The following is a 144,179-nucleotide window of genomic DNA, read 5'->3' as shown; positions in this document are numbered from 1 at the left end:
ACCATGTCACCACAGCCCCCTGCATCTCATAACCTACACCATGTCACCACAGTCCCCTGCCTCTCACCACAGCCCCCTACATCTCATAACCTACGCCATGTCACCACAGTCCCCATGCCTCTCACCACAGCCCACTGCATCTCACAACAGCCTACGCCATGTCACCACAGCCCCCTGCATCTCATAACCTACACCATGTCACCACAGTCCCATGCATCTCATAACCTACACCATGTCACCACAGTCCCCTGCATCTCATAACCTACACCATGTCACCACAGCCCCCTGCCTCTCACAACAGCCCCCTGCATCTCATAACCTACACCATGTCACCACAGCCCCCTGCCTCTCACCACAGTCCCCTGCATCTCATAACCTACACCATGTCACCACAGTCCCCTGCCTCTCATAACCTACACCATGTCACCACAGTCCCCTGCCTCTCACCACAGTCCCCTGCATCTCATAACCTACACCATGTCACCACAGTCCCCTGCATCTCATAACCTACACCATGTCACCACAGTCCCCTGCATCTCATAACCTTCACCAGGTCACCACAGTCCCCTGCCTCTCACCACAGCCCCCCGCATTTCATAACCTACACCATGTCACCACAGTCCCCTTCCTCTCACCACAGCCCCCCACATCTCATAACCTACACCATGTCACCACAGTCCCCTGCCTCTCACCACAGTCCCCTGCATCTCATAACCTACACCATGTTACCACAGCCCCCTGCATCTCATAACCTACACCATGTCACCACAGCCCCTTGCATCTCATAACCTACACCATGTCACCACAGCCCCATGCATTTCATAACCTACACCATGTCACCACAGCCCCATGCATCTCATAACCTACACCATGTCACCACAGTCCCCTGCATCTCATAACCTACATCATGTCACCACAGTCCCCTGCATCTCATAACTTACACCATGTCAACACAGTCCCCTGCCTCTCACCACAGCCCCCCGCATCTCATAACCTACACCATGTCACCACAGTCCCCTGCCTCTCACCACAGCTCCCCGCATCTCATAACCTACACCATGTCACCACAGTCCCCTGCCTCTCACCAAAGCCCCCGCATCTCATAATCTACACCATGTCACCACAGTCCCCTGCCTCTCACCACAGCCCCCTACATTTCATAACAACCTACACCATGTCACCACAGCCCCCTGCATCTCATAACCTACACCATGTCACCACAGTCCCCTGCCTCTCACCACAGCCCCCTACATCTTATAACAACCTACGCCATGTCACCACAGTCCCCATGCCTCTCACCACAGCCCACTGCATCTCACAACAGCCTACGCCATGTAACCACAGTCCCCTGCCTCTCACCACAGCCCCCTACATCTCACAACAGCCTACGCCATGTCACCACAGCCCCCTGCATCTCACATTCGCTCCTGCTTCTTACTCCTGTCCCCTGCATTTCACAACAGCCTACTGCTTCTCACTACTGCCCTCTGCATTTCACCAGAGCATCCTCTATTTCACCACAGCCCCTTGTGGCATCTCACCACAGGCCCCTGCTTCTCACTCCTGCTTCTTAGCACAGCCTCCTGCATCTCACCATATGCCTTTGCATCTCACCACAACCCCCTGCCTCTCACCAGTGTCACTAAATATATATGAGTAAAGTTCTGAAACTGCGCAATAGACGCACAACCCCCACTGTTGCTGCTCTGCAGCTGGCTGAGGCTCGGCCACTGGGATGTGCTGGGAAGGGAAGGAAGATCATGGATGAGAGATTTGTATTGCAGCTACCGTAAGGAAGCAGCATATCCCCGGGGCTGGGGCCCCTGTGCATATTTCCGCAGACTCCATGCGCACCCCTCCACAGCTACCAAACATGACGATGAGTAATGTTCTTTTTGCACAATGTGTCCTGTATTTCCTAGGCTTCCTGTACCGCTTCCTTGCCGTGGCACCCCTGTCCAAGAACAGTGCTTACTTCCATGGGAGGTGCCTCCTGTTCACCAAGGGCATGTGGCTGAGTGGGAACCTCACACTGGAAAGGGAGTACTTCACAGTGGAGGAGTGGTGGCCGGAGTCTGCCTGTAGGTATAGCGTAGGGATGGACATCGGAATCTGATGGTTACTAACCATCAATGGTTTTTTTTCGATAGTAGTGTTTTTACCATTTAATGGTGGCGGTCCAATGTTTTCCACCATCGAGTGCTGCCTTTATGGCAGACCTATGGAGTGCCATCCTCTCTTTGAATTTACGGGTAGTCATACCCACGTATGACTACCCGGAAATTCAAAGAGAAGATGGCACTCCACAGGTCTGCCATAAAGGCAGCACTAGCAGGCACACCCATGGAGCAGCCAGTAGCAGTGCATTTCAAATAACACGGCCATCAACTAAGATACAAAATTATAGACCACATCCCGGAATCCATCAGGGGAGGTGATCGTTCAAAAGCACTTCTGAAGAGAGAGGTGTCTTGGATTTATAAACGGGACACAGTTGCCCCTAGAGGGCTTAATGAACGTATCTCCTGGAACACTACTATAATCAGTGATCGTTTTCAGTTACATTACAGTTTGATTTTTCCTTTTGTGTCTTTTTATACATATGCCATTTTTTCTGGTATTCCCTGTTTAGCCTAATTAGAATTTATAGTGACTATAGACTTTAGAGACGTATAGTGTAATTACTTGCAATAATTGATGTTATGTTACTTTGGGCTTAACTATTAGGAATACATTGGTTTTAAACTTGTTTTTAATATTTATCTCACAGCCACTGGGTTCCGGCATCGAGCACCTCTGTTGCTTGGCAACATCCTTTCCTTGATTGAGTGACGTCATAACTAGACGCCGCCTGTCGGGAGCATGCTGGAGTCCGGAACCTGGTCGGTGAGTTGGAGCAATCTACACATGGCGGAAAGGGATATAAGGTAGGAATTATTTGTATTTCACTGTTTGTATATCTCACCTGAGGACGAGGTTACGCACCTCGAAACGTTGTGACATTAAATCTGTCTTCACAAGACCTGTAGTGCCATGCAGTGCTCTTACCCCCGGAGGGAGAACACATCCACCAGTATATTCAATTTTCTTGCAAAGGCACACAGGCAACAGGACACGTTTATTGGAGTGCCGGTCCGACAGTGCCCTGTACATTAGGTCTAGACATTGCAAAATTTAAAGTTTGTTAATATTTATTATCACATCATCTTTGTGTTGCATCGAATATTCCTTATCTCCATTACATTACGAAATATCAAATGTATACCAGATAAATACTGTATGTGTTTTGCTGACTGTGCTAAACGCACATAACACCGCAATCCTTTTAAAGTTTGACGTTAAACCCAACCATGTGACCAGCGAATAAAGTGGGCTGGAACAGGGTGGAACTTAGTTCTGTCACCTCTAATGGTAGGTGGACCTAGTTCCACCTCTACCGAGACCCTGCACAGAAGTCCCACAGACAGAGAGCCACTCACTGTCTGCCTAGGGAGGCTCAATTTCTTCAGAGGTCCCTCATTTCAGAGAAACCAGCATATATGTAAGGAAAGAATGAAGCAAAGGCAATACATAGGGGTTGTAAAAAAACATTAGGCATCCTAGTGACATAGAGCTGCAACCACGGGGTGTAAAGCTGTGTACGTTCTTATTGGAGGGACTTGGCAGATCAGATTATTCATATGCTAAAATAACATTTTGTGTTGTGCTGTGATATATTTAAATAAACTTCAGGGGGGCAAAGATTGTACATTAAAATTATTTATTCAACTAGTACAACATTTTCTTTTTATTAGACATTACAGAAAAAAAATTAAAGAAAATACAATGGTACAATCATATATTTTTTATAATTGATTTAGATTTTGTTTATATGCACAATATTTAGGCATCCTTATACAATGATCCTTACTGTAAATGACGTGTCAGAAGGACTTTCCTCATCAATGGACACAGCGGTCTCAGAAACAAATAAAAGAGGAAGTATAGTGAAGCACAGTTTAATACCAAACATCCAAATAAAACAACAAACACAAATGATCATAGGGGTATCCCCAGGTAGCTGAAAAGCAAACAATTACCAGCTGTGGCAAAGAACTGGCAACGGACAGTTCTTAGAAAGCAGTTTGGTGTAATATCACCGTGTAGTTCCGGACGCTGCACGAGTGCCCCTGCTTCCAGTTATTGGTATGTCCTTCAGTAACTCCTGGTGTCCCCGTACCAGCAACGCGTTTCGACCCCCAAATCAGGTCTTTTTCAAGGTGTAATCCAAGATATGTGGTCCCCCTCCCAAAATCTTCCTTAAATACCCCCAGTGTCCAATCATCAAGGCTCCGGTGTGACCGGATCCCTAGACAAAATAAACTACAAGTCCCATGATCCTCCGTCACACCGGGCCTTGTAGTTAATTTATTGCACACAGGTCACTTTTTGCAGGTCACCCAGCAGGTGCACAGGTGTATTCATTACTCACTGACACATTTTAAAAGATCTACAGGTGCAACAACTGTAACTAGTAATTATGTGAGGAGACCTGCAAAACATGCACTGTTTGGGGTCCTGAGGACCGAGTTTGAGAACCTGTGTTCTAGAGAATTTTAATAAACCCCCAAAAGATTTTGAATTTCCAAAGAAGCTGATCTATGGAAAGCAACGCAAGTTCCAACATGACTATCTGTCACAATTCAAATGGCTGGCATATTCCAAATCCCTTGATGCTGGACTTTGCTTCTTCTGTACTCTTTTCTCTCTGCCAAGTAGTGCAGCAGAAAACTTTGTGTCTGTGCCATTTTCTAACTGGACAAAAATGGTTAGCGCATTAAATAAGCACCAAGTGAGTTTAACCCATATGAATACTGTATCACTAGGCACAGAGGGCCTGATTCAGACCCGGTCGCAAACGCTGAGCGCTTGCAATTGTGTCGATGTTTGCCCACTGGGCATGCGCACGATGGAGCCGGTTTAGTTAGAGAGGAGTTCCTAAGATTTATAGAATGCAACGAGGGGGTCACTGGGCAATATATTGTACAACAAATCCTCACAGGCATTAATATGGCCGACTTTCTTTGAACAAACTTCGTGGTCAGGGATATGACGGTGCAGGGTCAATGGCAGGGAAGGTGAAAGGTGCTACTGCAATTATATCTCGGCAGTACCCAAAGGCGGTCTATACCCATTGCTGCTCCCATGTTTTAAACCTAGCCATCATGGCAGCTTCTAATATTCCCATGGTGAGGAATATGTTTGGTGCTGTGGATCGAGTACACACTTTTTTTGACTCTCACCCAAAACGCCAAACTGCTCTTGAGGCTGCTATTTCTAGTGAGTGCCCAGAAGCTACAAGAAAAAGGTTGAAGTCTCTTGGCAGGACCCGTTGGATAGAACGGCATCATGCACTGGAGACCTTCCTTGACTTGTATCCTGCAATAGTGAAATGTTTTGTGGACATTTATAATCCAGCATCAGAAAATCCAGCATCCTGGAGCAAAGTTAGTGTGGTAGATGCCAAATCTCTGCACCTTACTTTCACTACTTTTGACCACATCATTACTTTAGTAGTAGTACAGCACTGTATGTCATTTGTTAAAGGTAGTACTGTCTTACTACAAGCTAAAGCAAATGACATTGTGAAGGCCTGTTCTGCAGTTGAGGCTCTAAAAGTTACAATGGCAGGAATCAGACAGGATATTGAAAATGAGCATGCCATGCTCTTTAAGAAAGCCAGTGATCTAGGACTAATGTTAGGAGTTACACCTAGTCTCCCACGTACCTGTGGTCATCAAACCCATAGAAGCAATATGCCAGCAGAAAATCCTGAAATCTATTACAGGCGTGTCATTACTGTCCCGTATCTTGATCACCTTATTACAGAGCTTGATGTTCGCTTCTCTGATCATCAGATAAAAGCCATGACAGCACTGACCATCAATCCATCTGTAATTGTTACAGACCGTGCAGATCAGAGCCAAATGATAACTAATTTCACTAATATGTATGAGGATGATCTTCCTTCTCCAAGAACATTCCATGCTGAGCTGATGCTATGGAAAAATCATTGGAAATCTCAGGATAGAGCCATTCTCCCTTCCACACCTTTTGAATCTCTATGCCATGCTAGTAGGCTGGCATACCCCAATATAAACACCCTACTTCAGATATTATGTGTGCTTCCAGTCACTACCTGTGAAGCAGAGCGCAGCTTTAGTTCTCTAAAGCTTCTAAAAAGCCATCTGCGCAGCACTATGGGGCAAAGCCGTCTGAATGGTTTGGTTTTGCTCCATATACATAATAAAACCCCTCCTGCCGTAGATCATGTCCTGGTAGAGTTTATTGTCCTCCATAACCATAGAATGGAACTGTGACATATTGACATTTATAGTACTGTTAAATTACTTTACATTTAGTTCAAATGTTGAAATTGCACTGGTAGTTTAAATTTTGTTTGTACATACTGTTACACATTGTGCATAAGCAAGCTTTATGCCCAGATGCCTTGTTATTTATATTATTTATTGTTATTTATATTAAAACACTTCAAGTACACAATAAAGTGTATGTTGCAGGCTTAATCTGGTTAGATGTTTTTGTCTTTGGATCTGTAACCAATTATTTGGAAACCCTCCTTTCAAAATCCTGCGTTTGCCACTGCAATGATGCTACCGGCATCCTACTCCAATGTATTTACAGTCTGTTCCAGATTTACCGATACACTATTGCTACTTCGGGTTATCCTGATAGCCTGCATCTGCCCTTACTGCATAACAGTCTCTGCCTATATCAGTGGTCAGCAGGAGAAGGAGAAGCATAGTCAGACAATTTACAGTAGCTTCGTTTACTCGAGCCCCATTGGTCCTGACCGAATCTACAAAACCCCAGTGATGTGGCATCCCAGTGATGTGGCATGATGTGACAAGAAACTGAGATTGTAGAACAGATAATAAAATCTCCATTTATCACATCTACCTGTACAGATGGATATCTCTTATGTAGATCCTTGTAGTAAATGTTCTAATTTTGTAGCTTAGCTTCAACTAGAATGTAGATAATCAGAGTCACAGCAGTTGTAGGTGTCTACATAGCTGTCCATGTCCTCATTTGACATATACTGTAGCACAGATATCTGTATAAATAAATAATTAGATATAGGTGCTCACAGGGCGATTACTATGTTGCAAATGTTGATGCACAATGGGATCTTTGGGAGGTGAAACTAGAAAAGATCACAAAAATTGAGCGTGCAGCATCCACCCACCGAGCCGCCATTTGGACACCCTGATCTAGATTCTGGGACCATAAATAGCATAATTTATTGCACAAAGCAGAGAAGTGATCATAATGTCACCACAGTATAGGGATAAATGCTGGGACTGTACTACTGTCTATACTGTACATTGGCATGTATGTAGTAAACATGGGACTGTCATTTCCTGGACAATGTCAGCTGGACCTGCTGCTGATTGTTATTATGTGCTGAGGTTTGGTTGGTTGTATATTTGTGTGTGGGGGGGGGGCGGTATGAGTAGGCAGTAGTTACCTCGCGGGTTTTACATTACAGTCCTTCAGCTACCACAATAGATTGTCACTGAGTGACCACTTTGTTTAGGGTAATAAGGAGAGTCTCTGTTGTTTGTTTGTTTTTTTAACTCTTTGGGGTCAAACCAGTTAGGTGCGAATTGCGAGTAGCAAATTTGTTTCTTGAAACTTAACAACATCACATGAATGTGCGCACCTGAGAATTCTCCAGTATAATTCAAAATGCCTATACGCGGTACTTGCAGCGGATACCGTGTTTCCCTGATAATAAGACCTACCCCGTAAATAAGCACTACCCTTACTTTTGAAAAACGGTCCAAAATAAGCCCTACCTAGAAAATAAGCCCTAACAAAAAAAGAGGAAAAAAGATAATGATAAGTAAAGAATTGTAAAGCAGTACTGAGGGCATGATGGGGATAAAAGCAGTACTGAGGCCATGATGGGGATAAAAGCAGTACTGAGGCCATGATGGGGATAAAAGCAGGGGGAATAAAAGCAGTACTGAGGCCATGATGGGGATAAAAGCAGGACCGAGGGCATGATGGGGATAAAAGCAGGGGGAATAAAAGCAGGACTGAGGGCATGATGGGGATATAAGCAGGACTGAGGGCATGATGCTGTCAATGTTAATTAAAATAAGCCCTACCCCAAAAATAAGCCCTATGGAGTTTTTTTGACAAAAAAATAAAAAATAAGACAGTGTCTTATTATCGGGGGTAACAAGGTAGGAACAAAAGGGGTACTTTGATGGCACTTTTTAAAAATTGTAAAAAAATTATAAAAAAAACCCCACAATTATTATTCAATTTTAAAATACTGTAATTCAATTTGGGGTGCCTACACTAACTAAAAAGTTGATCATTTCACTCAAGAGAAAGGGGAGCAGCCAGGGAGCCCAAACTTGGGTAAAAACATGTCGATCATGAAGTTTATATGTTATCTCATCCATGGCTGCAATATGCCAAATCTTGGTCAGTGCCCAGAGAAGCGGGGGAGAGGTCTTTTCCAATTTAAAACAATCAAGGATTTAGCCGCCGCCAAAATGTGTGCAGCTAATTTTCCTGGGAAATTTTGCTGTGGTCTTGGGGTAGCACAACAAAAATATCCAGGGATGCTTTGGTACTGGAACCTCCAGGAGGGAGGGAATTCAGAAGGCCATGAACAGTCCCAGAAGGGGGCAATATTCGGACAGGTCCACCATATATAGTTCATAGTATCCCTGCAGCCACAACACCACCAACAATTGGGTGAGAAGGACGGGAACATTTTAAGAAGCCTCTTGGGAGTATAATACCAGCGATAATAAATTTCATATGCAGTCTCTTTTATTTTGGTTGCGATAGAGCTTTTGGCTATCCCCAGTCTCATGTCATCCCAGGCCTCATCATCTGGAGGAGGTCCAAGGTCTCGCTCCCAAGCAATTTCATGGGGCCTCAAAGGGGAGAGGGTGATGTCTAGAAAGAGCATAAAACTGGGAGAACAAGCCCTTGGACAAAGGGTAATGTTTACACAGACTCACAAAAGGTATAAGGGCTCAGAACAGAGAGTGAGGGTAGAGAGTACAAAAAATGGTGAATTGAAGGAATTAAAAAGGGCTAAGTATCTGGGGTGGGGTTTTCTGTTGTAGTTCAGACAGGGATAACCATTGACCCTTGTCGGAAAAATCAGCAGGGAATTTAAATCCTACTTGCGAAAAAAATTACAAAACCTCATGGTAGAAAATCCAGAAGGGAACAGAGGATTATGCCAAATAGGGGTCAAGGGAGATGGTGAGGTAAGATTCATCTTAAGAGAGTAGGAATCCCAAAGTTTGGCAGTAAATTTAATAGTGGGGAGCAGTTCGGAGGCATTGGGTCGATGTGCAAAGGATAGACCCCATAGGGGGGTCAAATCTGTGAGGTTAACATAGGCTGATTCAAAATCAAGCCAGGAAGCAGAAGCGGGGGGAGAGTAGGAGGCAATAATATGCTAGGTTAGATAGAGTTTAACATCAGGAAGATCTCTACCACCTCCTGGTACTGACCTTCACAGGGTTTTGGCTGCAATTTGTTGTGGTCTGTGGTTCAAAATAAAGCAGACAAGGGGCAAAATTTACTAAGCGGCGGGTTCTAAACCCTGGCGGTTTGGTGGCGGTTTGACGGCGGGTTCTATTCTGTTCTAAACCCCAGGGGTTTGGTGGCAGTTTGCAGTGGTTTCTAAATGACAGCCCTGTTCTATTCTATGCTAAAATGTGTTTTGACAGCAGTTTTGCAGCGGTTTTGGCCTTAGTAAATCTGCAGATAGCCAAACCGCAGTCAAAACACATCAGTCAGGATAGGAGAATATCATCTGCAAAAAGAGAAATTTTAGGATTGGTATGTCCCTCTTGCACACCATGTATATCGGAATTGGATCTAATTTGAGAAGCAAGTGGTTCAATTATATGGGCAAATATCAAGGGGAATAGGGGACAACCCATGCTGATCAGGTGATCCTGTAGGACTGCCTTATGTTCCAACCAAAGAGTGGATCTAGAAGTATCTGGGGAGTCATTCAGAGCAAAATAGAAAGTTGTGTTCAAAGATGGGATATTATTTCAGGGTTGTGCAATAGAGAATCATTAAGACGTCATGTCATAGGCCAACGGATGGTGAGCAGACTGGAAATATCAGAAGACATAGGGGCGTGGTTGGACCAAATGAGCAGGTGAATAAGAGCCGATTGGAGATTCAGAGCAAGTTCGTAGCTGTTTAGGATCATATTGATACGGGAGTACGAGTTGTGGGGTGAAGAATACACTATGTAGGGCCTTCATCCTCCAAGAGTCATAAAGGAGATGGGACTTCATGAGATTGAAGAGAGATTAAGAATGTTGAGAATCCGACAAGGAGGAGGTTGAGGCCACAGGAGCAAAATGATCTAAAGTGGGATTCAGGACAGATTGAAGTCTCTGGCAACAATGAGTTCTCCTTGTCGGAAACGGATGAGGAGAGAGCCTAATTTGTTAAAAAAAAAACAGATGTTGTCGCTGGTTAGGGGCATATACATTAACCAACGTACACAATTTATTATTAAGCTTCCCAACTAATATAAGGGAACAACCCTCTTTGTCAGCATGGGAATCAATAGGTTCGAAGGTAAGGTGACGAGCAAACAGGATGGCTACACCCTGTTTTATAGCAGTATGGTCACAAGCATCGGGGTATAGTTTACTACGCAATTCAGGGTGGGAGATGTGGGGTAAAAAGTGGGTCTCTTGGAGTAAGACCAAGTCACCTTTATGGCATTTGAGAGCGGCAAAGAGCTTCCCACGTTTTTGGGGGCTATGAAGCCCCTTTACATTAAAGGATGGAGAGTCTCTGTACATTTTGCTATGTAGGATTTTTCGGTACACAGTGGCCCTTATCTATAGGATGATTCAGCTACAAGGTGTACATGTTCACCTGGATATGTTGTAATATAAGGGGGGCAAGTGCAATCTTTTTTGTTTTGTTTTATGAAAATACTGATTGCATTTACATGTAGCCTACTCATTCTAGGTAGCTTTATTTGCCTGCTGCACCCTGCCAACTCTCAATTGGTTTGCACATTTTAAAACAACCCCTCCCCCTTCCTAGAGCATCATGGTTTTCTCAGCTGCTTTTATTCCTAACTCTAAAGACCTAGGGCCTGATTCAGAGATTTACGCTAATGCAATCGCAGCAGCGATCTCTCACGGATCCACAATATGAAAATATGCTAATGTCTCCAAAGCTTACCCGTTCATAGGGACGCCAACTGCTGCCTTCTCATATCCGTCCATTGACGTGCAACAGCGTAAACTTTGGGAACATCGACGCAGATCGGGCAGCTTCTGAGTGAAGTCACGCTCATGGAGATGGATTTATGGACGCTCATGAAACGGTAAGACACACCTGCGTTATTTTAACCACCCCCCGTTACCTCTCCCAAACACTGACTACTCGTCTTTCACTTTGTGAGTGGATCCTTTGTGAGTGGATCCTCTGTGCGAGTGTAATCGCAGTACAATCGCTGTGCATGCAGTGCTGCTTTTGCGCGAGCGCAATGGCTAACTAACGATCGCCCAATCTCCGTAAATATCGGTATTGCAAATATCTCTGAATCAGGTCCCTAGTGTGTAGGGACTGGCAACTTTTAGCCTGGGGGGACAAATACAAGCAGCCCCCCTCCTAATAAATGAGACCTTTGATCTATGGGGTGACCGTACTTACCCTGCTGCCATAAGTCCCTCTACTTCCCTTCCTGCAGGCTTCTGAACTCTGGCGGACAGATGGCTGGAGCTATCTACCAATCAGTGTGGGGATTTCTAGTTGATGCATGAGGACTTGAAGTAAGAGAATACAGGTTTGTATTTCTTACATAACAAAGCAAGTTGCATGTACGTACATTGGTGTATGTGTACCAATGCAACATATTTTGTTTGAATAGAGGCAGCACAATTAGTGTAGTGGAACACAGCAACACAGCGCTGAATTCATGAGTTCAATTCCTGAACATGCCCCAATTTGTGTGGAGTTTGTATGTTCTCAGTGTTTGCATGGGTAGTTCTAGTGTGTATGTGGATGTTCATGTGATTGGGAATATGGATCTAAAGTTGTACCAGTGGGGTTATCCTGGCCCTTCCTATTCAAACCTCTATAAAGGTATATTTACCCCCCGCCCCATGACCAAATTTGCCTCATGCCCCCCTGCATGGAATCAGTATGATTTACCGCCGGCCGCACGGTTCAAATCCCGACAGCGGAAGCCCGGCAGGGGTGAAGATCCTGACTGATAATTTAGGTAAGTACTGCTATCCTAACCCCCTTTCCCTAACATTAACTCTCCCTTAGGGGTGCCTAACCCTAACCTCCCCCCCCAAGTGTCTAACCCTAACCCCCCTCTAAGTGCCTAAACCTAACCCCCCCTTCCCTGCTGCCTAAACTTAAGTCTCCCGGGGGGTGCCTAACCCTAACCTCTCCACGGGGGTGCCTAACCCCCCCTTTCCCTAACCTAACTCTCCCGGGGAGCTACCTAACCCTAAGTCCCCCCCGCGGCTGTCCGTGCTTGACGCCCGGCGATGGGCTCCGGGCGTAGGTAAAATGACAGGCGTTGGGATTTCGATGCCTGTCATTAGACCCTTGCTGGGACTAGACAGTCGGGATGCCGACATCCCGACTGCATACCCCCTGCAGTGCTGATCTGGCTGCCTCTTCCCGGAGGAGGCAGACAGATTGTCAACAAGTCTGCAATGTACTTTTGCTAATGACAGCCGAACTCTGGGCCTGATTCAGACCCGCTCGCGAGCGCAGGACGCTCGCAAGCGGGTCGATGGTGCCCTACTGTGCATGCGCATGACGGAGGGAGCTCTGTCGTGCGCATGCGCGAGACCCGGCTAGCGACGGGGTAGCCGTCGCTCCGGGTCTCGCACCGAAGGGGGCGTGCTGTCGATGTTGATTGACAGCACACCCCCTTTGGTGGGCGTGCCGGGGTCGTGGCTGCCAGACGGAGGCGTTCCCATGGGAACGCCTACCGTCTGAAGCCGGCCCCACTGACATCACTAGTGATGTCAGTGGGAGTGATTTTGGCTCTGATAGAGCCAAAATCACTCCAGGGCTTGCGGCAGCGAGACCCTACCACAGGGTCTCCGTCGCAAGCCCGATGGTCGCGATGGTCTTGACCATCGCGACCATCATCATGGACGCTCGCTATAGCTGTGGGTGGTCACGCACAGCTATGCGAGCGTCCAAGAGGCCGCTTCATTTTCATGTAGGAGGGCCCTGATTCAGAGCGAGCGCTCTGGTCAGAGCGTCCGACTCTGAATCAGGCCCTCTGCTTCCATATCATACTTGCCAAGTTGAGTAGCTTAACTGCTGCAATTTTACTGGCTATTAATGATAAACAGTTGCAGATGGATAAAAAAAAAAAACAGTATGAAATTAGAATATATTATTGTCCATTTATGGTTTATACTGTATACTGAAATCACATGCACTACATGGACCGGAAGACTAGCACAGCTATAAGTTACCACCTTCCCTTCAGCAATGACTCAGCTATATTCCCCACAAGGCTCAGAACTGCGTTAGCAGTGTGTCCTGCTTTTATAAGAACATACCCAGGGTCAGACTGGTCCACATAAAAGAGCAAGTTGCAGGGGTACAGGGGAAATCCCCACTGCCTGAGGGCCCCACCTCCTCTTCTAATCATAGGCAAAACTAGACATTTGATAATGGATGGTCCCAGTTCCAACCCCTCACCAGAACTTAGGTAGCTTTGTGTGTTACGTGACCCTTATTTAGGAAGCAAAGATTTCTAGCCTTATCCCTATTATTAGGTCATTAGTGATCATTCTAGGTCCGGTGTGGGGCAGGGCGCCGGACCGTAAGAAAGGGCACTAGCGCACACCCATGCAATTTCGAACAGCGGTATCCTCAGCGGTATCATTTTCTTTTTTCTCTTTCTTCTGACCTCCCATCTCCTCTGCTTCTCTCCTCCCCTTTCCCCTTCTTATTCCATCTCTCACTTCCCGCTCTCTCATCCCCATATCTCTCTCCTCCCTCCACTAGTTCTCTTCCTCTCTCTTCTATTCTGGCCCCTCTTTCTCTGATCCTGCTTCTCCCTTCCCCCTCTCACTCTCCTGCCCTTCTGTGTCTACATTTCTGTTTCCATTCTGCTCCCCTTTCATGTTAATGTTGTGTGATGGAGAACACTCAGGGTGATTGTGTTACTTGTGCTGGTCATACACTATACAATTATCCACCCGATATCGGCAGATCAGCCAGATAATTGTACAGTATATGCACGTGACCGACCCGAACATATTGATCAGTCAGACATGCCGGATCATCTATTTTGAACTTACAAGTCGGCCTGATCTGGCAGTGTATGCACTGCCATGGCAGACGGATGGACATTGAAGGGACGGGCAAATGTCTCCTCACCAGGGGAAGAACGCAGATATCTTGGGTCATACTCTTTGAAATATCTTACAATGGGCCAAATTCAATTCAGTGTGAAGCTGAATATCCGCTTGAGGGAGCTCCCGCAGCTATTCAATACACCGCACTGTTTGGGCAGCTAAAGGATTTCTTCTCGCACCCCCCTGGGGTCCCTCAAATAAGTGCTATAGCTATAACAAAATGACAATATAACTGGCTGCAGCACTTTGTAGATTATATATATATATATATATATATATATATATATATATATATAGTTAGAAATCCACTGCACTCGCCACTCCTAGATTTGGGGTGCAGACCTGCACTCGCCATTCCCAGGACTGGGGTGCAAGTGGCCTGTGACCACTTTGCTTAAATAAATAAAAACAGAAAACCCAGCACTCACCATGTTTAAACACTCACAATGATGTATAAATAAGTAAATAAATAATGGGGATTTAGTTCATGGATTGATCAATGCATTTAAGCCCGCAGCCCACATCACGGGACCCCACTTTCTGCAGGTCCTACACTATCCGTCACACTGATGGAAACCTGTTAGCTACTATCACATAGTTTAGACTGAAAAAATGTTACCTGGTTTAAAGCTCACCTGCCAGCTAATGGCTTTTAAAGGTAAGGCAGTCACCTGACATAGCTTCTATCACACTACCAAAAAGACAGCTGACACAGGTTAATATAAACGAGTTTGCACATGGGGTGCATGAGAAAGCTATGATCACAAAAGGTTAATAAAAATTAACCGCATAAACAAAGCTAGAAATCCACTGCACTCGCCACTCCTAGATTTGGGGTGCAGACCTGCACTCGCCATTCCCAGGACTGGGGTGCAAGTGGCCTGTGACCACATTGCTTAAATAAATAAAAACAGAAAACCCAGCACTCACCATGTTTAAACACTCACAATGATGTATAAATAAGTAAATAAATAATGGGGATTTAGTTCATGGATTGATCAATGCATTTAAGCCCGCAGCCCACATCACGGGACCCCACTTTCTGCAGGTCCTACACTATCCGTCACACTGATGGAAACCTGTTAGCTGCTATCACATAGTTTAGACTGAAAAAATGTTACCTGGTTTAAAGCTCACCTGCCAGCTAATGGCTTTTAAAGGTAAGGCAGTCACCTGACATAGCTTCTATCACACTACCAAAAAGACAGCTGACTCAGGTTAATATAAACGAGTTTGCACATGGGGTGCATGAGAAAGCTATGATCACAAAAGGTTAATAAAAATTAACCGCATAAACAAAGTTAGAAATCCACTGCACTCGCCACTCCTAGATTTGGGGTGCAGACCTGCACTCGCCATTCCCAGGACTGGGGTGCAAGTGGCCTGTGACCACATTGCTTAAATAAATAAAATCAGAAAACCCAGCACTCACCATGTTTAAACACTCACAATGATGTATAAATAAGTAAATAAATAATGGGGATTTAGTTCATGGATTGATCAATGCATTTAAGCCCGCAGCCCACATCACGGGACCCCACTTTCTGCAGGTCCTACACTATCCGTCACACTGATGGAAACCTGTTAGCTGCTATCACATAGTTTAGACTGAAAAAATGTTACCTGGTTTAAAGTGGGGTCCCGTGATGTGGGCTGCGGGCTTAAATGCATTGATCAATCCATGAACTAAATCCCCATTATTTATTTACTTATTTATACATCATTGTGAGTGTCTAAACATGGTGAGTGCTGGGTTTTCTGTTTTTTTTTTTATATAGATATATATATATATATATATATATATATATATGTATATATATATATATATATATATATATATACAGTATATATATATATATATATATATATATACACACACTAGTATATATACAATACACACATATACCTGATAGCTGTTGGTAGTGCTTCCTCTCTTCGTCAGGCTTTATGACATGCAGCTGGCCTATCATGCTCTCCAAGTAATTGAGGCTTTCATTCCGTCTGCTGGCTTGCTGCTGCTCCTCCGGCTCCATGGCATTTCTTCACAGGCAGCCACACACAGAGACAGCGAGCACGACGTCACGTCATTGCGCGATTACCCAGTGAAAAGCCTGTTGTTTACAGCCTGGGGGAGGCGGAGCTACTTCTAGGCAGAACCAGAAGTTCTGTTTATCTTTGCTGCAGCGCGGCTATCCTTACCAGGCAGGCTGTGCCGTGGTGGCAGCGGACTTGCGGAGGTAAATAAGATTTTTAAAAAATCTGGCAGGAGGCTAATGGATGGTCCGGTGCACCCCCGGACTACCCCTTAGTTTCGCCTATGCTTCTAATGTCAGGTTTCAGACAGTGCATTTGAATTATATATTGTTACTCTATTACAGGGTCAATTACCTAGTAGAGCAGGAACATGGATGAACAGACCATGCACTATAGTATCCATGTTATCTGCAGGCTATGTCCTCTATAAAGGATAGCCAAGCCTCTGTGGTGGCTGGCGACATCCTTCTGGAGGCCGACCAAACCATTTAAACATGGGCCCTACCACTACCTTCCCCGGTGTGCCCTTCATGCCCCAGTGTGCCCTTCATGCCCCAATCCAATATTGAACATACTGATCATTTATTATTGTCTAATGTATGGAATTGGCATCATTTGACATATATACTACAATCTGTTCTAGTTTCTATTAAATCTAAGGAACCCAGGGCCCGATTCAGCAAGGAACGCATGGATGCAGACGCACGCAATTGGCCGATGTTCGCAGTCTGCGCATGTGTCTGGGTCGCAATGCGCGTGCACGGACCGCTCACTGCGTCCGCAAAAGCGAGTGCAGTAAATACGCAGACCCAAGGAAAAGTGATTGACAGGAAGTGCCATTTGTGGGTGGATCGGCCGAACGCAGGCGCGCCAGTGCCCGTTACAGGGGCGTGCATAAATTATCCACTGAGATGCCAGTCTCAGCCTTGCGTCCCTCTGCGTGCAGGAAGTCTCTCAGCTCCTGCAGCAGGGTCAGGTCTACCTTTAGTCTGCATGCTGCTCCGATGTTACTTGATGTTCCCGATGTTTTCTCAGCCTTGCGCATCAGTACAGATGTTAGCGGGCGGTATAGGGGGTGGCATTATGTAGTGCTGGGCGTCTGCATCTTTGTGCTGTGATTGCCGTGCGTATGCATTCATTAGCATATTCTCGCAGCTGCCGGCTGCGTGCGTCTGAATCTGTGCGTCTCCTGCGAATCAGGCTTCCACAGGTGGTAGAAATCTACCAAACTCTTGGCACTCGTAAACTATAATTAAGAACAACCAATGACAATTAGCAGCAAGTGTTGGGAGTTTAGTGCAAACTCCAATATGAAAAACTCAAGGAAAATAAAGTGTACTCTGCGCTGTGGTCACGTATAACCAATATCAGTATGTATAACATGATATCAATATACTGCTAGTGTGATAAATAAATCATTTTACTTGTACATAAGAATAAACGTAGACAAATAAATCTGTACATAAAAAAAACAGTCAAACACTCACAATTGTGACAAATACTGAACAGTATGAATACAAATACAATATTACTATTTAAAATAAAACAGATGGATTAAGTTCTGGCATAAAATGTGAATACAATGTTGTTATTTAGAATCCATGTAGCTGAATGTATTCAGTTCTTGATATAAGGTGCCAAGTGTGCTTGTAGATAGTACACTCTATAAATCCGTATTAGGACAGAAGTTAAATGTAGCCGTATTTTTGTTAATACCTGTATAAAGGATAAATCCTATTGTCTGTGCTGGCGTCCCAGCACAGATAACATGATCCGTCGACCGTACTATGGGCCTAATTCAGACCCGGTCGCTAGATGCGTACGCTCGCTCCCAGCGTATGCAAATTTGGAACACACCCAGGAAGGCAGGCGATCGCACAGCAAGGCATAAGCACGCCCACTATGTCTTGGCGTGCGTTCACTTGCCTGCTCAGAGGTCCCGCTATTGTGCAGAGTGCGGTCGATGGAGCATGTTATCTATGCTGGGACACCAGCACAGACAATAGGATTTATCCTCAATACAGTTATTAACAAAAATACGGCTACATTTAACTTCTCTCCTAATACGGATTTATAGAGTGTACTATCTACAAGCACACTTGGCACCTTACAGTATATCAAGAACTGAATACATTCAGCTACATGGATTCTAAATAACAACATTGTATTCACATTTTATGCCAGAACTTAATCCATCTATCTATGTTTTATTTTAAATAGTAATATTGTATTTGTATTTATACTGTTAAGTATATGTCACAATTGTGAGTGTTTGACTGTTTTTTATGTACAAATTTATTTGTCTACGTTTATTCTTATGTACAAGTAAAATTATTTATCTATCACACTAGCAGTATATTGATATCATGTTATACATACTGATATTGGTTATATGTGACCACAGCGCAGAGTACACTTTATTTTCCTTGAATCAGGCCCCCAGACACCAATGACCGATGACATTTCACTAAAGCTTGTCAACTTCATTAGCAGCTAATTTTAACAATGGATTTCTCACCGTCTTTCTAAGTAATTCCAGCTCATTCTCTGCATAATCTAAAGCCATTTTACTCACTTCATTTTCTGCAAGGTTAACCTAGAGAAATGCAAAACAAGGAAGAAAGAAAAGAGTCTGTAATCGGTGCTCTGTAGAGAAATGTTATATAAAGCTTAGGCAAATTCTAAAGAAGTCACGTCTTTGGAACATGCAGACAGCGCAGGGTTCTTTCATTATAACAAGGAAACTAAGGGGTATATTTATTAAAGTGTGGGTTTATAGAAGTGGAGATGTTGCCCATAGCAACCAATCAGATTCTACTTCTCATTTAACTAGCACCTTCTAGAAGATAATAGCTAGAATCTGATTGGTTGCTATTAGAGATGTGCGTCAACCCCCATGTTTTGGTTTTGGATCTGTATCTTCTTCGTGTTTTGGATCTGGATTTGGTTTTGCCAAAACCACCCTTGCGTGTTTTGTTTTTCAATCTGTATTTTCTTTTTCAAAAATTGATAAAAACTGCTAAAATCACATAATTTGGGCTTTTTTTGTTCCTACAGTATTATTAACCTCAATAATATTTATTTCCAGTCAATTTTGACCACCTCGCAGCTCACAATAATTTTCATCCGGTTTAGACCCACAATTTCCACCAAGCTAGCTGGCTGATTAAACTGACTAAGCTAAGCGGCAGCAGTGGGTGGCACAAACAAGTGGTAGTTAAACTTCCAACATGGCACATAAGGAAACATAAATCAAGAGGCCTAAGGAAGATGGAGTATGTATGTAGTTGAAGGCAGGGACAGGAAGGGTTGATTGGTAGTATTTTAATTTTTTTATTCCAAAGCAAATTTATGAGGGAGAAGGGGAGAGCATGGGTGAACAATATGTCCCATGTTTTGCTCTCAAAATCAACTTGGTGGTTCAGAATATTTTTGTAAATTAAAATGGCATGCAGGACGTGCTGTCTGTGGCCATAAACATTTCTGGAAATTTTTGGCATTCAGCAACTGCATGTCAAAGATTGCAGCAGTTGTGGCAGTTGAACTGCCAACGTTGCACATCAGGAAACAAATGTTTTTATTATTCAAGAGACCTGAGGGAGTTGGAGTATGTATGTAGTTGAAGGCAGGGAAAAGAAGGTTTGATTAGTAGTAAACTTAATAAAAATTTTTGATTCCGAAGCAAATTTATGAGGATGGAGGGGAGGCATTTACAAAAAATATTTAAATCATTCACATCAGTCCTTGCCCCAGAAGAATCCTTGAGCACTATGCCTGCTGCTGGAAGTGGATTTTCATCCCAGAAGGGGACCAGGGAGACTACTAGCAGTACTTTAAAAAACAACTAACTGTTAAACAATCCTTTGCAAGGGGGAGCAAGTATGACAGCAGTCACCCAGTTGCACAGCGGATCGCTGACGCCATAACATCTATGCTGATATTAGATGTGCGTCCAATATCCGCCAATAATGCAATGTTTTTTTTTTTTAGACAGTTAATTGAGGTCCTGTGTCCCCACTACCAAATCCCATCTAGATTCCACTTCACTAGAAAAGCAATTCCCAACCTGTATAGGGACATTAAAAAAAACTTAATTAGTGTCCTCCAAAATGCAGTTGTATCCTCTGTCCACTTAACCGCAGATATGTGGACAAGTGGAACAGAGCAAATGCAAGATTACAAGACTGTAACATCCCACTGGGTGTGTGTATAGCCTTCAATGGCACCAACAGCAGCATCTAAGAAACAGTAGCTTATTCAGAGACAGGCTACTCTGTGAATCAACAGTTTCACTAAGAGGCATACTGCTCACAACCTTTTAGAAAAACTCAGGGAAGTCATTGCAAAATGGCTTACCCCGCTTGGACTCTCCTCAGGATTTGTGATTTCTGACACCACCAATATTGTGAGAATTACAGCTGGGTGAATTCCAACACGTCTCATGTTTTGCTCATGCAATCAACTTGGTGGTGCAATTTTAAAAAAAAATTAAAGAGCCGTCCAGGAAATGCTCTATTTTCGCCATTCAGCAGGAGCATATAGAAGATTGCAGCAACTGCAAAAAATTTTGAATTTGCCCTACCACCATCCAAGGTATGTGGATGGATGAACAGCAAAAAGCCATCCAAAGCTACTTAGCGAACTACGACATAGGGAGAGGAGGGGGAATGTACCTTACTCAAACTCAGGGGAAAATACTTTCCGTGTTATGCAAAGTGCTGAAACCCTTCGAAGTAGTCACCTGTGAAGTGAGTTCAGACAATGCCAGCTTGAGTCAGGTAATTCCCTTAATTAGACTGTTGGAAAAGCAGCTTGAGAAACTGAAGGAGAGCTGAAACTAAGCGATTCCACTAAGTTTGTTGGACGTGTAGATCAAGTCCTTTATTCGCTTCACCAAGATCCAAGGGTTGTCAGGATCTTACAATTGGATCAATACATTTTGGCCACCGTGCTGGATCCTAGGTTTATCATACGTCGTGTCTTGCCAACGAACACAGATATGAAGAGATGCAAAGCGCTGTTGGTAAGCAAATTGTCAGCTCAAGTTGTATGTGATGCAGCGATGGGTTCTCCTTCAGTTTATCTGCCGAGAAAAAACGAAACTTTCCCAAAACACCCACTGGTGATGCAGATGAGTCAACACAACCAAGTTTTGACATCTGGTCTAAAAGAATTGTCTACAATTAATGAGACCTCTACCGTGACTCCATCTGATACGGTCATCATTCAAAGAATGGTTGAGGACTATTTAGACAATTTTACTGATAGCATCCAATTAGGCATGTCATTGATCGGCATATGAGGCTACTTCCCTATAATGTGGAAAATGAACTACAAATTCTACGAGAAAGACCTTTACCGTTAATTCCGTTAAAAAATTACAGAGGCACCTGTAATGGTGGATTCCAGTGGGGATGAATTAATATTGTGTGCAGATTATGTACACACTGATAAGGGTGAGGAATCGGATGCTGATGGCGACAACATCTTGCCTCTGTAAAGCCAGTTTGTGCACTTAGAGATCATTGGCAGCAATGTCAGCTGCCCATTGGCAGCTTGTTTTGTGGGGCCCAAACAAACCAATGTCTTCATGATTGAGGATATTGTTGATGAAGGTGTTGGTGGTGAAGATGGCAGGTGCTTGGATCTAGCAGAGAGAAGGGAGCTAGCTGACGCTGGACTGCTTGATGTTACTTTTTTAGACAAAGTTTCTGAATTTTGCAAAAACTTTTTTGATGGATGCACTGCAGATGACGTAACAGGGTGGATGTTCCTAGATGGTTAAGGTCCCTACATCTACTAATTTTGGCTTTACAAATGGTACAGATGCCTTCACAACTGTTGTCAGGATTAGGGTTACAATAATTCCACACCAAAGACGTGGTTTTTCTGGTCTTATGCACAGACGTCACCCCAGCCTATAACCCCAGTTTATATCACCCCAGATTTTACCAGCACCCAAGCCTATATCGTCATCCCATCCTGTGTTGTGTATAAATTACAGCTGCGCTGCCTGTTAGTTTGGGGTCTCATTGTCCACTTTAGTGGATGTGAGCTCCATTTTAGTCCATATCATCACCACATTCCCTACACATCTTCTGACCTGGGCTACAGGAGGAGCAGCTGCAATCTGGAATACGGTTGCATGGAATTGCCCCTCTGACTCGCTTAAATTCAGGTAGAGGGGCCATGGATAGGGACACTAGATCAGAGAACGCCGTTTTAGCTGCTTTATTCTGTTTTTTAAACCATATCCTCTAATTTCACTTTTTGAAAATACAGTATGTTTATGTGAATCTCAGCTGAGGCATTTGTGATGTCATTATGTTTTATATATTATGCACGTTATTTAGCACTTTGTTGTGGTCTTGTAGTCGGCATGTAGACTAATCATTTATTAACGATTGAGGAAAGAAGTGAATAGTTGCATTTTTTAATTGCTAATTTTGTGTTATTAAATTGTAAAATTGTGAAGTTTACACATACAGTGTCACAAATTAATTTAATACGTGTTGAATATCACACTGCCGTTCAACTTACAGTGTCACAAGATTTTTTATGAATAAGAAAAGAATAACACACTTCGCTACCACTTACAGTGTCACAATACTTTTTATGAAAAAGAAAAGAATAAAAACAAGAATAACTATACTGGGAAAGAGCACCCCTGGACGAGGCAGCAGCCCCTTGTTGAACAACACAGCACCTTTTTATGGACAACAAAGCACCCCTGCCGAGTGCGGACAGACCACCTGCAGAGTCACAAATACGTGGACGATAAACTGCGGTCTGGCCGCCAGTGTCACCAAACAATATTAGCACAACTCAGTTGCTAACGCACACACGCACAAAACAAACAAAAAAACACTTATTTTTTTAACTGCATAAGAGCACCCCTGAATGAGGCAGAAGCCCCTTGATGAACAACACAGACAGCACCCTTTTTATGGACTAGAAAGTACCCCTGCCGAGTGCGGACAGACCACCTGCAGAGTCACCAATACGTGGAAAATAAACTGCGGTCTGGTCGGCAGTGTCACAAAACAATAATAGCGCAGCTAAATTGCTAACAAAAACCAAAAAGATTAAATCTGATGGCGCCTATTCACAGTATCTAATTATTGATATACAAAGAACCAAAAACTGAAAGCTGCAACTAAAAGAGGGATCTGCGCCCTCCAATGTAACTTTAAAAAAACAATATAATTGCGCTAGTGCAATTGGTAATGTTCCAGTCTAAAAGTCTGGTTTACACATAAATGTTTTTATTCAAATAACAATATACAAGGACACGAAAAAAAAATGCTATATTATTATAATTAATGAATAAAAAAATAAATATAAATATAAACATCAAAATAAAAACAATAAATCACAAGGAATAAATCCTAATAATTAATTATTAGCTTCAGTTACGCTAATTAAATGAAACATGTGGAAACATAAAATCGACTCCTTCTTGTCTGAATATGACAATTCTGGAAAATATAGCAACAATTACAATTGGCACCGGTTCCTCAAAAGCCCTTTTGCTCTCCATAATATAAGGAATATATCCAGTTTAAATCCACATAGAAAGTGTCCTAATAATCTCCAGGCTGTATTATTGTCAGCAATACATGCTCTGTATAAGTTATCAACAGGCAGAGTTTACCTCAGTGTAATGTAACAGTGAGATGCAGTCTTGTATATGAACACTGTGTAATGACGCTGCATTGATTTGCATCAATAGGGCACGATCCTTGGGACAATAGCCATAAGAAGAATAAAAAAGCTGTACAAGCTGTAATTGCCTCCGTTAAAGTTCTATACTGATTGACAGAGCACCCCCCACACCTGAACAACACAGCACCCCTTTATGGACTGCAGCCCTAGCCCCTTGATGGACAGGACAACAACACAGCAGCAGCCCTTATGTATAACACAGCAGCAGCCCCTTAATTAACAGGACAAGTGACACAGCACCTGCAGCACCCACTGAAGCCCCCCTCTATATACTGCAGCCCCAGCCTTTTTATGGACAACACAGTAGCAGCCTTCACCCCCAGACTCAGACTGGACAACACAGTAAGTTGACAAGTTGTAAGTAACTCACTACACTAGAGACACTGACTACACACATCTGCTAGCTTCACTCTCCACAGCTGGAGTGAAAATGGTGCTGATCACCGGGACCTTTATAAAATCCAAAACCCGCGAGAATCCGACAGCGGGGGTATGACGTTTTGCCTCATTTTGAGATCTGAGTCAGGCTGGAGAACCCAAACCGAACTCGGCTTTCAGATCTGGAAGTTCGGGTGGACCGGACCCGCTCAGCTCTAGTTGCTATAGGCAACATTCTCCATTCTATAAACCCATACTTTAGTACATATACCCCTAAACCTATTACCGTACATTTTGGACATACTGTATACAGCTCAAAAGCTATAGACCAAGGTTTTTAAAAAGTTCCACATGATAGTACATATTGCATGGATAATTTTTTCTAAAGAGAGGGCAAAGTAAATTGTTATACTAATTTAAAAAAAAAGGAATTAATAAAAATGTATGTAGTATACCAACACTGCAAAACAGTAAATATCAATGACGTGTACCTGAAATGTATGCCCTCCCTATCGCCGTTTGCTCTCACACTGTCATTTAATTCACCATCCCACAAGAACCTTGGCTATTTGTATTGCTTTTTAAAGGACAAAAAAAAAATATTCCTAATAACCAGGAATGAAGCCTAGAGCAGCTCTGTAATGGAGGCTTACATTCAGACCTTCAGAAGAACCACATCAAGGCTGCCATTTTGTAATGGCAACCAGTTTCTTACTTGCCTTCACTTGTTACACTGTCAGTAGTAGGGAACTCACCACCTCCGCCAAGCAATGGTAACCCAGAAAGACTGTCACGTGTAAATTTAGTGAGAGTTTTTAGAAGTTGATATGTTGCCCATTTACCTAGCACCTTCTAAAAGATAATAGCTAGAATCTGATTGGTTGCTATAGGCAACATATCCACTTCTAAAAACTCTCACTTTAGTAAATTTACCCCTTAAAGCAATGCAATTCTATTATTATACCACCCACCAGTCTGTAAACCCGGATCCCCGCCGAATGTTTCTATGGCAGAGCATTTGTCAGGCTTCTCCACTGAATTTAGCCTAAACAGTTCATTATATTAACTAAACTTAAATGCATCTCCCTACTGTCGGTCATGCACAGCAAACTCAGATCATTTAGAGGTCTATTCATCATCACTTAATTTCTACAAAAGCAAGAGAAAATTTTAATTTTCACCTGCTTTTGTAGTAATTAAGTGTCTGAGCCATTCATCAAAAATGTAAAGCAGGAGATATCAGAGATATCTCCTGTTACCTTTCTCTCTTGGAATGGCCTGCTGTTCCCATACACTAGTATCACAGATATCTCCTATTTACCTTCCTCTGGCGGAATGGCCCCTGGTCCCCATACACTAGTATCACAGATATCTCCTGTTACTTTCCTCTGGCGGAATTGCCTGCTGTCCCCATACACTAGTATCACAGATATCTCCTTTTATCTTCATCTGGCGGAATGGCCCGCTGTCCCCATACACTAGTATCACAGATATCTCCTGTTACCTTTCTCTCTCGGAATGGCCTGCTATCCCCTTACACTAGTATCACAGATATCTCCTGTTACTTTTCTCTCTTGGAATGGCCCCCTGTCCCCATACACTAATATCACAGATATCTCCTGTTACCTTCCTCTTGCGGAATGGCCCGCTGTCCTCATACACTAATATCACAGATATCTCCTACTTACATTCCTCTGGCGGAATGGCCCGCTTCCCCCATACACTAGTATCACAGATATCTCCTGTTACCTTCCTATTGCGGAATGGCCCGCTGTCCCCATACACTAGTATGGGGACAGAATTCGTCAAGCTCCGAAAAATTAGATATTTTTGGGGCTTGACTGTGGGAGCATCCGCCATCTTCAGATGGTTTTGCTCATGCACTCACCGCTCACTCTGCTCCTTGCCTCTAGGAAGGAGTCCCAGGTTGAGAAGAGGGATCCTTCACTAGAGAATAAAAGAAAAATACCCAAATAGGTATATACAGGCGCTGGAATGAGCTGTTGATCTGGCAGCTACTACAATAAAGGGATGTCACTCCCTACACAATAAAAAACAACAACACAGATAGCAGCGCTACAAATGAATGATAAATGCAATTCGGTGCCAGTAGATTAAATAACAATTTAATAATTAAAATAACATGGTAATCACCATGTTGTATTGGAGTATAAAACAAATATATATATAATAACAAACAATCTCACCCACACCTTTATATTAGAAAGTCCTGATGATAACGGACTATTTGGTAAATTCTTGTAACTTTGGCCAATTGAAAAATGGAGGTATTGGAACGATGAAGTCCTCCTGGTATCCGCTAGAGGGATGTCCCTTAGTATATTCACTGGGTCCTCAATGCTGCGGTATCCATAGGGAACAGATAGATATCCAACCAAATCTATCTCCTTTATGGCTAATGCCTTTACTTGAAAGATTGATGCAGGGCAATATGCTTTTGTAGTCATCCGCTAGAGAAAAGTATTGAGTCAGCTGCATGCTAATCCACTACTCGTGAGTTGTATGATGTGTCACTCAAGGGGAGAGCTTCATAAATCTGTAATCTGTTTGTTGGACCCACAAGGCACCTATAGGGGTCCAGAGCCAAGCTTGAGGCTTTGCAAAATGTTGTTAAGGGCCTTCAGCCCAGCCTCAGACAAGGAGGGGAGAACTGTCTTGGCATTCCTCCTGGGAAGCCCCGAAAGATACAGTAAGTGACCCCAGTTTGTCTCAGTGAATAGGTATCATGTCCATCCCCAGCCGCTTCCTTGTGACTGTGCAATGCTTTCCATCTCTGAATCAGACCCTAAGTCACTAGGAACTAGCAACATCACAGATACATGTGGCTGCATTCTTACCTGGTTCTGCTGTATGCAGATGACACTCTAAATGATGGATCTCTTTCCAAGAACAATCTTCAGTTTATATTTAAAAATTACTATTATTCTTGTATTTATATGCCGCCATCTAGTGTTCGTAGTGCAGTACATGGACAATTAAAGTAGTATAAACAAAACAATATAAAAGGGATCAAATAGACAGTACAGCGGCAAAAATGAAATAGTGTGATAACGATACAACAAAATGAGAGTTTATAATAACAGTAGCACTTAATGACCCGAAGCCTTGTGAAGGGCGGACAGAAAGGGCCAGAGTCATTGACTGTGAGTGAGATCACATTGGGGATAGTCCATGATGGTAATGTACTGTACTTGTGACCACTTACAGTCTAAGGGGAGAATTAAATGTGAAGCGAGAGGATGTAGCTCCCGGGATGAGTGCCTGGAGTTATTGCCCATGCTGTAAACCCACTTCAGTCCAGAGGTGCAGTTTACAGTGACTAATGCCCGGGGCTTATTCACAGTAAACTGCATCTCTCGACTTAAGCAGGCCTGCCATCAGAAATTGTGGGGCCCAGGACTGACAAAATGGGCTACTATAATATTAGGAAACTCCATTTATAGCACACTCGTGATTTATGTACGTTTGTTCTGTGGGCGGAAGTTGGAATACATATTGGCCTCAAATAGGCGGAAGCAGCAATATGCCTAAACCGTAATAATTAGAAAGCCAGGCTGGAGAATTGACTATCTGCAATCCTGACTGCACATTCTACCCAATCAGGTGTAATTACACCTTCACAGTACTGGCATCAATATCAGGTATGGACACAACGCAGTGTGTACTGTCAAATCTCTTCACTAGCTATACAGCTAATGAATGAATTAGTTCTTGGTCACCCACAGGCTTGTTTGTTATAACCTACATATGATCATGTGTGTAAAGAAGGAGACACGGGACACAACTGTATGTACCACAAGCATCTCCATTTCTACTTTATTTAACAGAGCAGCCCACATTTATAGGTTCCGTCTAACACATCTGGTATTCATTATCTGCAGTGAGAGTATAGCTCTGTTTAAACATTGGAATCGCATACCTTACTATATATGTACATATGCTTTTCTGTGCACATATGACAGGGTCTGTACAATGAATTAACTCCATCCTGTCCTGTGCACCCACCCTCCATGCATACATGGCATACAAAATGGATTCTTATTCCAAAATGGCTTCTACAGTACTTATAAGGTGGCTCATCAATGAGAGGCATAGACTTAGTTATTCACTACTGCATTTCCACACGCAGCATTTGTTTGAAGTAAAGCCACTTTGGACACCAATATTAGCAAGTGCATTCAAGCTGTAGGGGATTGAAACCCCACAAAGACTCAGCCATTAGTGTACAGTGGGAGTAAAACGCTTAGGCGTGTTCCCCTTTTATTACTATTATATGTTCAGATAGCACGATAATGAGGAGTTATAATACCCCAATTGGGGATCCTAAATCCAACCTACAGGTCTATCTATATGTTCTGTGTTTTACCATATGTCCTTTGTGTTGTATACCGGTATAAGGGCCTGATTCAGAGCCGAACGCTCTGACTAGAGCGCTCGGTCTGAATCAGGGCCCTCCTCCATGAAAATGGAGCTGGCCACTCGCATAGCTGTGGGTGACCACCCACAGCATATGCGAGCGTCCATGATGATGGTCTTGACCATCGCGACCATCGGGCTTGCGACGGAGACCCTGCGGTAGGGTCTCGCTGCCGCAAGCCCTGGAGTGATTTTGGCTCTATCAGAGCCCAAATTACTCCCACTGACATCACTAGTGATGTCAGTGGGACCGGCTTCAGACTTTAGGCGTTCCCATGGGAACGCCTCCGTCTGGCAAGCACGCCCTCGGCACGCCCACCAAAGGGGGCGTGCTGTCAATCAACATCGACAGCACGCCCCCTTTGGTGCGAGACCCGGAGCGATGGAGAGCCCGTCGCTCGCCGGGTCTCGCGCATGCGCACGACGGAGCTCCCTCCGTCGTGCGCATGCGCAGTGGGGGAACATCGACCCGCTTGCGAGCGTCCTGCGCTCGCAAGCGGGTCTGAATGACCCCCTAAGATCACTTTTTCAACTAGACTTAGCATATTTTATATCTCAGACATGTATATCATTTAGTGAATAATTAAAAACACTGCCTTTTCAGTCTGATTTGATGAAAAGATTAGGTATGCATCGAGAGCATTTTTTCTGCTAATTGTCATTTACCAAGTGGAATCTGGTGGGATCCAGTCAAGATGCCGGTGGACGGAATGCCGGACGTCAGAATACTGATGCCGGAATCCCGAAGGGATCAAGGTACCGATGTCTGCATACCGACCGCCGGCATCCCGAAGGTAAGAATGTAAGTTAGGCTTAGGGATAGTCCGTGGAAGGGGGGGTTAGATTTAGGGACCTTCCGGGGTGGCTTAGGGACCAACCGGGGAGGGTTAGGCTGTGGGGAGGAGGGGTTAGGGTTAGGCACCACCGGGGGGGAGGTTAGGGTTAGGCACCACCCGGGGAGGGTTAGGTTTAGGGTGCGGGAAGGGGGAGTTATGTTTAGGCACCACTGGGGGGAGGTTAGGGTTAGGCACAACCAGGGAGGGTTACAGGTTAGGGGGTAAGAGGGGTGGGTTGGGTTACTTACCGACCTCCGTTGGGATCTTCACCATCGGGATGCCACTGTCGGTCTTCTGATCGTCGGCATCCCTTTCACCGGTAAATCATACAGACTCCAATCTGGTAGTAGTTCCACACTTCCAGCAGCAATTTGAAATTACTGTTACTAAGGTTTAGCGCAATCCTTACCCCCTCCTTTTTTTTGGTTACACCTTTTCTGCTTGCGGCTTCTGGCTTCCAGGTAGGTGGAATTACCACATCAATCCTTGTGTACTGTTACTATGCCAGCATTTCTCCCGGCCAGTGGGGTTCATCAGGGCTGACCCCACAGATTGCACCAGGAGCCGCTGGAAGTGGTGGGGACGTTTACAAGCTGCTACCCCATAATTGGAAGCCGGAAAGCACAGCCAGGACACAGCAGCAAAGGATCACCATCCAGTTGCTGCTTGAAGAATCCCACACTATCCCCCTGCATCCAGAACTGCAGTAACAAAAGACAAGGCTACATAAGAAGGAAATGGACCACACTCCTAAGAAATAGCTTACCGGTAAGCCTACAATAGTCTCCCTTCTGTATATCGCCCTATAAAATTACTCTGAAGCATCAGGCACTGTAAGACTTTTGGTGGTTTAGAGTTTTTTTTTCATACAGGTTAATGAAAGCCCCATCTTTACCCTTAGGGGAAAGAATTTTAAGTGATCACAAGGGCTATTTTCATTATTAAGAAGACATAGAGGGGATTGTATTTATATTTATATGTGCACATATCTCCTGAGGACTTGCATGTATTATGTATTTTATTATAACATTTTAAAATTGACTGTGATACAGTGAAAAAAATGCATTATTTAATTATATATGATTTGAATATATATATATATATATATATGCATCCATTAATGTATTTATATGATCTATAAGCAGTATTTACACATATGACGGGGCAGTATCTGCAGCATATCTGAAACCCCTCTAATTTCTGTATAGATAAAGCAGGGAAGCTTTATAAGGGATACTTAGGGCCTGATTCAGAGCCGGACGCTCTGACCAGAGCGCTCGCTCTGAATCAGGGCCCTCCTCCATTAAAATGGAGCGTCCTCCTGGACGCTCGTATAGCTGTGGGTCACCACCCACAGCATATATACGAGCGTCCAAAAAGATGGTCGCGATGGTCTTGACCATCGCGACCATCGAACTTGGGACGGAGACCCTGCGGCAGGGTCTCCCTGCCACAAGCCCTGGAGTGATTTTGGCTCTATCAGAGCCAAAATCACTCCCACTGACATCACTAGTGATGTCAGTGGGGCCGGCTTCAGATGGTAGGCGTTCCCATGGGAACGCCTCCGTCTGGCAGGCATGCCCCCGGCACGCCCACCAAAGGGGGCGTGCTGTCAATCAACATCGACAGCACGCCCCCTTTGGTGCAAGACCCGGAGCGACAGCTTGGCTGTCGCAGTCCGGGTCTCGCACATGCGCGCGACGGAGCTCCCTCTGTCGTGCGCATGCGCAGTGGGGAACATCGACCCACTTGCGAGCGTACTGCCGCTTGCGAGTGGGTCTGAATGACCCCCTTAGGCAGCACCTACTCACAGCCTCCATAACCTATTGCACTTGTGCAGGTGTTAACACACGCACAATCTCATCTGTATCTTTCAGTTTGCATTCAGAGGCCTTGTGTCTCACTTTGTGACATATGAAACATCTATACTTGGGCCTTTTGGGCTTGATATCCCTTGTGTGTAATGCAGAACTCTCAGCTTTAGTTTCAACTGGTATGCGTTCCTGGTATTGCAACAGTTATCCCATACAATCTCTGTTCATAGCTTAGTCACACTTCATTCTAAAGCCACTACTAAGAAATCAAATTCAGGCTGTAAATTCTGTAGCATCGCCATTGTGACTTTCTCATCATCGACTTGGACTCCTACAAATGTCAATTGCTGAGATATGGACAGCATCTTATCAATATACAGTACTGTGCAAAAGTTTTGGGCAGGTGTGGAAAGAATGCTGCAAAGTAAAAATGCATTCAAAAATAGAAGTGTTAATAGTTTATTTTTTTGTCAATTAACAAAATGCAAAGTGAATGAATAGAAGAAAAATCTAAATCAGGTCAATATTTGGTGTGACCACCCTGTGGCTTCAAAACAGCATCAATTCTTCTAGGTACATTTGCACACAGTTTTTGAAGGAACTCGGCAGGGAGGTTGTTCCAAACATCTTGGAAAACTAATCACAGATCTTCTGTGGATGTAGTTTTGCTCAAATACTTCTGTCTCTTCATGTAATCCCAGACAGACTCGATGATGTTGAGATCAGGGCTCTGTGGGGGCCATATCATCACTTCCAGGACTTCTTGTTCTTCTTTACACTGAAGATAGTTCTTAATGACATTGGCTGTATGTTTGGGGTCATTGTCCTGCTGCAAAATAAATTTAGATCCAATCAGACGCCTCAGTGATGGTATTGCAAGATGGATAAGTACCTGCCTGTATTTCTCAGCATTGAGGACACCGTTAATCTTGACCCAATCCTCAACTGAAATGCAGCCCCAAACTTGCAAGGAACCTCCAACAGGCTTCACTGTTGCCTGTAGACACGCATTATTGTTCTGCTCTCCAGCCCTTACTCATCAGTTCAGAGGACCTGCTGCCATTTTTCTGCACCACAGTTCCTATGTTTTCATGCATAGTTGAGTTGCTTGGCCTTGTTTCCACGTTAAAGGTATGGCTTTTTGGCCGCAATTCTTCCATGAAGACCACTTCTGGACAGACTTCTCCGAACAGTAGATGGGTGTACCTGGGTCCTACCAGTTTCTGCCAGTTCTGAGCTAATGGCACTGCTGGACATCCTTGTCCAGGCCAACCACTGCGTCTACGGTCCTCAATGTTGCCCATTTCTTTGTGCTTCTTGAAAAGAGCTTGAACAGCACATCTTGAAACCCCAGCCTGCTTTGAAATCTTTGCATGGGAGTGACCTTGTTGATGCAGTATAACTACTGTACCTTGTGTCTTGCCATGGTGTATGACCTGTGACATGAAACTATCTTCCACAACCTCACCTTTGTAGCAGAGTTTGGCTGTTCCTCACACGTTTTAAGCCTCCTACACAGCTGTTTCTGTATCATGACTGTGGGCCTGATTCAGTAAGGATCGCTATTGCGACCGCAACAGCGATTACGCACGGTCTCAGTGCGAAGATATGCTGATTGCAATCGCAATGCCATCGCAGCCTAACATAAGGACGTCCCCTTTACCTAACACACTTCCGTAATACTTAGCAAGACTGTGAAACTATCTGTAACATTGAGGCTAATCGCAGCATCACAAGATCTGACCTTACTCAGGAATTGCTAACCTCATCGCACGCAGTAAAAGCCCAAGCTGCTTATGGCATTGCAGTGGCCAATTTATGCACGCCCTTGTAACGAGGCCTGTGTTTCACTGACCACCCGCCCAGTCACCACCCTCAAACGGTACTTCCTGTCAATCACTCTGCAACGGGTCTGTGTAGTCACTGCGATCACAGTCCCGATTACAGTGGAGTGTTCGAACATGCGCACTGCGACGCATACGCAGAACGCAACATTCGGCCAATTGCGTGCGTAATTGCAGTTGCGATCCTTACTGAATCAGGCCTACATATGAAAATAATGATCATTATCACCTGTTTGGTATGATTGGTTAACCATACACCTGACTATAATCCTACAAAATCCCTGTCTTTGTGCAAGTGTACCTAGAAGAATTGATGCTGTTTTGAAGGCAAAGGGTGGTCACACCAAATATTGATTTGATTTAGGTTTCTCTTCTGTTCATTCATTTTGCATTATGTTAATTTATAAAATAAACTATTAAAACTTCTATTTTTTAAAGCATTATCACTTTGCAGCATTTTTTCCACACCTGCCTAAAACTATTGTACAGTACTGTACGCAGGGGCGTATCTATAATGGGACACACCCTGCACCCATAGGTAATTTTACTTACCTCTACGCTGATTCCCGAAGTGCTGTTCCGTAACGCTGGACTGGCGCTGAAGAGCAGCAAACACTCACTGGGAAAATGGTGGCGGCCATTTTTCCAGTGATCTGCGCATGCGCAGAAAAATGTCCCCGGGAAAGAGGGCGCGAGCGCCATTTTCCCGGAGACACGCGCATGCGCTGTAGATTCTGGCATGAAGCCAGAATCTACAGTGCTCAGTGCTGCTGAGCCGCCATCAGAGAGACTTAAAACGCCCCTGACTGTACGTGCTTATGTCTCTGCATTTACTCAATTTAGTACTGTATTATATGTCAGGTTTATTCTCCTCATGAAACCTTTATCTTCATATGCTGTCTGCAGGGTCATCCTAGGGGGCTATTCAGCACAATGCTGAATAGTCTCGGGAAGGAGTTCCCAGAGCTATTCAATTACCCGCGGTGTGAAGTCCAACTAAAACCACTTAAGTAAAAGAATGTGGTTAGCGCAACTAAAACACCCAGCTTTAGTCGCACTAACTGGCATTCTCTGACCAAAATGCCAGCCGCGAGGCTGTTAGCGCAGCGCTAAGCTGAAAAACAGCATCGCAGCCGACACATTAGTCAGATTTCAGTTCGTACCATCAGGAGGGTGTGAAAAAAAATCTTTTAGTCAGGCTAACAGCACAGTGAACTGAATAGCCCTCCTCATGTCATGTGCTAACACTTTCCCATGAATTATGGAATACACATATTGCTCCACACTTAAGCCTCTGATTCCCATGGCTGTATCTACTTCATCAGGATTTGGATTATCACCTGGAGTACTTGTCATCTTCCACGCTTGAGCTGCATTTCCATAGTGAACTTCCATGTGGCATAGTTCTCTGAACCTCTCAGCTTTATGAAGGTCATGCTGGCTGCTTCTGCAGTGTGTATTTTGTGTGCTGATCCAGACGGAGGACTTCACTGTATTCTTCACACACAGGGTACTGTGGCGCCTGGGCCCATACCTGTTTATATGTCCTAATGGTATAGAACCTAGGTGGTTAACAATAGGCACCAGCAGAATTGTGAAATGGAGTTTAGCCCATATTGTGATCCTTAAGCAGGTTTCAGGTTTATAGAGGAAAAGTCGTAACAGCGTCTGAAGTGGGTGGCTCGCAGGGGCTGGATAACAAATTATAGCCTGGGGAGGAAGCACACAGCATTGGTCCATGACATACCTGACTACTTTTGAAAAAGCATTTGAGGGAGATTGTGAATTTAACACCTATGAGTGCGCGTTAAAGTGGGAATATACTGCTACATCTGAGAGGCGTGCCATAACATTGCTTACATCCAAACGTAAACGAGCCCCAAAACAGTTAGTAAGATCTATTTGTTGATGAAAACACACTGATACTTTTCAGAAAATGCATGTAGCCATAGAGATCACTGTGCCTTATAACCAATGCATGAAATTGAACTAATGCTCCCAATGGAATATATATGTCTCAGGAGGGTTTTTAATATAACGGCTTTATAATGGGTGTACAGCGCAATCAGGGAAATTGTTAGACTCTTCAGGGAGTCAGGGAGATTGCTACTGTTTCAGGGAGTCTCCCTGACAAACAGGGAGAGTTGGCAATTATGGTCCACGAGCAGTGGCCCATCCTTCCAAAGTGGTTTAACATATAGAAAACTTGGGCTTTCAATTTTTTATTGCCAGTGTTTAAAAAAAAATCCCTTTTCACCACAATGTACTAAGAAAATATTACTAGAGCAGCTATTCCAGTTACATTAAACATGTGCTCCAGTGGAATCAGTCCCACTCCCATGTCGCCCCATCTCCATATCTCGCACCACGTCTCTGTCATGAACAGCTACAATAGTGTTCGTTCTCGCGTCCCTACCAGCTGCAAAGCCTTGTAAAACCAATACTTACCTGTAGCAGCTGCATCATGTTCAGAAACAGTAAAGGACAATTTGCAAGGGTTACACATAGGTAGCAGCCTCAGATCTGGCCCACCTGCACCGCCAGGCCCAGGAAAGCAAGAGGCAGCCCAAAATTACACATGGTGGTCCAGCCTGGGGGGCACATGCCCCCCTACCACCCGCCCCAGTCCATCTCTGGTGTCGTAGAGTTTGGGTGATGTGATTCGCAACTTTGAACATCGTGTCCGGGGCTCTCGATGATGCATAGCCCTGCCCTGTAAAATGCTGCAAGTTACAGCTTTGAACAGTGGCCATAATGACAATATTGCGGCACCAGTGACATGTGGGCATGGTCTGTGCCATAGAGGGAACAGATATACCCCGCATACCCTTTAATATCATAATGTAGCTACCTGCAATTCATGTGTGGTTACTCTAGTCTTGGTAGAAAATCAGATAGTCATTATCGTTGGTGTAATCAATGTTTAACATTTATGGCCTGAAACCATCGAAGATGGACCATCAATGGTTTGCTTTCATCACTGGATTTCCACATGGAGTCCACCTTGCCTCTTGCTGGGTATTATTTGGTAACTTTTTAAAGTGGGCCTAGCTGATTGATGTGTTTTATATTATCTTATAAATGTGTTTTATATTATCCTCAGACTCCATCCAAAGCGATTTGTTTCCTAGTTTTTACCCATGAGCTAGTTATGCCCAGCTATATTGTTGCCGCTGGCGTGGCGAATTGCGCTACGCATAGTGCAAAATATGCGCCCGCGAGAGGATACTTTCACTGCATACGCGACCGTGCCTCCATAGGAATGTATGGTGCGCGCCATTGTGTAGTGTAGCATGCAGGCGAGGGGAATTGCATGGCGCGATGCGTGTGCACATTTGTGGCGCAAGTAGCCATAATGCATCTGTATGTAGTTACAATTACAGCAGGCTTTGAGCAGATGAAGTGCTAAGCCAGGCTGCGTACTGAACTCTCCATCATGATCTATTACCTAGTGATGTACATGACTCTATAGATAATGTGCAGCATAGATGTAGTGTACACACAGGTCCTGCTTCACCAAGTTGTGACTGCAGAAACATATATGGCAGATGTGAGCTTATGAGTCCCCAGTGACTATTCCCAAGTGTAATTATGGGTAACTTTCTCCCCCTTAGAGGGCATGGTGCAGGCCAGGAAAGCTATTATTACTACTACTGCCGCTGTGTGAACCAGACTGAATGAAAGCTCGGAACGAAATGTGCGAATGTAATGTTTCCGGAGGGTGAACAAATCGGGCGGAACTAGAAGTGTCGTATCACCATGGTTTCCGTGGCCAACCCGGAACTGTAGCCGTGGCCGGGTTGCCCGAGAGCCGGTGGATTGGGTGAGGGTCCCGGTGTAGTCCTGCACTGGCCGTATGTATCCTGATGGCGGCGCTGTTCCGGCAATGCTTATTTCTATCTAAGTCTATAGTGCCTGTAATCAGGGCGCGGACACTGCCAGGCTCAGGCATCCCGTGTATCTGCACTTTCTATAGAGCTACAAGTTCCAGCAGAGACTGATCGCATAGTTTGAGTTGTTTTTTTAGAAGTGTCTTGTTAGTCGAAACATCCATAAACACAATCGGAAGCTTCATAAATTAACCCTGTAATGTTGCATGCTGCTACAGTATATATTTGTGATAAGAAATATTAGATAATAGTAACAATAATTATTTCATGTTATCTACTCTTTCTTTGATAAGTATATTAAGGGATAAGGTAAGTATCCCGGAGGCCGCAATGCCGAGGCTGATATTACCGGCGCCGGAATCCTGACGCCTTTCACAATACCGACGTCGGTATTCCAACCGCCGGGCTACCGAAGGTAAGTAGCGGGGTGGGGGGGGGGATTAGGTTTAGGGGGAGGGCTAGGTTTACGGGGAGGGGGAGGTTAGGGTTAGGCACCATGGAGGGAGGGTTAGGGTAGGCAGAGGGTTAGCGTACTGAACAACAAGTGTTGGTATACCAGCCCTGTCAGGTTGCCGGTGTCGGGATTCTGACAGCCGAGATCCTGACTACCCGCACCCCGCATCCAACCCGTATATAACATTTAGTTTTATATATACAGTATGTGTGTTTGCTATAAACAGTAGTGATTTGGATCGGAATCGGTATGATTTACCGCCGGACCCACGCCCGGCGGTTGGAATCCCGTCAGCGGCATCCCGGCAGAGGAGGAAATCCTGATCGTCAAAGGTAAGTATATACTAACCTATTTCTACCAACTAACCCTCCCTTAGGGGTGCCTAACCCTAACCTTCCCCCCCAGTGCCTAACCCTAATCCCTCCTTCCCTGCCGCCTACACCTAAGTCCCCCGGGGGGTTGCCTAATGCTAAACCCCCCTTCCTCTAGCCTAAACCTAACCTCCCGGGGGGGTGCCTAACCCTAAGTCCCCCCCCAAGAACCCTAAATCTAACCCTCCCCCCCCCCCCCCCACAGCTGTTGGCGCCCGGCGTCCCTTTGATCGAGATGCCGGGCGTTCGGCTCCCGGCGTATGTCTAGTGACAGGCGTCGGCATGTCAACGCCTGTCTTTAGACCCTTGCCGGGATATGACGGTCGGAAAGCCGGCTGTCGGGATTAGGTCTGCCATCTTCCCGACTGCATACCTTTGGATCTAATCCTGGTTTATTGTAATAATGTTTCTACTTCAGGGTCCATAGGGGGTCCACAGGGTTGACCTTGGGGTATAGGTTGGGAACCAAATCCGGGCACCACGCAGTTAAAGCTTTTAGCTCCCAGGATGCACTTGGGTCCACTCTCCCTATAACCCCACCCCCAGCCAGAGGCACCGCAGTTTAAGTTGGTGCCCGGCCGGAGTTGGGTCACCGTTTAGTGCAGTGGGGAGCTGATTAACAGCCCCTAAGCTATATATTTTTTCAAAGAACAGAGTTTTTTATTTTTTACTTTGGACTTTTAGAGCGGCAGCGTCAGATTGTCCATGGGACGTCTAAGCTGCCGCTCCGTCACCCCACCGGCGCTGAGACGCCAGTACAGATCTGTACAGTCTGTACTAGCCGGACTCTGCGGGCGCCCAGGACTGCTGCCGGATCCACGGGGAGCAGGTAAGGCGCGGGTCACCGCTTGCGGTGATCCGCGCATTTAATATGCAGTCCTGTGCCTCCGGTCTCTGGGGACAGACCGGAGGCGCCGGCGGTGGCGGCGGGCCCTCCCATACCCGTGTGTCCACTAGACCACCAGGGACTTACTGATCGGTGCAGGGAGCCGGCGTCCCGGGGGTTAACAGCCGGCCAGGGGAGGCAGCCTTCCCTGTTACAGCGGCTCCTCCCCTCAGCTCAGTGCGCCTTTCAGTAAGTATAGTCTGGCGTCGCTGAGCTGCTTCCTCCGCGGGCCACACTTCTTCTGAGGTCTCCAGCGGCCATTTTCTTGTGGTGCAGCAGAAATCTCTGGAGATGGCAGTGAGTCCAGTCCCCCTGCGTACCTCACCATCAGGTCAGTGTACACAGCGCTGTAGCCTTCCCAGACACTGAATCTGGGTAAGTTGAATGCAGTGTAATAGTGCAGTATATTATATGACATGTTTATGTATATATCTGCATGGTATGTGACTTATGCTAGTGCTGACTGTCTGTACTTAATTCTCTCACCTGTCAGTGTATATCTATCCCTTTTCTTTATCTGCCCTAATACAGCTGTACTTAGGGTGGTTCTGAGACCTCACATTTATATACTCGTTAATATTTGTGAGGTTTGTCACATACTGTTGCGTGCTGCACGTTGCCACATTTTAGTTGGAACTCTGTGTTGCATACGCTGAAAATGGGTCCCTGCGGCTAATTTTGGCATCAGTCAGGACCAGTATAGCGCTGCTTGATATTTCCGCCAAGATTGGTCAGATATGTTTGACCAGGAGATAGAGCGTTATACTGCACCCATTTTTACTATCCTGCAAGTCATGTGCTGCAGGTGTTAGTGCGGAGGATTTGTTTCATAAAGGGTTCTGTGTGTGGCGTCATCTGGTGCCGGCCCCTTTCACGACCCCCTTGGGCGGTTTGTTTTCTCGGGATCCTCTCAATTGTGGATCGCCGGGCGGGCCCCATTGTTGTACCTCACTTGGGGTTACTTCACCATACTGCCCTTTTCATCTCAGGGTATCTCGCAGTTTCTTGCACTCTTCCCCTGTGACACAGACTACCGCTCCCTGCAGGGTTTTTTCGCAGAATATGAATTCCCCCTGGTGCCACAACAGTCTGTCATTCCCCTTGCAGGGATTACCACAGCCACCCTGGGTGGATGTCGTTTTCTACGAAACGCAAAGTGGCGTGGTTGACGCCCTGTGGTTACTTCCCAGTTGGCTCTGCCGTGAACTGGATACTGTTTTGGGCTCTTTCCCTCTTACACGGGGGGAAGCCTATTTCAGGTATTATTATCCCTGCTTTGGGGCTGGAAGCAGGTCCATTCTGGTTAGAGTGAATGTTGACCTGCACTTGTATCATACACCCTCAGTCTTACGTGCCTTCGGGTTCCCTGTTGCTGACTAGCGGGTGGATCGCATGGCGGGACTCTGGCTGTTGCCAGATACGAGGTATTGCAACAGTGTTTGGCCTCCTGTCCCAAATTCCCTGAGGGTCATCACGAGTTCCTCCTGGGGTGGATGGGCGTGTTACTCGTCTGATTTCAGACGTTGACGCCTCCCATTCCTGCGTGGTCGGATTCTTCGGATCCGTAGGGGGTAACTCTGCCTGAAGTCAGTATACTCGCTTTCAGGGCTTGTTACCCATCCTACCATGGTTATAGCATGGTTGGTTAATACTCTTGCATACTGAGCTGATGCATTTGTAATGTTTTTTCCCCTCCAACACGTCTGGGGTTCAAATGTATTTGGTCGCTCACGTAATATATGCAGTTGTCGTAGGTGGAAATGCCTATATTGGATATCAGTCTCCTAACTTTCAGAGTTCCGGCTGCAACTGTATCCTCCGTAATACCCTATGGCTGCGCTCTGGGAATGCAGAGGTGCAGATACCATCTATAGGGTAGATCTTGTTTGGTCCTGACCTTGACAGGATTGTAGTAACATTGGCAGTATTACTAACGACAAGTTTACCGCCTTCAGCTATGCCCACTACAAGGCCTCAGACTAAGTCTGTTAAGTCTTTTTGTCCTCTGGGTCAGCCTAAAGGTCTGTTTCTTCATAGACTGTCGGCCTCTACGAGGGCCGACATATCCAGTACCGAGCAGGCCTGGACTGCCAGCCGATCCTGCTTCTGAACCTACGGATATCTCTTCAGCCTGACGAGACAGGCCTACCACTGGGAAATGGCGATTTTCTCAGTTCGCCCGGTACTAGTGTCAAGTTGCCGCGGCTACGTGGGTAGGAGGGTACGCCCTCTCTTTGCTCAGGCGGACTCTTTCCAGGTGATGGTACGCAGGCCCTTATTGAGACCCGAACAGGGCCTTACAAATCCAGAAAGCTATACAGTTGTTGCGGTAAGCGGAGCTCATTAGGCCATCCCCATTTTCTCAGCGAGGGACTGGTTGTTCTGCTTTCTTTCTGGTGCGGTGGCTGAATGGTCCTCTTTGGCCTATTCTCTGTCTCACTTCCCTGAACCAGTTCCTAAAGCTACCTGGGCTCAGGAGGCAATCCCTAGGCTCCATCATACTATGTTTGGAACCTGGGGACTTTATGGTATCACTAGATATACAGGACGCGTGCCTACGGGTACTTACAGAGACCTTGCCTCAGCATGGACTGAGGTTTGCTGTATCACAGCACTTACAATTTTTCGGGCTCTGCCTGTTGGGACTGTCCTCAGCCCCACAGGGGTACACCAGCGTTTTGGATTTTCTGACAGTTCTCCTGTTCAGTATATCCCAATGCTCCTGTACCTGGACGGCCTCCTGCTCTTAGCAGGATCGCCGGGGTTCTCTACAGCCAGGTCAGGATGACTGTGGCTTCTTCAGGGTGCAGATGTATAATCAACGGGGAAAAAGTCCTCCCTGCATCCCTCTCTGGGTATTCTTCACCTAGGAGCCCTGCTGGATTCTCAGAATCTGAGAATTCTTCTGGCGTAAGACGGCATCTCCACTCTTCCATTAGGAGTACATGGATGTCTACGCAGTCGACATTTGTCTTTACACTCTGGGATGCATGGTCCACTATTCAGTGTCTGCCTTTGGAAGGGTGGAATGGGCTTAGTTCCATTCCAGGCCTTTCCATAATTGGCGTATCTCCAGATGGAACAAGTTTTTTCTGTCGGATCACTGTTCAAACGATGATGCTCTCTCCAGAGGCAAGTCGGTCCCTTTCCGGGTGGCTATGGTCATCTCGTTCTTGGCTACGGACAGTGTCTGGTTCGCATCCATTTCAGTGCAGTTGGACGTCTGTCGATTCCACCCTGTCAATTAACTTGTTGGAACTTTAACCTGTCTTGGGCCTTCACTCTGGCATAACTCTTGTTTCCCGGTGAACCTGAAAAAGTTCAGTCCAGCAGGGTCAGGGCAGTGGCTTCCTTTTTAGCAACACTGTTCGTTGGGTGGCAATGACAGGTATGTCACACATTCGGTCATAGTCCGAGTGTCTCCTCCCGACCATCTCGGCAGCGTTCATATTAAGTCCTCAGCCATCAGAAGTGCATCCCGGGGACTAGTCTCTTCCCCAAGAGAGGTTTCATCTCCTGGTGAGCAGGGGGGCCCCCCTGAGGTGACCCTCCTGGCCTTCTGACTTTATCCGGTCTCCCTTCTTCCTCGTGGGAAGTGTTTCAATCGAGACGGAGATGCTTTCTTGCTGGTGGCTCCTGATTGCCCCAGATGTCAGGGGTACTTGGATTATCAGAGTCTCTCCATCGATACTCCATTCCTGCTGCTTCACTGCCCGGACCTGTTATCTCAGGGTCCTTGGTTTTGCCTTGGACCTGGGTCGCTTGTCTTTCACTGCGTCCCCTACAGTGGTCTTACGGCTTCCCTGGCTTTGTATTCGTTGGAATGATTAGAGCACATGGATCAGCTTTTGCTGGGACCTACCACAAACTGTGGCAATCATAATTTTTATGGTATTGTACCTGTCGATACAATCCTCCGGTGTCCAGGATTTCCTGATATTCTGGCATTCCTTCCGGCTGGCTTGGGTTGCACCCTCGGCCTGGCCTTCCTGTCAGTGCGGATCTCTACACTGTCAGTATAATTAAGATATGAAATTGCTCCGCTCTGGTATCCTGTTCATCCTTTGGAGTGTTTTCTGGATTATTCCTCCATTTGTCCTCCCTAGGGACTCCTTGGGAGTTAGTAGTGGTTCTTCGTTCCCTCCGGGGACGGTCTATGGAACCGCTGGTTGTGATAACCATTACATGGTCTATTGCTTAGGCTCTCTCTTTCTCTCAGGGAGTTTATATCACCCAGGTGAGTGTCGGAATTGGGAGCGTTTTCATGTGGCTCCCTCTTCTGGAGGGCATCATGTCAGGGTGTGAGTTGCTCTCACCCTGTGTTTCTTTTTAGTGATTTTTAGGTTCCATATTATTCTGGAACTTATGGTACGACCATTCAGTCCCCAGTCCTCTCGGCTGGTGTGGCCTCATTGACTGTGGTCCGGCCTCTGTGGATTTATGTGATCCGTTGAGGTTCCTTACGGAAATCTGACTCCTTATTGGTGGTCTGAGATTTCTGGTTTTAACAGGAAAGGATGGCCGGCCTATAGCCAGATGTTGGCTGGATGGCCTCGTATGTCTTCTTCAGGGGCCTCCCTTGGGTAGGCCTTTCTGTTGTTGATGCTTGTTTTTTCTCGGGCCATGTAACCCTCGTGGGCGGCTCGCTGTGGCGCCTTAGCTATGTTGCCTTACTAGGTGGCCACGTGGTCTTCTGTCCACACCTTTTTTAAGGTTCTAGGCATTGGTTTCCTTTGCCTCTCAGGATGCTTCCTTTTTGGCGACGGATTCTCCTCTCAGCACAGGAGTGTCCCCACCCTTGGTTGAACTGCTTTGGGACATCCCCAAGGTCAACCCTGTGGACCCCCTATGAACCCTGAAGTAGAGATATGGTAAGAACTTACCTTTGTTATCTCTGTTTCTACGAAGTCCATAGGGTCCACAGGGCGCCCGCCCTGACGCACCTGGCTTCATATGGGCTGTGTGGCTGGTCACCGGTTTTCCGTCTCCCATTTCTGTGAGTATGGTTATTGAGTGTTCCAGTTTTCTCTCTCTTTTTCTCTCCTCCTCCGGCCTTTGGCTACTTACAAACTGAGGTGCCTCTGGCTGGGGGTGGGGTTATAGGGAGAGTGGACCCAAGTGCATCCTGGGAGCTAAAAGCTTTCACTGCGTGGTGCTCGGATTTGGTTCCCAACCTATACCCCAAGGTCAACCCTGTGGACCCTATGGACTTCGTAGAAACAGAGATAACAAAGGTAAGTTCTTACCATATCTCTTGTTATCTAAAGCAATGACTCTTAAAAGTATAGGTTTAAAAGTTTACACAGTGATGCAGCCATATCCCTATTGTTTTGGAAACCAGGGTCAATAGATATTGCTTGACATAGTGATTTGTATGTGCTTGCTTTGCATATGCATGTGATACACAGGAAGTAGTTCTCCCTGCTTACAGGTGCTTGCTGTCACCACAGGCCATCCCTCTACCATGGACTTCTCAAGGTTCCTAGCCGATGACTTTGAGGTGAAAGAGTGGGTGAATACTGCGTTTAAGTCTGTGCAGAAAGACACCCCGGGGAAAGTGGACGCACATGCTGCAACCTTGGTTATGAAACTGCAGTTATTCATCCAGGAGGTGAACAACTCTGTGGAAGGTATTAAAGATTAGAATTTACCCAAAAGAAACCTCTCTCTTATTTGTGTAGAAGTGCGTTAGTGACCGCCATGTTTCCCCACAGAAAGTAGTCACCAGGCCCTGCAGAACATGCCCCGTGTGCTGCGTGACGTGGAGGCTCTGAGGCAAGAAGCAACATTCTTGAAAGAGCAAATGATTCTGGTCAAGGAAGACATCAAGAAGTTTGAGCAGGACACAGCTCAGTCTATGCAGGTGAGCAGCCACATCCCAGACTCAGGCATGAAATCTCTGTGTTCCTCGTAACATGTCTGTTCTCTGTCCAGGTTCTGGTGGAGATGGATAAGGTGAAGTCCCGCATGCAGCTGGCTTCAGAGTCCCTTCAGGAAGCTGATAAGTGGAGTACACTCAGTGCAGACATTGAGGAAACCCTCAAATCACAGGTAGGTTCATTGTTGGGGTTTGCTCTAGGCTAGCTCTGGAGCTTGCCTCATTGCCCTCATCTAAGATATACACACACTGCCCACATGTGTCACATTGTTTAATTAGAATGTGTGCTATGGTGGAACACCTACACACCTTTCAGTCCCGTCCCCCATACTTACCGTGTTCCCAGCAGTGGTATGTATATATGTGTGTCTGGGCTCTAACTAGACAGGTAACTCCCTCTCTACATGTGGCAGGGCCTACTGCCTTACCACATATATAGTAAATACCAATGTCACAGTGTCTCGGAACAAAACCTCAATGTCTGTTCTCCCCAAGGTGTGTGAGACACTGCATCAAAACTCTACACAGCTCTTATGAGCCACTTCCAGGTGTAATCATTACTTAGGCTGCTCTCAGGCTGAAAAGCCCAACACCTGAAGCGGCCTTGTGGATGGAGCCCTCCCTTCTCTCTCACACCCACACCCCCAGGACCCATTATCCGGCTTTTACCTAAAGCCGACACTCAGATCTGTTTGTAAAACCGACTCTTCCTGGGGGTTAAGATACATATTACAGGAATCTGGGACACATATACATGCCATCCCTAACTTCTCCAGTGCTTCTATCACTATATATATATATATATATATATATATATATATATATACACACGGTATACAGTATACACAGACACCTCAGTGTCTGCCTTCTGCTCTGTCCCACCCCCTGGTTCAGTCCCGTCCCCATACTTACTGTGTTCTTACCGGCGGTCCTGGTCCTCCTCCTCCTCCTCTCCTGCTAGGCTCGGGTCTGTCCTGTCTCCCTAACAGTGTAGCATGAGGTTAAACCATCAGTGAAAAAACTTCTGTGAGGAACATAAAACAATTTGTCACTTTTACAAGGTATAATGAAGAATTTCAGATACACGAAATTTTGCATGCACACTACACTGAAATGCCAAAAGTCATGGGACAGATGCCTAGTATCGTGTAGGGCCTCCTCTAAACCGGCAAAATGGAGATAGTAGTAAGATACTTCAGATTTATACTCAATGTTAATATAGAGCAGTTTCGAATATCACATGGTCATCAAGCAATGCAACGTACTTATGGAACCACCACCAGCGTGCACAATGCCTTGTTGACAACTGGGATCCATGGCCTCATGGGGTCTGTGCCACACCCGAACCCTACCATCAGCCCGAAACAGCTGGACCCATGACTCATTGGACCATGCCACATGTTGCCAGTCCTCTGAGGTCCAGTTAGCGACGTCACAAGCCCTGGTGAGGCGATGTGTCCGGTGTAGTAGTGTTAACAGGGGCACTCTGGTGGGTCTCCTGATCCCATATCCCATGGAAGCTAAAGAACGCTGCACTGACCTGCTGGATATGCGTCTGGCCCCTCCTGCATTGAATGTGGATGTGATTTGAGACATTGTCGCTTATCTGTTACCCAGGACATTTCTGACAAAGCACTGCTGGTCATGGTCATTATGTACCCGTGTTCAGCTACTGCACTGTCCATGGCGGGCGGTAATGCCTTCCATGAGGTATTCCCTGTACACACGTGACACTGTAGATTGAGGAATGTTGAATGCCCACATAACATCGGAAATGGAATGTCTTATCTGTCAAGCACCCACTGCCCCATTTGAACTCGATAATTCACATCGCCCTGCCATGAGCAGCCTAGCCAAACTGACTCACAAAATGTCAGATTACAGCTGATGTAGGTACGGGCATTACCAAGATGTCACAGTACAGCGACACCACCTACCATCACCTTTACATACTGCTATCCCATGACTTTTGGCACTGCAGTGTATATGGAATACCAAAATCACATGCACTCTTTACTTATAACGTAACCTAATGTTGTGGATCTGTGAGTACACTAGAGTCTTCCTTTACTCCCGCATCTAATATATGTATTTTTTTGTTTAACTGTGAAACAATAGGCGATGTAGTCAGATGCTTAATATACACGCATAGGTTTGAGGAGAGTTTCTCATTTACAGAACATCAGTGTAATCTCTGAGAAGCTGACCAGTATGCAGGTGAGCCTTGCAATGCTGGTGGATACTCCGGATTACTCCGAGAAATGTGTGTACCTAGAGGCTCTGAAGAATCGATTGGAAGCTATGTGCAGTCCACAGATAGTTGCAGCTTTCAACAGCCAATCTACAGGTAAGAACATAACGTGTACAGTACATAGCTGGGCTGACATGTCATTCTACTAAAATAGCATATGTTACTGGCTAAATTGTATGGACCAGAAACACATTTTTTATTTCTTGTATGTTAATTTAGATAAATGTCTGTGATTCATTTGTTTGACGGGGTTTCCATTACAGCTCCTACAGCTTGATGCAACTTATACCCTATATAGATATCTGTATTATTATCATCATTTAATCATAGGGTGCCACAGAGTTACCCAATCCATAAAGAGCAATGATACAAAACGGTACACAAAGTGACACAATTACATGTGTAATATAATTACATTAGTGGGCATAGTTACATCCATATGGCTACAGTATTGGCTTACTTAGTGATATTAATAGGGGAGGGATGAAACTAGAGGAGGGGGCCTGCTCATGTGAGCTTACATTCTAAAAAGGAGGGGTAAGAGTAGGGAGAACAGGGGGGCTAATGAGGTAGGAAGGAAAGTAGGGATGAGGCAAAGGGACAGTAGGTTAGAGCGAATAGGTGTTACTCTGATTTCAACTCCTAGGGGCTATTCCATACGAGCGGTTCTAGGCAATTTTTTATATCCACCAGACAGAGATGAAGTTGCTCTATATGCCACCTACTGTAGTAGTGTTATACACTGCTCAGTGATTGCTGCATACAATGGAAGCTGCATCACTCTGATCAGTGGATCCCTATGTGGTGCTACAGATGTGTCCTCATACACCTCACGTCAATATGTCATACGGCGCAGGACACCCGGCGTTACAGAGCCACACCGAGTGGAGTAGCGTAGCGTCTTTTTCTTTTAATTGTGCATGTTATTCGCATCGCAGGCGCAGCGTAACACCCCTCACAGTGTACTATAGACGCTGGGCTGCAACTTTCACTGCACAGGAAATAGTCTGAAACACGTCGCAGATGAAGCGAAACGGACTTAGTGTGAGAATAGCCGCGGCTGCTGCATCGCAGCACTTTGTATACAGACTCCGTCGCACACAGATATACAGATGTCACACATTAAACTAATCAGTGTAATCTAGCAGATTAGTTTTGTTACTTACCAGTTGTTTTATTTGTGCAAAAAATGATTCATATTTTCAGTGAAAGAGACGCTCGGTGCGGGCAAGTCGCCATGGTCATGCTATGCCGAGAAGGGCTGTTTGGCGCGAATGTAGCCACCGTGTATGACGATGTATCTGTATTTCTCCATTTTGTTCTGTAAAGCAAATAATTATGTTTTGTGGGTGGTCTTACATGGCAATGGTATATGGTTTGTTATCTTTATATGACTACTGGATAATGTATATAAAGCCAGTGAGAGTAGAAGTAATACCCGACGAGCTTATTAGAAGAACGCAGACATGATGTATGGTAGCCTCACATTTGCTGCTTCTGGGGATTACAGCAGTTTAGAGGTTGGACAGGATTTTATTATGTGAACCTACTGCACAAAACGTACTATCCTGTGCGTTACTGCCCTGTGCCTCTATAGTCATACACTGACTGAATATGTTATCATATGATGAGGTATTTGAAAAAAAGGTAACTTGTAGCCATAAATGCCAACTTTTGTGGGTTCCGGCTTTAGGTTTGCCAAATTAGCCTGTTATAAAATGACACCATTTATGAGAGAAGAGTATATTAGGATTCTTGACACAGAATCCTGAGTGTAAATAAAGCTCACTGCTTGGTCTTGTAGCACAGGGCGCTCCCTGTATGAGAGCTGTAATATTGGCTGCTATGCTGGTAGAAGCCTTAGCTAATGTTGCTGTCCTTCATGCTGTGTCTGAGCTTCTTCTCAAAGCCAAACCGTAACATTTTGCAGTCATGAGCTCAAAAAAATGAAAGCAAGATACTTCCCAACTCAGGGTACGTATTCCAGAGCCAGAATTCACTGTCTGCTACTGAGAAATGAAAAAGTCACAAAAGAAAGATTTAGGGGCCTATTCATGATGTTAATTATCGACCCCGATAATTAACATTCTAACTTGCTGCCGGAGTGGTGACAGCTGATGCTAAATCATCTGTCCCCGCGAGCGGCTTCACTGCTCCTTTTCGGAGCAGTGACGGGACTGCACATGCGCACAATAGCCCCGACGTCCGGTGGAATGAGCCAGACAGGGGCGGAGGGATCCGAAAGGGCCTCCATCTTCGCAGCACGGGTTGCAAGCCCGGAGCAGGAGCATTTGCCATCTGAAGATGGCAAATGCTCCTGCAGTCAAGCTCCAAAAATATGATATTTTCGGAGCTTGTAGAATTCTGTCCCCATACTAGTGTATGGGGACAGCAGGCCATTCCGCCAAAGGAAGGTAAGTAGGAGATATCTGTGATACTAGTGTATGGGGACAGCAGGCCATTCCGCCAGAGGAAGGTAAGTAGGAGATATCTGTGATACTAGTGTATGGGGACAGCGGGCCATTCCGCCAGAGGAAGGTAAGTAGGAGATATCTGTGATACTAGAGTATGGGGACAGCAGGCCATTCCGCCAGAGGAAGGTAAGCAGGAGATATATGTGATACTGGTGTATGGGAACAGCGGGCCATTCCGCCAGAGGAAGGTAAGTAAGAGATATCTGTGATACTAGTGTATGGGGACAGCAGGCCATTCCGCCAGAGAAAGGTAAGCAGGAGATATATGTGATACTAGTGTATGGGAACAGCAGGCCATTCCGCCAGAGGAAGGTAAGTAGGAGATATCTGTGATACTAGTGTATGGGGACAGCAGTCCATTCCGCCAGAGGAAGGTAAGTAGGAGATATCTGTGATACTAGTGTATGGGCACTGGCATTCCAAATGCACCAGATACCTACAAAAGTGTTCAAGAATTGCAGAGCGTCAGTGGAGAAAGTCACGCTCTAAGGCTGACTTCCTCCATTTCAAATTTATTCTCTCTTCCTACAGTGCTGCCTTGTCTCTCTCCAAACAAACATATTTCAAGAACCTCATCTCCTCCCAGTCCTCAAACCCCCGGCGTCTCTTTGCCACTTTCAACTCCCTACTCTGCCCTTCCCCTCCTTGCCTTCCCTCCTCGCTCTCTGCCCTCGACTTTGCCACCTACTTTACATCTAAAATTTACTCCATACGTGAGGACATCATATCCCATCTGACCCTCAGCACTCCTCCCCCTCCTTGCCCTTACCACCCCTCCCCTTCTGTCTCACCAACTCTGACATCCTTCTCCCCTGCTTCTGGAGAGGAAGTCATGGCCCTCATCCGGTCCTCCCCCCCTTCCACCTCCACTCTTGACCCTATCCCTTCCCGTCTCCTCTCCCACCTGTCTCCTTCTGCCTGTTCCCATCTGGCTCACCTCCTTAATCTCTCCCTATCATCTGGCACTGTCCCTTCTGCATTCAAACATGCTCTTGTCTCCCCCATTCTTAAAAAACCTACCCTTGATCCTAACATACTTTCCAACTATCGACCCATCTCTCTTCTCCCTTTTGCTTCCAAACTCCTTGAGCGTATTGTCTACAACCGCCTTACCACCTTTCTTTCTTCCCACTCCCTCCTTGACTCATTTCAATCTGGCTTCCGATCTCTCCACTCCACTGAAACTGCCCTCACGAAAGTCAGCAACGACCTCCTTGCTGCCAAATCCAAGGGCCACTACTCTCTGCTCATTCTCCTTGACCTCTCTGCTGCATTTGACACTGTAGACCACCCTCTCCTCCTGCAAATCCTTTACTCTCTCGGTCTACGTGGCACTGCCCTCTCCTTGCTTTCCTCCTACCTCTCTGATCGTTCCTTCACTGTGTCCTCTCATGACTCCTCTTCCCCTCCACTTCCACTAAAGGTAGGAGTTCCCCAAGGTTCTGTTCTTGGACCTCTCCTTTTCTCCCTATATACATCCTCTTTGGGTGAACTCATTAACTCCTTTGACCTCCAATATCATCTCTATGCAGATGATACTCAAATTTACCTTTCCACCCCTGAGCTCACCCCTGAGCTCCTTAACCGTATCTCCAACTGTCTCTCTGCTGTCTCTTTGTGGATGTCCCAGCGCTTTCTTAAACTTAACATGTCTAAGACTGAGCTGATCATCTTCCCACCCTCTTCCACTACATCACTTTCCACAATTTCATTATCTATTGATGGCACAACTATCTCCTCTAGCCCCAAAGTGCGCTGTCTTGGAGTTATCCTAGACTCCTCCCTCTCGTTTAAACAGCACATTCAGCACCTCTCGCAGTCCTGCCGTTTTCACCTAAAAAATATCTCCAGGATTAGACCCTTCCTCACCCAGGATGCCACTAAAACCCTCATCCACTCCACTCATATCCAGATTGGACTACTGTAACCTTCTCCTAGCTGGCCTCCCAGTCTCTCACCTCTCTCCACTACAATCGGTTCTTAATGCTGCTGCTCGGCTCATCTTCCTCTCCAGACGTTCTACATCTGCTTCCCCTCTCCTTCAAGCCCTACACTGGCTCCCCTTCCCCTTCAGATGCTAATTCAAGGTTCTTACATTCGCCTACAAAGCCCTCACCTAATCCTCTCCCGCATACATTTCTGACCTTCTCTCCCTTCACACTCCCGCCCGCCCACTTCGCTCAACTAATGCATGCCGCCTCTCTTGCCAACTGATTACTTCCTCCCACTCCCGCATCCAAGATTTTGCCCGTGCTGCTCCCTACCTTTGGAATGCTCTCCCTCTCCCCATCAGACTCTCCACCTCTCTACAAATCTTCAAACGGGCTCTCAAGACCCACTACTTCATCAAGGCCTTCCAGCACTCATCCTAACCCACCTCATGCTCTTTCCTTCCCATCTTCCCCTTCTGTGTCACGCCTGTCTGTCTGCCCCTCCCCTTAGAATGTAAGCTCTCACGAGCAGGGACCTCTTCCTTCATGTGCTTCTCTTTACATTTTCTTCTACTCTCTACTCCCCATTAGGGCACCTAACACGGGACCGCCAATTCCCGGCAGCTTATTGTGAGTGCTTTAATCACTATTTCAGCAATGTATATAAGTTGTGTCCTTGTCCTGTACTGTAATGTACTGTATGTTACTTGTTTCTTGTTCACCCATTAGTTGTATGTACTATGTAAGGCGCTGCGGAACACTTGTGGCGCCATATAAATAAAGGATAATAATAATAATAATATGGGGACAGCAGGCCATTCCGCCAGAGAAAGGTAAGCAGGAGATATATGTGATACTAGTGTATGGGAACAGCGGGCCATTCCGCCAGAGGAAGGTAAGTAAGAGATATCTGTGATACTAGTGTATGGGGACAGCAGGCCATTCCGCCAGAGAAAGGTAAGCAGGAGATATATGTGATACTAGTGTATGGGAACAGTGGGCCATTCCGCCAGAGGAAGGTAAGTAGGAGATCTCTGTGATACTAGTGTATGGGGACAGCGGGCCATTCTGCAAAAGGAAGGTAAGTAGGAGATATCTGTGATACTAGTGTATGGGGACTGCGGGCCATTCTGCAAAAGGAAGGTAAGTAGGACATATCTGTGATACTAGTGTATGGGGACAGCGGGCCATTCTGACAGAGGAAGGTAAGTAGGAGATATCTGTGATACTAGTGTATGGGGACAGCGGGCCATTCTGCAAAAGGAAGGTAAGTAGGAGATATCTGTGATATCTTCTGCTTTACCTTCTTGATGAATGGCCCGATAACTTAATTTTTACAATTGCAGTTGAAAATGTGCGTTTTCACCTACTTTTGTAAAAATGAAGTGATGATGAATAGGCCCCTCTCTCTCTAACACTTGTTATCCCCTTTAGCACAGAACCTGTATCTGGTGACAGACCTGGCTAACCTCAGTTCACTCAGGCCCTTGAAATAGGGTCAGGAGCTATTATTATTATTAACTTTTATTTATAGACGCCACAAAGTGTACACAGCACTATACGCTGAAAACAAAATGATATAAATATTACAAAAATACAAAAGATATCCATACCCTAAATAAACCAAAGAGGGGGGTGTAGGAAACAGGCTCACTAAGGCTTGAAAAGTAAGCAAGATGGGTCTCACAGGATGGAGTAGGGTGCAAACAGCAATCGGTGAGTATGTACCCAATGGGTGGGCAGACAGGATCACCAGTGGGAAAAAAAGGAGACTGGAAGTGTAACTGTGAGAGAAGAAGGTAGGTGGGCAGTCAGAGGTGCTGAGTAGAATGTTATGATGGCTGATGGGCTTGTAGTAGAATTACAATGGCTGATAGGCATGTAGTCGAATTATGATGGCTGATAGGCTTGTAGTACAATTATGATGGCTGATAGGCATGTAGTAGACTGTTATGATGGCTGATAGGCTTGTAGTAGAATTATGATGGCTGATAGGCATGTAGTAGACTGTTATGATGGCTGATAGGCTTGTAGTAGAATTATGATGGCTGATAGGCTTGTAGTAAGAATTATGATGGCTGATAGGCTTGTAGTAGAATTATGATGGCTGATAGGTTTGAACAAAGTCGTTATGGCTTGTTTGAAAGAGTGGAGGCTGGCTGAAATTCTGATAGAGCGAGGGAGTGTATTCCAGAGTTGAGGGGCAGCACAGGAAAAATCTTGGATGCAGGGGCGGGAGGAGGAGATCAGGTTGGAAGTGAGGCAGTGGTCAGTGGAGGAGCGGAGAGGGCGGGAAGCATAGTGGATGGAGATGTAGGAGAGAGTGGTGGAATTTAGGGCTTATATGTGAGGGTGAGGAGATTAAACTGAACTCTGGTGGATGGGGAGCCAGTGACTCCAATTTTTTTCAGAGGGGGGGGGACTCACAGAGAGTGTAGAGACAGGTGAGGACACTGGGCTGGAGCATTCATGATAGATTGAAGTGGGGAGAGACGAGTGAGAGGAAGCCCAGAGAGGAGGGGATTACAGTAATCTAGGCCGGAAATAACAAGTTACATTAATGAGGCTTTTGGTGGCCAACATGGCGAGGAAGGGTCTTGTTCTAGAAATGTTGTAAAGATGGAAGCGGCAGGATTATGAGAGACTGAATGTGGGGAGTGAAAGAAAGGGAGGAATTAAGGATGATGCCCAGGCAGCGGATTTGTGGGACAGGTGAGTGTGGTGGGTTAGATGAGGTGGTCCTGGAGGAGGGGGAACACTATAAGTTTGGTTTTAGACAGAACCTTATAAGCTGGTTCATACATGTAGAAAGAAGAAGAAATAAGGTTGCCTTATACAGCAGGTGGGACACCGTACTCTCTGGGCTCAAGCCCACCTATATTCCCAGATCAGACAACTACATTCACACTCTCAACACTCAGGGACTCCTCACAGATACTATGTGCAAATATCAAACATTTATTTATAAAACACCATCTTACACCACAGTACATTATAAATGGAAACAAATTTAGTAATAAAACAATACTGGCTATTCACGCGAGATTAGATTTTCATAGGAAAATAGGAGGGTAATACAGTCTTAATTGCCACATACTGCATTTTGGCCCAGCCAGATAACAATGGAAGAAGTACTTAGGATAGCTATATGATGCACTCACACAGCAACATTGGTTTGGGGGTCACAAGGTTGTTTGAAGATAGAAGGGGAATAAAAGTAATGTTTGAGTGAACTGTGTGCCGGGGTAGTAATTAGGTAACGTCATCTAGGATGATCAAGGAAGGAGTTTGGGAATTTCATAAGCTTTATCAGGGTGGGTGTAGCCTGAAAATCTTTGTAATGAGTGTGGATGAAAGGCACAGAGCAGAAGGGTCAATTTGGGAAATATAAGGGAAGAAATGTACGTTGCTGCAGTTTTTATAATGATATTTGTGTCTGTAGCATTATTTTAACCGATGTAGGAACTGTCAGAGCAGGGCAGCTGTAGAGATGTGCTGATACTGGGTTGTGGGGGGTGAAAGTCTGGTTTGGGGAAGGCTAGTAAGAATGGAATTGCAATAGTCTATGCGGGAAATTAGTGCATGAGTTAAAGTATTTGCAGTATAATACATACATATGTATTCTGGTGATGTTTGTTAGATATAATTAATAAGCTTAGAACTGTCCCCAATGTTTATGCTGACACAGCGATATCAGCTCAGCTGCGAGCTTAGAGGGGTTTAATGTAGGGATGTGCAGGCTCGGATAGGTTCGAGTTTGCACGTGGAGTTCGGATTTTTCCCTCCAAAAAAACGGAACTCAGAACGAGGCAAAACGTCATCTTACATGGACGAACATCATCATTCCTGGTCTTTTGTCCAGGAATGATGATGTTCGTCCATGTAAGATGACGTTTTGCCTCGTTCTGAGTTCCGTTTTTTTGGAGGGAAAAATCCGAACTCCACGTGCAAACTCGAACCTATCCGAGCCTGCACATCCCTAGTTTAATGTCATGTCATCAGCAGAAATAGAGATGCAGGTAGGTGGTTTCTGTTGGCTCCTGAGATGATTGAGTTTATGGCAGCGCAGCCCTACACACTTCGTAAGAGGTCCAGATAGAAGAGATACATTTGTGTGTCATCCGTATGGCGATTATATTGGAGTCTGAAGCAACTTCTGGAGTAAACTCTTCATCACCAGTGTCACTTCCATGCGGTGTCCCACAGGGTTCTATACTATCTCCCACGCTTTTTGCAGTATACATGCTACCATTGGGTGAAATAATCAGACGTCATGGTCTGGTGTACCACTGCTATGCAGATGATACACAACTGTTACCTGTCCTTTGCTCGGGGTACAAAGGACCCAATAACAAACCTAAATGGCTGCCTAGCTGGGCTTCAGGAGTGGATGAGTGCCAGTTGGCTGAGACTGAACCCTGATAAAACAGAGGTTCTTATGATAGGTCACAAGTCAGGGCTACAGCATAGCCAACCAACAGGACTTACGCTTGGGGGTTCAGAATTACAATACACTAACCATGTGCGGAATCTTGGTGTTGTCCTGGATAGTGGCTTGACACTTAAACATCAGGTATCAGCCACAATCAAATCCTCATTCTTACATCTGAGGAACATAGCCAGAATCAAGCACTTAATTCCATCAGAAAATCTGCCTAAAGTCATACATGCATTTATATCATCACGCCTAGACTACTGCAACGCCCTCTACCTCGGTCTCCCAGAAAAAGAATTACACCGGTTGCAGATGGTACAAAACGCAGCTGCCAGGCTATTAACCAACCAGCCCCGTTCCAGCCACATAACACCCATTCTCTACTCCCTTCACTGGCTGCCTGTCAGATGGCGAATTGCTTTCAAGATTGGATTAATAACTTACAAAGCCCTTCGTGACCATGGCCCAGGGTACCTGAAGCAGCTTCTGATTCCTTACTGTCCCACTCGATTACTGCGATCCGTTGACGAAGGACTATTAACAGTACCTAGAATCTCCCGGAATTCGTCTGGGGGTCGAGCCTTCAGTTTTGTGGCTCCAACCTTGTGGAACTCACTTCCTTGCACAGTTCGAGAGGCCTCCACTCTAGAATCCTTCAAAAATAGACTCAAGACTCACCTATTCACCCAAGTGTTTCACTAATGTCCCTTGTTTAAGCTTATTTTGTATTTTGTACTGTAAATGTAAAGCACTTTGAGTCCTTTAGGAGAAAAGCGCTATATAAATAAAATTATTATTATTATTATTAACTCCCAAGAGAAATATAACTAGAAAAGAGCAGACAGGCTTGGGCAACTCCAGCTGTTACATAAAGCGGAGAGAAGATGGTTCCAGGGAAATGAACACCGAATCGCGATTATGAAAGCACGATAACAAACCGGACTGTACTTTCTATGAGAAGTGAGTGGTCAGTGGTGCCCAGTGCAGCCATGAGGTCCAAGAGAATTAGAGGCGAGAAGGGACCTTTGGATTTGGCATTGACCACCGCAGGCAGTGCGGTCTGAGAGGAGTGTTTACTGTTTATTGTTTTTTTGCATAACAACTGATGATCCGGGTCTGTTGTAGGGTGTGATTAGGATGTGGTACTGGCAGTTGTTGCAGAGAGATCTGTGGAACTGAGGTTTCTGTCTATATAAGAAGGCATAGTGGAGTGCAAAGGGGTGAAGTTGATGGAAGGGAGGTAAGGCTAAACATCAAAAGAGAGCATATATCAACCTACCCTAAACATCAACAGAGAGCATATATCAACCTACCCTAAACATCAACAGAGAGCATATATCAACCTAACCCTAAACATCAACAGAGATCATATATCAACCTAACCCTAAACATCAACAGAGAGCATATATCAACCTACCCTAAACATCAACAGAGAGCATATATCAACCTAACCCTAAACATCAACAGAGATCATATATCAACCTAACCCTAAACATCAACAGAGATCATATATCAACCTAACCCTAAACATCAACAGAGATCATATATCAACCTAACCCTAAACATCAACAGAGATCATATATCAACCTAACCCTAAACATCAAAAGAGAGCATATATCAACCTAACCCTAAACATCAACAGAGAGCATATATCAACCTAACCCTAAACATCAACAGAGAGCATATATCAACCTAACCCTAAACATCAACAGAGAGCATATATCAACCTAACCCTAAACATCAACAGAGAGCATATATCAACCTACCCTAAACATCAACAGAGAGCATATATCAACCTAACCCTAAATATCAACAGAGATCATATATCAACCTACCCTAAACATCAACAGAGAGCATATATCAACCTAACCCTAAACATCAACAGAGATCATATATCAACCTAACCCTAAACATCAACAGAGAGCATATATCAACCTAACCCTAAACATCAACAGAGAGCATATATCAACCTAACCCTAAACATCAACAGAGATCATATATCAACCTAACCCTAAACATCAACAGAGATCATATATCAACATTTTAACCATGTTGATCTAAATGCATGTCTACATATTGATTGTCAGCCAAATGACTGTCAATATTCAGAACCTGTCGACATTCTGAATGTCAACAAGTCGACCAGATACCTTAAAAAATGCTAAGAAAGCACATGTGGTTTATATGTGAGAAATATTTATGTACAATCCATTCTATTCTGTGTTTTTTTTTTAATGTTATTCATAGCACATTTATTGTTTTATATATAATATATATTATGGCACCCAAACATTTTATATGATGGCAAGTGTATAAGTTACAGATGGTTTGCTTTGCAATTGTCGCGGGTATAATTAACGCAGGAGTGCCTAGCTGGGAAATTAATGCAAAACACTGGTGTATTGCATACAGTTATTATACAAGCATGTATTCAATATACTCTCAATAAGCAGCTGGACAATGCTGGTTGATATCACATTTGTGCAGTAGAGGGCACTGTTGTTCTTAATAACATTGATGAACACCTTACACCTTTCATCGTGTATATAGAAGCAAGTTTGTCCAAACAGCTGTTGTTATCTACTCTAAAAATATATATATTTTTATTCATTGTTAAGCTTTTTGCCGGGTACACAGTATCTGTAAATAACTCAAATAGCAGGTTCCAAGATTTTACCCCAGACCTGTCAGTCTTATTTTGAAATATGTGCACTGTGTGCAGTCCTCTGGAATTTGAAGTCAATTTTGTTAAGTAAACTCACAGAGTAACGTTGGGTTCCGGACTATAGTAGACAGTAATTAGATAGACACCAGATGTTAGACAGGGACAAAAGTTAGACAAACTAAGTTCGACATGTAAGAAGGTCGACAGAGTCAAAAGTTCGACATGAAAATGGTCGACAACTTTTTATTTTTTTTCCGTTAGGGTTAGGCACTTACCCCCACAGTTAGGGTTAGGCACTTTCTCCCACAGTTAGGGTTAGGCATTTTCTCCCACAGTTAGGGTTAGGCACTTTCTCCCACAGTTAGGGTTAGGCACTTTCTCCCACAGTTAGGGTTAGGCATTTTCTCCCACAGTTAGGGTTAGGCACTTTCTCCCACAGTTAGGGTTAGGCACTTTCTCCCACAGTTAGGGTTAGGCACTTTCTCCCACAGTTAGGGTTAGGCACTTTCTCCCACAGTTAGGGTTAGGCACTTACCCCTACAGTTAGGGTTATGCACCTACCTCCACAGTTAGGGTTAGGCACTTAGTCCTACAGTTAGGGTTAGGCACTTACCTCCACAGTTAGGGTTAGGCACATTCTCCCACAGTTAGGGTTAGGCACTTTCTCCCACAGTTAGGGTTAGGCACTTTCTCCCACAGCTAGGGTTAGGCACTTTCTCCCACAGTTAGGGTTAGGCACTTATCTCCACAGTTAGGGTTAGGCACTTTCTCCCATAGTTAGGGTTAGGCACTTTCTCCCACAGTTAGGGTTAGGCACTTACCCCTACAGTTAGGGTTAGGCACTTACCCCCACGGTTAGGCACTTACCCCCACGGTTAGGGTTAGGCACTTGCCCCCACGGTTAGGCACTTGCCCCCACGGTTAGGGTTAGGCACTTGCCCCCACGGTTAGGGTTAGGCACTTGCCCCCACGGTTAGGGTTAGGCACTTGCCCCCACGGTTAGGGTTAGGCACTTACCCCCACGGTTAGGGTTAGGCACTTTCTCCCACAGTTAGGGTTAGGCACATTCTCCCACAGTTAGGGTTAGGCACATTCTCCCACAGTTAGGGTTAGGCACTTACCTCCACAGTTAGGGTTAGGCACTTGTCCCCACGGTTAGGGTTAGGCACTTGCCCCCACGGTTAGGGTTAGGCACTTGCCCCCACGGTTAGGGTTAGGCACTTGCCCCCACGGTTAGGCACTACCCCCACGGTTAGGGTTAGGCACTTGCCCCCACGGTTAGGGTTAGGCACTTGCCCCCACGGTTAGGGTTAGGCACTTACCCTCACGGTTAGGGTTAGGCACTTGCCCCCACGGTTAGGGTTAGGCACCAAGGGGAGGGTTAGTTTTAAGATTAGGGATAAAAAAAATAAAAAAATTGTCGACCATTTTCATGTCAAAATTTTAGCCCTATCGACCTTCTTACATGTCGAACTTTAGTGTGTCTGACTTTTGTTCCTGTCGACCTTTTGGGCCAAATGTAATAGGGTGAGAGTTTAGAAAATGTGAGTTTTCTCACTTTTTAAACTCGTTCAACGTAATAGAGTTCGAGAACAAAGCAACAGAGCAAACTCGCATGTTTTTCAGACTCCAAAAACTCTCACAATTTAAAATTTCTTTCCGATTTTTTCCCGTTTTGAACTTAAAACTTGACCAACGTGCTAAACTCTCACTTTTTCCAAACTCTCACCCTATTACATTTGTCACTTTGTCCCTGTCTAACTATTGACTGTCTAACATCTGGTGTCTATGTAGACATCTAACTGTCTATCTCTTATATCACACCCCACTCTTTCTGTCTGGATAATATAAATGTCCTGGGCTTGTGACTTAGGAATGCTGAGATCAGAGATGAAAGTACCCGCTGTTCTGCCTGTCAGTGAGCAACGAAGGGTTTGCTCTAGGCTATGCTGCAAAATTCAGGGGTAAATATAACAGCCTGCACAATGCAGGCATCAGCGAGTCTGTCTGATGTATTAAAGGGGCAATCATTTAAAAGGCAAAACCAGGCTGGTCGTCTATTTAAAACATCGGGGAAATTCGCCGAAGCCTGCATGGCGCAGGCTGTTACATTTACCCCTCATAGTTTGAATAGTTTTGAAGGACAATTTTCCTCTTTCTATGTCACAGAGCCATGTTGTCAAGTAACGTGAGACTGAGGAACATCCTCACAAGTGTTGGAATGTCACTAGACTGTTAAATGTATTTCTACTTCAGGGTCCATAGGGGTCCACAGGGTGACCTTGGGGGTATAGCTGGATCCTGGATCCTCGGGCACCACGGAGTTAAAGCTTTTAGCTGCTCCCAGGATGCACTTGGTTCCAACCTCCCCTATACCCCGCCCCCGAGCCACAGGCACCTCAGTTTTAGATGGTGCCCGGCCGGAGTCGGGTCACCCTGCGGGGGGGGCTGCAGGAGCAGCCCCCTAAAGCTTTTTATTTAACTAGGTTAAATTTATTTTTACACTAGTTTTGTTCTCCAGAGCGGCAGCGCTGGGCTGTCTGTACAGACGCCCACGCTGCCGCTCCTTCTCCCTGCTGGCGCCGCGACGCCAGCACTGAACTGGGGATCGCGGCGGGGGAAGCCAGAGTCTGTACTAGCCGGACTCTGGTTTCCCCCGGGACTGCTGCCGGAAGACGCCGGGGAGATCAGGTAAGCCGCGCACCGCTGATTAGCGGCGGTGCGCGGGTTCCTTTTAAATGCAGTCCCATGCCCCCGGTCTAGGGGACAGACCGGGGGCGCTAGCGGTGGCGGCGGGCTCCCCCTCCAGCGGAGGCATACCCTGCCAGACCACTAGACCACCAGGGTTAATATCGCGGCAAGCGGGATGCCGGCAACCCGGGGGTTAATATGCTAGCCAGGGGAGGAAGCCTTCCCTGTCAGCGGCTCCTCCCCTCAGCTCAGCGCGCCTTTCAGCTCGGAGTCTGGCGTCGCTGAGCTGCAGCTACTCGGCCACTCCTCCTCTGAGGTCTCCAGCGGCCATTTTCTCTGTGGCAGCGTGGATACTCTCAGGGAGCACGCGGACCGGTCCCCCTGTGTACCTCTCCCCCGACAAGGACAGTGTACACAGCGCTATAGCCCTCCCAGACACTGAATCTGGGAGGTTGATTGTAGTGGAAAGGTGCAGTGAGTATATCTTCCTGCATGGTATGTGACTTTTGCTAGTGCTGCCTGTCTGTGTCTTTTTTCTACTTACTGTCAGCCTGTACCTATCCCTTTCCTTCTCCTACAAGCCCTACAGGTGTGCGGGGGAAGGGTGTTTCTACTGACCTCACCTATATAGATCACGTATTTGTGAGGTCCGTCACATACAGTTGTGTGCTACACGGTGCCATATTGTGGGCTGTTGTTCAGCACACTGGTGAGTGCGCACGTTTTCTTCCTAAGTCATGTCTGAGGAGGAGATTGAGCACTCCGGGGCTCCGGTATTGTTCTCCTGCAGGCGCTGTTCTGCAGGAGTGGATAGGGAGGATTTGTCACAGGACGGCCTGTGCGGACGGTGCCAGGCGGTCCCTGGTACGTCTAAACCTCCCATTTCGCAGGAGCCACCATGGGCGATGTTTTCCCAGGTGCTGGTGTCCATCGCGGACCGTCTGTCGGTCCCGACTGCCGCCCCTACTAGGGCGTTGCCCCAGCCTGCCATCCCCCATTCCCCGGGTGTCCCACAATTATTGCAGACTCCCCCGGGGTCTCAGCCTGTTGGTCCCTATGCGGGGTTGCCAATGTATATTCAGTCCACCCCTGTGGCACAGTCGGCTGTGGTGCCGTTTCAGGCTCCTGTGACAGCTCCTCCACCCTGGGTGGATGCGCTTTCCCACACTGTCCAAGATTTGGCGGCAGCATCTTCGGCTTTTCAGTCGATGTTGCGCAGTGACGTGCCCTCCAGGGCGTCTAAACGCTCAGTCATGGCACAGGCTGCGCATCTTTCGGATTCTGAGGGGTTCTCGGATGATGGTGAGGTACAGGATGACTCAGCCTCAGATGCCTCAGTCCAGGAGGTAGACACTAAGTCTTCCATCAATGTGCGGGCTCTGGTTAAGGCGGTGCGGGCTAGTCTTCTGATTGAGGATGAGGCACCCGCTCCCAAGTCAAGGTATCCTAGTTTTAAAAAGGCTAAGGTTACTTCTACAGCGTTCCCCTTGTCTGATCAGTTGACTGATCACATGGCGGTGGCCTGGCAGACGCCCAGTAAGCGTTTCCTGCCACAGAAACGCTTGGCGTCCAATTATCCATTCCCGGAAGCGCATTGTAAGAAATGGGAAACTCCGCCTGCAGTCGATTCCCATGTAACACGCCTCATCAGGAGTGCTACTTTGCCATTGCCGTCTATATCCTCGCTGAAGGATCCTACGGACAGGAAGGTGGAGACTTGTCTAAAGTCTATTTATTCTCTCTCAGGGGCTGTAGCCCGGCCGTCCATGGCCATCTCCTGGGTGGCCAAGGCCATTGAGGGGTGGGCCAACGCCTTGGAGGACACGTTTACGGATGAATCTCCGGACGTCCAGAGGGCGTTGTTAGGACAGATGAGAGATGCCGCCTCCTACATTGGAGAAGCATCTTTGGATGCCAGCCTGTTGACCTCTAGGGTTTCGTCGGCAGCAGTGTCTGCTCGTAGATCCTTGTGGTTGCGGTCTTGGAGAGCAGACGCGGATTCAAAGAAAGGCTTGGAGGCCTTACCTTTTAATGGGGAATTACTATTTGGTCCGGACTTGGACAAAATAGTAGATACCCTGGCAAAATCCAAGTCAGCCTTCCTCCCTTCAGCTACTACACCTGCTAAGGTCCGGAGCTCGGCGTTTCGTTCCTTTCGGGTTCAGGGCAAGGCAAAGGGTCAGTCCTTCCCGAGGCAGTCCGCACCCAAGACCGCCTCAAAGCCAAAGAAGCAAGCCTGGAGTGCTAGGCGCCCTTCTTCCAAGCCAGAAGATAAGCCTTCTGCGTGATGGGACGGGCCTCCCTCTGGGGGACCCCAGAGTGGGAGGCCGACTTCTTCAATTCGCCCAGTGCTGGCACAATACCACCACGGATGCCTGGGTGCGAGAAGTGGTCTCCCAGGGGTACGCCCTGTCTTTTCGGCACAGGCCGCCTTGCCAGTTTTTTTGCACAAGTCCTTCTCAGGACAAAACCAAGGCCTTGCAGGTTCAGGAAGCCATAGAGGCCTTGCTGACGGCGGGGGTCATTATACCCGTACCACAGTCTCAACGTGGGATGGGGTATTACTCTACGCTGTTTCTGGTGCAGAAACCCAATGGCTCTCATCGCCCCATCCTCAATTTGAAGTCCCTGAACAGGTTTCTCAGGGTTCCCAAATTCAGGATGGAAACTTTGCGTTCCATCATACTGGCGATGGAACCGGGGGATTATATGGTCTCCCTGGATATCCAGGACGCCTACCTCCATGTGCCTATAGCAACATCGCACCAACGGTTTCTGCGGTTTGCTATTCTCCACAACCACTACCAATTCAGGGCTCTACCCTTTGGTCTCTCCACGGCACCAAGGGTATTTACCAAGGTGATGGCGGTCATGGCGGCTCACCTTCGGAGCCAGGGGATACGGTTGCTACCGTATCTAGACGACCTCCTCTTGCTGGCAAGCTCCCCGGAGGTACTGATCCAGCATCTCCACCTGACGGTCGCTTGTCTACAGGCGCACGGCTGGTTGATCAACTGGAAGAAATCCTCCCTCATTCCATCACAACGGATGGTTCATTTGGGGGCCCTGCTGGACTCTCGTCAGCAACGGATTTTTCTGACTCCAGAGAAGGTCTCCTCCTTACAGCTGCGGATTCACAGTTGTCTGAGCAGTGGCAGAGTGTCGGTGCACTCAGCGATGAGAGTTTTGGGGTCCATGGTGTCGGCATTCGACATGGTGGAGTTTGCCCAGTTCCATTCCAGGCCCCTGCAGGGGCTGATTCTTTCAGAATGGAACGGATTGCCACACAGGATCCGCTCTCAGATGCTGGTGTTGTCCTCGGAGGTGCGTCTGTCCCTAGCCTGGTGGCTGCAGACAGCGCATCACCTGGAGGGGCGCCCCTTTTGGATCCCGGAATGGGTTCTGCTCACGACAGATGCCAGTCTCCGGGGTTGGGGGGCGGTGACAGGCTCCTTGTCACTTCAGGGTCGTTGGTCGGCGGAGGAAGCGATTCTTCCCATCAATATCCTGGAACTGCGGGCAGTATACAGAGCCCTGCAGTCGTCCGGCACCGCTCTTCACGGAAGGGCCGTTCAGGTGCAGTCAGACAACGCCACCACGGTGGCGTACATCAATCACCAGGGAGGGACTCGCAGTCGAGCTGCGATGTCGGAGGTGTCCCGCGTCCTGGCTTGGGCGGAGCGCTATCTTCCAGCTCTCTCGGCAGTTTTCATCCCAGGAGTCCTCAATTGGGAGGCAGACTTCCTCAGCCGTTACGATGTGCATCCCGGGGAATAGTCGCTTCATCCAGAGGTATTCCAACTACTCGTGGACAAGTGGGGGCTGCCAGAACTGGACCTGATGGCGTCCCGTTACAATCACAAGCTGCCTGTGTACGGGTCAAGGACAAGGGACGCAGGCGCAAGTCTGATAGACGCGCTGTCGGTGAAATGGCTGTTTCAACTGGCTTACTTGTTCCCTCCGATATCTCTGCTGCCTCGGGTCCTGCGCAAGTTCAAACAGGACGGAGGCACACTGATCCTGGTGGCCCCAGCGTGGCCCAGAAGGCCGTGGTACTCCGATCTGCGGAGCCTGTCCATCGACGCTCCGTACCTCCTACCTCAACGGCGGGACCTGTTGTCTCAGGGGCCCTGTCTTCACCCGTATCTGGGTCGACTATCTTTGACGGCGTGGCTCTTGAGACAGCCGTCCTGAGGTCTCTGGGCTTTTCTAGCTCCGTTATTACCACCATGCTGAGGGCGCGCAAGCCTGCTTCCGCGAGGATCTATCACAGAGTGTGGCACACTTACTTTCAGTGGTGCGAGGCCAGAAACTATGATCCCCAGGTGTTCCGAGTTTCGCGTATTCTGGCTTTCCTTCAGTCCGGTTTGGACTTAGGATTACGTCTTTCTTCACTGAAGGTACACGTGTCTGGTCTGTCGGTGTGGTTCCAGCGCAGGATCGCTGCTATGCCGGACGTACACAGCTTTTTCCAGGGTGTTTTGAGAATCCAGCCTCCCTTTGTGCCACCTGTGGCCCCGTGGGATTTGGCGGTGGTTCTTAGGGCCTTACAGGGTCCTCCTTTTGAGCCCTTGGAGTCAGTGGAGCTCAAGTGGCTAACTTTTAAAACTGTTTTCCTCTTGGCAATTGCTTCTGCCAGGAGGGTTTCATATTTGGGGGCGCTTTCTTGTCGTCCCCCTTTTCTGATTTTTCATCAGGACAGAGCGGTGCTTCGCACTCGTCCTGATTTCCTGCCTAAGGTGGTTTCCAGGTTCCACATTAATCAGGAAATTGTTGTACCAGCCTTTCAGTCACCTGATCTTTCGGCTGGGGAGACTTCCTTAGACGTTGTCCGGGCACTCCAGGTTTATGTGGACCGGACTAGTTCTGTGAGGAAGTCGGATTCTTTGTTTATCCTCTTTGGTTTTCACAAGAGGGGTTGGCCTGCCAACAAACAGACTCTAGCCCGTTGGCTTCGTTCTGTTATTATTGAGGCTTATATGCAGGAGGGTTTACCTGTTCCAGCCTCTGTTAAGGCTCATTCCACTCGGTCCGTGGGCCCTTCTTGGGCTGCTAGCCGTGGCGCCTCTGCTGTTCAGCTCTGTAAGGCGGCCACCTGGTCTTCCATTCAGACCTTTTTGAGGTTCTATGCGTTTGACACCTTTGCCTCTCAGGATGCATCCTTTGGGCGCCGGGTTCTCCTATCAGCACAGGAGCGTCCCCGCCCTTAGTTGGACTGCTTTGGGACATCCCCAAGGTCACCCTGTGGACCCCTATGGACCCTGAAGTAGAAAACAAGAGATATGGTAAGAACTTACCTTTGTTATCTCTGTTTCTACGAAGTCCATAGGGTCCACAGGGCACCCGCCCTGACGCACCTGGCTTCATATGGGCTCTGTGACTGGTCACCGGTTTTCCGTCTCCCATTTCTGTGAGTATGGTTCTTGTGTGTTCCAGTCTTCCTTCTCTCTGTTTCGTCTCCTCCTCCGGCCTGGGCTGCTTACCAACTGAGGTGCCTGTGGCTCGGGGGCGGGGTATAGGGGAGGTTGGACCCAAGTGCGTCCTGGGAGCAGCTAAAAGCTTTAACTCCGTGGTGCCCGAGGATCCAGGATCCAGCTATACCCCCAAGGTCACCCTGTGGACCCTATGGACTTCGTAGAAACAGAGATAACAAAGGTAAGTTCTTACCATATCTCTTGTTTTTTAAGGCTCGATCCAATTGTCTGCAAAGATCTCGCGGGTGCGAGTCACCGCGACAACAGCCGCACTTGACAACCCCGTAGGGCTCCAAGCAAAATTGTGCAAATTCGGGTTTGGAGGGGGCAGCGCGAGATACGGTGCCGTTGCCGGCGTTTTAACAGCATCTCGCACCCTTCGCAGACAATTGGTTTGGCCCCTTAGTATATTTTAAAACAAAATTAAATGTTTTGTTTACACCATATTTTCAAATGTTGTTTTTTTTTTGTTAAAAATATATGTCTATATCGTAATGTTTATTTCATATAATTTCATAAAATGTGAAAATGGTTTGTAAGATCATTTGATATTACGGCAATAAATTATGTCACTTTTAAGGTTATTGAGTCTTACTGAGACTTCCCTTCATTTCAGAATGACCTGTTAAATTCTTCTTTAGCAACGTATTCAAGCACTGTAGCCTACTGTTATTTCTATCATGAATAGTGTTTGTTTAGTTGTTCAAACTTATAGAAGGTACAGGCAAAAGGGGTAGGACATAAGTCTATACAGTTAATTAACTACCCTCGCTTACAGTGCACTAGGTACTTAGGATTAGTATATTTGTAGCAAAGGAATTGGTATGAAGCCTCAGATAAAGCAGAACTAATCATAGCGCAGGTCACTCGGATCGGACTTGTCTTTTGCCTTTTTACCCTAGATTGTGCTATTTTTTCCTCCATTGTGATACATAGTTCTTAACTTTGCACCTTGGCTCTCTTATAGTGTACTAGGTACTTAGGATTAGTGTTTTGCTGCAGCTTAGTCACAAGTCCTGTAACAGGTGCTGAACAGGGCTAGATGGCGCGCCTGCTACAGGATACTGCATGTAGACACATTTGTAGCTCCAGAGAGAAACAAAGAAAGACCAATGGCCAGCCAACAACATGCCCACCTATTCACAGACCATGGCTGGGGAGGTCATTATGGTAGAAAGGAATTGGGTTAGGGGCAGCGTGTGAGGCAAGAACGGCTCCGTACATCCTGTTGTTTGTGCTGCTTCCAGTTTTACTACCTGTGTAACCTGTTTACTGTCTTTCTAGTCACAACCAATTGCTCTGCAAGCAGCAGCGTTCATATTCACATGGATATTAACTATGCCCTTGTCTCTCCTCTGTCTCTTTTATTCTCACAGACCAGGCTAAAATGTTTGTGAAGGTCTTCAGCGAGATTGACAGGATGCCCCAGTTACTGGCATATTATTACAAGTGTCACAAGGTAGAAACCTAATCCGATCATTTACTTCCTGCATCTGTCTCCAGCCAGCTTTCTCCTTCACCATACGTAGGAATCAAACCGCATCAATGAGTCTCCCACGGCAGTAATACCTCTATGGCATATGACCACCCTCACTATTGTTGGTGCCTGTCATGTAACATAAAGCAGCTTCTTACATTTCTTCATATCAATAATTTGTAGTAAAAATATAAAATGATTTCCTAGCTTTAATGGACCCCTTCGGTCACTGGACCTGCCACAATCACGTCATGTTAGATGTATTCTCTTTACCAATCTCCACCTTATACTGGTTGAGCTTTATGTTTGTGTAGGATTAGCTATACTTACCCTTTTAAGGCAGCAACACTACTCTATGCAAACCGCTGCTTTCAGGCTCAGCTCCCCGAGTTACACATAAGGCACCTATGTCTGGGCCTGGCAGCTTTGTAGTTACTTGTGTTTTACATAATAGCACAGTGTCTGTATTCTTTCATCTCTGTAGTATAGCGCAGTGGGCCTGATCCAGGAGCGGACACAAATGCAATCGCAACAGATCACAGTTGCTAATATACGATAATGCCTGCCAAAGCACAGCCGACGTAAAGACGCCCACTGATGCCTTCTCATATCCGTCGCTCTTCTGCATAAACATCGGTACCATCGATAAACATTGTGCAGTCACGCAGCATTTATAAGTCCAAGCAGTTGCAAACACTGCAAGTCTCCCCGCATGCAGACAGCTCTCATGCTGCGTATGTAATCGCAGTGGCTAATTTATGTACGCCCATGAAACGCCGATCAAACGGACAGACACCTGCGTTTTGCCGACCTACCCCCCCCCCATCACCACCCCCAAACGCTGACAGCCTGTCACTCACTATGCGATGGGTTCCTCCGTGTGTCCATAATTGCCGTGCGATTGCTGCGCACGTGCAGTGGACAATGGCAGGCAGTCGCTCGATCAGTGTCCGTAATCGCCGCTGCTGAATCAGGCCCGGTATTAGGAGGTGTGGAGGTCCTGGCAGCATATTTGGATGTGTGGCAGATCACACTGTGGAGTAAATGAAATATCCTGTGAATTGCAGGCAGCTGCGGGGTTTTGTCTGTTTAGCATTAGATTTAAAGCGCCAGTAATTTAAAAGGCAAGAACAGCCTGTGTTTCTCCTTGTAAATTATTGCCGCTTTAAATATAGCGTCTGAATCGAACACTTGCAGCCTATTACGTTTACCCCTATGGGGGCGATTCAATTGTGTTTCGCGTCCCATTGCACCTTATCCCCCATTTAAATAGACTGGGCAATATTTAATTTTTTTTTTTTTTATCGTGATTGTCGCGCCAAACTAGACTGGGTTTAGCCGTATAAATCGCCTAAATCCGTCTAAAATCCTGGTTAACGCACCCAAACCATGGACTTATCGCACATTTCTGCTCACAGCCTCAGGATGGCGCAAGCAAAAATGTGTGCTCCCGCGGCTATTCCTTCCCGAACGGAGCGACGATTGAATTGTCTGTCTGGCGTTTATTACACCAGAGCTGCACTAAAAACAATTGACTCGCCACATATATGTCTGACTGTGTTTTAGAGCAACAATACAGCAGTCTTAATTATTATTAGGCTTAATTATTGGCTATTAAATAAAATGTAAACTTACTGAGGTACGCTGCAGAATTTTGGGGGCTGGAATATATTCTAACGGAGGACAATGGTCTTCATTCTGCTACATAACAAATAAAAATCTAATATCGGCCATCTTCATACACGTCACCCATGGGGAGTGTGTACGCGGCAGGGACACTTTAAATAGAACCGAGGCCAAATTATTATGAAAAATGATATTTGCTTGGTGTTACTGGGAAAAGCCTTTTGTAATCATCTCTTAAACATGGATGTGCCCTATATTTGTGCTACAGACATTTGTTAGCACTGTGTCCCTTTTGAATCATGGCTGCATTGCTTAGTAGCAACAAAAGTGAGACAACATTGTGTTTGCTCCTACCTATTATTACCACGTTGCATCATCATTTACCATGTGGGGTAGCTGGCTTGTGCGAGTGACCCTTATCAGCGATGACTTGCAATGTTCTTTTGACTAGGCCCAGTTTTTATAAGGTGTGTTGTGTCCCTGTGCAGTACAGTACCTACAGTCCCATAGAGAAGTCAGCTCAGTGACGCATGGCTCCTCAGTGCCAGCTTTAGAGGTGTGTGCTGTAACTGTGACCTTTTCACTGCTAAGGTGAACATCAATAAGAGGTTCCATAACATCACCTATAACTCTGAAATCTCTTATCCGGCTGCACCAGCCAAGGTTTCCTATAAAACACTGGGCACATTTCCTTCCCTGTGTGGTAAGAACATGACCAATCCCTCTTGAATGTTGTCCAATACAGTACAGAATTCTGCTACAGCCAAGACCTCAAGGCGTTCCAATACAGTTCACTATAGCCGGTATAGTATGGCTCCCAGACACCTACTGAGAAACAGCAGACTAATAGTAAGGGGAGCTGGTCATGTGTCACATTATTTTTACGGTTTACAAATGAAGCTTCAATTTCCCCAGAGTTGTGTTCCCTTGTCTGTGAAGCTCTTGGTTTAGAGCCAACGCATGTAATTAACTGGAGGAATATGTTCCAGTACTTTATGGCACTCAAACTGAATACATTATAATTTGATTTATTGTTTTTAATAGAAATACTGGTTTTTTTTTTGGTTTTTTTTTATAAATAAAAACTGAATTCGAGGTCACTTCACTTCTGTTTTGGTTCTTTCTAATGTTGTTGTCATTTCTGCCCTTACCATTAGGTGCAGCTGGTGTCGGTGTGGCAGGAGCTTTGCCAGAGTGAGATGTCCCTAGACCGGCAGCTGACGGAGTTTTATGACACCTTGCTGGGCGGCTGGCACACACAGCTGCAGTGGGTCTCCCAGGTACAGTGTCAGACCTCATTGCAAATGTATACACCCCCATACTCTTTGGCATTTATATCATAGAAACAGGATGATAGCAACAACGTCATTGGTCCAACTAGAATGGAGCCAAACCAGGCACATTGTATTTGTAAGTAGGGCTCAGTTATAAGTAAAATACAAAGAACCTAGCTTCTCTGCACATCCACCTTCATTAATATAAGTGATAGCTGCCTTATTGCGTGATGGGCCGAGCTCCGTATGGCGTATAGACGCTAGATTTATCAGGACACATCTGTGCATGATGTTTTGCAGCCTATGGTACAGTGCTTGTAAGTGGACAAATTACCATGTGCATCTATTGAACAAGATCTCTCTCTCACACGTATAAAACTGATCTTGTTTCATGCAGAAAGGTTGTTCTAGAAACCGATATTGTTCTTAAAGAGACCTGCCATTATCGAGTTGATGCAAGAACACATATTGGCACCATATACTTATACCTGCCAATGCTTTATTGTCCCCTGCATTGTGCTGGCAGGGCGACAACTACGCAGGTCTCTGTCTCACCAGCTGCGCTCCACAAGCTTTATATAAGTAAGTAGTGTTCTGTATAACTCAGGGTCAGATTGAATAATGAATGGAAATGATGAATGGTTTGGTATATTTTGTCGACATGAGAATGTCGACATGATTGTTATGTTGACTTCCTTGGCTTGTCGACATTGGCCATGTACATTCTTCGTGTCAACACTGCTGAAATGTCGACATGATTCGCCTAAACATTCCTGGTGGTCCTTTGGTGACTTGCCTAGTTTGGTGGCTCCATCAGTGTCTTCCAGGTTCAGCGGCCAGCTGACGGTGACTTTTGGCTGATCCTGCAGCGGTTCTGGTGTTGAGTATACTAACCCCCGTAAAGAGCAACGTCAGGGGAACAGTTTCAGAAGGGAAAGTCAATTCTATCTAGGCCATCTACAGAGTATATATTGTATATAATATTATTTTATGATTATTCTTGTAATCCCCAAACTAAGGTCACACATACTGTAGCAGGTGTTTTTTACACAAGCAAACGAATGGCAGATTGAACGGTCCTTCGTCTTTATTAGGAATATTCGTGTTCAGTTACAAAGTTTGCATTTAGGTGCAAAATTTACCCTAATTTATAGCAATTAATCAGAGACGTGCTGTTGCTGGGCCTCATTTCAGAAATGTGCTGAAAAGCGAATTGCGAAACACCTTCCTTTCGTAAACAATAATATAATAAAGCAAGCAGTAGGCTGTTTTCTGTGTTTTATTGGCAGGTGAAGGTGCTGTATTTGAGATGAGCAGTTCAGTGATAATAGATTATGTTCGGATCTGAAAACACACCTTATTGGCTATCCGAATCTTACATGTTTTGGATAGCCAATAAGATAAGATAAATCTGAATTTGCTAAAGAAAAGAGTAGAACCGAACTGCTCATTTCTACTTTAGGGTCCATAGGGGGTCCACAGGGTTGATCTTGGGGTAAAGCTGGATCTGGAACCACGGGCACCACGCACTTAAAGCTTTTGCTGCTCCCAGGATGCACTGGGTCCATCCTCCTCTATACCCCGAGCCACAGGCACCTCAGTTTTAGTTGGTGCCCGGCCGGAGTCGGGTCACCATTAGCGCAGAGGGGCTTTAATTTAATTTTTTTTATTTTTTAACTGACTCTTCAGAGCGGCAGCATCAGACTATCCATTGGACGTCCAAACTGCTGCTCCTACACCTCGCTGGTGCCACGATTCCAGTACAGATATGGGGATCGCGGAGAGACCCCAGAGTCTGTACTAGCCGGGCTCTAGGGACTCCCACGACTGCTGCCGGAGCGCCGGGGATCAGGTAAGACGCGGGTCACTAGACCACCAGGGAATAAAGCCGGCAGTGTGAGCCACCGTCCCTGGGGTTAATTGCTAGTCATGGGAGGCAGCCTTCCCTATCTAGCGGCTCCTCCCCTCAGCTCAGCGCGTCTTTCCGCTCGGGTCTGGCGACGCTGAGCTGCATTCCTCCTGCGGCCATCGCAGATCTCCCAGGCAGCGCGTGGACCGGTCCCCCTGTGTACCTCTCCCCTACTAAAGGACAACGTACACAGCACTATAGCCCTCACAGACACTGAATCTGGGCGGTTGATTGTAGTGACAAGGTGCAGTGAGTATTAACTTTCTGCATTGTATGTGACACTTGCTAGTGCTGACTATTTCTACTTACTGTCAGTCTATACCTATCCCTTTCCTTCTCCTACGGCCCTGGCAGGTGTGTGGGGGAAGGGCTTTTCTTGGACCTCACTTATATAAATTCACGTATTTGTGAGGTCGGTCACATACAGTTGTGTGCTACACGGTGCCATATCTATGGGCTTGTGGGTGCGCAGGAGTCAAACACTGAACTTCCCTATTGTGTTATATATATATATATATATATGTATATATATATATATATATATATATTTTTGTATAATAAATAGTAGTTTATTTGTATAATAAATAAATAATGAAGAGGAAGTTAAGTGCTCCGCGGCTCCTACGTTGTTCTCCTACAGACGCTGTGTCGCAGGAGTAGATAAGGAGGATTTATCACAGGATGGGCTGTGTGCGCGGTGCCAGCAGTTACCTGGTCCCACTAACCCCCCAATTTCTTGGGCGGTGTTTTCTCAGGTGCTGGCTTCCATCGGGGACTGTCTGGCAGTCCCGACTGCTCTCCCCCATAGGGGGTTGCCCCAACCAGCCATGCCCCATTCTCCGGGTATACTGCATTTATTGGAGTCCCCCTGGGTCTCAGGCTGTTAGTATATATACGGGGTTACCTATGTATATCCAGTCTCCTCCAGTGATACAGGAGTCTGTTATTCCCTTTCAGGGTCTCCCTCAGGCGGCTCAGCCACCATTGGTGGATGTGTTCTCCAGTTCAGTCCAGAGTTTGGCGGCCTCATCTTCGGCCTTTCAAAATATGTTATGTAGTGACAAGCCTCAGAAGGCATCTAAACGCTCCCTGCTATGTCAGCCAAGTCTGCGCAAATATCAGACTCTGAGGCATCTTAGGATGATGGGGAATTGCTTGAGGACTCTGACTCTGATTCCCCTGTCCGTGAGGTGGAAACTAAGTCTTCCATTAATGTGCCGGCATTGGTATGGGAGGTGCGGTCTATTCTTGATATAGAGGATGACGCACCAGCTCCCAAATCCAAGTATCCAAATTTCAAACAGACAAAGATGACTTTGGCAGTTTTTCCACTATATGACCAGCTGACTGATCATATGGCGGAGGCCTGGCAGTCGCCTAGTAAAAGGTTCCAGCCGCAGAAACGTTTAGCATCTAGTTATACGTTTCCTGCAGGTCATTGCCAAAGTGGGAAACCCCGCCCGTGGTGAATTTGAATTCTTATGTTACCCGCTTAATCAAGAGCGCCACCTTGCCTTTGCCGTCCATTTCATCCCTAAAGGATCCCACGGACAGGAAAGTGGAGACTTGTTTAAAATCAATCTATTCTCTCTCAGGGGCGGTGGCCCATCCGTCCATGGCCATCTCTTGGGTGGCTAAGGCCATTGAGAGCTGGGCCAATGTACTGGAAGATACTTTTCCAGAGGATGCTTCAGAAATGCAGAGAGCTTTAGCGGGACAGATGAGGGATGCCGCTTCCTATATTGGAGAAGCGTCTTTGGATGCCAGTCTTCTGACTTCCAGAGTATAGGCTGCAGCGGTGTCTGCTCGCCGGTCATTGTGGCTGCATTCTTGGAGAGCGGATGCAGATTCCAAGAAAGGCCTGGAGGCCCTACCCTTTAATGGGGAGATATTATTTGGCCCAGACCTGGACAAAATTGTAGATACCCTGGCTAAGTCTAAATCAGCTTTTCTACCTTTTGCAGCTGCACCTTCTAAGGCTAGGACCTCTGCATTTCGGTCCTTTCGTACTCAGGGAAAGTCTAAAGGACAGTCCTTCCCGAGGCAGTCGGCGACCAATGCCGCCCCTAAGCCTAAGAAACAAGCGTGGAGTGCTAGACGCCCTTCTTCCAAGCCGGAAGATAAACCTTCTGCCTGATGGGACGGGCCTCTCACTCTGGTATCCCTCCCTCTGGGGGATACCAGAGTGGGGGCCCGACTTCTTCAGTTCGCCCAGTGCTGGTACAACACCACCACAGATGCCTGGGTTCGAGAAGTGGTCTCTCAGGGGTACGCCTTCTCCTTTCGTCACAGACCTCCCCATCAGTTCTTCTGCACGAGTCTTTCTCAGGACAAGACCAAGGCCTTGCAGATTCAGGAAGCAATAGAGTCCTTGCTGAAAGCAGGGGTTATTGTTTCCGTGCCGCCTTCTCCGCGCGGGGCGGGTTACTATTCTACTCTGTTTCTGGTCCAATGGGTCTCATCAGCCTATGCTCAATTTAAAGTTGCTGAACAAGTTCCTCAGAGTTCCCAAATTCAGGATGGAAACATTGCGTTCCATTATTCTGGCTATGGAACCTGGGGACTACATGGTCTCCCTGGACATCCAGGACGCCTACCTTCATGTTCCTATAGCGCCTTCACACCAGCGGTATCTGAGGTTTGCTATACGTCAACACCACTACCAGTTTCAGGCTCTGCCCTTTGGCCTCTCCAAGAGTATTCACCAAACTTATGGCGGTCATGGCCGCCCATCTACGGAGCCAGGGTATACGGCTTCTGCCGTATCTGGACGACCTCCTGTTGTTGGCAAGCTCTCTGGAGGTACTTCTACATCATCTACATCTGACGATCACTTGTCTGCAAGCGCACGGGTGGCTGATAAATTGGAAGAAGTCCTCCCTGATTCCATCATAACGGATGGTTCATTTGGGAGCCTTGCTGGATTCTCATTAGCAAAAGATCTTTCTGACTCAGGAAAAGATTTCCTCCTTACAACTGCTGGTGTGCAGTTGCCTGAAGAGTTGCCGAGTGTCTGTTCACTCGGCAATGAGGGTTCTGGGGTCCATGGTGTCTGCATTCGACATGGTGGAGTATGCCCAGTTCCATTCCCGACCCCTGCAGGGGCTGATTCTATCCAAATGAACAAGTTACTACACCGGATTAGGACTCAGATGCTGGTGTTGTCTCCGGAGGTGCGCCTGTCACTAGCTTGGTGACTTCAGACATCTCATCTCTCCAAGGGTCACCCCTTTTGGAACCTGGACTGGGTTCTGCCCATGACAGATGCCAGTCTCCGAGGTTGGGGGGCAGTGACAGGTCCACTTTCACTTCAGGGCCCATGGACTGCGGAAGAAGCGATTCTCCCCATAAACATTCTGGAACTTCGGGCCGTGTACAGGGCCTTCCAGTTGTCCGGTCACACTCTTCAAGGAAGGGTCGTGCAAGTTCAATCCGACAACGCCACCGTGGTGGCGTACGTCAACCATCAAGGAGGGACTCGCAGTCGAGCAGCGATGTCAGAGGTGTCACGCATTCTGGCTTGGGCGGAGTGCCACCTTTCCGGCCATCTCGGCAGTCTTCATTCCAGGAGTCCTCAATTGGGACGCAGACTTCCTCAGCCGTCATGACGCGCATCCTGGGGAATGGTCGCTTCCCCCAGAGGTATTTCAACTACTCGTGGACAGGTGGGGACTGCCGGAGGTGGACCTCATGGCCTCCCATCACAATCATAAGCTACCCATGTACCGGGGTCCAGGACAAGAGACGCCGGCGCAAGCCTGGTGGACGCGCTTTCAGTGAAATGGACATTTCAGCTGGCGTATCTATTCCCTCCGATATCCCTGCTGCCTCGGGTCCTTCGGAACTTCAAACAGGACGGCGATGCGCTTCTGCTGGTGGCTCCAGCTTGGCCCAGACGTCCGTCGCACTCCGATCTTCGGAGCCTTTCCTTCGACGCTCTGTTCCTTAAGCCTCAACGTCGGGACCTGTTGTCTCAGGGGCCCTGCCTTTATCCGGATCTGGGTCGTCTGTCTTTGACGGTGTGGCTCTTGAGACATCCGTCTTAAGGTCCCTGGGTTTTTCCAGCTCTGTCATCAGCACGATGCTTCAGGCGCGCAAGTCGGCTTCCGCCAGGATTTACAACCGAATGTGTCATTCTTATTTTCAGTGTTGTGAGTCCAGAAACTACGATCTGCAGGCATTTCTTGTTTCTAGGGTTTTGGCATTCCTTCAGTCTGGTTTGGAACTAGGCTTACGCCTAGCTTCTTTTGAAAGTTCATGTGTCTGCACTATCTGTGTGGTTCCAGCGTAAGATCGCTACTCTGCCAGATGTCCGCACCTTTTTCCAGGGGGTTCTCAGGATTCAGCCTCCCTTTGTTCCCCCTGTGCCTCCTTGGGATTTGGCAGTGGTGCTTCGGGTCCTACCGGGTCCTCCATTTGAACCTCTTGAGTCGGTGGAGCTCAAGTGGTTGACTGTTAACTGTTTTTCTCCTGGCAATTGCTTCGACCAGGAGGGTGTCAGAATTGGGGGCGCTTTCCTGTCGTCCTCCTTTTCTGATTTTTCACCAGGACAGGGCGGTGCTTCGCACTCATCCGGGTTTTCTACCTAAAGTGGTTTCTAAATTCCACATTAATCAGGAAATTGTTGTACCAGCCTTTCAGTCACCTGACCTCTCGGCTGGTGAGGCTTCTTTGGATGTCGTCCGTGCTCTCAAAGTTTATGTGGACCGGATTAGTTCCATTCAGAAGTCGGATTCCTTGTTTGTCCTTGGTTTTCACAAGAGGGGTTGGCCTGCCAGCAAACAAACTTTGGCCCGTTGTCTTCGTTTGGTTATTTGTGAGGCTTATGCACAGGAGGGTTTGCCTGTTCCGGCCTCTGTTAAGGCTCATTCTACTCGGTCTGTGGGTCCTTCGTGGGCTGCTAGCCGTGGCGCCTCGGCTGTTCAGCTGTGTAAGTCGGCCACATGGTCTTCCATTCAGACTTTTCTGAGGTTCTATGCGTCTGACACCTTCGTCTCTCAGGATGCATCCTTCGGGAGCCGGATTCTCCTTTCAGCACAGGAGCGTCCCCGCCCTTAGTTGAACTGCTTTGGGACATCCCCAAGGTCAACCCTGTGGACCCTGAAGTAGAAAACAAGAGATATGGTAAGAACTTACCTTTGTTATCTCTGTTTATACGAAGTCCATAGGGTCCACAGGTCGCCCGCCCTGACGCACCTGGCATCATATGGACTGTGTGGCTGGTCACCAGTTTTCCGTCTCCCTTTCTGTGAGTATGGTTCTTGTGTGTTCCAGTCTTCCTTCTCTCTGTTTTACCTCCTCCGGCCTTGGCTGCTTACCAACTGAAGTGCCTGTGGCTCGGGGGCGGGGTATAGAGGAAGATGGACCCAGTGTATCCTGGGAGCAGCAAAAGCTTTAACTGCGTTTTGCCCGTGGATCCAGATCCAGCTATACCCCAAGGTCAACCCTGTGGACCCTATGGACTTCGTAGAAACAGAGATAACAAAGGTAAGTTCTTACCATATATCTTGTTTTCTATTGCTTACACACACTGGTGTTTTTCATTTTCGTTTAAAAACGTAAGTTCAAATTCCAGTGAAACCACATGTCGCATGCAAATACCCTTGATATGAGGTTGCTGGGAGGTCATTAGAAGTCACTCTATTGACCTTTGTGCGTTTAACTTGTGTTAAATTCTTGAAGACAACAGATCACATTCTGAAAACCGCAACATGTAAGTCACATCACGTGTATAAGTCACAAATTTTATAGCCGTTGTTTGGGGCCTAAAACACAAGAGACCATATAGTTGTATAACAAGGAAGGTGACCTGCCCTAGCCACTTTAGCTGAAGGAACAAGACTGAAAATGCCATTACCACAGATTTGTTTCCGTAGTACAAAGCAAGCAGCACATATAAATATGCTATAGAGCGGGAGTACTGGTTTTGCTATTTTCTGATAGGTTCATTGTAAAATCAACTTCTAAAGCGGGGGAGATGTATCAAGCCTTCTAAAGAGTGTACAAGTGGAGATGTCAGCTTCTACCTATCATTTTATATAAATGCTAACTAGCTATGGAATCGGTTCAAATCCTGACGCCAGAAGACCAGAAGTGAAAATCCAGACGGGCTAAATAAATTAACTGAATCGGTATGATTTACCGCCAGACCCATGCCCGGCAGTTAGAATCCCGACAGTGGCATCCCGGCAGAGGAGGAAATCCCGATCGTCCTAAGATAAGTATTGACTAACCTATTTCTACCCCCTAACCCTCCCATAGGGTGCCTAACCCTAATCCCTCCTCTAAGTGCCTAAACCTAACCCCCCCCCCTTCCCTGCCGCCTAAAGTTAAGTCCCCCGGGGGGTGCTGAACCCTAAGTCCCTCCCGGGGGTGCCTAGCGCTAACCCCCCCTTCCCCTAGCCTGAACCTAACCTCCCGGGGGGCTGCCTAACCTTAAGTCCCCCCCGGGAACCCTAAACCTAAGCGGCTATTCGTGCTCAGCGTCCGGTGTCCCTTCGATCGGGATGCCGGGCGTCGGGCTCCCTGCATATGTCGGCATATCGACGCCTACCCTTAGACCCTTGCCGGGATATGACAGTGGGGAAGCCAGCTGTCGGGATTAAGTCCGCCGGCTTCCTGACTGCATACCAAATTAACTAACTCTCAACCCTCTCCCTTTAACCCTAATCATCCTTTAGGGGTGCCTAACCCTAACCTCCCCCACTAGTGCCTAACCCTAACCTTCCCCCAGTAAGTGCCTAAACCTTAAGTCACCCCGGGTGCCCCTAAAGAACCCCCCCCCGGCTGTCAGCGCCCACTGCCCGTGGCTTTGTTCGGTTTGCCGGGCGTCGTGCTCCTGGCGTAGGAATGATGATAGGCGTTGGGATTTCGACATCTATCATTAGACCCCTGCTGCCATTTGATAGTCCGGAAGCCGGTGGTCGGCATTTTGACCGTCGGCTTCCTGACTACATACCCTAGCTATATGCTGATTGGTTTCTAAGGGGAACTTTTCCACTCGCCCACGTCTCCATTATTTAGAAAGTTTGATACATCTCCCCTTAAGTTGGATCACAGGGTAAACATCTCTATCCCTACTTTTACTTTCTTTCTCCATAAAGATCAGCCGAAGTTGGCTATGAGTAAAATGTTTGCGAAACAAAAAGCCACCAAATGTTGCTAGAGAGCAAATAAATCATAAACAACAAGGAAATGTCACTAATCCAGGAGGTTAAGGTTAGTCCCTGGGGGAGGTGCAGTATGATGCAAATGTTCATGTCAAGTCTCACTTCACTGCTCAACATATTCAAGTCCATATCGATGTAACCAGTTGATAAGTTTTATGACCCGTCCTCCAGCCATCTGCTGTTTGAGCCAACTTTTTCTCTTTGGTTCTTATTCAATTAACTGCATGTTCCCGTGACCTACTTATTCTGCATCTCAAAGCTTTGTGCAGGCACTTAAAGGATAAAGGTCCATTTAACACCTCATACCTTATGTTTTAGACCCATAGTAAAGTAGTTAATGCTTTTTTACTGATACTTTTCTGTTCGACAGTAGCACTCTTCAGGTTTATGGTTGTGGTCTTTTGTATGAAAAAATACCTTCTTATATTTTATGGGGCCTGATCTAAAAGATTGCTATCAGTATTACAGCAATGTAAAGCAGATCTACATCTCCAACTTCACAGCTTAGGTCAATATTCCATCCATTTTCTGAAAGGCAGAGGGCTGGCGCATCCTGGAGCTGGTTGGATCTACTATTGTGTAAATGATGTGAGCATTGCAGCGGATTGCTTATTTTAAATTATTCCCGTCCCCTAGACACAGTGGAGGAACTAATGATATCTGAGGCATGAGGCTCAAAGTTCCGCATGCCTCTGTTATGACAGCACCTTATAGTAAGTTGCTAGGCTGTGTTCTCATCAGTGTTGAAAATGTTGTTTTTGGGAGCTTACAATTTGATATAAGGATGCAATCCTAGAAGTAGTCACTTTTCCTTATTTGAGGGAAGCTTTGCTATATTTCCTTGTGCTGTTGGTAAAATTCCAGCATATATATTTTATGGTGCATACACACGTAGTGATCAGCCAGCGATACGATATCTCTGGCTGATCGTTATGCACCTTCCATGGTGTGCTGGATGTTCGATATCGATCACCCAGCATACCACCTACTTACCGACTATAGCTCGCAGGTCCTTATAGTAACCTGCTCGATATCGAGCAAGTTGACCGGCATGCACGGCCGATTAACGATATCTCCATCGTCCATATGTGGCCGCGCATCACTGGTCGATGCTAAGTTGGTAGGAACCATTTAAATGAGCTATTTGAACGATAACAATATCGTTCAAATCGTTCTTTTAAGTCTCCACGTATGTATGCACCATTAGGTTTTAGATCTTGATCAGTACGAAATATATTTGAAAGAGGGAGATCTTGTACACAGATTGGTCTTCCAGAAGCCTCTTTTCATTTTCCTGAAGGTCTTTGAACATAAGTGGATGTCTGCTGTGCATAGGACAAAATAATTAGCCTTATATTTCTGCATTAGTGTGCTGTGATAGGGCTACAGGTGCTGAGAATAGACTGTGAATGTAGCGCATCTAGCAACACAAGGGCATCTAGCAACACAAGGGCATCTAGCAACACAACAGTGAAGAAATAATGAGAAAATGAAAGTAGATGCTATTCACCAGCTGAATATAAACACCAGGGCGTTTAGTGAGCTTATTCAGCTCCTGGATATATTACTGTTTTTTTTTTTTTGTTTTTTTTTAGCTAACAAGAGCAAATAAGAAAATGTGCCCTAAGAGCATGTTTAGCTTTTACGTTTCCTGGTCTTATCGAGCTTTTAGGAGCTTCGAGTTCTCATTTATGACATTTACAATAAATAAAGAGAAATTGTGTGTGTGCAACAGACAATCAAAGATATCCCAGTCTGGTGGACTGACGTGTTCAGAAAATCTTTTGGTCATGGGATATAAAAATATATTTGCCATGTGCATATGTATTTACCAGTACAACATGGCACTTGTTTTTTTTAATAAATTCTTTATTTTCAAAAGTATTTATGAGAAAAAGTTTACAGAGATCAAAAATAGAAAACAGGGAAAACCAAGTAATCTAAAATAATACTGGTCAACACTTATAAAAACATCACATCTCTAGAAAATAGAAAATACCATTTAGTGTAGAAACAAGTATAGAGAACTATATAGTATCAAATAGAGCAAGTGGTTCAAGAAAAAAAAAACATTTCTCAAATATTATAAAAAAGAAAAAGTGAAAAGAGAAGAAAATAAAGAGATTTGGAGGGGGAGAGGGGAAAGGTAACGTCTAGAGACAAGCAGATGTCTTAACCAGACCTAAAAATGAGGTTCAGAAGGACTCCTAGTTAGGGGGGTAGCTCATGAGGTCATCCTCGAGGTAGGAGAGCCTTATATGAGGGAGTAGATTTGAAATCAATCCAGAGAACCCACAGTGCTATAAACTCCGACTGCTTCTCTGGAGCTGCATTAAAAATATCATCCATGGAAAATCAAGGCGTTGACACCATTCCCACACTGAAGGGGGGATGTTTGAATGCCAATGCACAGGGAGGACCACGTTGTTACTATGCTTTAGAAGGGATTTTTTATATTGTGATACCGGGATCTTAGAATAAGAGCGCAACCAAAATTCAGGGCCCTGGGGTACTTGTTTAGTTGAGGAGGTACAGCAGTGCCTGGCTTTATGTGAAGTCATATTATGTTTGTCTGCTGTGTATAATTCCTTCCCAAAGTTTATTTTGTGTTACCTTCTCTGCAACTGTTACCTCTGGGTAGAATTCGTACATACAACCACGCTGCAGGCAGCTTGGAGAGAGGTAGATAGTGCTAGGGTGGCCTTTGGAGGCTTGTATGCAAAGGCTGATGGGAGTTGTAGTTTCTTACTAGAGATATTGCATACTGAGCTGTGATGGTACTGCTGGCAGCCCTTCTACCACCAGAGAAATCGGCTACTGGGTTTCATACAAGCAGCCACAATAATAAAACAAAAGCCGTAATTATTTCCTGCCACGGGAAAATCTCCAAATTTTGTGAATTGCATTGAGTTTTACATAGATACCTGCACTGGCTATCTGGTCAGATGGTCGACAGTAAGCAACATTCATATTATCAACATCACAATGTCGGCACTAGAATGTCGACATGGTTCAATGTGTTGACAGGCACCACGTCGACGTCCTCAGAATGTGTGAAACATTGAGGTTCTCAGAATGCTGGCGGTTAGGGTTAGGCACCACAGGGAGGGTTAGGTTATGTGTTTCTAGGGGGGTTAGCGTTAGGCACTAGGGGGAGGTTTAGGCATAGGGATTAGTCTCAGGGATAGGGGAGAATTACTTACTAGAACCACCAATCGACACAGGTCTGCGCCGAAAGTGCTGCACATGTCACCTCTGGGACCTGAAATGAGACGCTGCGGATACCACTGCCGCTGGGAACAGTTGAGTGACCACCGGCCCAACAGGGACGATAGGTCGACATGCTATCATGTCGACATAACATCCGTACAGACAGGATGAATGTCAGCATGATCACTGAACGACATGCTAAACATGTCGACCTGACATACCACATTCCCTGACTGAATGGTGACATCTGTGGGTCTTAAAAAGAATATACACATATTAGAATTTGTTTTGCAAGTAGATATTATTTTAGTAAGATAAAGGATGAGAGAGGATGCATTTACGTGGTTCCTTGCTGTGCTGAAGGGTACACATTTTTACCCCGCAAAGGGTCTTAACTTTTCATGCACTTATAAGGTGCTGGAGGTAGTCTCTTGTCTTATACTTTTAGTAGGATGCATTTAACAAAGTGTTCTACAGAGCTTCACACACACACAAGTGTCACCTGTGCTGCAGACAGTCCCAGTGTCCCTCACGCTCCTCATCAGTTTAATGGCCGGTACACACTAGACAAAAGGTCGTCCGATGAGCGACATCGCCCGCCGGACCTGCATGCAGGTCTCTGACGGGCGACATTGTCACTCCCGACATTGGCAAGTGTGTATGCACTTGCTGATGCCGGGACCCCCTCCGGGTCCCGTTGCACGACAGGTCGGCTGGGTGCACATCATTAAATGTGTTCCCAGCTTTAGACTGAAATGGAGCTAAGCTGAGCAGAATTATAACTCATTCTCTTGTTTATCGTCAAGCAGGCCCTTTAAATGTGCTGGGCAGACAAGTAGGCATCCATGTGTCCATTGCAATCCCCAAGTTTTGTGGTTCGTATGTTATCCTTACAGACACAAATATTGTTTTTATTGTATATTACTTAAAGATAGAATTATCCTTTATAAATGGAAATCCATATCTATGTCTTGTTCAGCTGATTATTTGACTTGTGCTAAAAATTGATTGCTGACCCTGAGCATTTAGGGTCTGATTCAGAGCCGCTCGCACGATGTGTATGCAAATTGCGTAGGTAGTGCTACCGCACGGCAATGCATTAGCACGCCCAGTATTTCTTAGAGAGTGATCACATAGGTATGCAGACACCCACCAGTCTGTTTTAAGACGCCCGCTTGTGCACGTCATGTCCAGGAAGTGTATGCAACCATCGGTACATCGGATGCTATCGCAGTGCTTGTAGTTGACCATACCCTGCCACAAGCACTGTGAGCACTTCAGTGTAAAAACAAGCCAGGTGACGTGTACTATGATGCTCTCTTATAATTATGCACACCTCTAAAACGCTGTTGAGATGCTCAGGCACTCCTGCGTTTGCACCTCCACTCCCCCGTTTTTAATGACCAGCCCCTGTTACTACCTACAAACGGCTTCCCCTGTCACTCACTCTGCTGGGCTGTCTATGTGCAGCGAGCGAATGCATTGTGTACTTTCGCTAAGGTATGCGCACTGCGATGTATGCGCACAATGCATACACACTGCATACCATCGGTAGCAGCGAGAGTATGCATCTTAGCGAGCGGCTCTGAATGAGCTCCATAGCGCCCAATACAGAGCTGGAAGTAAAATGGTATGAAGTAACTCAAAAGAAACTTTCTTGCAAAAAAAGTACAAAAATAACGATGTATTTCTACACATATGATACGTACTCCTTTGGGCATACGCTGAACTGAACCATTTGTTATTTATTTATAATTAGTTATTTATATAGCGCACACATATTCCACAGCGCTTTACAGAGAATATTTGGCCATTCACATCAGTCCTTGCCCCAGGGGAGCTTACAATCTATATTCCCTATCACATGCTCACACACACATACATACGCACTAGGGATAATTTTGTCAGGAGCCAATTAACCGACCAGTATGTTTCTACTTCAGGGTCCATAGGGGGTCCACAGGGTTGACCTTGGGGTATAGCTGGATCTGGATCCACGGGCACCACGCAGTTAAAGCTTTGCTGCTCCCAGGATGCACTTGGGTCCGTCCTCCTCTATACCCCGCCCCGGCCACAGGCACCTCAGTTTTAGTTGGTGCCCGTCCGGAGTCGGGTCACCCTGTCGCAGTGGGGCTGCAGGAGCAGCCCCTAAGCTTTATTTTAAAAGAGAAATTTTTTATTTTTTTCTTCTTTTTTTACACTTTTAGAGCGGCAGCATCAGACTGTCCTTTAGGACGTCCACGCTGCCGCTCCTTCTCCCCGCTGGCGCCGCGACGCCAGTACAGCTCTGGGGATCGCGGCGGGACCCCAGAGCCTGTACTAGCCGGGCTCTGGGGACTCCCTTGACTGCTGCCGGACGCGACGGGGATCAGGTAAGCCGCGGGTCGCCGCGTGCGGCGGCCCGCGGATACTTCAATGCAGTCAGGAGCCTCCGGTCTCTGGGGACAGACCGGAGGCGCTAGCGGCGGCGGCGGGCTCCCCCTCAATTGAGGAATACCCCGCGTGTCCGCTAGACCACCAGGGTATCAGGCTGGTAGCGGGACCGGCAACCCGGGGGTTAATTGCTAGCCAGGGGAGGCAGCCTTCCCTGTCTAGCGGCTCCTCCCCTCAGCTCAGCGCGCCTTTCAACTAGGAGTCTGGCGTCGCTGAGCTGCTCTTATCTCTCGGCCACTCCTCCTCTGAGGTCTCCGGCGGCCATCTTTACTGGCACATCGCAGACTCCCAGGCGGTATCAAGTGGACCGGTCCCCCTGTGTACCTCTCCCCTGCTAAAGGACAGTGTACACAGCGCTATAGCCCTCCCAGACACTGAATCTGGGCGGTTGATTGTAGCGGAAGGTGCAGTGAGTACTAACTTTTCTGCATTGTATGTGACTATTGCTAGTGCTGCCTGTCTGTGACTTATTCTCCTTACTGTCAGCTTATAACTATCCCTTTCCTTCTCCTACGGCCCGGCAGGTGTGTGGGGGAAGGGCGTTTTTCTGAGACCCTCACATATATAAAACACGTATTTGTGGGGTCAGTCACATACTGTTGTGTGCTACACAGTACCATATCTGGGCTGTTGTTTCGCATACTGGTGAGTGCGCGGGTGTTAAAACCGTAATTCCTCTGGTGATACCTATTTCTTGTGTATTTACGGTATCATGTCGGATGAGGAGACTGAGCGCTCTGTGGCTCCTGTGCTATTTTCCTGCAGACGCTGTGCTGCTGGAGTTGATGGGGAGGACTTATCTCAGGATGGTCTGTGCGGGCGGTGCCAGCTGGTACCGGGCCCCTCCAACCCCCCTGTATCACAGGACCCTCCTTGGGCGATGTTTTCACAGGTGCTGGCGTCTATTGCGGACCGGTTATCGGTCCCATCAGCGGTCCCTTCTAGGGCGTTACCGCAGCCCACCATCCCCCATTCCCCGAGGGTTCCACAATTGTTGCGGTCTTCCCCCGGGGCCCAGACTGTGGGTCCTTACTCGGGACTGCCTGTGTATGTGCAGTCTTCCCCAGGGACGTGTCAGTCTGTAGTGCCTTTGCAGAGTGTTGCTCCGACGGCTCCTCCGCCTTGGGTGGATGTTCTATCCAGCTCCGTACAGAGTCTGGCGGCTTCATCCTCGGCGTTTCAGTCTATGTTGCAAGGTGATGTGCCACCAAGGGTGTCTAAACGTCCGGTTGTGAGTTCACTAGCTGCGCAGTTGTCGGACTCGGAAGTGTCCTCAGATGATGGAGAAATCCATGAGGACTCTGACTCTGATGTCATGGGGCAGGAGGTGGAAGCTAAGTCCTCCATTAATGTTCCAGCCTTAGTTAGGGCGGTGCGGGCTATCCTACATGTTGAGGATGATGCGCCGGCTCCTAGGTCGAAGTTTCCTAATTTTAAAAAGGCCAAGGTGACCTCAACTGTGTTCCCCCTGTCTGATCAATTATCGGATCATATGGCGGCGGCCTGGCAATTACCTAGTAAGAGGTTCCATCCACAGAAGAGGTTGGCGGCGAACTATCCTTTTCCTGAAGCTCATTGCAGGAAATGGGAAACTCCGCCGGCGGTGGATTCCCACGTTACCCGCTTGATCAAAAGCGCGACGTTGCCATTGCCGTCTATCTCCTCTTTGAAGGATCCCACGGACAGGAAGGTGGAGACTTGTTTAAAGTCCATTTATTCTCTTTCCGGGGCGGTGGCTCGCCCGTCCATGGCTATCTCCTGGGTGGCTAAAGCCATTGAGGCATGGGCCAATGCCTTGGAGGATACCTTTCCTGATGAGGCTCCGGATATCCAGAGAGCGTTAGTGGGACAGATGCGGGATGCAGCTTCCTATATTGGGGAAGCGTCTTTGGATGCCAGCCTGCTCACTTCTAGGGTGTCGGCTGCAGCGGTATCTGCTCGGCGCTCCCTGTGGCTGAGGTCCTGGAGGGCTGATGCAGATTCAAAAAAGGGTCTGGAGGCCTTGCCTTTTAATGGTGATTTACTATTTGGTCCGGATTTGGACAGAATAGTGGATACTATACCAAGTCGGCTTTTCTCCCTTCGGCCTCTGCGCCGGCTAAAGTGAGGAGCTCTGCCTTTCGGTCCTTTCGGGTTCAGGGTAAGGCCAAGGGCCAGTCCTTCCCGAGACATTCGGCGACCAAGGCCGCACCCAAGCCCAAGAAGCAGGCATGGAGTGCTCGGCGCCCTTCTTCCAAGCAGGAGGATAAGCCTGCTGCCTGATGGGACGGGCCTCTCTCTGGGGGACCCCAGAGTGGGAGGCCGACTTCTCCAATTCGCCCAGTGTTGGCACAATACCACCACGGATGCCTGGGTTCGAGAAGTAGTCTCTCAGGGGTACGCCCTGTCTTTTCGGTTCAGGCCGCCCCACCAGTTTTTTTGTACGAGTCCTTCTCTGGACAAGACCAAAGCTGGTCAGATTCAGGTAGCTATAGAATCCTTGCTACAAGCAGGGGTCATTGTTCCCGTTCCGCAGTCTCAGCGCGGGACGGGGTACTATTCTACTCTGTTTCTGGTACAGAAACCCAATGGTTCTCATCGCCCTATCCTGAATTTGAAGTCTCTGAACAGATACCTCAGAGTTCCCAGGTTCAGGATGGAAACGTTACGTTCCATCATTCTGGCGATGGAACCCGGGGATTATATGGTCTCCCTCGATATCCAGGACGCCTATCTCCATGTGCCCATAGCACCGGCACATCAGCGGTATCTGAGGTTTGCTATCCTGAACCATCACTACCAATTTCGGGCGTTGCCTTTTGGCCTTTCCACGGCTCCGAGGGTGTTCACCAAGGTGATGGCGGTTATGGCTGCCCACCTTCGGGGTCAGGGTCTACGTCTGTTGCCGTACCTGGACGATCTTCTGCTGCTGGCGAGCTCCCCGGAGGTGCTTCTTCGACATCTCCACCTGACCATTGCTTGTCTTCAAGCACACGGGTGGTTGATAAACTGGAAGAAGTCCTCCCTGATTCCATCACAGCGGATGGTTCATTTGGGAGCCCTGCTGGATTCTCGTCAGCAGCGGATTTTCCTGACTCCAGAGAAGGTCTCCTCCCTGCAGCTGCGGATACACAGTTGCCTGAGCAGTTGCCGCCTGTCGGTCCATTCAGCTATGAGAGTTCTGGGGTCCATGGTGTCGACATTCGACATGGTGGAATTTGCCCAGTTCCATTCCCGGCCCCTGCAGGGGCTGATTCTATCGGAATGGAACGGGTTACCTCACCGGATCCGCTCTCAGATGCTGGTGTTGTCCGCGGAGGTTCGGCAGTCTTTGGCTTGGTGGCTTCAGACGGTGCATCTGGTCGAGGGGCGCCCCTTTTGGATCCCGGACTGGGTCCTGCTCACGACGGATGCCAGTCTTCGGGGTTGGGGGGCAGTGACCGGCTCATTATCGCTTCAGGGTCGTTGGTCCGCGGAAGAAGCACTTCTCCCCATCAACATCCTGGAACTGCGGGCTGTGTACAGGGCCCTGCAGTCGTCCGGCCCCGCTCTTCACGGAAGGGCGGTTCAGGTGCAGTCCGACAACGCCACCACGGTGGCGTACATCAACCACCAAGGGGGAACTCGCAGTCGGGCAGCAATGTCGGAGGTGTCTCGCATTCTTGCTTGGGCGGAGTGTCACGTTCCAGCGATCTCGGCAGTCTTCATTCCCGGAGTCCTCAATTGGGAGGCGGACTTCCTCAGCCGTCACGATGTGCATCCCGGGGAATGGTCGCTTCACCCAGAGGTGTTTCAGCTACTCGTGGACAGGTGGGGGCTGCCGGAGCTGGACTTGATGGCCTCCCGTCACAATCACAAGTTGCCCGTTTACGGGTCAAGGACAAGAGACGCAGGCGCCTGTCTGGTAGACGCTCTGTCGGTGAAATGGACGTTTCACCTGGCGTATCTGTTTCCTCCGATATCCTTACTTCCTCGGGTTCTGCGGAAATTCAAGCAGGACGGCGGCACGCTCGTGCTGGTGGCTCCGGCGTGGCCCAGACGTCCTTGGTACTCCGATCTGAGGTGCCTCTCCATCGACGCTCCGTACCTTCTTCCTCAGCGTCGGGACCTGTTGTCTCAGGGGCCCTGCCTTTACCCGGATCTGGGTCGGCTGTCTTTGACGGCGTGGCTCTTGAGACAGCCGTCTTGAGGTCTAGGGGTTTCTCCAGTTCAGTGATTGGTACCATGCTTAGGGCACGCAAGCCTGCCTCCGCGCGGATTTACCACAGGGTGTGGCGCACTTATTTTCAGTGGTGTGAATCCAGAAACTATGATCCGCAGGTGTTCCGGGTTTCCAGAATCTTGGAATTTCTTCAATCGGGTTTGGACCTCTGCTTACGCCTGGCCTCTCTGAAGGTTCATGTGTCTGCTTTGTCCGTGTGGTTTCAGCGACGGATTGCTACACTGCCAGATGTTTACACCTTTTTCCAAGGTGTTCTCAGGATCCAGCCTCCCTTCGTGCCTCCGGTGGCTCCGTGGGACTTGACGGTGGTACTGAGGGTCTTGCAGGGTCCTCCTTTTGAGCCGCTTGAGTCGGTGGAGCTCAAGTGGCTGACGTTTAAGACCATTTTTCTCCTGGCAATTGCTTCGGCCAGGAGGGTTTCAGAATTGGGGGCGCTTTCCTGTCGCCCTCCTTTTCTGATTTTTCACCAGGACAGGGCAGTGCTCCGCACGCGTCCTGAGTTTTTGCCCAAAGTGGTTTCAAAGTTCCACATTAATCAGGAACTTGTTGTGCCAGCTTTTCAGTCACCTGATCTTTCGGCTGGTGAGGCTTCTTTGGATGTGGTCCGGGCACTTAGAATCTATGTGGACCGGACTGCTTCGGTTAGGAAGTCGGATTCTTTGTTTGTCCTCTTTGGTTTTCACAAGAGGGGTTGGCCTGCCAACAAGCAAACGATAGCCCGTTGGCTTCGTTCAGTTATTTGTGAGGCTTATGCGCAGGAGGGTTTACCTGTGCCAGCCTCTGTTAAGGCTCATTCCACTCGTTCTGTGGGTCCCTCTTGGGCTGCTAGACGTGGCGCCTCCGCTGTTCAGCTGTGTAAGGCGGCTACTTGGTCTTCAATTCAGACGTTTTTGAGGTTTTATGCGTTTGACACCTTCGCCTCTCAGGATGCATCCTTTGGGCGCCGGGTACTCCTTTCAGCACAGGAGCGTCCCCGCCCTTAGTTGAACTGCTTTGGGACATCCCCAAGGTCAACCCTGTGGACCCCCTATGGACCCTGAAGTAGAAAACAAGAGATATGGTAAGAACTTACCTTTGTTATCTCTGTTTCTACGAAGTCCATAGGGTCCACAGGGCGCCCGCCCTGACGCACCTGGCTTCAAATGGGCTGTGTGGCTGGTCACCGGTTTTCCGTCTCCCATTTCTGTGAGTATGGTTTCTTGTGTGTTCCAGTCTTCCTTCTCTCTGTTTAGTCTCCTCCTCCGGCCTTAGCTGCTTACCAACTGAGGTGCCTGTGGCCGGGGCGGGGTATAGAGGAGGACGGACCCAAGTGCATCCTGGGAGCAGCAAAGCTTTAACTGCGTGGTGCCCGTGGATCCAGATCCAGCTATACCCCAAGGTCAACCCTGTGGACCCTATGGACTTCGTAGAAACAGAGATAACAAAGGTAAGTTCTTACCATATCTCTTGTTTTTTGGAATGTTGGAGGAAACTGAAGCCCCTCGCAAGTACAGGGAAAGCATACAAACTCCACACATTTAGGGTGTAGTGGGAATTGAACCCACGACCTCAGTACTGTGAGGCAGTAATGCTAACCATTACACCGTCTGTGCTGCCCAACCATGTCTCTTCAGTTCTATTGATAGATGCATCCAAATTGCATTTTACACTGTAGGATACTCTACACAAACAGGCATACAGTGCATCCAGAAAGTATTCACAACGCTTCACTTTTCCACATTTTGTTATGTTACAGCCTTATTCCAAAGTGGAATAAATTCATTTTTGTCCTCAAAATTCTACACACAATATCCCATAATGACAACTTGTAAAAAGTTTGTTTGAGATTTTTGCAAATTTAATTAAAAAAACAAAACAAAACACTTGAGAAATCACATGTACATAAGTATTCACGGCCTTTTCCATGAAGCTCAAAATTGAGCTCAGGTGCATCCTGTTTCCACTGATCATCCTTGAGATGTTCCTACAGCTCTATTGGAGTCCACCTGTGGTAAATTCAGTTGTTTGGACATGATTTTCAAAGGCATACATCTGTCTATATAAGGTCCCACACTTGACAGTGCATGTCAGAGCACAAACCAAGCATGAAGTCCAAGGAATAGTCTGTAGACCTCCGAGACAGGATTATCTCGAGGCACAAATCTGGGGAAGGGTACAGAAAAATATCTGCTGCTTTAAAGGTCCCAATGAGCACAGTCGCCTCCATCATCCGGTAATGGAAGAAGTTCGGAACCACCAGGGCTCTTCCTAGAGTTGGCCAGCTGTCTAATCTTGAGCAATAGGGGGCGAAGGGCCTTAGTCCGGGAGGTGACCAAGAACCCGATGGTCACTCGGTCAGAGCTACAGCATTCCTCTGTGGAGAGAGGAGAACCTCCCAGAAGGACAACCATCTCTGCAGCAATCCACCAATCAGGCCTGTATGGTAGGGTGGCCAGACGGAAGCCACTCCTTAGTAAAAAGCACATGGCAGCCCGCCTGGAGTTTGCCAAAATGCACCTGAAGGATTCTCAGACCATGAGAGACAAAGATTGAACTCTTTGGAGTCAATGCCAGGCGTTATGTTTGGAGGAAACCAAGCACCACTCCTCACCAGGCCAATACCATCCCTACGGTGAAGCATGGTGGTGGCAGTATCATGCTGTGGGGATGATTTTCAGAAGCAGAAACTGGGAGACTAGTCAGGATAGAGGGAAAGGTGAATATAGCAATGTACTTATAGCAATGTACAGAGACATTCTGGATGAAAACCTGCCCAAGAGCGCTCTTAAACTCAGTCTGGGGCGACTGTTCATCTTTCAGCAGGACAACGACCCTAAGCACACAGCCAAGATATTAAAGGAGTGACTTCAGGATAACTCTGTGAATGTCCTTGAGTGGCCCAGCCAGAGCCCAGACTTGAATCCGATTGAACATCTCTGGAGAGATCTGAAAATGGCTGTGCACCAACGCTTCTCATCCAACCTGATGGAGCTTGAGAGATGCTGCAAAGAGCAATGGGCAAAACTGCCCAAAGATACATCTGCCAAGCTTGTGGCATCATATTCAAAAAGACTTCAGGCTGTAATTGCTGCCAAAGGTGCATCAACAGAGTATTGAGCAAAGGTTGTGAATACTTATGTACAAGTGATTTCTTATTTTTTTTTTTTTTATTAAATTTGCAAACATCTCAAGAAAAACTTTTTACCCGTTGTCATTATGGGGTATTGTGTGTAGAATTTTGAGGACAAAAATTAATTTATTCCATTCTGGAATACGGCTGTAACATAACAAAATATGGAAAAAGTGAAGCGTTGTAAATACTTTCCGGATGCGCTGTATGCTCAAATCAGCTCCTTAATTTAGCCAGGGTTAATGTGTTTAGTATCCCTAAATATCTATATCTGTTACCTCCCACCCTCCATTCCCCTAAAAAAAACAAAAAAAAACACACACCTGTTGACTATTGTGTATAATCGTGTGGCTCTAAATGCTTTATAATAATGACAAGGAGTAATCACACACAGAGGGGTATTCAATATGAAACGTTAACTTCACTGTCAAAGTTAACGTTTGATATCGGAGTTTTTACCTGCGTTAAAGTATCGGGCGCGCTCCCGCTTATACCCGTATTCAATATAAAATTAACGAAAACGGGAAACTCCGAAGTTGGATTTGCGTAAAGTTACAAATTTTTCCTTAAAAAAATTGTAAGGGATTACTTGGGGGACAGGTTGGAATCTTCACGTTTAAAATGGTTGACTGCACAGACAGAGTGGACTGATCATTTGACAGATAGAATGAACCGTAGACTGTTATTCCGTTCTCATTTATATTATATGCAGGCTGACAGAACTGGTAGTTTTTTGGCACACTTGGTTCAAGCTGATCGTCCTTCTGCTGTTGTCTCGGAACTAATTGGGCCTGAGGGTTCTATGGTCACATCTACACAAGATATTGCAGAGGTTTTTAGTTTATTTTATAAAAACTTATATCAAACACAGTTGACTGAGGACGTGAATGCATTGTCATTATATGTTGCTTCTGCTAGGCTTCCAAAATTGTCATCCGAGGTCGGACGTATTTAGATGCCCCGTTGACCCTGGAGGAGGTAGATGCTGCGATTAGTTCCTTTCCCGGTAACAAGGCACCCGGATCTGATGGGATTCCCATAGAGATATATAAAAAACATGCTCGTATCTTTGTTCCAAGACTTTTAGATCTGTTTAATGGGCTCTATGAAGAGAATTTGTTCTCTCCATCTATGTCTGAAGCCATAATTGTTGTGCTCCCTAAACCCGGGAAGGACCCTAGATACCCTGATTCCTATAGGCCAATTTCTCTAATTCCCACAGATGCCAAAATTTTGGCTAAGATCCTTTCTATTCGGCTAAACACTGTTATTACTTCGATTGTTCACCCAGACCAATCAGGATTTATGCCAGGCAAGTCGACGTCGGAGAACATTAGAAGGCTGCACACTCACTTACAGGCCTCCCATGGCGAGGAATCGTCCTCTGTTATTGTGTCATTAGATGCTGCAAAAGCATTTGACTCTGTGGAGTTCCCCTTTCTGTGGGAGGTCATGTTATGTTTAGGGTTTGGGCTGGTGTTCTTGAAATGGGTAAAGCTTATGTATGCGAACCCTACTGCCAGGGTGTCAGTGAATGGGTTTATCTCCCCATCCTTCCCCCTGTCTCGGGGCACAAGACAGGGTTGCCCCTTGTCCCCAACCCTGTTTGCATTGGCTATTGAGCCGTTAGCCTGTATTATACGTTCTCACCCTGATATTATAGGTCTACAATTGGGTAATAGAATGGACAAAGGGCCTGATTCAGAGCCGAACGCTCTGACCAGAGCGTTCGCTCTGAATCAGGGCCCTCCTCCATGAAAATGGAGCGGCCTCCTGGCCGCTTGTATAGCTGTGGGTGACCACCCACAGCATATGCGAGCGGCCAAAAAGATGGTCGCGATGGTCTTGACCATCGCGACCATCGGACTTGCGACGGAGACCCTGCGGTAGGGTCTCCCTGCCACAAGCCCTGGAGTGATTTTGGCTCTATCAGAGCCAAAATCACTCCCACTGACATCACTAGTGATGTCAGTGGAGCCAGCTTCAGACGGTAGGCGTTCCCATGGGAACACGCCTCCGTCTGGCCACCACGCCCCTGGCACGCCCACCAAAGGGGGCTTGCTGTCAATCAACATCGACAGCACGCCCCCTTTGGTGCGAGACCCGGAGCGATGGAAAGCCCGTCGCTCCCCGGGTCTCGCGCATGCGCACGACGGAGCTCCCTCCGTCGTGCGCATGCGCAGTGGGGAACATCGACCCACTTGCGAGCGTACTGCCGCTCGCGAGTGGGTCTGAATGACCCCCAAAGTTTCCTTATATGCAGATGATTTATTACTTTTTTTGTCTGACTATGTAACAGCTATGCCTGTGGTTCTTCAAGTCATAGAACAATTTGGAATTTTTTCTGGTCTTAAGATAAACTGGGACAAATCATCTATCCTTCCTCTTAGGGGGTTGTATCCGACTGTTCCCATTGTCACTCTCCCTCTCTGTTGGGTAAATAAATTTAAATATTTAGGTATCTGGATAACTAATTCCCCAAAGGACTATATAGTATTCAATGTTGAGCCCCTGTTTGTCTACTTAAAGGGCAAACTTCAGTCCTGGCGCCGGCTCTCTCTTACCGTTGCTGGTAGAATTAACTTAATAAAGATGGTGGTGCAGACAAAATTTGTGTACGTTTTGCAGCATTCTCCTGTTTTTATTACAGATACATTGTTTAGGCGTTTGAATAGTCTTCTTTCTTCATTGGTCTGGGTGAATCGTCGACCACGTATTCAATTGGCAGCTCTGACCCGATCTAGGTCTGGGGGAGGTTTGGCTCTTCCAAATTTCAAATTTTATTATTATGCGGCGCAGATGGCACATATACGGTTATGGCTTCAAGATGACTCCCCTAATGCCCTGCACGTTTTGTTGGTTTCTCAGATTTTCCCTAACTTTACACCATTGCAGGCCTTGCTTGCGGGTAGAATTATACAGAAAGGCCCTCCCCTGTTGATGCAAGCTATTAAGATATGGAAATTGGTATCTAGTATTCTACAGTTTACGGGATTAGATCCAGACACTTCTCTATGTAGTTATCGTATATTACCTGAACTGGCCTCTTTACAGCTTGAGGTGACATGGGGTTCTAACGGTGTAACTACATTGGGTCATTTATATGACACTTCAATTCTTAAATCTTTTGCACAACTCCAAGAAGTTCATCATCTCCCTCCATCATATTTCTATAGATATTTACAATTACGGCATGCTCTCTCGGCTCAATTTTCAGATGGCCCTCCTCTAATTCAAATATCCCCATTGAAGTCATTCCTTTTATCTTTAGGTCCCCGGAAGACGCTTTCTTACTTATACTCCTATATATTGTCTTCTTATCATAAGGATAGTTTACCACATCTTAGATCAAAGTGGGAGAGAGATATTGGCCTTATAAGTGATACGGAATGGGATAATGCTCTAGAAGCTCCTCGTATTTCCACGACTTCTATAAGATTTCAACAGATTCAACTGTTTATTCTACACCGTACCTATTTAACTCCTGTTCGTTTGCTAAAATTTGGGGGGAGAGCATCTGACATATGCCCTAAGTGTAAAATTAGTAGCGGTACTTTCTGGCACCTTCTATGGGATTGTCCGGTGGTTACCACTTTTTGGAATAAGGTTCTGAGAGTTTTGTCCAATACAGGTATTGCTCCCACTTTAGCTACGCCATTGACGTGCTGTTTAGGCTCTATGGACGATGAGGTAGTGGACAGATATCTTAAACAATACATTGTCAATATGTGTACACTAGCTAAGGTATGTGTGGCTCGGTCGTGGACGGCTCCTACAGGACCAGATTATAATGCTTGGCTGTCCTTGGTCCGTACCACTGTTGAACATGAAAAACATGTGTTTTGAACATGAAAAACATGTGTTTATTTGTCACAAAGCTGAGAAGAAGTATGAACGTATCTGGAGCAGTTGGCTTAAATCCTGTTATGCCCGTGCACTGCCTAATGATTGACCGGTATATTATTGTTAGGATAATGAGGTAGATTATTACTTTGTTGGAGGTAATGTGCTGTGTGATAAGTTGAGAATTTATTGTGATCTAGTTGATTTTGCCAATTTTTCAGGTGTTATTTTTGACAATATTCCAATATTTGTATAGTGTGGTATTTTTTTTGTATTTTTTTTTTTTTGTTTTATGTGTATATATATATTCTCTATGTTTATTGTTTTGGTATACACATTAATATTATATTTTTTATAAGCAATGGATCTGGGATGCAGTTTGTAGATCTAGGTTTTATATTCCAGATACTGTTATTTGATTATGTATTTATGTGTGTATGTATGTGTGTGTGTGTGTGTGTGTGTGTGTATATATATATATATATCGTTCCAATGGCGGCACTCCGTGCACACAAGTCAGTGCATTGATATCAATGCACTGACTTGTGTGCTTTTTTCACGGAGTGCCGCCATTGGAACGATATACACAGCTTCCCTCATTCATATGAGGCAAGACTGAGGAAGGCACCCGGCAAGTATACAGTTTTGAGGGCCGGATCTTTGGTTTGTTATATATATTTATATATATATATATATATATATATATATATGTTGTTATTTTATTTTTATTTTTTAATTTTTTTTATTATATATTTTTTATTATTTATTTTGTTTGGTTATTTGTTAATGTATTTCTATAAACCAATAAAAATTTACTCAATTTAAAAAAAAAATTTGTAAGACCCCCCTAAAGTAGTAAAAACATGGGGGATCACTATGGGTACCCCCGTTTTAGCCTTTAATTGAAAGTCGGGGATTTAAATTGCCGCAGCAGGTGTTTTTTTTCTGACATTGAAGAAGTGATGCAGAAGAGCACTTAGGTTATTTTTTTCGTTTTTTTTAAGTGGTCCCATCAAATTTGGGGTACATGAAAATGGGTACTAGCATATTTTTATGTCCCTAAAGTAAGTTTTTAAAAATTCTGCATTTGTGCACCTGCCGCTATAATTCTATTCTAGAAAACATCTGCCGCTATAATTCTATTCTAGAAAACATCTGCCGCATACTTGCAGAATAGCCCTGAACCTATTTCCCTATTGTTATACAATTTTTTCCCATTTTTTTTTTTTTCTCCCCAATTTTTAAATTAATTTTTTGGGGTGTCCCTATTTTTTTTTTTTTTTTTGACACAGTTCTTTTTTAAATGTCAGTCCCAGGGGTGCAGGCTATTTTTTTTAAGCCTGCACCCCTAAACCCCAATTCTGCACTTTTTTTCGACACCTATTCAATGGTGAAAAGTTATCCCCCATTTTTTATCAAAACTGCAATAAGTCTTTGAAATTGAATACGGTGTAAAAGTAAAACCTGCGATAATGACATCATACCTCCGATATTAACGCAAAAACGATGTTATCGCTCCCATATTGAATACCCCTGACAGTCTTTTGCACATCATCACTGTGAAACATGGCACTGTTTGCCTTATGGCCTTGGAATGGGTTAACGTGCTGTATTTTGGCACAATTCCTGAGATTCAGAAACTATAGAAGCTACAGTGGTCAACGGAGCGTACAATGAAGAAAATGTGCTGGGCGTAACACGTGGCCAGGCAGGTAGTGCAGTCACTTCTATAGATCCATAAGTGTCCCATGATAAATTATGTACCTTCTTTTGTATTAGGTCTTAGCGCTTTTACACTGTATATAAGTGATCTTCCTTATAGTACACTAGTATTCCTAATGAATGCTACATCAAAGTCGCTTCCACTGCAAGGGTTAATGCAATTTTACATTTGGATGATTGTATTGTGTTTCTCATGGGAGCTCAGTGAATGCAGCTTTGACTAATGCAGTCCAAGGGACACCTGATAATTATGGTACATACCGATCACAGCAAATATAGAACTAGGAACCTTCATGGTCAGGGCTGGTCTGTACAAATACTGCATTTGCCATAGGGATCAATGATCTGTGTGATCACATCCATTCATTGTTGTATTAACCAAAACACCACTATGTGCAGCTGGGGGATAATCGCAGCACTGATATTGATGGGTATATTTTTTTGTATTTGTTACATGTAAACACTTACATGGCAGCATCACAAGTGTTTATACATTTTAAAACATTATATACACATTACATGCATTTAATGGTTTTACAGGTATTTAAGAAGCCGCATGAGGTGGTTACTGTCCTGCTGATCCAAACTCTGGCTGCCATGGTCCCATCCATCCCGGTTTGTCTGAGCACAGCCATGGAGCGAGCCAATCCCGAGCACAAGCTCAGCACATTGCTGGAGCTCTATCAGACCACCAGTCACTTTGCTAAGGCTCTGGAGGCTGCTATCATGCCCAATATTGGTAAGTCTGGTCTCATTCACTGTTTAAATGTTCTGTGTAAGTTTTGTGTGGTTTTTTATTTTTACATTTATTTTATTTTACTACTTACACTCACATGTGAAATCCTAGTTCACCATATGATATCATAGACCATAGGCATTGCGGGAGCACTCGCTATCTGAAGATGGCGAATGCTTCCGCATTCAAGCTCCGAAAATATTGTATTTTCGGAGCTTGATGAATTCTGGCCCCATACTAGTGTATGGGGACAGCGGGCCATTCCGCCGGAGGAAGGTAAATAGGAGATATCTGTGATACTAGTGTATGGGGACAGTGGGCCATTCCGCCAGAGGAAGGTAAGCAGGAGATATCTGTGATACTAGTGTATGGGGACAGCAGGCCATTCCGCCAGAGGAAGGTAAGTAGGAGATATCTGTGATACTAGTGTATGGGGACAGCGGGCCATTCCGCCAGAGGAAGGTAAGTAGGAGATATCTGTGATACTAGTGTATGTGGACAGCGGGCCATTCCGCCAGAGGAAGGTAAGTAGGAGATATCTGTGATACTAGTGTATGGGGACAGCGGGCCATTCCGCCAGAGGAAGGTAAGTAGGAGATATCTGTGATACTAGTGTATGGGGACAGCGGGCCATTCCGCCAGAGGAAGGTAAGTAGGAGATATCTGTGATACTAGTGTATGGGGACAGCAGGCTATTCCGCCAGAGGAAGGTAAGTAGGAGATATATGTGATACTAGTGTATGGGGACAGCAGGCTATTTCGCCAGCGGAAGGTAAGCAGGAGATAACTGTGATACTAGTGTATGGGAACAGCGGGCCATTCCGCCAGACGAAGGTAAACAGGACATATCTGTGATACTAGTGTTTGGAGACAGCGAGGCAAATCCACCAAAGAAAGGTAAGTAGGAGATATCTGTGATACTAGTGTATGGGGACAGCAGGCCATTCCTGCTACAACTTCTTGATGAATGGTCCGATAACTCAATATTACAGGTAAAAATGTAAATTTCACCTGCTTTTGTAAAAATTAAGTGATGATGAATAAGCCCCTCTGTCACATACTTCAGATTATACACATAAAACATACACCGCATTTAATAACCCCACACAGTGCTAGGGGCAAGTAGTTGATATGGTCATAATGGAAAATCCTTGCAGTTTCTTTTATCATGGTCCCAGTCAGATGGAAGGCAGATTTCCTTTATTGCAGCAGTGCCATTGGGTCTTGTACAGTTGGTTTAATGTTCTGTTTCTCCTTAATGAATCCTGTTCTTGGCTTTCAGGCATTAGCATAGGAAACGGTTCTGTAGAGCTGGCTGCAGTCCACCATGAAAGGTGCCACTCTGTAATTACTCTACAGTGTTCCACTCCCAGGTGTGTCAGGAGTTAACTCCGCAGCTACTGTGCTGTACATTGCTGCTCTGTGCAGAAGCAGACACTAATGGCACGAAAGGTGCTCTTGGCCTGTTACACATTTCAGCAGCATAAAGGCCCTGGGATCTTAAAGTGATCCAATATTTTCTTATTTAAAGCGCACCTGGACGGCCTTCACATGGAACGCAACTCATTAGAGCTGAATAGTAATTTTTTGGTGGAGATAGCACCTTCTTAAAATTTATCATAACTTAAAGAATATTTTTGACACCTCACAGCGGAGTATGATCTGTCCGTAAGTGAGTCACTTCATACTGCCATATTTGTGTAACACTCTGTCCCACATTCCACATCACTGACTTTTTCTTTATCTGTTTGCATATCACATCTATTAAAAAAGAAAAAGAAACCGTTAAAGCAAAGTATTTTTATTGCCTAAAATGTAGTTTGCCGCAGCACAGTAACACCCAGTCAGTGAGATCATTGTAGCAGCTTTCAGTCGGCCCAAAGGCGAGATTTGTGAACTGATGTTTTACTATATATAACGTGTAGCTTACTTTCACATGTATCAATACATAACCGTTTTATTTTTAACCATGTGTCCGTCCACTATAAGCAAATAAACCATGGATAAGTGGCTATTCTAAATTATTTCACAGCTTTAAGGAACATTACATACCAGGGCAGTAACTAGGGTGGTGTCACCAGTGCCATGGCACAGGGCACCGCAGGGCAGGGGGCGCTGTTTGAGCCTGTCACTTTTCTGTTTATTATCACTCTCACTTGTAGTTTCCTCTTATTTTATCCCCAGCATCTCCTGGCCTCCCCTGTCTCTTCCCTGGCCCTTCCCCATGAGGCCATGGCCCGTTTTTGGGTGCGTTCCTTAAGTCCCTATTTTAAAAATAATGGGGGGGGGGGGTGCGCCAATGAACAGGGCACCAAAAAGTCTAGTTACATACAACGACTGACTGACTTTGAAATGCACATTGTTTCACACTTTTTATCTCTCTCTGCCCTTTCTCAGACTCATGGTCTGTCTTATCCATCTCATAAAGTGTACTTATCAAACAAATCGTAGGCTCAAAACTATAAATTCTAATATAATTCCTGCATTGCGGCCGTACAGTGGCCCTGATTCAGAGCCGGACGCTGTGACAGAGCGCTTGCTCTGAATCAGGGCCGTCCCTCTGAATTTAAGAGTGGCCTCCTGGCCGCTCGCATAGCTGTGGGTGGCCACCCACAGCCATAGCGAGCGGCCAAAATGATGGTCTCGATGGACAAGACCATCGTGACCATCGGGCTTGCGACGAGACCCTTGTGGTGGGATCTCGTTGCCGCAAGCCCTGGAGTGCTTTTGGCTCTATCAGAGCCAAAAGCACTCCCACTGACATCAATTGTGATGTCAGTGGGGCCGGCCCCAGACGGTAGGCGTTCCCATGGGGACGCCTCCCTCTGGGCAGCCACGCCCACCAAATGGGGCGTGCTGTCACTCACCATCGACAGCACACCCCTTTGGGGCAAGACCCATAACGACGGCTTGGCCGTCGTTATTCGGGTCTCGCGCATGTGCACGACAGAGCCGCCTCCGTCGTGCGCATGGGCACTTGGCCAACATCGACCCGCTTGCGAGTGGGTCTGAATTAGGCCCAGTATCACTTATTCTGCTTGATTCGTTAGAATTTGCGCAAATATGTTTCTATTTTCATGATCCCAGATAAAAATATAGATTTAAGCCCGGTACACAGTAGACGACGTGTGTACCCGGATTCGGTATGATACACCGCCAGCCGCATGGAAGCAATTCCCGATCGTCTAGAAGGTAAGTACTTACTAACCTAACTCTACCCCCTAACCCTCCTTTAGGGTGCCTAACCCTAACCTCCCCCCCTGTGCCTAACCCTAACCCCCCCTCTAAGTGCCTAAACCTAACCCCCCCTTTCCCCGCCGTCTAAACCTAAGTCCCCCGGGGGGGTGCCTAACCTTCCCCCGGGGGTGCCTAACCCTAACCCTCCCTCTCCCTAGCCTAAACCTAACCTCCTGGGGGTCCCCCCCAAGAACCATAAACTAACCCCCCCCCCCTACCCGCCTGCGGCTATCCGCGCTCGGTGCCCGACATCCCTTCGATTGGGATGCCGGGCGCCGGTCTCCCGGCGTGGGTTAGTTAACCCTCGCCCGGGATTCTGTAGTCTAGATGCCGGCGGTCGGCATTGTGACCGCCGGCATCATAAACGTATACCGTGTACCCGGCCGATGGAAGATGCGACGAGCGACATGTTGTGCGGTCTGCACACACCACACGATCTGGTGAACAACCGTACGATATGTCGTTCCCCCACCGCATCCAAATGCTTGGGGTCGTCAGTCAGATCCGCAGATTGAGCAGCATGTACGGCAGATCTGAGGATGTGACGGACTATCCCGCCGGAGCGCGCGTAGTGCGTACACGCTGGACGATTTGTCGTTCCGGTCCGTCTGAAAGCGACAAATGGTTCAAAAATCGTCTAGTGTGTACCCAGCTTTACTGTAACTTTTTTTTTTTTTTCATATTTTTCTGAAAGGAAATGAAACATATAAACATATCTCAAAAAACAATATTATCATTGCTTGACATATTATGAAAGGTTCATTGAGAATAAAAACTATCTATAATAATAACAGTGTTTTTAGGGACGACCTAAAACTGTAACCAGTATAGGCATAAATAGAAAAGCACATCAGATAGGTACAGTATTATATAGCCTTGAATAAAAGTAGAAGAGGGGGGATTGACATAATCAAACCATTCAACATTCAGACATAATGCATAAAAAAACCAATATAAAAATGGGGGGTTACCATCGGCTTTACTGTAATGTAAAGATATAATTGTCTTTGTCTCTTCAAATTTGAGAAAAAAATGTCATGTTTTGCTACTTTTCTGTTTAGTTTTTAAAATAAAATCCTATAAGTATTCTAATGTATATGATTGTACTGTACATACATAGAAGTATCTTCTGTGCTGGTTCTTTTTATTACTGATGTGTATGTATTAACATATCCGGGAGTAGAATTATTAACCTCAGTATCGCAGAGGAACCTCAATACCCTTGTATGAGCTCTAATTATTTGTGTGTCCTGCAGCTGAATTGTTTAATAATAAAGACTTGGGCCAGTTTTCCTTATTCAAACTATATGATGTTTTCCATGCCAGGGGAGCACAATTTGGTGAAGGTGACGGAGCTGGTGGAAGCAGTGTACGGTGTATACAAACCTTTCCAGCTGCAGTATGGGAACCTGGAGGAGTCTCACCTTCTGATACAGATCAGTTCTATCCCTCTGGTAAGAACTTGGCACATTATATGCTGGAAGGTGGAAATAGTATAATGTCTATCTGAGTGTGAGCTACATGCATGGAAGGCCTCAATGGTGTCATTGATTCCTTGTCAGTTGAAGAGGGCAGCAGGGCCGGCTCCAGGAGGAGATGCGCCCTGTGCAGAACAGGACTGAGACGACCGAAATTGGGAGTGTCGCCTAATTACCATAGGCCACACCCCCTAAATGCCATTATTTGGGGGCGTGCCCATATGGCACGCCTCCCGTTTATCGTCAGGCTGGGGGCGAGCCCAGCACTCCGTCAGTAGCTGAGCTGCCCCCAGCCCTCTTCCTGCACTGAATGTCCATTCTTTTCTCCGGGGTCCGGCATCGCTGCGGCGGTGGAGGTGCCCAGCCTCCCGACCGCACGCGGGACACTTCGGCCCGCGGGTGGAACAGCGCGACAGTGCCTGAAAAACGGGACTGTCCCACTGAAATCGAGAATGGTTGGGAGGGGTGCACCCTCTATAAGGTGGAGGGCAGCAATCAAATGGAGTCTTCATGATTATTTGCTAAGCATTAAGCCATCACCTTAGTTCTAAGAACTTATTTGTACATTCAATCTCTGTCTATGTCCAGCCTTGGAGATGACCTATAAGGGGCTGATTCTAAGTCAGACTGATCTTGCAAATAGCGAGCATATATCGCATGCGCAAAAGCAAATTTCTGCATTTTCGTGTATCCCCGTCCGATTCTGAGTTGGACGGATCTTTGTTGGATCTGTTTTTGCGTGAAATGGGATTTTTGGGGCAGGAACTGAGCTGTGACAGTGCATTGGCGCAGAACTGTTCTGCCTTCTGGCATTCCTGCAGGTCTGTGCTGATAGCTGCCTGTATCTATCTGCCAGAATGTAAGATCAGATGAGGTTGCACTTCAAGTAAAGAGTTATAGCGGCACGATCCGCGCTGCTATAATACATCCTCCCTTGGGGCTGCTGCTGTGTGCAGGCGGCATGGCTGGCCTGACTGGGTCACAATAGAGCCCCTCCTGCAACTTGCTCTGCAACTGTATTGTGACAGACAGGGGTTAGAGTCACTCAGTTTTTTTGGGGGGGCGGCAATTAATCAGAGTGTATTTTTTATTTGTTTCCTGTGGGGGTACAATGTGTGATTTATTTCTTGTGGGGGACAATGTGTGTGTATTTGTTTCCTGTGGGGGCCAATGTGTGATTTATTTCTTGTGGGGGACAATGTGTGTGTATTTGTTTCCTGTGGGGGCCAATGTGTGATTTATTTCTTGTGGGGGACAATGTGTGTGTATTTGTTTCCTGTGGGGGCCAATGTGTGATTTATTTCTTGTGGGGGACAATGTGTGTGTATTTGTTTGATGTGGGGGTACAATGTGTGATTTATTTCTTGTGGGGGACAATGTGTGTGTATTTGTTTCCTGTGGGGGCCAATGTGTGATTTATTTCTTGTGGGGAACATGTTTCTTGCTTCTGTATTTCTTTGTCTTCTGTGGAAGAATTTGTTTGATTAAAAACTAGGAAATATCTTTTTTGTTAATAAAAATATAAATTATGAATATAGCTGATTGGGAGGGGGTGGGCAACCAAAATTTCTTGAACAGGTTGCTAGTAGACCTGGAGCTGGCCCTGAAGATCAGCCTATATAGGTTCCAGGAGAAAATTGGAACCTATATAGTGGATGGTGGTATAGCAGCTTACAGTACTTATATTGAAACACTTAAAAACCTAGCAACAGGCATGAGGCTTTAGCCATGGAGCAGCACAAGGTCTAGGAATACGTTTGTCCACGCTCAAAGCCTTGTAAGGAATTGAACCCTTATTCTGTCACTGTATTTTTAGGAACACGGTGAAGTTCTAGATTGTGTCCAGGAGCTCTCACACTCTGTGTCGCGGCTCTTCAGCCTGGCTTCTGGTGCAGTGGAGCGATGCATGAAATTAACGGATGGACTGGGGGTGTGCGGTCTGCTACAGGCTCTACAAGCTCTATTTAAAAAGTGAGTATGGTTAAGCCAGTCTTTTTGGGAGTGTGCCAGCGTATAGTTGAAACTTAACAGCAGTGCTGAGAAACATTCATGGGCCTCGCGTAGGTACTTTACAATTAGGGATGTACAGGCTCAGATTAGTTCAGATTTTCCCGCCAAATTCGGATTTTTCCCGCCAAGTCTCAAAGAGGCAAGACGTCATCTTTCATGGACTTTTGTCCATGAAAGATGACGTTATGCCTCTTTCTGAGACCCGATTTTTGGTGGGAAAATACAAACTAATCCGAGCCTGCACACCCCTATTTACAATACCAGAGACTCTAGTGGCAGATTACAGCAGCACTGTTTGTCATGTGATAGGTGACTCACGTTATAATGAGGCCCTTACATTCTCTATTCATACTTGAGTTGGACAATGGAAAAAATTAGTTTGGGAAGGTAGGCTTTATATTTCAGTGACCTGCACGGCTGTTCTGACTATTTTTATAGAATTTATTTTAAGAAAGACACTAGGACCTTGCCAATGCCGGAGTCGCGATCTCCGACCCTGACCAAGTGTGCTACTGCAAATGCGCAGTTCTCCGCACATTCGTCTCTCCTCCATCCTGTATAGGAAGGACGTGCCCGTAACTGTCTCCTACACGGAGACTCTATGTTACAGCTGGAAACCCCAGTTCTGCACCTGCTTTCTACCGGTTAATTAACCAATCCCTGGTTAAGTTATCTGTCTACATCGCACACTGATGACACCTATTAACATCATAGGATCTGGCAATAGGCTATGGGCCCAGACACCAGTGTGTGACGATTAACAGTACCAAGAAAAAGGCTGCAGTGACACTACCACAGATAAAATTATCTGAGTGATTATAGAAAAGTCCTTTATTTCATACAAGGGAAAATATACAGTGTATGAGCTACATTAAACTAACGGGCTCAGAAAACTAAGCTACATGGAAGTTTGCCATAGAGATGCAATTAAAGTCAGAAAAGCTGTGGAAGGTTGCTAGTGATCCGGGTAATAACCCCAACCCAGATGATGTAGATAAAGCCATGGAGACCATAGTCTTAGCTGTGTATTCCATTATCCACGGGAAAACATCTGCATGAAGACAAAGGTTTAATGGGAAGAATCAACCTGAGGCATACTTTATATGGCATGAAGCTGAGTCTGTATAAGAATACGAGTGAATATATAGATAAAATGCTGTCTATCTGTCAGCAATTAACATCAGTTTACTCTTTTCATTGCATTGAACTATAGCGTATTTAAGAATGTGATCCAGCTGGGTAGATAGGCATATGGAACAGTGCTCCTTCTGGCTGCTCTTCTCGGCCTGATCTGTGTATTCTATAAGAACATACATGATGTTTGTCCAGACATTTATTGTCGTTCTAGTAACAGCACCATGTCCCAGGCATTGTAGGAATTGGCCCCTTTACAATAAGGGCGTGGAGCCATGATCTGCGGCTGATTTATTGAGGGAAAGTTTGTGGGTATCATTAGCACTTACTGGCATGGTGGTTGTTGTCAAACAAAGGCAAAGCCCATCTTTGCTTGCTTAACGCTCGCTTGCTGGCAGCTTCAGTGCCGCTTGACAGGTGTGCAAGATCTGTCACGCTGTGCTCTGCTCCAACACCTTCTGCTTGTTGTACTTGTATTTCACAGATACGTGTCGGATTTCACAAACACGCTACAGTCAATAAGGAAGAAGTACAAGCTGGACAGTGTCCCTACTGATTCCTTATTCCTGGAAGATTGGACGGCTTTCCAGAATTCAGTCAGGTAAACATCCCATGGACTCGAGGGCTGTCTGCACTGTTCTCACCAGGACTGAACTTGTAATATCTTTGCTGACATCATTTGCTCTCCATCTAGGCTGCAGTTGGCAAAGAGTCATGGGATTGGCAAGTGGTCAACCCCCCACTGGTCTGGGCGCAGACACTTTATATGTTAGGAAGGATTTGATTTGTATAATAAAGGTGCCCTTGCAAATACGCCACGTAACTATAGTATGATGTAAGACCAGCCCTCTCCTTGTACACACAGACCAGGATCTGTAGCAACATCTGCGACCTAGACCTTCTTGTGTTCACACAGTTCTGGACCTCTTCTGTGCCGGAACATGTGCATCCTGTCCTAGCACTTCCACATATTTATATTGTCTATTATAACAGGCAGTAATGAGTTATAGCTATTAAAAACAAAAAATATGGTAACATGCTCTTTTTTCTTGCTGACGTGTCATACAATATTACTTATTTAGGCGGAGGTTTAAATAAATACATAGAGCTGCGTTCAGCAGCCCCCTTATACCAGATTCAATGAAAATCCGGTAGAACTGGTTCACGTAAATGGTGAGAGTACAAGATCCAGTTCCCCACTGTGTAGTTTTCAGAGAGGAAACCATGTCCAATCCTCCCTTCTTTAAGGTTAAAAAAAAAAAAAGAAAAAGCACTATGACTATAAAGCTAAAATGTATAGTAGTAATAATATTTTTTTTATTTAGCACCTTTCACTTTACATATTTGCAGAGGGTGAGACCGCCATCATGGGCGCTCATTCACATCAGTCCCTGCATCGTTGGAGTTTACAGTCTTATGCCAGGTACACACTAGACGATATGTCGTCCGGTCGGATCGGACGACATGTCGGCAACACGAGTACCCTCAATGTCTCTGACTATGCGCGCTCATCGCCCATCGGACCTGCACGCATCGTCATCGAGGGCCATGCTGCCAAATGCAGCATGGCTCCCGCTGCCGCTCTCGACATCGGAAAGCGTGTATGCACTTACCGATGATCGGTCTGCACGATAGGTGGGCTGGGTACACATCGTTAAATGTGTACCCAGCTTTAGGGCCTCATTTATCAACAAGTTTTATCATTCACAATGAGCGATAAGACTCATTGCGTATAATAAATGGTGCTCCAGCCAATCAGCTCCCAACTGTCATCTGTTTGAAAAGTGATGGTTATCGTCACAAACCTATTATGTACAAGTGATACTGGACAAGATAAATCTATAGATGTGTTCTAGTTACTACTATATTAGAATCTTAAACTTACTTGGGCACTTGTGTACTTTACGGACTCATTGCAGAGAGGACCCGATGAATGTTTTAAATGGAACTTATGTACTTTACATACACAAGTACCGAAAGTTGTTCCCACCTAAAGAAGAAAGTTGTCCCCTCGCGGGCTCGCTGCGCTCGCCACGCTGCGCTCGCCACGCTTCAGGCTCGGTGGCTCGCTACGCTCGCCAAAAGGGGTATATTCCCCCTCTATGCCGACTTGGATGGTAGGGAATGACGCTGGACACTGGGAATGACGCTGGACACTGGCTGATTACGTCAAGGTCCTCTCCATGAAAGGGATTTAGACATTACCATGATTGATAATAATAATGAGTGTACGACACTTGCAATGAGTTCGTAAAGTACACAACTATCCTTAATTGTTATACTTAAAAGAAAAAAAGCAAAATATAAAACTTATACAGATTATTTTGTTAAATATTTTCAATTTATAGATGATATCTCTCTTAATTTTTTTATAAAACCAGCGATCAAACTGTATGGTTCTTAATGGTGTTTGACGATTCTAAAATAAATCGTTTATCCTACCCGATACTACATATCAGTCTTGTGGTGAAAGAACAGGGGTACCGGGACATTATATAGATGACTGATTTGTTAGGTGCAGCCACAGGCTTATACGTATGTAACTAACAAAGACCTAACGGCCTGGTTCAGAGATGGACGCAAATGCCGCCGCCAAAGCTGCGAACTTGTACGCAGCACATGTGCGAAAATACACAAATGTTGCAGACGCCGGGATTTGTATTACGGAGCCCAACGGCGTCTTAGGAAATCCAAACTACTGTGTACATAGACGCAGATCAGTCGAAAATCGCCCTTTTGAGTAACCGTATGGTTCCCGCAAAATGGCTATGGGTACTAAGACGCTAGGGCTATTTTTACGGGATCGCAGTCACTGGCTGACCCCCGCCACGAAGATGGGTTGCAAGACCCCTGCGTTTGAGTCGCCACCCACAAACAGTCCCTGCCTGTCAATCCCTCTGCGAATAAGTCCTCACTGCGAGCAACAACGATGATGACACTTGACACATGCGCATTGTAACTCAGACGCATGCGCATATTACCGATAATTGCTCATCTGCTGCAACATCGGCATTGCGTACATCTCTAAATGAGGCCCTAAGTCCTTTGGTGCTGTCTGTATTTGGGTCCAGCGGTATTTACACCAGCCGTCCTCACATACTTATGTCCATAGTAGCGGTGCTTTGCAGGTAACAGAGGGCCTGATTCAGACCCGCTCGCGAGCACACAGCGCTCGCAAGCGGGTTGATGGTCTCCCACTGCACATGCGCGAGACCACACCAGCGACGGGCGCTCTGTCGCTACGGGTCTCGCACCAAAGCAGGGCAGCTGCCGATTGTGATTGACAGCTTGCCCCGTTTTGGAGGCTGGCAGGGGGGGTGGCTGGCCAAACGGAGGCGTTCCTGAAGGAACGCCTGCCGTTTGGGGGCGGCCCCACTGACATCATGAGCGATGTCAGTGGTGAGCTTCCGGCTCACTGGCGCTTGCGGGAATAAGACCCTACCACAAGGGTCTCGTCGCAAGCCCTGATGGTCGCGATGGTCGTGACCATCACGACCATCACCTGGTCGCTCGCTAAAGCTATGTGAGCGGCCAGGAGACCGTCTTTAAAAAAAAAAAAAAAAAAAAAACATGAACGCCCTGATTCAGAGGGAGCGCTCTCAAAGAGCGTCCGGCTCTGAATCAGGCCCAGAATTCTGTGTAGTATCTTGTAGATCTCTGTGATTTGTCATAACAGAAATCCACCCTGGTATTAACTCCTAATGTTCCCGCACAGATTACAATAATCACCAATGAGTCAACTTTGTGCAGGGAATCTAATTCTCATTGGAACCATGTAAGCAAAGTAGGGTACATCATTTGTGTATTCATGCGATCAGATAAAAAGAAAATTAGAGCATTCGTTGTGATAGCCATGGTTCTGTGGCCGTGTAATTAGTCATGACATGGTCTAAGTCTTGTCAGCAGTGTTGTGGAAGCTTTCCACCCGCGTCACTATGCTCATATTCCTGTCTATCATCTCTAGGATCATAGCCACTTGCGGAGAGCTGTTACGGCAGTGCGGAGACTTTGAGCAGCAGCTGGCAAGCTGGTAAGCGTTCATAACTGTGATTGTTGTCTAATCTGAGCAAAGTGTTGGAAAAGTGTTTGTGGATTAGTGTTTGATGACAGTATAAACCACCGTCTCATGTACACGTGCAGCAGTACTTCCAGGAAGAGTAGCTGCACCAGTTACAGTAGAGATGGTGCATAAAAACATATCTGACTGACACTATTAAGGGTAGGCATGAAAGCACCAAGGAGGCATAAATGGTGAATATATTATATCTGATTTGCAGTATGACAATCACCAGTTGGGCTCTTTGGTTGATTTCCTTCTCAATGAGACCTCCACAGTATGTTGGTAATAAGGATTAGTGAGCAGTCCCGCTGGCACTAGTGTATAGACCAAGGGTGGGCAATAAGATGCCCTCCAGCTGTTGTTGAACTACACATCAGCATGGCCTGCCAAAATTGTGGCAGGGCATGCTGGGCATACTTGCCTACTTTTGAAAAAGCATTTCAGGGAGATTGTGAAAGCAGCACCTCTGAGTGCGGCGGTATAGTGGGCGTGTCCTGCTAATCTGAGAGGCGTGTCCTAATACTGATTTACGTCTAAATGTAAATGAGCCCCAAAGCAGTTAGTAAGATCTGCATGTGGATGAAAACACACTGATCCTTTTCAGGGCTTCCTCATGTATTGTGTATTACAAGGGGTTCCATATAAGTGGGCTAGAGAAACCTTCTATGATAGTGATCATAGGGGGCCATTCAGCAAAGGCCGCAGGAGCTATCGCAGCTGCCTTAGCTGTAATATGGCAATGCAGCAGGGGGCATCATACCTCCTGCATGCATTACTGATCCGAGCTGCGTGCAAGGACGCGATCCCATCGGCTGGCTGAATGACCATGGGGGGTCACGCAAGCCGGCCGTCGCAGATGCTCAAAAGAGGCCAGGAGATCTCTGTCAGCCGATGGATATACTGGCCTCTCCACTCCTCCCCAACGGCGGCAACATGCCTCCATTTTGAGAAACGAAGGCTGTCGCCACCTTTTCCCCGCACAGAAATGGCAGCAGACTGTCAATCACTGACAGTCTGCTGCCGAACTCCGTGTGTAACTGCAGACCCATTATGCACATGCGCAGAACGAGTCCTTCGCAGATTCGCGGTCATCGGGAAACTGAGAACAGCAGCTGAATCAGGCCCATTGTGCATTATAAGCAATGCAGGGTAATGGCACTGATTATAGGATTTCAATGTATATGTCTCTGTTTTCCTTTTCCCCCCAAGTATATAATAGGGGTAAGGTGCAATCAGGGAGATTGCTAGACTCTTCAGGGAATCAGGGAGATTGCTACTATTTCAGGGAGTCTCCCTGACAATCAGGGAGAGTTGGCAAGTATGATGCTGGGATGTGTAGTTCCACAGCAGCTGGAGGGCAGCTTATCGCCCACTCCTGGCATAGACCATAATTTCTGTATAGTGATTCCAGTCTTCAATTAATTTCAGGATTACCGAGATTAATCCTGGATTTTTGAGTAAAGGAATATATGTTTAAACATTTTTTTTATATATTTTGTTCGTAACAAAATAGTAATGCAGCATTTCTGGTTAGAGCTTTGTTCTGTTTTTCCAATGCTACCTACTACTTCTCCTGCCCCCCCTCCACTATCCATCTTCACCCCCCTGTCCTCCCTGCTATCCATCTCCCTGTCCCCTCCCACCCATGTCATCTCTGCTATCCAAACACACAATCCCCCCGGCACCTTGCGTCCGCTATCAATACCCCCCATGTCCTCCTGGAACAGACAATGGATGGAATGTGCCGGATACACAGAATCTACGTGGTGACTGCAACAGAGTATACCTGACATTGGCTCCAAATTAAAGTAAAACAGAAGTATTTCTAGGTTAGGTCCTAGAACTGTCATACCTTCCATAAAGAACACCTTTTATACTTGGAGAGTAAGAGGCCTACTTCTCAAAAAGCCCTGAAAAGACAGATTTTCTATCACTGCTATTTAACAAAAAAGATTGCTTGGGCGATACTGTCCGGCAGCAGTAAGCATGGGGTATGCAGTCGGGAAGCCGGCGGACCTAATCCCGACAGCTGGCTTCCCGACTGCTTAATCCCGGCGAGGGTTAAATGACAGGCGTCTAAATCTAGACGCCTGTCGTTTTACCAACGCCGGGAGACCGGCGCCCAGCATCCCGATCGAAGTGATGCCGAGCGCGGACAGCTGGGGGGGGGAAGGGTTAGGTTTAGGGTTTTCAGGGGGGGACTTAGGGTTAGGCACCCCCCTGGGAGGTTAGGGTTAGGCTAGGGGAAGGGGGGGTTAGCGTTAGGCACCCCTGGGGGGAGGTTAGGGTTAGGCACCCTCCCGTGGGACTTAGGTGACGGGGAAGGGGGATTAAGGTTAGGCACTTGGGAGGGAGGTTAGGGTTAGGCACCCCTAAGGGAGGGTTAGGGTTAGGGGGTAGAATTAGGCTAGTATATACTTACCTTGGACGATCAGGATTTCTTCCTCTGTCGGGATGCCACTGTCGGGATTCCAACCGCCGGGCATGGGTTCGGCGGTAAATCATACCGATTTCAAGCATAGACTTGCTGCACAGCCAGATGGTCAGGGGTCCCTTCTTAGCAATGCATGACCTGGCTGGCATTGCACCTGTAGCCCATTAAAAATAATTAACAAAAAAATAAGTTTAAATGAGGGGATTTTTGTTTTGAAATTTTGTTTTAAGGGAAAAAAAAATCTTGTATTTGAATAATAAAGCATTTTTTCTATGTACCACATCTGCTATGCCGATAGTATAGGAGGACAGCCAGCGGTACCTGCCGTCCTTGACAAATGCGCTTTTCGCATGGGGACGCAATCTGATGATGGTTTCTGCTATGGCCACCACCGGATATACCTGACCCTGGCCACTGCGTCCTGTCGAGATTGATAAATATGGTGAATAACAAAATTATGCGGAAACTGACATTTTCACAGGGTTTTAGGATTATTCCCCCCTCTTCATTCGACTTCTAACTAACTTTCTACTTCAGGGTCCATAGAGTATCCACAGGATACCTTGGGGTATAGGTGTGACGTCAGTCGCAGGGCACCAAAGAGTTAAGCTTTCAGCCTCCCAGGATGCACTAGGTCCCCCTCCTATACCCCGCCCCCGGGCCAAGGCACCTCAGTTTAGTTTGGTGCCCGGCCGGAGTCGGGTGCACCTGTTGGAGTGGGGGCTAGAAGAGCCCCTGAAGCTTTTTCTTCATGCAGCTGTGGCTGCACATCTGGATGAACAGCATGGACAGTCAGTCCTGACGTCCATGCTGTCTTCCCTACACCCCGCCGGTACCAGAACGCCGGTACTGATCCGGGGATGCTGGTGGGCGTCTGGGGTCACAGCTAGCGGTGACCCCAGATGCTCCGGACCATGGCCGGATTCAAGGGGGACAGAGGTAAGCAGCGGGGTCCCGCGGTGGGTCCCCGCTGATCACATGGTCCTAAGTCCCCAGGCAGGGGGCTCCCTGGGGACTGGCTGCAGCGTGGAGCCAGGCGACCAACCTGCGCTTCCACTACCCCCTGGGACAGCGGACCGCAGCAGAGCGGTAGCGCTGCGGCGTCCCAGGGGTTAAATGCATGCCAGGGGAGCGCGCCTTCCCTGTCTCACAGCCGGCGCCTCCCCCGCTGCACACAGCCCTCTCTGCACTGTGCTGACTGGTCCTGTGTCAGCGCTCCTCCCCCAGGCCAGCTTCTCTCTGCTCCTCGGCGGCCATCTTCTCTGCAACGCATGGTGAACGCTGCTGGAAGTCTGGAAGGAAGCATCGTGGTCTGGGTCCCCCCGCATACCTCTCCTCCGCTGTGGCTCAGGTCTGTGTATGCAGCGCTGTGTCCTACCAGGCCCTGTGTCTGTGTAGTTGAGTGATCAGCGCTGTTAGTGCAGGAATTGTTATTTCTCTGCATTGTATGTGACTGTGCTAGCGCTGCCTGTAACTTTTCTTCTCTAAACTGTCAGCTTTATTACTGTCCCTGTTCTTTCTGCTAAAGCCCTTGCGGTGCGGTGCTGCAGGGTGGTCTCTCGCCTATTTAATACTTAATTGGTGAGAGAGGTCACATACGTGGTGCCATAATGTCTGAAAGTGATTTTCCCCTCCGGCTACAGTGTACCACGTGCAAAGTACCGTTAGCGGAGGGGGAGGGTAGCGCGGAGGGCCTTTGCCGGCAGTGTTTGTCCATGGCGCGGCCTATTACGGTTACAGCACCGGTACAGGAGCCGCCCTGGGCTTGTTTCGCTCAGGCGTTAACAGCTTTAGTGGGCCAGTTAGCTCCGCAGCCCGCGTTTACTCCGATGGGTTTGTCCCAGCAGTCTGTGGTGTCGTCACCCATGCAGGGGTTCCCACGACAATTGGTGGTACCCCACAGTCTCCCTATTTCCCCGCTCCCGGGTTCTCAGGAGCCAGCGTGGGTTAACTCCCTGACGAGTTCTGTACAGCACTTGTCGGATGTGTTGCAAGGGGAGTCTGTGATGCGGCCTCATAAAAGGCCGGTGGCGTCTCTGTCCGCTCCTTATGAGGATGACGAAGGGACGTCTGATGATGGGGAGATTCTGGATCCTTACGATCAGGAACCTTTCCATACTAAGGACGCTGATGCTAAGTCCAAAGTATATATTCCTGGACTTATTCGGGCGGTCCGCACAGCCTTGGTGATTGAGGACGAAGTTCCCCCAGCGGCTAAATCTAAGTATGCCTTTTTCAAAGATGTGAAGGGCGATGCCACAGTCTTTCCTCTTTCGGGTCAGTTGGTGGACCATTTAGAGGAGGCGTGGAAACAACCTGGCAAAAGATACCAGCCGCAGAGACGCCTGGCGGTGGCTTATCCGTTCGCGGATAATTATTTTGCTAAGTGTGAATCCCCTCCACAGGTGGATTCTCACGTGACCCGTCTTGTCCGTAGTGCCACATTGCCGATGCCATCCATGTCCTCCCTTAAGGATGCTACGGACCGCAAGGTAGAAATCTGCCTGAAGTCCGCTTATTCCCTTGCAGGGGGGGCAGCACGGCCGGCTATGGCCATTTGCTGGGTTGCTAGAGCGATGGAGCGCTGGGCGGATTCATTAGAGGCTTCTTTTGAATCCGACTGTCCGGCCGAACAGGCGGAGTTGATTGGCAATCTCCGTGATTCGGCCACCTACATCAACGAGGCGGCTCTAGACATTAGTACTCTGGTGTCTAGAATTTCTTCAGCAGCGGTAGCTGCTCGTCGCACCTTGTGGCTGCGATCCTGGAAGGCGGACGCAGATCCAAGAAAGGTCTGGAAGCGTTGCCGTTTACCGGAGAAGTTCTCTTCGGTCCGGATCTGGATAAGATTGTGGCCACGCTGGCGGCAGCCAAATCTGCTTGTCTCCCGTCGGCCGCTGCTCCTTCTGGTTCTGGACCATCGTCCTTTCGGTCATCTAGGGCCCAGGGCAGGCCCAAACCACAGTCGTTTCCTCGACAGGCTGGCCCTAAGAAATCGGTCAAGCCCCGGAAACAGGCATGGAGTACCAGACGTCCGGCCCCCAAGCCAGATGACAAGCCTGCGGCCTGACGGTCCGGGTCTCCCCTTGGGGGATCCCAGGGTGGGAGGCCGCCTGCTGCAGTTCTCCCGGTGTTGGTCGTTCACTACGACAGACACTTGGGTTCTGGAGGTGGTCTCTCACGGGTACGCCCTCTCCTTCCGGCACAGACCCCCGGCTCGATTCTTCACCACGGGTCTACCATCAGACCGGAACAAGGCTACGGAGCTGCGGAAGGTATTGCACACTATGCTCCAGGCTGGAGTTATAGTGCCTGTTCCATTCTCCCAGAGGGGCCAGGGTTTCTATTCAAATCTATTTTTGGTACAGAAACCCAATGGGTCATATCGTCCGATTCTCAACCTCAAAGCACTCAACAAGTCTTTGCGGGTCCCGAAGTTTCGGATGGAGACCCTACGGTCCATCATTCTGGCGCTGGAACCTGGGGACTACATGGTGTCATTGGACATACAGGACGCTATGGCGGTCATGGCGGCTTCTCTGCGGCTGCAAGGAGTCCGCATGTTGCCGTACTTGGACGACCTGTTATTGGTGGCAGGATCTCCAGAGCTCCTGTTACACCACTTGGACCTGACCATTGCACTGCTGCAACGGCACGGCTGGCTAATCAACTGGCAGAAGTCCACTCTAATCCCGTCTCGGAGGATTCTGCATCTTGGAGCCTTATTGGACTCGGGACAGCAAAGGATCTTCGTGACGGAGGACAAGATCTCTGCTTTACAGTCAAGGGTGCGCAGTTGTCTGCACAGCCGCCGGGTGTCCTTACACTCGGCGATGAGGTTACTGGGCTCCATGGTGTCGGTGTTCGACATGGTGGAATACGCCCAGTTTCACTCCAGACCTCTGCAGCACCTGATCCTGTCCAAGTGGAACGGGCTGCCTCAGTCTCTGAAGTTCCAGACGATTGTGCTCACCCCGGAGGTTCGCCTGTCCCTTGCGTGGTGGTTAAAGACGACCCACCTCAACAAGGGACGTCCGTTCTGGGTTCCAAATTGGGTCCTGTTGACAACGGACGCCAGTCTTCGGGGCTGGGGAGCAGTTTCGGGTCCACACTTGTTCCAGGGCAGGTGGACACCGACAGAAGCGGAGCTTCCAATAAATATCTTGGAACTCCGTGCGGTCTTCAATGCTCTCCTGCAGGCACAGCGGTTTCTCCAGGGTCACCCGGTGCAGGTCCAGTCGGACAATGCTACCACCGTGACCTACATAAACAGGCAAGGAGGAACTCGCAGTCGGGCGGCTCTCGTAGAGGTCTCTCGGATCCTGGTTTGGGCGGAGCGCAATCTTCCGGCCATATCAGCGGTCTTCATCCCGGGAGTGCTAAATTGGGAGGCGGACTTTCTAAGTCGCCAGGACGTTCATCCAGGGGAATGGTCCCTGCACCCGGACGTTTTTCAACTACTGGTGGACAGGTGGGGTCTTCCAGAAATCGACCTCATGGCGTCCCGGCACAACAACAAGTTGCCGGTGTACGGGTCTCGCACAAGAGACGAAGGGGCGTCTCTGGTGGATGCTCTGTCCGTCCGGTGGACGTTCAGGTTCGCATACCTGTTCCCTCCGGTCTCCCTTCTTCCACGGGTAATCCGGAAATTCAAACAGGAAGGAGGGACGCTCCTGTTGATAGCTCCCGCGTGGCCCAGACGGCACTGGTTCTCAGACCTTCAGGGTCTGTCCGTGGACAGTCCTCTGCGGTTGCCGCTACGACCGGACCTTCTGTCTCAGGGTCCTTGTCTTCACCCGGACCTGACTCGGCTGTCTTTGGCGGCGTGGCTGTTGAGACGGCCATGCTGAGGTCCTGGGGGTTTTCCAGCTCTGTGGTGCGTACCATGTTACGAGCTCGGAAACCGTCTTCCGCGAGGATATACCATCGCGTGTGGCATACGTTCTTCCAGTGGTGTCGACCGAGAGGTTATGCACCGCGGGAGTTTCGTCTGTCTCGGATTCTCGCCTTCCTGCAAGCGGGACTAGATCATGGGCTTCGCCTTGCTTCTTTGAAGGTACAGGTTTCGGCCCTATCTGTCTGGTTTCACCGTAGGATTGCTACAATCCCGGATGTGCGCACCTTTATGCAAGGTGTTCTCCGTATTCAGCCGCCCTTTGTTCCACCTGTGGCGCCTTGGGATTTGGCTGTGGTCCTGAGGGCTCTCCAAGGACCGCCGTTTGAACCACTGGGCTCAGTGGATCTTAAATGGCTAACAGCTAAGACTGTTTTCCTTCTGGCCGTTGCTTCAGCCAGACGTGTTTCTGAGTTAGGGGCTCTTTCTTGTAGACCCCCTTTCTTGGTTTTTCATGGGAACAGGGCAGTGCTCCGCACTCGGCCCGAGTTTCTTCCCAAAGTTGTTTCCCAGTTTCATGTTAACGAGGAAATAGTTGTTCCGGCCTTTAACTCACCGGGTCTTTCCGTGGGTGAGGCCTCTTTGGATGTTGTGCGGGCCTTAAGGACTTATGTTGACCGCACTTCTTTGTTTAGGAAGTCGGACGCTTTGTTGTCCTCTATGGCTTCTGTAAAAAGGGTTGGCCTGCTTCAAAGCAAACTTTGGCAGCCTGGATCCGTATGGCTATTTCTGAAGCTTATCTTCATGAAGGCCTACCGGTCCCTCCTTCTCTGAAGGCTCATTCCACTAGGTCTGTGGGTCCTTCGTGGGCAGCTCGACGTGGTGCCTCGGCAGTTCAGATCTGCAAGGCTGCTACGTGGTCTTCTGTCCATACCTTCGTGAGGTATTACAGGTTTGACACCTTCGCCTCTCAGGATGCTTCCTTCGGGCGGCGGATTCTCCTTTCTGCACAGGAGCGTCCCCACCCTTAAAGGATACTGCTTTGGGACATCCCCAAGGTATCCTGTGGATACCCTATGGACCCTGAAGTAGAAAATATGAGATATGGTAAGAACTTACCCTTGTTATCTCTATTTCTACGAAGTCCATAGGGTTCCACAGGACTCCCGCCCTGTCGCACCTGTGCTGCAGATGGGCTTTGCTCTGGTCACCGGTTTTCCGTCTCCCTCTGGTGAGAATGTGATTCTTGTATGTGTCCAGATCTTTGTTCTCTCTCTTCCTTCTCCTCCTCCGGCCTATGGCTTGGTAACTAACTGAGGTGCCTTGGCCCGGGGGCGGGGTATAGGAGGTTGACCTAGTGCATCCTGGGAGGCTGAAAGCTTAACTCTTTGGTGCCCTGCGACTGACGTCACACCTATACCCCAAGGTATCCTGTGGAACCCTATGGACTTCGTAGAAATAGAGATAACAAGGGTAAGTTCTTACCATATCTCATATTTTCTAGAGCTGCAACTTCATTTGCTGTTAAAAGGATATCTACTTACCTACCTATGGCCTACCTGCCATGAAATTCTATGGGGTTATGGTGAATTTAGCTGCTATAAAAAATATTCTGGAATCCTCTAACCCATAGCATAACTGTGACCGATGGTCTGGTCACAAAGAGAAAAAAAAAAACTTTGGCTGTGAAGATGTTAATACATCAATACTGGATTAAAAACCATTTTGTGTTTCTGTAATGTACTGTGACTACAGATTGCTTTCATCATATCAATGTTTCCAGTTATATCAATGTCACAGTGTGGTTTAGTTATGTCAATATTTTCTCTACACAATCTAGTGCTATTCTACTATTGTTTTGTGTAGCTGTACTATTTGTTTTTGAGGTTTTCTTTTTTTTTTTCTTGCCAGACACCATTGTGCAATATAATCCATCACTTTGGAAGGCTGTATGGCGGTTTGCTGTACACCCTGATTCTTTATATAAGTAACTTGCATTTTAGGTTTAGTCTACCTGTAAGGGAGAGCACATTTACCTTGCTACTTTGTTGCTGGAAGTTGTTTTTTGTTCAAGCAGTCGATGTTACATTTATTTTCATATGGCAAGAAATTAACGTATGTGTGTGTATTTATATATATATATATATATATATATATGTGTGTGTATGTGTGTATATATATATATATATATATATTATCGAGGATGTGGCACTCACGGCATATCACAGAGAAATAATAGCACACACATAGGTCGTGTCTTCAACATTTCATTCTGTATTAAGAATTTCGTCAGGAAGTCATCCTCGATATTGTATGTATGCGTGACCGCATTGTGGAGGTACCAGGCTACAATTGTTTCCTGTATAGGAGTGTCGGACCAATTGTCTTGTATGTGTATGTATGTGGATATATATGTGTGTGTGTGTGTATATGTAACTATATATATATATATATATATATATATATATAATCTCCATCCAGAGAGGGTCACCACTTGCTTAAAACAACCCAATAAGTGTTGCCTAGGGTGACCTAAATGTAGCAATTGAAAAAGAACGCACTCACCAGGACTTCTCTTCAGGTTACAAAAAAATTAGAGAGCAACCTACTATAATTTTCACGACATAGTAAAATTGTCAGAAGGTCGATGTTTCCACCGCATAAACGCGGTCTTCATCAGGAGACAAACAGGTAAGACACAGGACAGTGTCCTGATGAAGACCGCGTTTATGCGGTTGAAACGTCGACCTTCTGACAATTTTACTATATCGTGAATATTATAGTAGGTTGCTTTCTAACTTTTTTGTAACCTGAAGAGAAGTCCTGGTGAGTGCGTTCTTTTTCAATTGCTATATATAATATTGCAGAAAGTCTGTCCTGTCTCTTCAATACGCACACAGTGAATCCTGAGGCACCCACTGTGAAGGAGACGGGACAGACTTCGGAGAGAAGGACTGGCTGCTGGGGTAAGTATGGGGTGGAGGTGGCGGGACAAAATTACCTGGGCGACTAGAGCAGGGATGGGGCCGAGCTGGAAGGGGGAGTCTGCAGTGACCCAGCATATTGGTCCGTTATATATATTTCTACTTCAGGGTCCATAGGGTATCCACAGGATACCTTGGGGTATAGGTGTGACGTCAGTCGCAGGGCACCAAAGAGTTAAGCTTTCAGCCTCCCAGGATGCACTAGGTCCCCCTCCTATACCCCGCCCCCGGGCCAAGGCACCTCAGTTTAGTTTGGTGCCCGGCCGGAGTCGGGTGCACTTGTTGGAGTGGGGGCTAGAAGAGCCCCTGAAGCTTTTTCTTCATGCAGCTGTGGCTGCACATCTGGATGAACAGCATGGACAGTCAGTCCTGACGTCCATGCTGTCTTCCCTACACCCCGCCGGTACCAGAACGCCGGTACTGATCCGGGGATGCTGGTGGGCGTCTGGGGTCACAGCTAGCGGTGACCCCAGATGCTCCGGACCATGGCCGGATTCAAGGGGGACAGAGGTAAGCAGCGGGGTCCCGCGGTGGGTCCCCGCTGATCACATGGTCCAAAGTTCCCAGGCAGGGGGCTCCCTGGGGACTGGCTGCAGCGTGGAGCCAGGCGACCAACCTGCGCTTCCACTACCCCCTGGGACAGCGGACCGCAGCAGAGCGGTAGCGCTGCGGCGTCCCAGGGGTTAAATGCATGCCAGGGGAGCGCGCCTTCCCTGTCTCACAGCCGGCGCCTCCCCCGCTGCACACAGCCCTCTCTGCACTGTGCTGACTGGTCCTGTGTCAGCGCTCCTCCCCCAGGCCAGCTTCTCTCTGCTCCTCGGCGGCCATCTTCTCTGCAACGCATGGTGAACGCTGCTGGAAGTCTGGAAGGAAGCATCGTGGTCTGGGTCCCCCCGCATACCTCTCCTCCGCTGTGGCTCAGGTCTGTGTATGCAGCGCTGTGTCCTACCAGGCCCTGTGTCTGTGTAGTTGAGTGATCAGCGCTGTTAGTGCAGGAATTGTTATTTCTCTGCATTGTATGTGACTGTGCTAGCGCTGCCTGTAACTTTTCTTCTCTAAACTGTCAGCTTTATTACTGTCCCTGTTCTTTCTGCTAAAGCCCTTGCGGTGCGGTGCTGCAGGGTGGTCTCTCGCCTATTTAATACTTAATTGGTGAGAGAGGTCACATACGTGGTGCCATCATGTCTGAAAGTGATTTTCCCCTCCGGCTACAGTGTACCACGTGCAAAGTACCGTTAGCGGAGGGGGAGGGTAGCGCGGAGGGCCTTTGCCGGCAGTGTTTGTCCATGGCGCGGCCTATTACGGTTACAGCACCGGTACAGGAGCCGCCCTGGGCTTGTTTCGCTCAGGCGTTAACAGCTTTAGTGGGCCAGTTAGCTCCGCAGCCCGCGTTTACTCCGATGGGTTTGTCCCAGCAGTCTGTGGTGTCGTCACCCATGCAGGGGTTCCCACGACAATTGGTGGTACCCCACAGTCTCCCTATTTCCCCGCTCCCGGGTTCTCAGGAGCCAGCGTGGGTTAACTCCCTAACGAGTTCTGTACAGCACTTGTCGGATGTGTTGCAAGGGGAGTCTGTGATGCGGCCTCATAAAAGGCCGGTGGCGTCTCTGTCCGCTCCTTATGAGGATGACGAAGGGACGTCTGATGATGGGGAGATTCTGGATCCTTACGATCAGGAACCTCTCCATACTAAGGACGCTGATGCTAAGTCCAAAGTATATATTCCTGGACTTATTCGGGCGGTCCGCACAGCCTTGGTGATTGAGGACGAAGTTCCCCCAGCGGCTAAATCTAAGTATGCCTTTTTCAAAGATGTGAAGGGCGATGCCACAGTCTTTCCTCTTTCGGGTCAGTTGGTGGACCATTTAGAGGAGGCGTGGAAACAACCTGGCAAAAGATACCAGCCGCAGAGACGCCTGGCGGTGGCTTATCCGTTCGCGGATAATTATTTTGCTAAGTGGGAATCCCCTCCACAGGTGGATTCTCACGTGACCCGTCTTGTCCGTAGTGCCACATTGCCGATGCCATCCATGTCCTCCCTTAAGGATGCTACGGACCGCAAGGTAGAAATCTGCCTGAAGTCCGCTTATTCCCTTGCAGGGGGGGCAGCACGGCCGGCTATGGCCATGTGCTGGGTTGCCAGAGCGATGGAGCGCTGGGCGGATTCATTAGAGGCTTCTTTTGAATCCGACTGTCCGGCCGAACAGGCGGAGTTGATTGGCAATCTCCGTGATTCGGCCACCTACATCAACGAGGCGGCTCTAGACATTAGTACTCTGGTGTCTAGAATTTCTTCAGCAGCGGTAGCTGCTCGTCGCACCTTGTGGCTGCGATCCTGGAAGGCGGACGCAGATTCCAAGAAAGGTCTGGAAGCGTTGCCGTTTACCGGAGAAGTTCTCTTCGGTCCGGATCTGGATAAGATTGTGGCCACGCTGGCGGCAGCCAAATCTGCTTGTCTCCCGTCGGCCGCTGCTCCTTCTGGTTCTGGACCATTGTCCTTTCGGTCATCTAGGGCCCAGGGCAGGCCCAAACCACAGTCGTTTCCTCGACAGGCTGGCCCTAAGAAATCGGTCAAGCCCCGGAAACAGGCATGGAGTACCAGACGTCCGGCCCCCAAGCCAGATGACAAGCCTGCGGCCTGACGGTCCGGGTCTCCCCTTGGGGGATCCCAGGGTGGGAGGCCGCCTGCTGCAGTTCTCCCGGTGTTGGTCGTTCACTACGACAGACACTTGGGTTCTGGAGGTGGTCTCCCACGGGTACGCCCTCTCCTTCCGGCACAGACCCCCGGCTCGATTCTTCACCACGGGTCTACCATCAGACCGGAACAAGGCTACGGAGCTGCGGAAGGTATTGCACACTATGCTCCAGGCTGGAGTTATAGTGCCTGTTCCATTCTCCCAGAGGGGCCAGGGTTTCTATTCAAATCTATTTTTGGTACAGAAACCCAATGGGTCATATCGTCCGATTCTCAACCTCAAAGCACTCAACAAGTCTTTGCGGGTCCCGAAGTTTCGGATGGAGACCCTACGGTCCATCATTCTGGCGCTGGAACCTGGGGACTACATGGTGTCATTGGACATACAGGACGCTTACCTGCATGTCCCTATTCTTTTGCGCCATCAAGAGTTCCTTCGGTTTGCAATCCGCAGCGACCACTTCCAGTTTCGGGCGTTACCTTTTGGCCTGGCGACAGCACCACGTGTTTTCACCAAGGTGATGGCGGTCATGGCGGCTTCTCTGCGGCTGCAAGGAGTCCGCATGTTGCCGTACTTGGACGACCTGTTATTGGTGGCAGGATCTCCAGAGCTCCTGTTACACCACTTGGACCTGACCATTGCACTGCTGCAACGGCACGGCTGGCTAATCAACTGGCAGAAGTCCACTCTAATCCCGTCTCGGAGGATTCTGCATCTTGGAGCCTTATTGGACTCGGGACAGCAAAGGATCTTCGTGACGGAGGACAAGATCTCTGCTTTACAGTCAAGGGTGCGCAGTTGTCTGCACAGCCGCCGGGTGTCCTTACACTCGGCGATGAGGTTACTGGGCTCCATGGTGTCGGTGTTCGACATGGTGGAATACGCCCAGTTTCACTCCAGACCTCTGCAGCACCTGATCCTGTCCAAGTGGAACGGGCTGCCTCAGTCTCTGAAGTTCCAGACGATTGTGCTCACCCCGGAGGTTCGCCTGTCCCTTGCGTGGTGGTTAAAGACGACCCACCTCAACAAGGGACGTCCGTTCTGGGTTCCAAATTGGGTCCTGTTGACAACGGACGCCAGTCTTCGGGGCTGGGGAGCAGTTTCGGGTCCACACTTGTTCCAGGGCAGGTGGACGCCGACAGAAGCGGAGCTTCCAATAAATATCTTGGAACTCCGTGCGGTCTTCAATGCTCTCCTGCAGGCACAGCGGTTTCTCCAGGGTCACCCGGTGCAGGTCCAGTCGGACAATGCTACCACCGTGGCCTACATAAACAGGCAAGGAGGAACTCGCAGTCGGGCGGCTCTCGTAGAGGTCTCTCGGATCCTGGTTTGGGCGGAGCGCAATCTTCCGGCCATATCAGCGGTCTTCATCCCGGGAGTGCTAAATTGGGAGGCGGACTTTCTAAGTCGCCAGGACGTTCATCCAGGGGAATGGTCCCTGCACCCGGACGTTTTTCAACTACTGGTGGACAGGTGGGGTCTTCCAGAAATCGACCTCATGGCGTCCCGGCACAACAACAAGTTGCCGGTGTACGGGTCTCGCACAAGAGACGAAGGGGCGTCTCTGGTGGATGCTCTGTCCGTCCGGTGGACGTTCAGGTTCGCATACCTGTTCCCTCCGGTCTCCCTTCTTCCACGGGTAATCCGGAAATTCAAACAGGAAGGAGGGACGCTCCTGTTGATAGCTCCCGCGTGGCCCAGACGGCACTGGTTCTCAGACCTTCAGGGTCTGTCCGTGGACAGTCCTCTGCGGTTGCCGCTACGACCGGACCTTCTGTCTCAGGGTCCTTGTCTTCACCCGGACCTGACTCGGCTGTCTTTGGCGGCGTGGCTGTTGAGACGGCCATGCTGAGGTCCCGGGGGTTTTCCAGCTCTGTGGTGCGTACCATGTTACGAGCTCGGAAACCGTCTTCCGCGAGGATATACCATCGCGTGTGGCATACGTTCTTCCAGTGGTGTCGACCGAGAGGTTATGCACCGCGGGAGTTTCGTCTGTCTCGGATTCTCGCCTTCCTGCAAGCGGGACTAGATCATGGGCTTCGCCTTGCTTCTTTGAAGGTACAGGTTTCGGCCCTATCTGTCTGGTTTCACCGTAGGATTGCTACAATCCCGGATGTGCGCACCTTTATGCAAGGTGTTCTCCGTATTCAGCCGCCCTTTGTTCCACCTGTGGCGCCTTGGGATTTGGCTGTGGTCCTGAGGGCTCTCCAAGGACCGCCGTTTGAACCACTGGGCTCAGTGGATCTTAAATGGCTAACAGCTAAGACTGTTTTCCTTCTGGCCGTTGCTTCGGCCAGACGTGTTTCTGAGTTAGGGGCTCTTTCTTGTAGACCCCCTTTCTTGGTTTTTCATGGGAACAGGGCAGTGCTCCGCACTCGGCCCGAGTTTCTTCCCAAAGTTGTTTCCCAGTTTCATGTTAACGAGGAAATAGTTGTTCCGGCCTTTAACTCACCGGGTCTTTCCGTGGGTGAGGCCTCTTTGGATGTTGTGCGGGCCTTAAGGACTTATGTTGACCGCACTTCTTCGTTTAGGAAGTCTGACGCTTTGTTGTCCTCTATGGCTTCCGTAAAAAGGGTTGGCCTGCTTCAAAGCAAACTTTGGCAGCCTGGATCCGTATGGCTATTTCTGAAGCTTATCTTCATGAAGGCCTACCGGTCCCTCCTTCTCTGAAGGCTCATTCCACTAGGTCTGTGGGTCCTTCGTGGGCAGCTCGACGTGGTGCCTCGGCAGTTCAGATCTGCAAGGCTGCTACGTGGTCTTCTGTCCATACCTTCGTGAGGTATTACAGGTTTGACACCTTCGCCTCTCAGGATGCTTCCTTCGGGCGGCGGATTCTCCTTTCTGCACAGGAGCGTCCCCACCCTTAAAGGATACTGCTTTGGGACATCCCCAAGGTATCCTGTGGATACCCTATGGACCCTGAAGTAGAAAATATGAGATATGGTAAGAACTTACCCTTGTTATCTCTATTTCTACGAAGTCCATAGGGTTCCACAGGACTCCCGCCCTGTCGCACCTGTGCTGCAGATGGGCTTTGCTCTGGTCACCGGTTTTCCGTCTCCCTCTGGTGAGAATGTGATTCTTGTATGTGTCCAGATCTTTGTTCTCTCTCTTCCTTCTCCTCCTCCGGCCTATGGCTTGGTAACTAACTGAGGTGCCTTGGCCCGGGGGCGGGGTATAGGAGGGGGACCTTGTGCATCCTGGGAGGCTGAAAGCTTAACTCTTTGGTGCCCTGCGACTGACGTCACACCTATACCCCAAGGTATCCTGTGGAACCCTATTGACTTCGTAGAAATAGAGATAACAAGGGTAAGTTCTTACCATATCTCATATTTTATACACACACATAAAACAACCATCAATGTGCTAAACGATGGCAAATTACATTCAGTAGTTTATACCATAGTTACCCAAACTCATTCCTCAGGGAGCACTAACAGGCAGGAAAGAGGAACTGTATGGGTTGTGACAGGTGCAGGGTGCTATATTGAAAACTACTGTTAGTGCTCCCTGAGGAATGAGTTTGGGAAAAACTGGTTTATACAATAGATAGCAGTTCCTCCCAGTTAAGACCTTGTCTAAAATGGAAATGAAAAGAAACAGAAGTAGAAGGCACTGATAGTGTAGTATGTCTTATTGAGAAAGTTTAAATGATACTGTATATTTTACGCATACTTCAAAAAGAATAATACTGTATGAGCTTATCTTTAATCACTTAAAAGTCTTTACATCCAATGCTTTTTGTTCAATGAACTTCCACAGAGAGTTGAGGAATTTCATTGAACGAAACGCGTTGATGGTTCTACATAGCATTCCGTAGAGCACCATTGGGGAAAGGACACATGGACTTGGAGTTCCCACTCTTTGAGTGCAGTCTGTGATGTGGCTTCCATCATCTTCCTGGACCTTGGTGATATACTGTATATTTGATATGCACATTGATTATTTTAAGAATGCATGTATTTTTAATACTGTAATTTCATGGATGGCATCTTAAATGACTACACTATGATATTCTTTGCAGTTTTTGGTTCTGGGCTGTGATACCGTTTTTTTCCCCAATACTTTATCTAATGGTGGTCCAGACTCTGAAGTGAAGTGATTTCAGATACGTTCATACTGTATTATCTTTTTTGAAGTACACATAGTATATTTAATTTACAATTTCTCAATGAGACATTTGTATACTATTATATTTGTATGAGTGCCTTCCTGTACTGTTTCTATATATAATATAAATGTTTGTGGAAATAACAGCAGGCTTTATTTTGTGTTCTGAACACCTATTGTGTCTCTTACCTGTTCTAGGATCCTGTCCACTGCCGGTAAGCACCTGTCAGAGGTTTACAGCCCCCGCAGCCTTACCGGCATGCAGGAGTCCAGTGCCACCGAGCGCAAGAGCAGCAGAAACCCCTGGCAGGAGTACAATTACCTCCAGAAGGGCGACCCAGCAGAGTACGGCAGCCTGATGGAGACCTTGTACATGCTGAAGGTGACATATGCACTGGGCTTTGTACTCACACTTTCTCCCATGCTGTTTAGTCACCATCAATGTAAAAAGCTAGAACCTAACAAGGACAATGGCTCCCTAATTATAGTTAGTGATCAGTAATGTTTACTACACAAAGCTAAATATTATGACACACTTCATTCCTCCATTATTTGTTTTTTCAGATGTATCTTCTTTCATTAAACACTGCTTTTTCCATTGCTGGGAACCAGGTGTATCCAAATGCTTTGGCATTTAACGGGAACAGTTTATTCACTTCTCAAAAATAAAATAATCTTTATCATCTGTAGAGACAGTTCCACTGGTCATTGCAAAATTTTACTGCAGCTGGTGTCAGTCATATTTAGCTGTTTTAATACTCTATTGTATAACTGTGGGAAAATCAGGGATTATATATATATATATATATATATATATATATATATATATATATATATTTTCATGCGCACAGAGTCCAGTGTATCCAATAATGATATCAGTCCCAAAAAGATTGTCTTTTAGAAATCAGTGCAGCTCCATTCCAAATGTCCATAACCACAGGCACAAAGAGGGTTTATGAAAAAAGAGAAAGGGAGAGCGCACGTATAAGTAAAATTGACAACACTTTAATCAAAAAAGAGCTTAGCTCACATACATTTCAAACTGAATAAAACGGCATATCATTCATCCTCCTCGATCCGCCTTTGTCTCCACGACATATAGCGTCCACCACGGGGCTGGTAAACATATCCACGCCGCACTGCCACACGGGTAACAGGCAGGGAAATCCTCGCTGGGACCAGCGTTTGACGTCACCACATCCTCCGTAAGGCAAGCCACGCCCTGGTCCCAGCGAGGATTTCCTGCCTGTTATCCGTGTGGCAGTGTTACCAGCCCCGTGGTGGACGCTATATGTCGTGGAGACAAAGGCGGATCGAGGAGGCTGAGTGATATGCCGTTTTATTCAGTTTGAAATGTATGTGAGCTATGCTCTTTTTTGATTAAAGTGTTGTCAATTTTACTTATACATGCGCTCTCCCTTTCTCTTTTTTCATATCTATATATACATATATATATATATATATATATATGTATATATATATATGTGTATATATATATATATATAATATATATGTGTGTATATATATATATATATATATATATAATATATTCATGAAAAAACTAGTGCACTCACCAGGGACTTTGCAATCAGGAATTTTGTATTATACTGTTAATCACATCATAAAAGTCGACGTTTCGGCCATGTACTGGCCTTTCTCAAGACTAGACCACCACCACAAAGAGAGATGAACTGTATACACCATAGTGCACCAGGAAATGGCTCTATACCTGAGAATGATCACATGATGTTCCAGCATGCTTTGCGTGCTAGGTCCAAACAAAAGAGGCCACAACCTGCTATAATGTCATCCTACACCATGCCAATACTAATGAGGCCGCAGATAACCATTTGGGAAACAAAACCGCCAAATCTACTATAAATTACAACTGAAAAAAAACCAGAGTAAAAAAGGAAAAACAGTCAAACCTTGCCCCACTTCCGGTCCACGGCGTCCAGGGCCAGAGGAGACGCAACACTACAGACCACCAGCGGTACTATCACTTGCCGTACATGGCACAAGGCAACAACGTCACTTCCGGACCGCGACGACCGGGGCCGAAGATGACAAACTGAAAAAATAGCTAATTGAATGAAAATGTAGCGGTTATGATGTTAGTACATAGCACACTCCACTAACTATCTGTCCATATGTAGCAGAAAATTTTTTCATGAATTTTACATTTGTGGTTCATTTGGTTGAATGCACTGAGATTTGCACCCCAGGCAGTTGCTGTACTCAGGAGTGGCACTCCGTTATAAACAATGTCACAGACGCAGGATAGTAAGTGCCACTTTATTGTATCATCATCAGGGTACAACAATATAATAAAAATTAAACTCACCTTATATCCCCACCAACATATGGACGCTGGATCTGGAAATGGACGCCCACTCGATGACGTCACAAATGCGACCAGGCACCGCAAACCTCGGCGCCCAGTCACACGGATGCAGCGCAACCAGGGACCACCCACCACACAATCCGCTACCATAGCAACAAGTGTAAATCATAGCAACAATTACCCAATTACAATGACACCAACTGTGATATATAAGTATAGTACGTCATCGGGTGGGCGTCCATTTCCGGATCCAGCGTCCATGGCGTTCACATGTTGGTGGGGATATAAGGAGAGTTTAATTTTTATTATATTGTTGTACCCTGATGATGATACAATAAAGTGTATCGAAACGTTTGCATTTACTATCCTGCGTCTGTGACATTGTTTATAATTGAGTGCCACTGTCAATGGACTATATATTTGGACCCTTCTGTGGATATATATATATATATAAAAATCTCTTTGCAGTTCATTTAGCTGTCTGGCCCTCACACTTCTATATTCGGTAAGGGAATGTTCCCAGGTTGTCTCCCTATCATTCAACGCGATCTTTATAGACTGGACGCAACTGGTTTTCTCATTAAGCAGTACATGGAGCATGACACAGAGCTGCAGTGTAGCATTACTGCTTCCAAGAAGGATTCTGAGGCAAAGCCTAATAATAATGTAAAAAAGATTTTTGTTGCATTTGTGTTGGCACAAACTTGATAACTATGTGATCCCTGACTACTGTAGTACATATAATATTCATATTAGTATTTGACTATATATCCCTTCAGTCCTTTGGGCAAAGCACCCTGTCCTTCCCTTCCAGCCTCCAGCCTTGAGTGTGTTGTGTGTATATGTATCCTTACATGGCTGTATGACTGGCTTCCAACTGTCTATGTATGGTTTCTGAATTCAGTTGAACAGTATCCAACAAATCTATGCTGTGCTTCTATTAATTAGCATCTGTAAAGGGGAGTCTATCTGTTTACATGCGTCTCAAATAACCAAAAAAACTTTAAAAGTGAAGCTTTCAGATATGAATGTAAAAAGTGAACACAAGGTTTGGTGTACACCTGACTTTCCACTGCGGCCCTGTTAAAAAAATTGAAGCATATAACAGTATTATCTCACCACTCCATCACAGACCGCGGTGGCCACCTAAAACATCTTTAGGACATTGACCTAGTGGGTTCTCATCTACATCAAAAGCATGAGGCTGCAGTCATTTGAGCTGCTGTGACATCGCTGTCCCTATAAAAGCCTTATCCACACAGGGCACTACTGAAGAGAATGCTTGTGATGTTGCAGATGTGAAAGAGTACAAGGGACAGATTTAGTTAAGTTTAATCATTTCCTTTAATTTCGGTATATTATTCAGCACTGTAAAAGACAGCCATCAATGGCCATTCATGCCAAATAGTTGCCCTTTCAAGCCTACCGTTGCCTATATAAGGTCATGACAACCCTTTTGTGGTCTCAGACAATATTCCGGAGAGTACAGGCCATCATTTCTATAGGAACTAGTACCTGACATCTCTTTGATATCACTGGCTCCTTGTAAATGCATAGGCTATGTTTTCATAAATGCTCATTCAATCCTCCCACACAGCTATCTCCAGTATGTATAGAGGATGATAGGGAGATAATAATCGCCCACTTCCTTATGATTCAGTGACAGACGGCCTTTCTGCATGTTCTGGGCCTTCATGGAATGACCTCAGCATTCAGTGTTCAGAAGTTCAGAAAGCATCTTGATCAGCAATGCTTTGTGTACACCTCTTTCAGGAGAAGGGAGCTGTCAACACCAGTCTTCTTGCCACCGCCCGCTCCGCCTTCACACGCCAGAACCAGGTAGCTCATCAGCTGGCGTTTGATTCCGTCTTCCTGAAGATAAAGCAGCAACTTCTTCTGGTGCCCAAGATGGAAGTAAGTGCCAAGTTTTACATTCCCCTGGGGGCAGTGCTCAGTGTAGTTGTGCTTTGGAGGTGTGGGTTTGTGATAAGGTGGCTGCACATAACCACACCAGCTTGTTCCAAGATCCAGGGTCCAGTGTAGCCACACATATGGGGGAGATGTATCAAACCTTCGAGAAAAATACAGTGGAGTAATTGCCCTTAGCAACCAATCAGCTTCTGTTGTTGGGTACACATTACCCAACCCTGCGATGCGATGCCCGATGGTGCCAATGAACTACATATTGCGAGGTCGTTTGCACCGCGCGGTCTGGTGAACGACCGTGCGATATGTCGTTCACTAGCTGCATCCAAATGCATGGGCTCGTTCATCACATTGACAGATTGAGCAGCAAGTGTGGCTGATCTGTCGATGTGATGAACGACCTGCTCGAACGTGCTTGGCCTGACATAGTGTGTACACACTTGCCGCTGTCGACGATATGTCGGCACGATCCGCTGGATGTATACCCAGCCTAACAGTCTTTTACTTCTCCACTTTGTCTCTCTCCTGACGGTTTGATACATCTCCCCCTTGTTATGGTGATCACTGGGGACTGTTAATGCAGAGAGAAGATGCTGGCACATGCAGGCCTATAGCACTCACCTTCCAAACAGATTATTACCAGGCGTTGTGGTTATTTGGGCCATGGACAAGCAATGGCAGATGGCCCGTAATCACTACTGATGCTGCAGCATTTCTGGTCGGTGTTAGACAAGGGATCCCTCTAACAATATCAATTACAGCATCAAAATACACATTGTCGTGTTCAGAATGGTGTTCCCCGAGCAACATGAGGGGTGAGATGTATCCGGCCTTGGAGAGAGATAAAGTGGAGACGTTGCCCACAGCAACCAATCAGCTCCTAACTCCTTTATTTAGCCCAGTCCATGGAATGACCGTTAGAAACTGGTGGCTTTGGGCATCTTCTGCACATTATATATCTCTCCAAGGCTTGATACATCTCTCCCTTAAATGAGAAAAATCCATTAGTCATGCCAAGTTTTCATGTCATACTCCATATCTTGAACCCAAGTTGTAAAAAATTTAATTTCCATGTGAAAATAATACAAACCTATTTTTTTACATAATCTTATTAAGTGCATTGAACCCATAACGCATCACTCTGTAATTGCTTTATCTGCCATATAGAGTGCTAGATACTGTATAAACCCTGACCACAAATTAGTCTTACACAACTAGATTACATAAACGTGACAAGCAGCTGTGATATTTGTGTCTCTTCCTAGAGATATTGTCTGTTACTTAAAAATTTGGTATTAAAGAAGGTTGTTCTAGAACTTTGCAGACTGCTATGTACACTGAGCAAGAGGTGAGCCAAGCGCTAAGCCCCTTTTATATTGCACCATTGGAGCCCAGCTATGCAAAGGGTGTACATGTGCATGCACTGCTCCTTGTCCGTCTGTCCTCTGGATTATGGGACCCCAGATATCTCTCTATCTGCTTTTCGGCAGATGAATAATTTATAACTGGTGGGAAGATAGTAATATTATGCAGGAGGATGGGAAAATAAAGCAAATTATTGTGTACCTGCACTGGTAGATGGAATCCATATTTATATATATTACACATGATGTCAGGATATAGTTCTGATGTCGCTACATATAGTTGGTGATTTTCAATGTCATTGCTGCAGCGTTCATTAGGAAAACTTGTATACAGTATAGGGAATGATATCCCTGCTATAGGTTATCATGGATAGTGGAGGCTGTCTTGTATAGGTGGGAGCTGTATATAAAGCACTCTGCATTTATACTGTGTAATACCTCTGAATGATGCAGCAACTCTCACACTTCTGCTCTATGCATTTCCTCATCAGAGCTGGGGCTTTGAAGAATCCGGTGAAACGCTGACAGACGACTTGCCCACATTTAGCCTCACTCCGCTGGAATACATCAGCAACGTAAGTGTGTAACGGAAGCAACTACTTGTATCACTTGTACTACGCATTCCAGGACAGAGCCGTAACTAAACTGTTTGGTGCCCTGTTCCAGAGAGAGCATTGGTGTCCCCCCCCCTCATTTTATAAATAGGGACATAAGATAGAGCACCTGAAAAACGGCCATGGCTTCATGGGGAAGGGCCAGGGATAATATTGGGGTGGCCAGGAGATGCTGGGGATAAAAGAAGAGGAAGCTACAATTGAGAATGATGATAAACAGGAAAATTGACAGGCCCAAACAGCGCCCCCTGCCCTGCAGTGCCCCCATGGCACAGGTCGCACTACCCTAGTAACGGCTCTGCTCCAGGATATAGAGACAAGCATTCCTGAGGCAGCAAGTGACATGGTGTCTGTCCCATCAGTTACATATCGGTTGTATTGCCTCAGCGTACAATGTGCACCATTAGCAAATAATGCCAGTATCATACCTATCATGAAGGTCTGCTTCCGGTCGTCTTATACAAGGTGGTTATTACTGCCCGTGTATTCCAGATTGGCCAATACCTCATGTCCCTCCCGCTACATCTGGAGCCCTTTGTGACCCCAGAGGACTCCACTCTGGAACTAGCGTTGCATGCTGGGAAACTGCCCTATCCTCCTGAACAAGGTGAGTGCACAGTAAATGGCACCTAAGCCGGTGAGAGAGGTCATTTAGCTGGATGATTTATAGGTAAAATACACCTGCACCTATTCACTTGCTAATGGCTTTCAGCTGCCAAGTTGTTTGTAATATTGTCACCAAATAAACATACAGTCTCCCAGAGCGCATACACCTAGAAAACATGCGAAACCTAGCCAAATATAGCGCCTTTCTGGCTAATCAGAAGCTCCTTACTCTGCAATGTTAATGAAGGTGCATTAACCAGTTCTGTTATGGCTGATTTGATTACTTAGATAAATTACATGGATACATACATAAAGATTACATAAGTACATTGACACCATGGGTTTGATTCCGACCACAGCACAGTCTGTGTGGAGTTTGTATGTTCTCATGTTTGTGTCAGTTTCCTCCCACAGTCCAGAAGCAGCCCCAATGTGTGCGTATGATAGGAGATATAGGTCCTGATTCAGAGTTGGACGCAAATGCACACAAATTTGTGCATTTTTCTGCTAAGCAATTGCTAAAATATGCTAATGCATCAGCCGACAGAATGCGTATTGAGACGCCCACCGGAGCCCTCGCAGCTGCCCGCAACTGCGTACACAACGCAGCATCGGACGCAGATCCTGAAAACATCGACTCATCTAGTTAGTCTATGGTCACTCTGAATGGGCACCGTAATTGAGATGCTGGAGCTTTGTTCTCTGCGTGCGCGATCACAGGCACTGGCTAGTACACGCCAAGAAAACCGTCCCGACACGTCCGCGTCTTGGCCAGAACTCCCCGTAACCACCCACAAAACGGTCTCTTCCTGTCAATCAGATGTGAGTGAATCCTCACAGCGAGCTCGATTGCAATGAGGCTGTGACACATGCACACAACACCGATAATCGCTTCACTGCGTGAAAATCGGCATTGCGTTCAACTCTGAATCAGGCCCATAGATTGTAAGCTCCACTGGTGCAAGCAGGGGAGGATAAAGAGAGGGGTGGGCACTGGCACTGTGACAGACTACTGTGCATGCTTCGTTCTTTAGGTAAATGGTGCAGGCGCTGTTATGCTGGTGATTTCTATAGTGCGAGCCTGCACAGAGCCATCGAGAGCGGGCACGGGTGCTGGGGGCATGGCCAAATCTGGGAGTTTTGGCCAAGCCCCCTCCCACATTTTTTAAAATACTATGCACAGCGCTGCGAGCTGCAAGGGGGACCTCCGCAATGCTGTAAAGGTGGGACTGCAACTGGGCTGGGCCACCATCGGCACCCACCGGTACAGCCAGGCCGGGTACTGAGCGGAGAATGGCAGCACTGTTTTCCTCAGCAGCAGGGGCCGGCGGCCTCTGCATTCCCCCTCCTGCCCGATACATCTGCCTCCAGTCACGTTAGCAGGCGGCTGCTTCTGCCAGTGCTGGGGTGACATCACAGACAAAAGTGGACAATGTCCTCCTCAGCAACTTACCTGGGCCCCTCCAGCAAGCCCAGGTAAGTGGTACCCGCTTCCACCCTCTCAGCGCCCCTGCACGTGCACAGCTCTCCGGAAACATGGTGCCTGCTTGTGTCATGTGCCCGCTGATATCTGCGGCACCAACGGAGAGGTAAGTGTTGTGAATGGTTGCAGGGTGTGCAGTGTGGGCCACCCTGGACCCAGAGACCAGTGTGTGCCCATTATAGATACACCCATGGGTGCAGGGACTGATGTAAATGATGAAATATTCTCTGTAAAGTGCTGTGTAATATGTAAGTGCTATATAAATACAGGTACATAACAAAATGCAGTGGAAACCATTTATGTACATTGCAGGAGAAGAGACCCCAGAACTGGACAATATGGCAGATTACTGGCTGGGATCACTAGCGAGAGCCACCATGCAAACGTACTGCGATGTCATCCTGCAGATTCCTGTCCTAACACCACATTCCAGCAAACAGCTTGCCACCGATATTGGTGAGAATGTCTCATTTCTATGTTACACTGCACTGACAGAGATTTTTGTATATATCTACGGAATTTCTGTTTTATTCTGTATCTACTTCCATAATATTGATGCAGCCCTGACCTTCTTTCATGGTATATTGCTAGATTATCTGATTAACGTCATGGATGCCTTGGGCTTGCAACCAACACATACTTTGCAGAACATCGTCACTCTGGTCAAGACCAAACCTGAAGAATACAGACAAGCTGCAAAGGCCTTGCCCAGGAAACTTTCCTCCTCCATTGCAGCAATGAGAAGCATGGAGTACTAACCTTATGTCCCCACAGTCACCAAATCAGAATCGGTTTATACATACTCTATAGGAACACACACGTGGAATGGATTGTTATTGGCTGTTTAAGTGGCAATAAACCTACAACTTAACACCCAAAGGACTGCGTTAGCCGGAGATGGATCTCCTCTATCGGACAATCCAAAGTACTGTAAACTACTGCCAATTAAAAATAAATATTTTAATAGGAACTTGTTGTTGTATAGAAAACTTTATGCTTTTCAGGATATATCCACACAAGGTATTTAAGTCCATCTCTTATTACCAGACTATAACCCTTCTTTACATGGATTTACACTACATAACAAATCCACTTTCCTAATATCCTGCATTGATTACTGTAACCTCCCCCTGACCAGCCTTCCACGCCAAAGACCACCAAACCTCCAGCTTGTGAGTATTTCTCATCATGTCGCTCTCCATGGCCCAAATGTTTTTACCTTTAAACAAAAAAAGTTCTGCTTTAAATCTAGAGGGTACATTGCCGAAATCTTGCTGCTGCCAGAAACTAGTAGGTTATTTCATTTGTGCCTACATCTGCTTCCCCTCTGCTCCATTTCCAGCCCCGGCTTCCTATATCCTCCCCGATGAAACACAAAGGCCCCCAGTAACAAATAAAGCATAACCTCTTTAGCGCTCGCTAAAGGGGTTATGGCCTCGTTTCTGCATTTAACAAACAGCGATAATCTATTGCCGACAGTGGAGACATGGCGGTGCCTTTACGGCTTCAGCGACGCCTTCCAGGCGCTGCCTACTCTCTGCATCATGCACATGCGCAGACAGACCATCACGCATGCGCATAACACAGGCGCCCCGTCGCTGGCAGCGTTAGGCCTAGCGGAGGACCTCGCCTAACCTCGTCGGAGGGGTAAGTATTGGTAAATACCAGTGGATTTTTCATTTGTATCACAGTGATACTAGACGAAAGATTGCACTGGTGTTTACCATCGTTGATAATGGGGCCCAAGTCCCTTATAAAGCCCTCTAAGAACTGCCTTTGCTTTCCTGACTTAGAGGACTAAAAACCATAGCATTTGCTCCAGATCAGGGTGTATACTTATACACAGTGATAGCAGAAATACAGTAGTTTGTGGCTTGACAGCACTTGTAGTAAAGGCTAAAGTCGCATTACCCTATTGGTATACAATATAATAATGTAATGAAGTGTCATATAAACATGCAAGAACAGAATCTTCAAAGAGTTATTAGTAAAAGTCATATTTTCCCCCTTTAAAAATCAAATGGGAATCTTCTTTCTTGTAAGTGCAAATGGAAATGTGAACAGACAAATTCATCTATAACAGTCACAATGATAATGAATTAAGTACTATTAGCTGGGAGAGGTCAGAACACAGCCAATCAGAAGTGGTGACACATAATTATTGTGTATCATTGTACCAGCCCTCCACAAAAGATACTGGCCCTGATTCAGAGCCGGACGCTCTTTCAGAGCGCTCGCTCTGAATGAGGGAGTTTTCTCCTTCATCCACTAGGGGACACTGGAGTTCAAGACAGTGGGGTATAGACGGTGGTAGAGTAGAGCCTGGCACTTTAAATAATTTAGAAGTGTGACTGGCTCCTCCCCCTCTATGCCCCATCAGCCCCAGTTTTTAGAATGTGCCCGAGAGAGCCGGTTGCACAATAGGCTGTCTCCAGCCTGTCTCATATAATTGGTGTTTTTTATGAACAAGCACTGAGGACAGGCAGGCTGCTTACTGTGGCAGTCTGCCTGCTACGTGGGAGCCGCCGGGAAAGGCACCACACGGCTACTGCAGCCTGTGTCCGGTGACCTAGAGGAGGGGGCACACACCTGGAGTCAACGGACTCTGCGAGGAACCGCCACTGCTGACACCGGCATGTGTCCGGGTTCCTCGCCGCCCCCTCAGCCCAGCATCCCGGCCGCAGCAGCTGTAAGTATATCCCACCACTCCCGACTAGCTGGAGCGGTGGGCCAAAACGCTGGGCTCAGGGAAAGCGCGCGCTGCGCGGCTGTTACACAGCCTCCTTCCCCCTGCCAGTAGTCCTGACAGTGTCGGAGCTGCTGATGAGACCCGCCGCTGCACTCGGCGTCCGGGTCTTGCTAAAACCTAGCCACTGATCCCCCTCCTATTAATGAGGGGAGGCCCCTCTACTTCAAGTATACGGGAACGTTGGTGACAGCGCGGTGCTGCCGCAGCTGTCACTGAATCCTCCCTCTATACAGGGAGGGAGACGGCCGCGTCCCGCTACTCCCATATCAGGAGTCTACAGCAGCATAAACAGCCAGCCCTGTATAACGGGGCTGGGGGCGGAGCGCAAGAAGAACGCTCAGCGCTGCTGTTCATTGCCGCGCTGGTGCTTGTTTGAGAGAAGCACCAGCGCCGGCTTATGCTCAGAGCCGCAGGAGAGCGCGGCTGCTGTTCACAGCGCTCTCGGCTGTGGGTTGCTGCGTCGGTGCTTGCATGAAAGAAGCACCGACGCCAGCTCTCACAATCCCGCTTCAGGGAGGGAGACGGCCGCGTCCCGCTACTCCCATATCAGGAGTCTACAGCAGCATAAACAGCCAGCCCTGTATAACGGGGCTGGGGGCGGAGCGCAAGAAGAACGCTCAGCGCTGCTGTTCATTGCCGCGCTGGTGCTTGTTTGAGAGAAGCACCAGCGCCGGCTTATGCTCAGAGCCGCAGGAGAGCGCGGCTGCTGTTCACAGCGCTCTCGGCTGTGGGTTGCTGCGTCGGTGCTTGCATGAAAGAAGCACCGACGCCAGCTCTCACAATCCCGCTTCCCCACTCACATAGAACGGCATTACCAGTTCCCCCTTCTAATTAAGAGGGCTGAAAAGGCATGGCCGGCGCACCCCGCCCTGCGTGGGGGGTTATGTCTGGCAATGCCTAGTGTGCCCTCCTCTCTCTTTTACCGCCATTAATGTGGCGTAATGGAGGCGGGGCTTAGCGGCTGCCGGGCATGTAAATATCCGCTCGGTAGCCTTCCTCCCTTACTACTCTCTGCTCAGGCCGACAGTAACTCTCCATAACTATGGAGGGGTAGTGTGGTGGGGGGTTACATCATCGGCCGGTGTCCAGCATCATTCTCTACCAGATAGAGGGGGAATATATTCAGGTGACGAGCGAAGCGAGTCCGCAAGGGGCCGACTTTCTTATTTCCCCTGGAAAGTGTGAGCAAAAACCTCCACTTCCGCCCTCACGTCACTTACAGGTACAGCTACTGAAGGGGTTTTTACTCTTCCCTATGGAGTGGAAGGGAGCTCTAAGCCCCAGCCCTCTGAATTGAGTACTTACGGGGGCTGTTTTTACTAGTCCGCCGGTCTAGCAGGAGTGGACTGTCTAAGAGGAGTGGACTGTCTAAGAGCTGTCGAGGCAGTCACAAAAACGGTCCCTCCTCTGTCATTAGCAACAGCCGTCCACACGGCGCGAAGGCCCTGTGAACTATTCACCCCCTAGGGGGTGCCTCCTAGATTGGCAACTGTGTCGTATGCCGTTAAGTCCCCACCTGGGGCGCCGCATACCTGGGTTCGAGATCCGTCTAAATAGACGGATGGGCTGCCAGGGGTCTGAAATGGGGATTTATCTCCCCGATCTCTATGGAGAGGAGACCGCAGCAGTCCGCTGCTCCCCTAGCAGTAAGTTGCAGCGTGGGCCCGCCATTTAGTGGTGCTAACAGTACTGTAATCCCACTGTTTAGGAGACCCTGGCACGCGCCACTGTCCCTCAGTGTGCTCCTTATAGCACTGCTATTTCATTAAACGGAACTCTCATTAAAGGCAGTTCATAAGGTGGATGCTGTTGCTCAAGTAGTTATGGCATAATGTATCTATGTAATCCTCCCCTATACAGGTGTATAGAGGGATATATATATATATATATATATATTATTTTTTTTTTTCTGAGTAAAATATCTGTGTCAATACACTAATACAATTATTAGGGTGCTCGCTTCGGCAGCACATACAGGTACTCCAATACAGTCCTTGTTTTTACAGCGCTACAGGGAAAATGTTGGCACTATGGTTAGACTTGCTAGCCTCATAAGGTGTTGGACTATAAACCAACTTGTTTGCTCCTGGTAGTTCTTACCTGCCGCTACGCTGTAGCAGAATGAACACATGTCCAGAGTGTACTCTGACCTTGCCTCAACCAAGGTCTTGAGTCAGTTCTTCCATGGCTCTAACTATTGCTCAGGTTCTACTTTAAACATTAGTACGTGTATGCAGATATGAAAATGCACTGTACTGTGTGTGTGTGTATATATGTATATATATGTATGTGTATATACACAGTGTATTTCTACCTCTGTTTTTATCAGCTATTGTCTGATACCTAGCATATTTTAAAAGGAAAGATGTTGCGATTGGAGACTGGACTGATGTGGTAGTTTGGTACAATAACTCCGCTTTACTCTACCTCTTCTTAAGGAGAAGTATATAGAGAGGTTCTTATAATTCCAAAATTATTATGACCATGTAGCCTAGGGTCCCGGTTAAGTCTCTGATGAGATGTCGCCTGGGATTCCATGAGCTATAGGCTACATATGTATATGTGTGTGTATGTATGTATGTATATATATATATATTTATATTATTTATCTTCGGTGCTCGATTTCGGCAGCACGTGAAAATGGGTGAATAGACTAGAGTCATGTTATACAATTTACATTGTGACTTCTAGTTCGGGACTATATGTCCTGTGGCCTTCTGACCACACTTGTATAAAAGAATAATGTACTTACATTGAGGCTCCTGGGATCTATAGAGGCATACTGCCTCACGACAATATTAAGGTGCCCCTTTTCGGGGGGCCTATTACTAATATAACTACACTTCAGTGGTGCACTTGACAGCGCCCGGAAGTATCTCCAAATAAGAGCCTACGGCCACACCACCCTAAAAATGCCCGATCTTGTCTGATCTCGGAAGCTAAGCATGGTCATGCCTGGTTAGTACTTGGATGGGAGACCATCTGGGAATACCAGGTGCTGAGGCTTATCTATAAGAATGCTATATCTAGGTAATATATATATATATATATATATATATATATAAGCATGCTGATCTCCTCGTGCAGGAGTCTGATTTCTTGGTACTAACTTCTTTTCATAGAGTTGTACTTCCCATCCCATTCCTTGTATGTATATTTCCTAATAAGCGAAAAAGACCTGTTCCACCCTAATTGGGTTAAGACTATGGCCCTGATTCAGACCCACTCGCGAGCGGCTGTCCGCTCGCAAGTGGGTCGATGTTCTGCACTGAGCATGCGCACGACGGAGGGAGCTCCGTCGTGCGCATGCTCCAGACGCGACGAGTGAAGGAAAGTCCTTCGCTCGTTGTGTCTGATCAAAAGGGACATGCTGTCGATGTTGATTGACAGCACGCCCCCTTTGGTGGGCGTGCCGGGGGCGTGCCTCCCTGACGGGGGCGTTCCCACGGGAACGCCTCCCATCAGAAGCCGGCCCACTGACATCACTAGTGATGTCAGTGGGAGTGATTTTGGCTCTGATAGAGCCAAAATCACTCCGGAGCTTGCGGTTGAAAGCCTCAACCGCAGGCTCCGGCTCGCAGTTTCGATGGTCACGACCATCGCGGCCATCAAAATGCACGCTCGTATAGGCTGTGGGTGGTGACCCACAGCTATACGAGCGTCCAGGAGGACGCTCCATTTTTATGGAGGGCGGCCCTCATTCAGAGCGTGCGCTCTGCTCAGAGCGTACGGCTCTGAATGAGGGCCTATATCCTCTATTGGGATTACAAGCGCATTCTATGTCTATGTACAGGTACCCTTCTCAGCAAAAATTCCAGTACTCCATATTATTGAGTTGCCGCAGACTGCACAAGCTGTTTCAGTAAGATGAATCTCTACAGCAGTGGCCCTAGGTATATCCCTATCAGAACATGGAGGATCCAGGTTCTATTCCATCCTCAGGGTTTTATTTGGGCTGTAGTTGTTGCTCCTATGCCTTAGGCCAGGGGGGCGCTCGCCGATATCGGCAGGGTCTGGCCTGGGTTGTATTGTTTTGGTGAGCATGAAATCAAATTTTGATTATCCCTATCATTGTGATCACTATAGGGTCACTGGTGGTGATCCAGCATCAAATATGTCATATCCTATGTGTACGCTATCCTTTGATTTCTGCTCCTTTTGGCTAATATGTGCTGCACCATTATGTTGTTAATGTAAGGATAATTATACTAGCAGACCGGTTTGGGGTACACAGTATGTGTAATCTTTCTGTGCATTCCTAATGGAACAAGCTAGAATGTGGTTCATTAACATTCTGCTAGTTTTTAAAGTAGGTCCTACGGCAACATCTCCAGACTGAAGTCCAAGCTGTAGAACATGGGTTCTTGGTCCACAAAAGCTCCTCTTTCTACCTGAAGAGGCTGGTTGCTGTGAGATGGGAACGGTCCGTGACATTCGGCATAGCGCCCAGAGGGTTTCTGGTCGCTCACAAGTAGTGGTTAGCTTACCCCACTACAGCTTAGGACAG

General features: G+C 47.0%; 2 protein-coding genes and 1 pseudogene across 4 annotated transcripts; all 3 read left to right on the top strand.

The window, feature by feature from the left end:
• Positions 1-5,204: 5,204 nt before the first annotated feature.
• Positions 5,205-6,359, top strand: LOC148539080 (52 kDa repressor of the inhibitor of the protein kinase-like). The gene has a single exon (XM_088451925.1). It carries the CDS (start codon positions 5,205-5,207, stop codon positions 6,357-6,359), a length of 1,155 nt encoding a protein of 384 aa, XP_088308051.1.
• A 30,847-nt stretch (positions 6,360-37,206) lies between these two features.
• On the top strand, positions 37,207-137,893 carry COG7 (component of oligomeric golgi complex 7). 3 transcript variants are annotated; one of them, XM_088452058.1, is made up of 18 exons: positions 37,207-37,354; positions 44,552-44,731; positions 44,816-44,964; positions 45,036-45,152; positions 47,158-47,326; positions 68,277-68,359; positions 71,161-71,283; positions 99,414-99,612; positions 104,173-104,300; positions 106,141-106,295; positions 107,953-108,069; positions 111,433-111,498; positions 128,785-128,968; positions 132,704-132,844; positions 134,712-134,795; positions 135,327-135,441; positions 137,236-137,379; positions 137,515-137,893. In XM_088452058.1, the coding sequence occupies exons 2-18, from the start codon at positions 44,566-44,568 to the stop codon at positions 137,679-137,681; spliced, it is 2,307 nt and encodes a 768-aa protein (XP_088308184.1). In that variant the 5' UTR covers positions 37,207-37,354; positions 44,552-44,565; the 3' UTR covers positions 137,682-137,893. The 3 variants fall into 3 exon arrangements, with proteins under 3 accessions (XP_088308184.1, XP_088308187.1, XP_088308186.1); XM_088452061.1 differs by having other exon boundaries at positions 37,208-37,323; XM_088452060.1 differs by lacking the exon at positions 37,207-37,354 and adding an exon at positions 37,420-37,586.
• A 4,667-nt stretch (positions 137,894-142,560) lies between these two features.
• Positions 142,561-142,678, top strand: LOC148539078 (5S ribosomal RNA; annotated as a pseudogene).
• The last annotated feature ends 1,501 nt before the right edge of the window (positions 142,679-144,179 follow it).

This window comes from Taudactylus pleione, unplaced genomic scaffold (genome assembly GCF_031769625.1).
Source record: "Taudactylus pleione unplaced genomic scaffold, aTauple2 ptg000032l, whole genome shotgun sequence".
NCBI classification, from domain to species: Eukaryota; Metazoa; Chordata; class Amphibia; order Anura; family Myobatrachidae; genus Taudactylus; species Taudactylus pleione.
This window is presented reverse-complemented; position numbering and strand designations above follow the sequence as displayed.

Bases quoted from the DNA above. Each gene is read 5' to 3' on its own strand.
- COG7 (XM_088452058.1), top strand. From the start codon at position 44,566: ATGGACTTCTCAAGGTTCCTAGCCGATGACTTTGAGGTGAAAGAGTGG. The intron at 44,965-45,035 runs GTGAGCAGCCAC...TTCTCTGTCCAG, and splicing joins ACACAGCTCAGTCTATGCAG to GTTCTGGTGGAGATGGATAA. The intron at 132,845-134,711 runs GTAAGTGCCAAG...TTTCCTCATCAG, and splicing joins TTCTGGTGCCCAAGATGGAA to AGCTGGGGCTTTGAAGAATC.
- LOC148539080 (XM_088451925.1), top strand. From the start codon at position 5,205: ATGGCAGCTTCTAATATTCCCATGGTGAGGAATATGTTTGGTGCTGTG.